The sequence below is a fragment of the Rhea pennata genome, chromosome 2 (assembly GCF_028389875.1).
Source record: "Rhea pennata isolate bPtePen1 chromosome 2, bPtePen1.pri, whole genome shotgun sequence".
NCBI classification, from domain to species: domain Eukaryota; kingdom Metazoa; phylum Chordata; class Aves; order Rheiformes; family Rheidae; genus Rhea; species Rhea pennata.
The window spans coordinates 120,173,805-120,317,983 of record NC_084664.1 but is presented as its reverse complement, the minus strand read 5'-3'; the positions used below and the strand labels follow the sequence as shown (position 1 = coordinate 120,317,983).

General features: G+C 38.6%; 1 protein-coding gene across 1 annotated transcript; it reads left to right on the top strand.

Moving 5' to 3' along the window:
- Nucleotides 1-102,898: 102,898 nt before the first annotated feature.
- On the top strand, nt 102,899-143,536 carry STMN2 (stathmin 2). Its single transcript, XM_062568170.1, has 5 exons — nt 102,899-103,065; nt 128,827-128,922; nt 129,559-129,731; nt 139,756-139,947; nt 142,213-143,536. Exons 1-5 carry the CDS (start codon nt 103,047-103,049, stop codon nt 142,270-142,272), a joined length of 540 nt encoding a protein of 179 aa, XP_062424154.1. The 5' UTR covers nt 102,899-103,046; the 3' UTR covers nt 142,273-143,536.
- Nucleotides 143,537-144,179: the final 643 nt, after the last annotated feature.

The following is a 144,179-nucleotide window of genomic DNA, read 5'->3' as shown; positions in this document are numbered from 1 at the left end:
TTATTCAGAGTTGTGTTGTACCTCTGAATAGCAGTCATGTGAGTCTGTCACGCAAAGCCCAAAGTCTCCTCTGACAGATTAACTGGAGCAAATGCAGAGGAAGCCAATAAGAAAGACCATAACCCTGGAAAAGGTGATCTGATATGAGAGATTTAAATTACTGGCTCTGTTTATTTCAAAAGGTAAAAATGAGAGAAGATGTGAAAAGAGATGAAAAAAAAGGGAAAGCATAATTTGTTTTCCATATGCAATAGGGATAGAAGAAGTGATGGGCTTACATGATAGCAAGGGGAATTTAGGAAAAACATTAAGAAAAACTTTCTACTCATAAGGGTTATTAAGCACTGGAGCATATCGTCCTGGTAGATTACAGAACCTCTACTACTGGCCATTTAAGAGCATATTAGACAAACATCTATTTGGTTTAGGTATGGTTGGTTCTGCTTTTGGGCACTCACCTCTTGAAGCCACTCCAGATCTATTTTCCCTTATTTTCTCTGAAGCCAACAAGAGTTCATACAGGACTAGCAATTTATACGCATGGACTTCCCAATATTAACAGAATTATAGCCTACAGTAACAGTAACTCCTTGGTAAAATCAGAAATGAGATTTTTTCCATCAGCACTTACCATTCTGTCATGGCAATCCTATACTACTCTTTACACGAAGATATAAAAGATATAAAGATGTTTGACAGGTATATAATGCCCAGTATAGATACCTTCTATAAATAGGTTCCTAGGTAATTGCTAGGCATCAGAAACATATTTAGAACCATCAAAAGAATTTCCTGCACTTGCTAGATGACTACAGAAAAATGCTTAAGAGGTTTTTCCTCTCTCAGTGTGTAGTGAGGAAGGTCTACAAATATGTGTGTATAAAAACACATTAGGAGAGGTTTGCGCTTTATACTTTGTATGTATTTCTGTAACAATCATATCGTCCCTTCTCAATGCATAAAATTACTGTTTGTGGGTCACATCCAGAAATCCAAATTCAACTTTTAGTCAAGTAGGAGTCAGTAGAAATCCATGGAAGTTCTACTCATCTGAAGGATCGATAAAGAATTGAATAAGGCCCTCAATCTAATAAAGTAATTTCCTGCAGCAACCTCTTGTTATAAAAACTGCATAATGGTCTCTCCAAGACTTCATCAAGCAACAGTCAGGGACCCAGCTTAAAGCAAAGATCTTTTCAGCTGAAATGGTCCTGTGCACAAGCCTTCTTCTTTGTTCCTGATCCAAGGAAAACCAGAAGAAATTGCCCTGGCTTGAGACCAGGTTCAGGTCTTGGACAACCAAGCTCTCCCTCCTCATAGCACAGATATCCCGAAGTTGTAAAAAGATGGCTTAAGAGGGTTATGTTTCCATTAGCAGTTTTCAAAGCTGTTGGCAAAGCATCTTCCAAGGCCACACTAGGTTATGACATGAGTTTAGTTTCTCTGAGACTGAGACAAATACAGTTACATCTCCTTCTGCCACCTTCCTCTTCTCATCTGCAAGGAACGCAGAATACATCTCCCTTGCACAGAGCAGGTAACAAGCACCTCCTCCATTTGTTAAAGAACACTTACTCATGAATAGCTGGAGATCACAAATGAGCTTTACCCATTCCTCGTGTTTTCTCTTCACAAAAGGCAATCAGACACCTTCTGATTCATCTTCAAACCTGCACCTCTAAAACAAATGTCTACTTCAGGCTCCCAGAATCTTTGCAAATACTACCAAAGTTTTTCACATTGTCTTGCAATTAAAGTTAAAATAAATTTGCCACTGATTCGTAAGGATGCATATGGGCCATTTTATGCATAATAGCATTATGCTGACAGCCTTCCAGGCTTAAGGAATACTTCCTGTACTAAGTGAGCTGCTGCATACATTTCTCTAATGTCCATTCCTGCTTAGATTTATGGTGTCTGCTCATTGTCCTTTATTAAATGCTTCCATTAACTTTCCTGCTATACATTTCCCTCAGCTTACAGCTCTATAAAATTGAGTTACTAGCTATGCAAATTCATACCATTTGCATTCTTAGAATGACTATTTCAAATAAGTGTGCTATTTCTCTATATGCTTAGTATCTTTGGATCCAAACCTCTGCCTTTTTTAAGATGAACTTTTATTTTTGTATTTATCTAGATCTGCATAACAAGAAAACTCTATACCCTCCTGTGGTTGTCTGGGAAAAGGGCAGAAGGTTGGAAGAAGATCTGCTCCAACACCTAGAGGGACAATGACTCTTTGAGTCACTGCCCTGCCTCAGCCAGGAATCCCCTCTGCAAAATTGCTTCTATTTTTTTGTCTATAGGCTAGATCCACAAAAATACTGAATTACACTTTTCTGATGATCTATTTTGACAGGTCTTGTACCTTTAAGTCAGGTTTAAATTTCTGAAAGCTTAGTGATGAGAAGTAGAGATACTGTAGTGTCATGTCAGGTTCATAGTATACCACCATATGCAGGGTTTTGAGACAACCGCTTGTTCTTAGAGTTTCCTGTTGAATGTGTTAGGCAGCCTGTTGCTCTTTTTAAATCCCATCTCCAAGTGCCTCTTGCTCTGTGTACACAGCTTGAGAGCTTCACTTAGAGGCTCTACTAAGTCCCTCCAGATATCTAACCGTAAATGAGTAGCTCACAAACAAGCCAAACACCTAGCACTTCTCTCTCTCTTCCAGCTTATTGTACAGCACACTGGTGGTCTCTTCCAACCTTCTTGCACTGAAAAAGATTGGGGTTAAAATTATCATCTTTACTGACCATTTTCCAATTAATCTGAATGTAACCAAGGAAAGAATATTTCAGTCTCATCTTTCTTTTTTTTTTTACTTTATCATCTCAAAAATTTTTTTACCTTCATCATCTTAAAAAATTTTCTTCTTTTTGGTGTTCTGGCCACACAAAAATTCACAGTTGTCTTAAATCTTTGTTGACTACTTTGCAAGCTACTTTTATCATCTTTTCACATGTCTATTTCTTAAATCCTTTTTATTTTTACAGCAATCATACCCTCCAATGCTTTTATCATGTTTTAAAATTTGTGTAGCAATATCGTACATTGTCTCATACACCTAAAGTCACTGAAAACCTTCCATATTCCCTGATAGTTTTTACCTTTTCAACGTGCTTTTTCTTATCTTTTGGATTCCTTTTGTTATTCTGGTAGAAAATTGGTCCTTTTGGTAATTATTTGGTTAAGATAAAATGTCTGCTTCTGTTTCGACACCTCAGATACCAAACCTCCAGCTGAAGCTTCTGACAGCATAACGTAGTGCCATGCTTATCCCCCTTTCATAAATTAGTGACTAACTCAGAATTACTCTCATTGAAATAAACAAAAATATAAAACAAAAGCAACAAATCTATGACATGCCTTAAAAATGAGTCAGGACACTGTTTAAGTGACTGCAATACTTCACAATTTTATATTGCTGGTTTTTCGTATCTTGCAATGCTCTTCAGGGAGAAGAGAACCTTGTCCAGTATTAAAAACACAATTAATGTGATCTGAAATTCTTGAATCCACCATATATTCATAAAATTCAGTCAGGAGAGTTATTTATTTTGTTGCTAATTATGTTGAAATAAGTGAGATCAAAGAATCAAAGTAGTTGGTGTGACCATGTCACTTCACAACATCAGCCAGCGAAAAACGCATCTGGGTTTGGAATACAGAGAACTAGGACAGTCCTGCTGCCACAGACAATACTGTAAAAAATACGTAACAAGGATTGGAAGAAGTTTAAAAAAAAGAAAAAAAAGCATAAAACTTTGAAATTGAAATTGTGTAGTTCTGCAGATGAAAATTAACTAAAAGTTACTAAAAACTTTTTTTTTTCAGAGACAATCTCTGCTAAAGTCCTTTATCTTGCCAAAAAAAGTCTTTGGAGAGGAAGAAACAGCTACTTCCATTGTTAAATTCTGTGATATGAATGATACTCAATTTTACCAGCCTTTGACAAAACAAACACAAGGAGGGACAAATACTGAGGATAATAAGGATGTGAAAACACACTCCTGTGGTTGACTTTCTCAGGATTAAGGTATTCGTTCATGTTAGTCAGTCATTCATCGAGCCACAAAATAAAGTGATCGGAATAGCCAAATCCGCTCCTTACTTTATTCTCTTTCTAAGACTTTCTAAGCAGTTTTGGTGTGTTGATTTCTGGGTTTGTCATACCTGATATCAACACAGTCTCTGGGCCTCACAGGTTTTTCAAACTGAACTATTTCACCTATATCTTTTTTACACCTTTCCAAACAGCAGATCTTGTCATAAATAAATAGAGTATTTCCTACACTTTGTTTACTTTCTCACGCTCAAATTCCACACCAATTCGTAATAGAGAGTGCTTGATTATGAAAATACATTTGTCATATATCAGAGAGCAATAGCCGTGATTCTCCTTTGTTTATAGCAAGTGGAAGAATCCTGAGATCTTCAGATGTGAAATACAATAAAAGAAAAGCGCCATCACTGTTGAAAACATTTTCCTACAATAGATACTCCCTCTCATTGGCTTATTTTTAAAGTAACTTCTGCTTTGTATTCATGGTGTCTGAATTCTAAAAACTGTACAAACAGACCACAGCTGAAACACTTTTCGCTGGATGGATTAATGTTACATTGGCACTGTGTGCTTTGAGACAAAACATCAGGTGGATAAAAAAGAAAGAAAGAAATTAAATGAAAGCCTGAAGGCAAGATTAACTGTCTTGATAAAACTCCCGTTGATTTTAATGATAAAGGATCTCATCCTAAATTTAAAACTGATGAAAGTAAACCATGAAGAGGTGGATACAGAGAGTACTGGTGAACAGCTTATACATTTACTGCTTATTGGAGTGTCCTAGAACTAGAATATTTCTGTCTAGTACACTTCTCTGCCCAATATGTGATCTTGTTGTTCAGTTCTTGCTAAGTGCAATTTCCTGTTTCTCACAGTTTGAGATGTCTTATGCTCCGGAATTTTTAAGAGGCAATATTTACCTTTAAAGTTTACTTTGTTAAGAGGAGGCTGTTTATATTGAGGTAGAATCCTGGACCTCTGTTACTCTGTGATTTTTTTTTTCCAATGGCTTTTACTAATGGAGACTGGGAATCGAATTACTCAAAAGACTCGTATTCTAAAGCTGTGAGCTCAGTGTGGCTCTGAATGTGCATGACCTTTTATTTACTCCTCACAAAACCATTTAAGATAAAAGAGAAGATTCAGCATATTCATGCTGAAACAGAAGATCAGTGGCCAACCCCTGTGCAGTGAATTTCTGGATCAGAACTCCAGAGCCTATTGCACTTATATAACTGAGTGGAGATTTGGATCTATCTGTATCTTCCATGTGGCTTTCATCTTGCTTTCTTGAACTGCTGTCAGCAATGGGCAGGCTGGGTGCAGGGTGGATTGCACTGCGCTGTGGCCAGGAAAAGGTTCTCATCCAAAATGTTGAAAACAATGGAGGAGACAGAGTCATGCATCTCCCAATAGTTTTAAAACTGATTTTGAAATCTTAACTGTTAGTTAAGCTAGGATTAAAGGTTACCATAAACACAATAAATACTTGCAGAACTGTATTTCCTGCAGAATAACTGAGATACTGTCTTTCTGCACGATTTTGCCATTGTATTTCCTTAGTTAGAGACAACGTCTTCAGAAACCTGATCAAAGAGTGCAAGAAAATCTGGCATATTTATTCTAATGATTAGGAGATCTATGAGAATAAATAGATTTAACAAAAAAAAAGTATAGTTATTGGTATGTATATGAGAGGTTCCTGCTGCCTCACACCTTGTGATTTCCCTTTTTCTGGTCAAAGGTTTGGCCAACTGCCTCTTCCTTTGGTCTTTTGATCTTTTATTTTCCCAATATCATCTGCCTTTCTGTTTCTTTACCTGTGGTGGGACATATTTGATACTGTGGAATTCTATTAGCTGCTTGGAAATAGATGCCTTAATTGATCACTGCCTATCTGTAAACAGTGTGACAAAGACAGACTCTCAAATCAGAAAGATATTATCTTAAAATGATTCAGAACATTCAGTCACAAAATAGATTTTAAAGGAGCAAAATTCAGTCTTCCCTTGGCAGAGGATAAACAGAATTGAAAACAGACTTCTGGATTCTTTTCTAAAACTCAACCCAAAAGGAAGGAAAAGAAAAATTGATGTAATCTTGGACTCTAAGCACACACATAGTTAGAGAAATAAAGCTATTAATTATAACTTGTCACTCACAAATTTCTGAAACAGTCATAGATGCAAGTCATTTTATCTGAGCTCCTTTCATAGACCCTTGAAATGTACTTTATAAAATATTTTTATGTTATTCCCTAGGATATAAGGCACATCTTGTATCTGACTTGCAGTATGATCTCTTGTTCATAAGCACTCATGGGTGAGCAATTTTTCTTTTTCCTGACTTGTTTCATTCCCTAGGATTCAGTTTAATTCTGTAGTTCAGATTTCTGACAATGTAGGAGTAATTAAAATTCCCCTTGATCAATGTATCCTAACCTTTTTACAGGACTTTTTTTATCTGCACAAATACGGCTTTATATGCACTTTCTCTCCTTAGAGGCCAGACCCTAGTAAACATTTTTTAAAGCAGTTATACTCTTTGTACCGGTTACTCAGCTGCTACAAATGAATTATATCTATTTTTTCTGAATAAGCTATGTTTTGATATCACCCTAGCCTAGTGACCACATTTTCCAGACCAGACCTGGATATGCGCTGAGGATTCTTTGGATCAAGCACAGCTCCCTTCCTGCCTGTCTTGTCTGCTGGATTCTTCCCAAGCACAAACATTAAAATGACTCAGTTATGCCTAGGTAAGTATTTCCTCATTCTTTTTATCCAAATCACTCAAATATCCCTCAAGCACATCCAATATCTGCTGCAGCTGTCTGTGTCTGAGAACATGTTTTTTGCTCTGTGAGACATCTCAGCTCAGGCCAAAGGTGAAGCAAATACTAAAATACTATGGAGAAAAGTGAGAGGAGGGACGGAGAGAGAGAAGTGAAGAAGAAAACATCTTTTTTTCTCCAGTCAGTCTTGTCCAAATCACCATTGGTTGTTCATCTGAACAGAATACAAACATTGGATCCTCTGAATTTTACTCACTAGCAACTGGTTTGGACTGCACCCGTGAAAAAGACATTCATGCAACCACCTATTTATGGGAAATATTTCAAGGAGTAAAGTAAGTCATGGCCTCTCTTTGCACGTGGAGCATTCTGAAAATATCTGAAATGTTTTCTGGTGCCTTTTACAAGGATTAACCAATTGAAATGGTATATAATAAAAAGATGCTGTTCACACCTACCCTTCTAATTTTTGTCATATTTTGCTTGCAATATTAAATTTTAATTCAAACTGGCTTAAGTTAAAGAAAATACATAGGAAATCAAAGACTGAGTATCTTTAACACACTGCAGCTGTTACATTTTAAAGACCTTTCATGTTAGAATTCTAGTTACTATGTCAGAACATGATCATTCTCTTTCCTATATCCTCTGTTTATTTTACAGTTACCAAACAAAAAAGCCTACCAACAACAGCTCAACATCTGCTAAATATGAACACCTTGTAAATTATGTGTTAGCTATGGCAAGCTAACAGACAAAAAGCTGTTCCTCTGCTTTGTTTTGGACTATAATGATTACTTAAAAAAAAAAACAAAAAACAAAAAAAAAAACAAAAAAAAAACAGAGACATACATATCTTTCCAAAATTGTATAGCTTGAGTTGTATGTTATTCAGAGAGTAATCACTCCAACTTATCCCTAGAATAAGGATAAGTTGCCTTATTCCCTTCACAACTGGACAGGCACAGCATTCAGGCTGAGACACAGAGCACTCTCCTGAGAGGCAGAGGATGATGTGAATCCACTTGGGCAAAGGAAGGACTGGGAAATGTAGGGAAAGAGGAAAACAGCAACACCTTGACAACAGTCCTTAGAAAGAGAAGTTGTGGGGCACTACCTTTGGAAGACAGTGCTGGACTTATGATCTTAGTAGTAGATCAAAGTAGAAAAGAGATCTTGGTAAAGTCTCAAACTCGGGAAAAGGGCAACACTTTGGTTACATACTCATCTTCAGCCTCCAGAGGAACTGCCTATCCTATTGTCAGCTGCGTATCCTAGGTAGCTCCCAGACAACCATGTCCTATTGTGCAGAGAGCTGTTGGGATCTACTCCCACAGCCAGGCATTAAAAAAAAAATAATAATGCTGCAGCACTGAGAGTTATGGTTACCATAGCCTAGGACAAAACACCACCTATCTTGTCCCATAAGCATTGAGTTACAAGGTTGTATGTACTCCAGCTCCCTATCATTTACCCCTCTGAAGACCTAACATCTGCCCGCAGCAATTGTTTTGCAAGTCTAAACCCAGAGGGCTAAAGAGCACCTCTTGACCACATGCAAGGTCACACCTGACCACACTTGCAAAGTACCTACAAAATTCCTCTAGATCCACAAATCTGGCGTTTTCCTATCTAACTTTCCTTTACATCTTAATCCATCGGTATTTTCAGAAACAGAGTACCAAATGAAACATGGCTGTGGCCACACAGCCGTTTCTCAAGCAGTTCTTTTAGCGTGCTCTCATAGGATGCACAAATCCCAGTTTCTTTTCCCTTCATCTAGTTATTAATATTGGTTGCCTTCTTACCCAGGGAATGGGGTTCATTCTTCATTGAGCCAAAGAGAAAGCAGAAGTCCACAGCATGGAGGTTAGATAGATGCAAGGGAGAGCAGAGAAGACTTGTTGGCTCCAGAGGACACCTTCCTGTGATGTTGCCTTAATCATTAACCTACAGAAACTCATTTTTTTTCCCCAGACCATTTCACATGCAAAGTTTAGTAGGTCTGTCAGGCAGAACTAACCTTGCAACAGAGAATTGACCATAGACTTGCAATCTTAAGAATGCCCCCAAATTCCAGGCTTTTTCTCATTTCTGGTGAAAAGTCCTTCAATACTCCATAAAGGGGCACTGAGTAGACAAGAAGATTTCATCAAATAAATGCTCTGAGAAATAACCAACAACAGCTTCCCTTTACCAGCACTGGAGAAAGCTGAAATCTGCTGCACAAATTTTCTCTGTGGCTATGCAACTGATACCGAACCCATGCACAGCAGTGAAAACTTTTCCTAAAATGAGAACAGAAGAATTAAATAATTCTGATTATAATCAAAGTAATTACAGTAAATTTAATTGTAATTTAATAAACCAATTTGTTTCATGGAAAAACAATTGGAAATATTTGAGTGAACCTTTCTAGGCAACATAAAATTTCTATTAAAAATAATTCAGTTCGCATGGAGCATTTCCCAAACCAACACAAATCATTACTCAACAGACAGAAAATTGCTTGTTGTTAGGTACTGATGCAAGAAAGACACTAATCTTGGTTAATTTTGGTCTGATAATTACATTTCCCGCTTCACTCCTATTTTCTGAGCATTTCTTCTTGCCAGTATAAGAATGATGCAGATCAGGCATCATTTTTCTGATCAAATCCACATTAGTAAATGTATTTCAGAAATGTGTATCGGGGTTACTTGCACAAGTCTTCTTTTTATGAAATATTTGAGCCTATAGGAGAGTCACCGAAGCACAAACTGAAGGTTTAGTCCCAGAGTAGAAGGTAATGTGCCTGGCTCTGAATTAGTCTTCCACATTACAAAGGGGAAATGAAAGTCACTAAGGCTGAGTAAAGATTATTACACTAAATTGACTCTATGGCCCATAGAAGACACACAAATATTTGAAAAGAAACAAAAGATTCATTTAGATAGAGCCCTATGTAGATCATACGTTATCTTGTCTATCATCTTTGACATATCGATCTGTGTTTGTCTATTGTACTGGAGGTTATCCCATTATCCACATTTGCCCTATAACTAACCTGTAGGATTGCACCGTGGGTGTTAATCTCATAATCTGATCACGAGTATTTCATATTTGCTAAGCCTGTTCTGTAAGATTCAAACCTTAGAGTAAATTTGAAATCAGTAACTGCAATGTATAAAATCCAGAAGTTTTAAACACACTGGGACTGATGCAAAGCATTTTAACCATGTACAAATGAAGTCATTTTAAACATATTTAAGGTGATCTTATTCATTAGACACACTGCCTCCCAAAACCAAAATCTGTCTCTTGCCAGATCTTAATGTAGATCATTTACTGCAGGAATCTCTGCTTCATTGAGCAGCATGCTGAAGACAGGTTTCATTTGGGAATTAACATGCCTTGAGAGTTGCAAGGTAATTCACACATTGATATCTACACTTTAGAGCCCTTATTGAGCCCATTTCTAAAGTGATCAGCTAAAATAAACCATGAGTAACTTTTAAGTTAATATTTTAAGTTCTATCCTCAGGATAGTTTGTTTATTAAAACAGACTAGCCTAGCAAACTTGTGACATATGGTGAGGATGTATTGCAGTTCCCTGAACCTGCACTGCTTTATTCAATAACCTGGTAATGTTGTTAAACTGAGTTGTCCTTGCAAACACAGGCCAGCTCCCACCTGCTCTCTGCCTGCCTTCATGCTCAATTTCTATCACTCTGCTCCCGCACAGATAATAATATTTTTAACAAATAATAGTAATTGTTAGGAACAGTATGACAAAATGAAAAGGAGAACCCTTCAGGGCTGAAGAGGAAATAATCACAAGGAAAACAAAGCTAAACCTAATCAGCCTGTTATAACACTTCTATGCAAATTTGAGCATCTTACAGAAAAATTTAAATAGATCACTGTGAAATCTTGTTTCTGTTAGAGTTTGCACTGAGAATTCATTCCGTCAGCCCAAAGACATTTATAAAATGAGAGGCTATCCAATACCATGGTAATGGGTATCTCTCATGCTAGTCCTCCAGGATGGATGAATACCATAGTCCCTGAAATGAATAGTCGTTAGACCTTTCCTCAGAAATCTTCATTTATCATAAGAGTTATTCAAGTAATTTCTTTTTGAACAGGTCAGCAGCTATAGGATTGCTACTGAAAAGAGGATCCGTATTCTGGAAAAACAAAACATGTATGGGGAAGACGGGAGAAAAGAGGGCAAGAATTTCTTCAAGATTTTTATTATAGGCCACAAATCATTCAAGTAGGGTAATAAATTGGAACAAAATATTGCTTGTGAAAAAAGAAGTTTTCTAGTCAATCCATCTCTATATTTTTCTCATAATTTCTAATGTATAGTTAGTTTGTAAGCTGATTTGGCTATCACATGACCTTGAGGAATAAAAGTACGCACAAAGTAGCACCTTGTAAGCCAGAGTACTCACCAGGGTGGAGCTCTGAGACATGTTTAAAATTCCAGAAAACATAAGGATGTTAGTCAAGTTATATGGCCTAAGCTTACTTAGAGCTTCTCAGAGGCATGGACAAAACTGAATGTTGCCACCTCAAGAGTGAGGGCAAAATAATTTAATCTTGCAGTATAAAAACAGAAATTCTGCAGCACTGACATGTCTGGGCCACAAGTAGCACTCCCGAGAAGGATCAGAAAAGTTTCACTGGAATCTACTTATTGATAAAGAAACAGCCCAAGAGGGCTCAAACAGCTGTTGAGGGACTGGAGGAAACTCTGAGGAGGGAGAGGCAGTGAGATGCAAAGTCTAATGTGGATGTACTGGGCCTAGCATGCTTTCTTATGCTTCATTAGTGATACGTGATTCAAGCTCTTATGGTCCCAAAAGAGAGGAAATAGTCAATGTTCAGAAACCTAAAGAGCCCCAGATTGATTTTCCTACTGTTCATTACAGTGTCCCACAAAAAAATATCTGCTCTGAGAGGACCTTGTGGTTACCCAAGGAACATCAGCTCTCCGAAGAGGTGCTAAGTGATGTTGGAGCCTTACATGCATAAAGACACTTAAAGCCAGAAATGTTGCTAGGGCTTTCTCAGGCTAACTCAGCTTTAAAACTACTGTCTGCTGCTTGGGAGGTGTTGAGTTGGGGAGCTCTACCAGAGTGCTGGCAGAGTCATAGCTGAAGGGAAAATACATCCCCAGGTTCTTACTTTAATTTCAGAAATTTGAAGTTGAGACTGACCAATGAGAAGAGCAAGTGCTACAATTCCTATCTTTTATAAAAGTCTGCCAGCCTGACCTTTCCAGTCTTTTTAGTGATTAGCTTCAAAATGGCAATATTTTGCTAATACCGGTGTATCTATGCTTCTTGCCTTCCACATGGATGAATAATCAAAACTATTTTGTTCCGCACAGGGTGTTTTAAAAGTCCTCCACTGATTATCTATAAGATGATCTATAAGGTGATCTATAGGATGCTGTCCTGCCAAACAAAACGGAGAAAAAAACTGCAAGAGGGGAAGAACCATTTTCTCAAGACTGAAAATAAAAGAGAAAAACACAACTTTCACAGAAATTTCTGTGTGCATAACTGCAGTTATCCTGGGTTTGTAAAAGCTCTGAAAAGGCCCACCAGACTTTGAGGGAGTGTGAAAGAGCCCAGAGCCAGCCCAAATGGATCCAAAATGGTCAGAGACGTGCTGCAGCACACTAAATTCAGAAGGGTATCAACAGGGAAACTACCCTTACTAAATTTTTCACAATATCATTTGATGGAACTTTTTGATACTGCCTATTAAAGCAACATACACTGCCATGAAGTCTGTCAGACCAGACTGAGAAGACACGTAGCATCTGATTCAAGGATGTCAGCTCTGAAGGAACAGGATCCACATTGAGGGAAGACGGTGCTCAAGAGCCTGTAACCACACAGTCCTGTGATGGCATCGCAGCTATTGCTGGGGACAGATTAGTGGAGAAAGGAAATCAATGGGTAGAAATCTGAAATCCATTTTGAGCACCGCTGTGCTAATGTTTCAAACATCACTGTCTCCCAGCTGGCTGCCTCAGTGAGGGAGGCTTGGATTTTTCTATAAATTCCCCACAGATTTCTATCTTCAAAGATCTTAGATAAAGTAAAGCTATTACTTCACTAAGGCAACAGTGCAGAATGGAAACTGTAATGAATTGTAACAGTGATAGTGATTTCAACTGCAAACTGACAATATTATTTGCGAATATAGAACTGTAACAACAGAGCTTGCTTGAAATTCTGATCTATACTCCAGAGCCTAGTAGCAGATTATGGAGATCAACACACAGAGAACTGATTTGTAAACTCCCCTCTGCCCGATCTTTGCCGCTGTGATCAATATCAGGCTACAGATGAAGCTATGGGATACACATGCATATCAGGAAATCTGTGTGCAGGACAGACTATATAAATGCAGTGACTGCCCTCAAGTCCTCACGCTCTAGACAAGAAAGGAATAGAAGCAACTTTAATCTCACATCTCCCGATAAGTAGAGTGGTTAAACTTGCTTAGAGCTATGTGGGAAGTCACTGGCAGAAAACAGGATTCGCTCTCCTAGGTGCTTGTTCTATATGCCACCCAGAATTGATAGCTAGTTTTCAGCTATTTGCTATCATGTATGACTCTACCAAACCTTAGAAAATCCCTATTTAGGGATCTTTCCTAAAAAGAGTCTTCAAAAATTGAGGAGGAGGGGGATGGGAGAAGGCAAGGAGGAGGAGTTCTGCAACATGGAAAAAAAAAAAAAAAAGGAGAGAAAGAAAAGAAAGAAAGAAAGTTAAGACAAAAGTTTTCACCTCACAGACCAAGGTGAGTTTTCCCAGAAGACTTGCAGAGGATAACAAATGTGACTGCAAACAAAGGAAGAATGCCTGATGAGTCACTTACAGGGGATGAAAACTATGAAGTTGATTGATGATATTTACATTCAGCTAGAGAAATAGTCCTGCACTAACCAGCTCAGACCTGTAAAATCCAGGTCTGTTTTCAAAGCCTGGTAAGGTCAGTGAAACAATAGTTTTTATCCTGTATCTATAATGAATGGTGAGAGAGGACAGTTATGCATGCTATGAGTTATGTGAAAGCAGTGTTTGCATCATGTAATGGTAAATTATTAAGTCCTGGCATGCAAGAACATGGTCACTCACATTTAAAGGGTGGTAGCAATGAACAAGGTAGACATGGGATAGGGGAGAAATGGGAAGAGAAGGACAGAGTCCAAACAAATGTGCTATGTAAAATGTGTGTTTTAGATATGGGAATTGTACTGACTTCTAAGCCTGTGATCTCTTCTAAGCCTGTGATCATCTCTGTGATCTGTGATTTTTCATCATCTGAAATGATATTTAAGTTAGAGTTTTTATTACAAAGAAAAAGAGAGCTCTACTATGGAATAGCTAATGGACAGTGATCTGTGCACTCCATCTGCTTACAGGCAGAGACTGAAATCTATACTCTAAGTGAACACCCTAACCATGCTCTCCACAATGAACATGTTCTCTCTGATTTTTTAACACAAAAAAAAAGTGTTTTGTAATATTTTTTCCCTTTGATCTTGGAAAAGAAAAAGTGTCTATAAAATATTCATAATCATTAAAAAAAACTGCTGTCATTGGTGGGCCATATCCAGGATTTAGGTCATTTGCCTGTCATGTTAATTGAGTGTCACTATGTGTTAAGAACTAGTGGCACTTTTGGGAGGAGGGAAGAGGAGCAGTTCATTTAAAGTTGTTACTCTATGAAAGGCTGCCTAACAGGGTAGGCTGAGTAATTTACAATGAATAATTTATTCTCTCTTTTAGCTCATGGAACAACAACAAACAGATTGTGGAGTTTTCTTCTATACTGTGCCTTCAGAGCTTGGTCAAAAGCCAGTTTGAGTCAATGGAGGAATTTGAACTGGCTTTAGAAGAGAGACCTTCCGTGGCTTGTAATAAATTTCAGGAGGGGAAATTTCTTTCACTCAGTGAAAGAACAGGAATTACTTTACTTACCAAGCTCTTTAGCTGCATTGAAAGGAAAAATCAATGGTTCTCCTTTAAGGTAAAAGTTGTAACGTACAGTCTAAGACAGAATAACTCGGTAGCAGTCCTGAACTGTTTGTGACACTTTTTGCAGAGAGGAAAGAGACAAACACGAATACTCCCGTCTCCTCCCACCAACACATCACTGGATCAGAATCAGACAGTGGAAATTCCCCACTAAGCTTTTCTGAACACAGTAGATCATAACTGTTTTGTGAGGAATGGGATGGATTATCCAGACTGTTTGATATTTGAATGTTTTTATTTAATTATAAGGGATAAAAAATTACAACATGTTTTTCATTTCTTGATTGGTTTATGCATAAGCACCCCTAGAAGTATGAATTAAAGCACTTTTCCTCCATGTTGTTTCTGTAAGCATCCATTAGTCATTTGATCCTCAGATTTTAATGGAAACTTTATACAAAAAGGACAGGGAAGCAAAATTCTTTACAATCTCAGTAAATATTAGAAAATGATTTAAAATGTTCAACCAACTTCTCTAGTTAAATTGTGTTTTGTGTCTCACATCAAAACTGAGACACAGCTTTAAAAAGCTGCTCCAAAACTCTATTCCAGACTAAGAGGGTTGAAGAAGACACCAGGTCACTCACTATCTACTTGGTAAATTCAGGAGATAAACAGTTTTCTCCAACAGTGAAAATTTTAGACTACATTTCTCTTTGGGAATGTAACTGTAGCAGGGAGTATTCCCAAGTAAGAGAATAAAATCACATGAACAGTTAAGCTGCTAGAACAGTCCCTAGGTAGGGACTCTACCAAGCAGCTCTTGGGCATGTTTCAGGAGTTAGTATCTGAGTTTGGGGCCCATTTCCAGGAAAAGCAGGTCACCACCTAGTTTTGCAGTATTTGATAGTATGGATGCAGGCACTTCTGTATAAATTGGCTTCAGTGCTAGAAAATGATCCTGATGTGTTAATATACTGGTAGACACAGAGCCTTAGAAACCTCAGCTGGTTTCTGTTTCATGGTCAAACTAAATTAACGTCATTTATAGGTTTAGATTGTTTTTGAATGTTGTTGTTTTATTTTGTTTTGGATGTGAACAAAAGAGACCACACAGTGACCTGGGGACAGGGTGCCTCCCAAGATATGGTAGAAACACTAAAACAGAAATGTGAGTCTTACTTTGTGGCACACTTTGTGACTGGTTTGATAAGCTACTTAGGTCTTCTGAAGATGGGTTGACAGGACACTATTTCTCTTACTAAGGTCTGAAAGTCCATCCTGGAGCTGAGCAGCCTTTCCTAATCAAAGTTTCGTTGAAACTGGGTGTTTTCAGTGATTTGTCTTTCCAAAAAAAAGAAACGGAAAATATTGGAAAGGTAAATATTCCTTGAATGTCTTATTTTAGGTAATACTATTCCTTTAATAAGATGAATCTTTATGAGGAAGTACCAAAGAGCATTTTGTCAAATTAAATTGATCTATGCACTTTAGTGATCCTGCAGATAATTCCCCCCCCCCAAAAAAAAAAGATCTAAAATACTGTTCCGAGGTGAAGAATAGTAAACATGACCCTCATCTTTGACTCCAAGAAAGCCATTATGTACCTCTTCCCAGGTGCAAAAACCTGCACAAAGTTATGTCAACCAGAAGAGTGACTATTCCTCCGTGTTATGGTGCAGGACTACTCTATCACTCATGTTTCTGCTCCTCACTGCAGAAGAGAAGAGCTCAGGATTGAAATATCCATGAACCAAAGGTCGGTGTTTACAATTACTGAATGAATGACTACATTAATTTATACTCTAACCAGACAAAAAAACTGCTGTTAGATATCTCTGGGGCCAACATGTACTAATCTTGCCACTCAAAAAGATAAGGACTCAATCTCATGTTTTCATGCCACCCATTAAATATTTGCTTCTGACAACCAACTCCTGTCTGTCTCCTCCAGCTCACATCTTTTTTTCCCCCCTCTGTGCTTGTGGGGGCCAGCAACAAGGCAAGCACTTAAAACATAAAGTCAGAACATAAAGTCTGCCTGATATTATTTCCAGTTCTCACTCCTGATCCTGACACAGTCTGCAGCAGACCAGGGAGCACATCTTGATTTGCCTAAACTGGAGTATGAAAAATGAAGATATCTCTTGGGATATTTGGAACATTTGGGATATTTAGCAACAAAGTGTTGGCAAATCTCTGCTAAGCATATGCAAAATGAGATGTTTAGAAGGTCAATAAAAAAAACAATACTAGAGCTGGAGATTAGAAAGATGCATCCTCCTTTGTTAACATTTTTCTTATTAAATACAGTCTGCTGTCTCATTTATTCCTTGAAAGTCTCTGATAATTTTGTGTACATAAAAAATTTGGGTTTATTATTCTCACTGGGTAGAGTTTGAAATTTGCTCTGTTTAGGGGGAATGAGATGGAAAGTAAATGGCTTATACTAAAATAAGTGTCTGGAGCCCATAACACAATTTTTTAAATCATATTGCTCAATTTCTCTTGTCTGTTTTTCTCGATTATACATTATTTACTCACATCTGTTTTCTACTGTAGCTAGATCTGTGAGTCTTCACTTCTGCCCAGAGTTTGCATTATAAATCTGTCATAGCTTTTATTTCTGACCCTCAGCAAGATAGTATGCAGAATAATGTAGACATTGACTTTGGATATCAATTTAATTATAAAAAAAAGCAAACCCTTTTCTGCAGCAAAAACATATTTGCATACTTCTGTTAATTAACAGCTTGCTATTTTGAGTAACTGAAAAGCAAGAGTAAAATCCCCAAAGACAATATCAAGCATATTATTTTAATCATTACAATCTGACCCAGAAGTAAACAATTATAGAGCTCTTCTTGAGTAACTTTAAAGATCAAACAATAAGCCGTATCCCCCACATTCTAACTAGTTAAAAGTACTGAACTATCTGCTGCTAAAAGATGATTAGACATTTGAATCTTTTCTATTTGAAAGGTAGTACTTACTGAAAGAGAAAGAAAGCTCTTCAACTGCAAGTGCTTTCTCAGAAAAAGAAACAGTTTTTGTATTTGAAATACTGCTTCTGCATGAATACGTATTTCATTTATCTTGTCCATTTTTTTTTAATGGAGAAAGACAGAGATGATCTCTCTTCTTCTGTTTTTGAACAACACTGTGGCCTACAACAGTCGGTTAAAATAATTGAATTTCTGGAGAGTTCAGCTATCTGTTTCCTTTTCTTCCTTCTCACTGTGGGGAAGGAGCTTCAGAAACCAATGTAGGAGCCAGAGTGATGTTAACTTTGAACTCTGTGAAGTATATTTTACTTTTCTAATTTCACTAAGAAGTTTGTTGCTGAAAAAAGCTATTGTCACCGCTCTCTAGCGTACACCTTCCCAGACTTACTGAAATGAGGTCTGGCAGTGAAGAAAGGATATGCTCCAATGAAGTGAGAAATTTTCTTACAAATTCATGGATCATTGTCAAAACTGCATTTTCAAGCATTTTCACCAACTCTAGAACTTACTAGAGTAGGATGAACACTTTGATGAGTTCTTTCATATACTCTCTGGTCTCGCAGGAATGGAGGAGCATGTGGTACAGAGAGATGAATGATTTGCATCTGATTTCTCCCTTTCTCATTTTTTCTTCTGTTCTTACTATATCCATTTGTTGCACAGAAGAAAACAGAACACAGTTTTTGTCTGTAAGTACAACTTTTACAGTCAGACATCACCTCTTACTAAAGCAGTAGTGAGATGGATGAACATACCAGAGAAGGATGCATGCTGTCCTTGCTTTTCTTTCCTTAAGCGTACCAATAGTCACCATTGGAGATGGGTTACTGGGTTACAGGGCCCTTTCACTTATGATCACTCATCTGAAGTTCTCGCTGCCTTTATTGTCACTCTTCACTATAAATTCCAAAGATAAAAATACCTTACAGTATTTTAGAAGATTATCTTGATTATTCAGGGACCATCAGTTTCCACTTCAGGTACGCTTAGTGCAATCTTCTCAATATGTCTTAGTTTTATGGGCAACAATTTTGTTTCATTATTCCACTCAAGTGCACAAATTAGACACAAATCCATCTTTCATCCTGGTTTCCTAAAGAGGTAGTTCCATCTATTGACATTTTAATCTAATAGGCAATTTTAATGAAATCTAAAACAGAGACAGAAGCCTCTAAGATAATTAAGTTCCTAAAAGTTTGTGAAAATAAATGACTAAGTAAAAGGAAAGAGATGCAAATCACTATTTCTTCTCAGGAGCTGCTTCTGTTCTACCCCCCTGGAACAAGACATCATTGCCTTTCCATCTGTTGATGCAAAAGGGACAGGGCTCCTCATCCTACTTATAGATACTTTTTTACTGGAATTCGTTTCAAAAAAGAGCAAAGCTTACCGTGGAAATCAGTTTTGCTTGTTGTTTTTCTTATTTCCTCAGTTCCAACTCAAGTCCTCAGTTCAAGCACGCATTGATACATTGTTTGACCCCATACCTCAGACCTGTTTCTGATCTCGGAAGAAGAAAAGGCAATGCCTTGCATGAGTCAGCCTACAAGTGTACCTGGATGTGTATACAAACATACAAATGTTTATATATATATATATAGACAAAAATGTGTAGGGTGTGTACAATACACACATACACGCATGTATACATACATACCATACAAAGTTTAAAAGTATTCTTATGTCTTTCCAATTTCCTGTTCTATTTTTATTTCCTTTGCTGCTGATGGATTATCATAAACTACCTGTTATTAAATTTTAATTTCCTCAGCCAATAGCACTCAGGACTTTGCTTCAGAAAATGTGCTTGATAAACAAGGGAGTCATTTCCTCTTAGCAGACCTTCTGTCACTTCACAATTCACTTGTCCTCAATCCACTGCAAAATATTCATTTCTAATATCATCACAAGCATTTAGGGGTCTTTAGGAGGTGAAAAAAAGTCTATCTTTATATGCACGGATTATTTAAATGGTGTCATTAATAAAAGATCAAGAAAGGCTTCCTTTCAGTATAAGATTTTAGAAATCTTTAACCGGCTTTCTTCAGTATGTTATGAAACTGCAGCACATACAGTGATCGTGAATTTGAGAGTAGTTCACTTTAATTTCCAAAAATGTAAGTCATAACTCTGCAGTGGCTAGATAACCACTTTCTTAAGCTTAGGGAGTTAAAGTCAACTTGCTTTCTATATTTCATTCTTAAACAGTAACACATTCATAAAATTGCCTAAGTCCATCCAAACAAATCTTATTTACTTCACTTCAGAGATATGTGACCTCACCCTTTAAACTGAGTCATTCGGAAACAAACATGCCGTAGTATCTTTAAAAATCATGTTAATATTGATGTCAGTTCTATTTCCAAACAGATGGGAGTAAATTTTCAGTTCTGGATCACATTCCTTTAGGAATGTTCACTCATGTTGCTCTTGGAGGTTTTATTTTCCCTACCAAAAAGCAGTGCAATTATATAAAGCAGAGACAATTTTCAGTATTCAGTATAGTTCTCTTATATGAGGGATATGTGGGGTTTTCTTGATTTTGATTTTGTTTTCCAGAACAGCTATCATTTCTGCAAGTTATCTTACTGACTTGCAAAATATCTCATTTGTGAATTGTATGGTCAGCGGTAGATTTGCTTCAAGAGGACAAAACAGTATAATGAATTATGTGGATGCACTCTGAATAATACATTTCTTAGAATAGCAGTAAATTCCAAGACCTACCTTTAAATGCTTCAGAATACATCATTCCTGGGTAGCATCAGTGTATCATACAGACAAGAGCTCTCGAGCAAGATCAGAATTACCCTTACTTGATACTTCATCAGTGGGAGCAGTGTATTCTGATAGCAGAAAAAATTACCTGGTGTTTTGTCCTTTTTCCCTGGCATGAGACCATCATGGTAACAAGTGTGATCGGTTTGGGTTATTATCCTGATCCAGCTGCCATGAGCAAGCTCAGGGCTGCTCAACAGTGCTGGGCAAATGAGTTGCCATACCTTTTTATTCCTTTTTCCAACACATGACCCTCCTTTTTGCCACCTTGTAGCTCCCTGTCTCTACCCTAGACTTCTCTCCAATAAACCACCCTCCTCTAATTACTTTTTCCTCACTTGTCCCAGTTTGCTACTTCTGTACCAAAATTTGCTATTTCTGTTGTCATTCCCTGTGTAATCTTGGCCTTAAATAGTATTACTGATACAACTATCAAGATACAGGTGACCTTGCAAAATCACACTCCCTAGAAGGTCCCCAGTACTCCCTCCAACTCTCTGGGAGGTTCTGCCACTTCTTACCTAACTTCCTATTAAACAAATGCTAAATCCAGCCTTTCCTCATTGCAGTACTTTTGACTGCTTCTTACACCACTAACTATCACTTCCAGCAATTTCTCATGTGATGTCCAGTAGTTTCTCATGGTCTGGTCAGTTAGTTAACCCTGCAGCTAGAACAGAAAGGCAGGAGATAAACAGAAGAAAAATAAGTTAGCCACAGTCTCGACAAAATGAGCAACAGACATGAAAGCTGAATTTAAGTATCCGTAGTGTGTCCTCTCTGTCTCTAAAGCACTGTGACTTATAAACACCCTCTGAATTTAATCATAGCAGCTTTGTATTCTTTGTAATTCATGCCTGAAACCTCCCCACTAGCCCAAGGCCTGAAACTAAATTAGGAACACTCATCTCCAGAGATGCCTTTTTCTGTTGACCATTCCAAGTTGAGAAACTGGCTATGCTAGTTGAAATGAGCCTGACTTTTTAAGCTCAGAAAAAGGAACACAAAATAGTATTATTTTGCTCTGATAATGTTTGCACAAGTATAAATGAGAACAATATGTGGGGAAATGAAGAGGTTGAGAAAGACATTTGTTTCTTTACTTCTCTGGGCATGGGAGAAAGAAGTTACCTCCTCTATAATATTCCTCGCATTTGGTACACATCATCTACCATATGAGGTATTTAGATGACTGAAGCCTGTGCTTCAAAGAAAATATCAGGAAGAAAGAGGAATCAAACAACTTGTAACAATTAAACCACTCAAGCCTTTCAAGGTTAGGTGCAAACAAACAGTCAAATAGCAAAGTATTGACACAAACTACTTCCTGAGGCTCTCTCCTGTTCAGAGCAACAAAAGCTCCTTCTCCCACTAATGCCCCTCACTGCTGCAACTATTATCCCTTCCAGTCACCAGGAGGTCCTAAATATGGATCATTTCAAGAGCTGGTTTGAAGACCCTGTTCCTCTATATAAAAAAATTTGTGGCCTATCTTATAAAGGAGAGAATGTACCTGATGAATGTAGCTCCACATAATGTGATTGTGGCTGGAAAAGCACGTAGCAGAGGTCATTTATTCACCGTTGCTGCTCCAAAAAAAAGGTTATCCATCTTCCATTAATCACATGCACTGGAGAAAAGCATCACAGAAAGGACAAACACAGATGCTACCAGAAGAACAAAGGAGACAATGTTATGATCAATGTGAGAAGACTATCAAACACTATTTGAGATAATCGTTAATAACAGCCAACAAGGCTCAGTGTCATTAGCAGACTGTTTGGTCCAGAGCAATTTAATGGACCACATTGGCAGTTTCCATAAATTATGGCATTTCAGAGTGCCTACGTTGGAAGTCAACTTGAGGGCAAGAGGAAGGATGAATCAATTTCTTTTAAAAGGCAGTTGCTACTAAAATTATAATTCAGTCTATTCAAATTACTTTGGCTTCGGCAAAAGATTTGAGACATATAAAGGAAAAACACCTGAAAAATAGGCTTACTATGTCGTTGCTTTACTAAATAAGCAGACCATCTCTACATAGATATTATGTGATGCTAAGTCATGAATTATATCTTTTTTCATTTAGAACAATTTTCAACAGTTATTGAAACGTTTTCTTACTTTGTCAAGCCATCTTAGAAGCTACCTACCTTCTCTGCTTCAGGCATCACACGTTCTGTTCTACTTCAGATTGTAGACAGAGATTGGATTAAGTCAGTGTTTTATCATACTATTTGGGATCTGACAAAATATTTTCCCACTAATTGAGACAAGGAACCTGAGCTGATTAGTGTATTTGTTCTTTTGTTTTTTAACTAACCTAGAGATAGCACTTATCCAGAGGCAGTATAAAAGAGTTCAAAATAAAAACATAAGGAATAAGTATGCAACCTCAAAGTTCTTTATTTCTTAGCTATTTAAGGCTTTCTATAACATTGACCAGAGAGATTCTAAGCACTTTTTTGTCATAGGGCAGAAGACATTAGTGACAATAATAATTTAAAAATTAATATATTAAAATTAACATAGCTGTGAACTCTGGTCTCAGATTTTCAGACAGCTTCATCTGAAGCACACTTCATGAGCATATACATGAATGCATATGTGAATGAACATACCTGAATGCATATACATAAATGGTTCAAAATAAAACTATAATGCTGCATTCAGAGTCAGGAATGCAGCCCTTTTAGTGATACAATGCAGCCTCTGTCATTTGAATGGACCCTTGCGTAATAACAGGGAAAGCTCACCAAAACTTAATGAACTTGATCCCACACATATATATATCTTTTTTTCAGTGACAAAATATGTAGAGAAATCACAAAGGTTTTACCAGGATCTCATTTCAAAAAAAAAAAAAAAAAAAAAAAAAAGAAAGAAAAAAGAAAAAAAGGAGAAAACAAAGTACCATGTCAGAATATTTTTTTGACATTTTGTGACTGAAAGAAGTCTTAACTTTAGTTTGAAATGTCATTTCATTTGATTTTTCTAAATTTTGCATTATACTAGTACCTACCAATAAAAATATATATAGTTTATCTTCCTTTGGATTAAAAAAGAAACGTAAATGATACACTATTTGCCGTGAAATCAACTATTTTCTACAAACATCTACAGTACGCTTTCAACAGAATTTATTCTTCAATTTACTATTGAGATGACTGAGACACATTTAGTCAAGTTAATAACTTTTGTTTCCATTCTTCACATAAAATATTGTCTTGCCCCCCCTTTTTTTATTCCTAAACTCTTTTATTCCTTTGTGTATTGTATTATCTGTTTATAACAAGATATGAAAAATGAATGGATAGACACCATTTAATTCTCCTGATCAGGGGAATGCTTTGTTGGCCATCTAACTAAGGCTATTAGTTTTGTCAAAACACACCACTTTCAATGACTCTCAACTGAGAAAGGCATAAGACTATAAGACATAATTACTAAACAAAATGAAAAAAGAAATGCATATATATAAGATGCAGTTTGATTTAATATATTATGCTATGACTGCTTAATGAACTAGATTAAGAGTCAACAAGAAACACTCAGTGCTGCAGCACTCTGATTTCTCTATCTAGTTTGTGCTCAGAAGAGCTATCACCTTTCTGTGATTCCCAACAGCACTGGGAATATGCTTTAAAGAAATGTGCTTTTCAGTACATTTTCTATGGACAAATTAATGCGTTTTCCTCAAGATATGGTGGTACCAGAAGATGAAATAAAAACCACCAGACAATGTAATCATACTTTCTATTTTGTAAATATTTATAATTTTTTGTAGGATTGTTCTAGTTTTTCTGGAATCTTACACATATGTAGAAGATTGCTGAATGAAAAGTATTTGTGAATATTTATCAATCTATTTTACTCATATTTTTTCTGGGTATTCTTGGTCTTCCTGTTTTCTCCTTCTTCTTCTGTAAACAAATTTCTCAACTGGCTTCAAACTTGATACTATGGTAAATGTCTTCCCTAAACTGTCTGCATAATTGTCCTTTCACTGGGGAGATGAGTAAGCCTGTTACTGTATGAATATATGTGATTGCCTACATGCTACAGTATATTTGGAAATGGCTTTTGGCTCTTCAGTGTGAAACACATGAAAGTGAAGAACATAAAGTTCATTTGAAAATCTGACTCAAAATGTTTTTCTTAGGCTCTAGGAAGAAAAAACCTTCTAATGCTAAGGCAGCCTTTGAGAACGTGCCCCTAAAATACATTAACCTTTAAAAACAGCTGCCCCATTGCAATACTGTGCAGGATTCCATGTAGTGCAGCAGGAAGCATTTATTTTTCAGTAGCTTATTAAAATACAGCTCTTAGGATCAGAGCATGAAATGCTTGTTTATTCTCCAGGAATGCACATGCACGCAAGTCACTGCTGTCAAGGGGGTGACTCACACGAGAAGAGGTTCGTCAAGCTCAGAAGAGACAGGCAAACAGAAGATTAGTTCTTAAAGCACACACTGTGCATTGCTGGCCTGCAACAGGCGGTGCCCTCCCCAGCTAGAGAGTAGTCTCAAGGGATCTGTGCAGGGCCCTGGCCACGATAGTAGGGAGAGGCTTTTTTAGCAATCCCAGACAAGGCAAGATGATGAATCAGGACAGGGATCCATCCAGGGAGTCCCACCAGGAGCAGCAGAAGATTAAGGCAGAAACAAGGCTGGAGATAAGGCTACAATGCAGGTTCAAGGTCCCTCTAGGGAAAAAGACCAGGAACAGGATGGGGCATAGGTTTAGCTACAACAAAGCTGAGCTGAAACAGAGCCCCTAGGCTCATGGGCAGGATGTGGATGGAGGCCCCAGGTGAGGCTGGTTAGGGCCATTTAGGCCTATTAGTGTCCTCAGGGTGCTGGCACCTTTTGGCTAGATGGATAGCAAGTGATGGATCTTTCTTGGCCATACAGTGGCCTATGAAGAATAGTCTTTTTTGGCTTTGTGTTTTTACAGCTACAGTTTCAACTTATACCAACTAATACCACCTTTCCAGGGGTAAAATGATTTCCAATTTCAATCCTTTTCCAAAAATTCTGACATAGAAAATTCCATTTAGAATCAATACATCATCATGTATTCCAAACGTATGAACGTAACAAAATGTATCAATTTCTGGAACAGAGATTTACACCCACCAGCCTCTCTATTGGATAAAAACTGCATTCAGACAACTTAAAACATCTTGATTTGCTTAATTTGCTACCAAATTTGTCACACACTGTAACTGAGGCCTCTCATTAGCCTGTAATTTATCCTTTACATTTTTCATTCAATTTCCTGCCATTTCTTAAACAGTTTAGGTACCTTTTATCTAAGAAGATAATCAGAAATAACTAAATGTTAAGGAATAATCTTATTTATCTTTTATTTAAGGGTCATCCCCTATGTAGCTGCTAATTTCAGTTAGTAATATAGAGTTTTTTCTACATCATCCTCAAAAATGACAAGCTGAAATGTTTGATGATATTATGATACAAACAGATCTATGCTCCTCACAGCTGCATCCTAACTTTAAGGAAAAAAAAGTTGAAATAACTAAGTAGAGATTACAGTGTTTTAAAGAAGTTACTCTAGAAAAATGTAAAAATTAATATTCTTGTTAATATTTAAGAGCTACCTTATAAAAGACAAATGTTTCTCTGTTATATTCTTGAGGTCTTTCTAACAGAGCAGAACAGCTGTGCATGGTTAAAAAAAAGGGGGGGGGGGAGAAAAGTACCCTGAAGAGGTGGGATGTTCATAGTGCTGTCCGAGTACTTTGCCACATGACACTGAGCACATTGGGGTCAACCTGCTGCTCCCCTGGGGTTGAATTTTCAGCAACGAATGGCAGAGCAGTCAGCAAGGCAGGACAAAAGCAGCAGGGGCCTGGACTCTATGTGCAATTGTGTGTCACTTGGCAAAAGGAGCAAGCCTGGCAGATGTGCAAACAGTCACTAGTAGATCCAGACTAATCAATCACACAAGATCAGATGATATCCTGGCTTACTACAACTGTGCCAAGAGAGACATAAGATTTCGATCCAGCCCAGATGTAAGCCCTTCACAACGCATTCACCCTACCATGTTCCTTTAGATATCTCTAAGTGTTCCTTTGCTGCTTTATTTTTTCTCTTCATACTTTGCAGCATCCAAAATATGAACCTCAGATGAGCAGAGGGCATAATTGCCACTTTAAGCCACAACAAAATCCAAAATACCGTTATTTTGGCCTGCCGCAAGTAAGACAGAAATTTCTGGAGTGCAAAGTTCTCTGCAGAATACACCCACCACTGGTATCCTATTACATTTCTCTCAGGGTATCTCATTCTGCAGATTCAAAGCAATTAACAATACTTTCTTTTGCAGTAGTGCTCTGCTCCACAGAACATATTTGCTCCCATTCTGGAGTGTGCTCTAGCATTCAGTGTACAGAGTAAACTGCAGAGATCACATTGGTCTCTCAAAAGATGAATGTGTTCTTCTTCTGTAATATGATGGACTGCCTGAGAATATTAGAGGTGCTAAAAAATTTTCAGATTTTGTATTCTCCGGGCCTCCAGCTTCCCTTTGATTTCCATATATCATTTTCTGCTCTCTTTTAATGCTATTCACATGTGCATAAATGCAGATACACAAAAGCAGAGGTTATTTGTACTTAACTTCCAGTGGATGACCTTCTTGCTGAACACCAGTCCTAGCAGAAGGCCTTCTCTGCCTCTTCGACTTCTATAGCTAATTACTTTGGTGCCTGTGACATTTCCTATGAAGTGCCTGCATGCAACCAAAAGAGCAAGGCTGGAAATGAAAGACCTGTATATACTAATGCGAAGAAAGCTTGGCTGGTTGAACTAAGATTACAGTTTGTTTACAACTTGATTTTTGCTGGATACTTAACCACACACTTAAAAAGAAATATATGCTATCTCCATTTGAAATCGATGGTCGGAAGCACATTTTACTAAGCAATGCATGCATTTGACAAATTCTGTGCTTAATCAAAGCTCTCTACCATAAAGCCTCTAATAACTAATCTCATGAGTGCTAGCTGTATTTCTGTTCTTACAAGTCACTATTACCATAGTGGTCAGGAGTCATAGATCAGGACCCCACTGTACAAAGGCACGAAAAAAAATGCCAAAAGCCTGACGACATAAGAGAAGAGGCAACTGTCTAGGTGGGAGAAGGGAACAAGGAGACACAGGGTGCGCGGAACAGCTAACAGTAGGATCTGCATGGCAGCAACCTAACTGTTCTGGAGATTGTCATCGCTCCCCTGGCAAGAGGGAGCTTTTGGGGGTGTTTGATGGAGGGTAATGAGGCAGCTTCATGGAGCTTTACTGCAAGCTCCTCAGAGGCAGCATGGGAGAAGACATGAAAGAACTTGTTTGAAATTTTAACAAGGCAGTGTCGAAGCTGGCATCAGTGACCTATCAGGGCTGAGAGCTGACACTTTCTGTGAATTAAAGATGATCTGTAGGGAAGGTGAAGCTTTTAAGGGCCTTCAAGATGTAGGCAAGTGCTTCACATTTGATGTGATATAAAAAGGAAAGCTAGTAGCGGGATGATGAGGAGATGAGAGGGAGAAAAGTGACAACCTGGTAGAATTAACTTTGGAATAGCATGATGAAGGGCTAGGCAAGACAATATCCTGCACAGATCACTCCCTCCAATAAACACTATCTCCCAATTGATCCTCTCCAGTACAATATATGGGGCACTTCCACCAGCACCTGGCTGGTGTGATTATTTGTTTTCAAATTCAGGAGCATGTATATGATGGAACACATCCAGGATAAGCAGAATGGTAAAAATATCCAAGAGATATTTTATTCCATTAATATCTATCTTTCATCAAACAACAAATATTAGAGTTAGTAAGAACACCTTTAACATAGCAACCAGGCATGTGTATTTGGAGGAGCAATTTATACTGACAGATACAGATACTTTGCTTAGTTGTTTGGATTTTTTTTCATCCTATAAAAGCACTTGCTATCATGCTCTTTCACCTTTTCATCTCTCAGCATTACATAGGTGGTGTCATATTCTGTAGACACTGACCTTCTCAACAGACCACTAGAGACCTAATCCATCACATCTCTTGACATGCCTGATTCCCCACATGAGACATGCAATTATCATTGGCCTGCTATAATGCATTCTGCCTCAACACACTGAGGCATGTTTCGTTGTAATTCACTCCTTTTATTCTGTTCTCCACCTCTTGTCTAGCATCTCTGACCACTGATGTCTTTAAAGGAAAGCCAAGTTATGCATGGCACAGAAAAACCAAACCAAACCAAAACCAACCAACACCCAATCAACCAAAAAAGTCCTGATGTAGCTGTAGAGGGAATAATAATAATAAAGCAGCATCCTCATGAATTTATTGAAAAAGAAGCAATAGGCTGCAATTAAACTTACTCAGTTTTAACCATTTAAAAGGCATTGCATCTAAGCCAGTCTTTATGACAGTCCCTGAAGTCAATGGAGAGAAATGGACACCTCCAGATAGTGATTCATCCCAACCTCTTTTCACATCTGCTTAGACTAGAAATCTGACTTTCAGATGGCTCAGTCTAAATCAGAGGAAACCCATGCTGAGGTGCAGAGGGCACAGAAAACCTTACCATGGTGACATGGTATCTTCATTCCTCATGGAATGAAACATGCGCTGCTACTGTGAAAAGGGGATTAGCCCTGCTCACAGGAAGCTTTCCTGCTGCTTACTGTGAAGGTTCTTCCTCCTGTGAACAAAGTTCATTCCTCCTGTAGTGAGGTGTAGATGAACACCAGAGGCCTGCATGCAACAGGGATTAATGCTTTTGCCTTGGATAAAAGAGAAAGTGTAAAGGACACCTCCTTGTCTCTCCATTAGATGCAAAAGAAGGTATTCTTTTGCAACTGCTTTCTCTGAAATGAAAAGGTGATTGTTTAGTCTTCTAGATATGTCCTCACACATACTATATTATAAACCCTCCTGAAAGCTCTGCTGTGTGATAAGGTTAGAGACTCTATAATTCTGGAAACAGTCCCCAGCACCAGCAACTGCTCAGCTCACATTGCCCTGAAACATTGCCATCTGTGGTAAGGCTTTGATGGATAAGCTAAGCTTTTAACAAGTTGTATACATGTGGGCAAAATATCAGCATCATACACATGCAGATTCAATGAGATTTTAAAAGCAGTCAAATATCTGTTAAAACAAAAACTACTTTATTTTCCAAATTCATAGGTTTGCTTTTTCATGAAGTTCATGTCTCTTTCATTCAGATGCATCTGTATTTGCTCCTGACCCATCAAAACAAAGAGAGAGGCAGCATGTGTTGTATTAGAGCAGGGATAAATATGTGTGCATAGCTCAGAAAGAACAAGTAATCTCTTGGTAAAACCTAACAGTTAAAAAAAAAATACGTATTAATCAAGTGCCAGAAATGTTATCTCAAAACCAAACATTCTTGAAAGTTCAGAGCAGGCACCATAGGGAAAAGTGGACTCTTTTCTGTCTTCGCTGTTAAAGCAACTGTGGACTTGAACTAAGATGTATCATAGCAGAGAATCTACCTCCTTTGCAATTTCCAGGTTTATATTTAAGATTCTTGTGTTTTTTCAAGCTTTTTATCTTCTCCTTCACTTTTCTGTTGACTTTGATGTTTTCTGTGTTCACATATTTTCACTTTTGACCTGGGGATAGACTCTTTTCATAAAAATCCTTATTATACTATAGCAAAATGTGCATTCTTGTGCACATACACATTCAAAATGTGTATTCTAAGATGTCTCCACTTCCGGTATTAATTCTAGATTTCTAGAATTCTAGAACCTGGTGAGATATAGAAAAATGAAGAAAATGTAAGGGTATTAAATTAAAAAAAAAAAAAAAAAAAGTAGAGGAAAGATAGACTTTTGATTAAGGATGGTTGAGAATAAAGGGCCCAAATTCAATTTTGCTTGGCTATTCAGCAATCTGAGCTTCTATACCAAGACCAAGGATGGGATTTTTTTAGGACTTATGTCTGAGCTCTAAGAAAAATTTCAAACATTTTTATGATATTTGAATTTAGTTAGTTTAGTTACTAAGATAGCTAGACCAGAGTAAAAATGAGAAGTCAGCTAAAACCAAAATGAGGTTCTTCCCCATTCTTTAAAAAGCATATATATGTGTATACATATATATGTGTATATATATATTTTAAATCTTTGAATCCAATCTGATTAAGAAATACACAACACTGCTAGAACTCAGAACTTACAGGAGCAAGATGTTTTAAAATTTGGATAAAAATACTTATTTTATTTGGGAGGAGGGTTATCTGAAACAAAAGAAATGTGGCAATTTAACTATCTGTTAGAAGTTTTATATTGTATAAATGTAAGTAAAACCAACTACACAAGTGTTGTCCTTATTGAGGATGAGCAAATGTCATACTAGCTGTTCTGAGGTTCAGTTTATGAGGTTTCAATGTGATTGTTTATACTGGAAGATTAAAGCAAACATCAAAGATTAACATTAGTCCCACAAAGATAGCAGAGAAACAACAAACCATTAATAGGTCCATGACCAGGTGTCGAAAGTCATTAAGTCATTGGAAAAGTCTTTTCAGTTCCCAGATTAGAGAAATTTGTGACCAATCATGTATGGTAACAGTATGAAAATGGTTTTATACTTGAAAAAAAATGAACTTGCCACATCAAGAGAATGGTGTTTAATGTCCACTCAGCTGTCAACCAGAGAAAAGATCACAAAGGACTTATAAAAGAAAGATAATCTTTTTTAAAATCTGCTACAGCCCTTCCTGCAAGATCCCTGTTGGAGAGAGAAAGAAGTTACATACAGCCGCCAAAATTAAAGGAAATCTAATTAAAAACAGCCATAAAGAAGCCACACTTATGTGCCACCACACTGAGCAGAAGGGGTGAGCAGTGCCGGAGTGCAGAATGACGCTCTGGCTTCGGTCTTCATTTGCGCAGGCAGGTCAAGGAGCAGAAGGAAAATAAGAAAATGCAAAGGTTAGAATTATACTTCTACCTCTACTGATCAGAAGAAAATTGACATTTGTGATCCTAGAAGTGAAAAGTTTCCCAAAACTGAAGGAATTTTTCTTTAAATTTAAGGATAGGCAGATCAAATTATTTTTCTTGAATGTAAATTAAATCTTTCCTCGTTTTTATATTTATATCTATTTAGCCTCTAAAAAGTTAAGGTTCTTTGCTAAGCATAAAGTCTTTTAAACTTTGAAAAATTTTGTTTTTAAAGTGTTCCTTCTTCTGCAGCTTTTTTTCTGAAGCTTCTGAAGCTTTTTCTTCCATATGTAGAGAAATATGAATTCCACATGAATATGTGAATACCTGAGCCATTTTATGAGTCTTTTCTTTTGTGAATAATATTAAAAACTGTAAAATCTTGAAACTCTCTTCTGCTTCTGGATATGGGAACAAAGCAGTTCTAGAGACTGCATTGTTCATGCTAAAAGGATACTGCAAGTAAAATTATACAAACAATTAATTCTGAAATGAAGCCAAAACAAAGATTTGCAAACTAACAGTCAGCCTTCAGAGGAGCCTTTTAATAACTGAAGTCCTAAATGAAGATATTTTATATAGTTTCATTTTTAGTTTAGACAAGGTTTTCTATTCTTACAAGAAAATTATTCTTGTTTGAAACCTGATTTTCAAGGAGGAATGAAAAGATTATGAATTTTTCTCTATACCATAAAAAGGAGAAAAAAATAAAAATATCAGAATGTGTCTTATTTTTAGAGATAACTTAAGACTTCCTTAATTTAAAACACTGTCTTTTTAGCTTAACCAAGTTTGTCAGGTCATACTATCTCTCATCAGTATTTTTTTCAGCTGTATGATGAAAATCTTTTGTTTTCTTTACAGCTTTAAACAAATGTGTGTGGTTTCAACTCTAAATTCCAATTCAGGTCTCAGTAAAAATGTTTTAAAATAGTTTCAGAAAAAAGAAAGAAAACCCACAAAAGCACATCCATTCCTGAGAAAGTGGAGAAGTGGGCACTTGGATACTACAGTTACTGATTTTCAACATTCTATTTTTTGCAGATCAAATTATATGGTAAAATGCAATTGGAGTCATATACATGTAGTACAAATCGTAGATAATTAAGTACAAATATTTCAATTTAGAAAAGTACTAAATTAAAATACTGGCAGTGCAAAGAGCAGACAGAGGAATTTGGATTTCTAAAGAGCCTTTAATACTGTGTATTAAAAAAAATGAAAAAAACAAGCCACAGTATGGAAAAAGATGAATCATTCTTTGTCTTTTCTCCGACATGAACCCATGAGTATAATAAAACACAATAAGTAAAAAAGCGCCGAGTCAATGAGTTTAAGTTGTTATTACAGAAGTAATACAGAATAACAGAAGTACAAAAGTTTAGGACTGCTAGTCACTGATGCCCATTTTTGGCATACATATATATGGATATATATATCCATATCTAAATGGATATCCATATGTATATCCATATCTATTATAGGTATGCATTTGTGCATGTATATGTAGAGGTGAAAGACAAGTTTAGTTACAAAATATGGCATAATCAGTTTTGTCAGACTGGAAATAGAAATTGAAACAAACTTGATACTTTGATTTCCTGCTCTTCTACTGGGAACTTTGAACTATGTTTTCTATTCTTCCTGTTACTAATTGTGATGCAATGCTGTAGTTCTCTTTTTTTTCCCCGTGGGCTCCAAGTAGAAATTTCATGCCAGCTAGAACGGATTCTTCCATGTATGTCCCACAGAACTCAGTAAATTTGCAAAAAATTCAAAACCAAAATATTTTATCCTTAACTAAAACTCCAAAATTCTTGGATGAAAACTGAAGAGATCATGTATAAAGGCTGCCACCAAATCTCTTAATTTCTAAAATTGTAGAACCAAATTTTAATACTTTTCTCTCCAAGACCAGTTCCCCGAATGGACAACATCTCCCAGATGAAAGTGTGAAAGGGGGATCTTGGATAGCTATGGTAGCTCATAAGAAACAGAAAAATGAATGACAAAGGGCTATGTACGTTAATTAGTAGAAGAAAAGTATATAAAAGAAGACAAAGGTGAGACTGTCAAGCTAAATTTTCCTAGAACAATTCCCTAACAATTTCCTAGAAATTTTAACCATGTGGATATAAGCTCTGCTGTGATACTTGCCCTCAGGGCTAGAGAACATGCACTGCTCAGTTTATTAGATAAGATAAAGCCTTTTCTTCCTTTTTCTGTATTTATAGACATTATTTTCATACGTGTCAACTACATGTAAATCCTTGTTTACAGTAAATGCTATTCATCTATTCATTACTTAAATTATCTGTTTTAAGCATCCTTTTACAATAGTACTATGTTTCAGTATGTAAAAGTGTATGATCTCATCACAATTTCCAAAAGGATAGGCAAAAAGAAGAACAGTCGTCTCATTAATAAATACATTTGGATCCAGGTCTCCAAGTGTTCACATCAGCTGCTCACCTCCCACGGGATGAGAGGTGGGTCAGAAGAGAAACAGAAACATCAGCTGTCCAAATGTGATCAGACGGCAGGCTGCAGTATGTCCCGCCCAGATTTGCCAAATTTAACAGGGACATGGTTAAACTGTTGGAGGCATTAGTTTGATTTCACCATTCAGAATTTATCCTTACGTAGTTAGCAGTCTGCTATGGACTAAATAAAGAAGAAATACAAAGCTAGCACCACTATTAAAATATTTTAGTAGTGTTGCCACTAGAGGTGGCAACACACCCAAATTGCAGGGTTTACTGTTCTTACAGGGATTACTGTTCTTACAGTAGCAAAGATACTTGTTTTATAGAATCATAGAATAGCTAAGGAAGATCTCAAAGCACATTTTTTACAAGGCATTCTCTCATTTCAGCTGTTTCCAGCTGATTTCAGCTTCAGCTATGAAGCTGAAGAGCTGTGACAGGTTCCACTGATGTCTCTGGCAGACTACCATGCACCTCTGAAGTATTTGGAGAGGTCTAAATGGGCTCCAAGCACAAAGACTAGTTCATGTTTCCAGATTAAACTTCCTTGTGACCTGAAGAAATTCCTGTAAATCCCTAAAACAGTGGCATCTAAATCCCATCTGAATGTGGACAGGCCTTAGTCATTTTCTGTATGGCAGCACATACAGTTTTACATGGTTGCCTACGTGGAGCAGGACTCGTCCCATCAGCCACTGATAATCATCATTTTACAATGTCATATGGCAATGTCATCTGGAGATCCAGCTGAGACCAGTGCAAACAGCCTTAATTGGAAACAAGAGGCTTTCCCTGGACCAAAGCACTTATAACCTAAATAAACAAGAGATGACAAAGTTAATACATTTGACTAATATTGTCAAGTTCATATTAATTGACAAAGATGGGACAGACAGTAATCTATGCCTGAATATATACACAGACCTCCAGTGGATGTGTGTTATATGTCCCCGGTCATGTTAGTCCACAGAGGAAATGAGTCATTACAGCCTCTGAATTTCTACTTTCTGTTTGCTAGTACAAGCTCTTGTAACTCATGTCATTAGTTATGGAAGTTTCTGGCTTAATCTGTCACGTATCGGCCAAACGGGAAGTAGACACAGAATGTAACTGTACTGAGTACTGAGGAGATAAATGGGCTGAATTGTTGCCTCAGTTCATTGGATGAGCCTTGGTAACTGAACCTTGAGCATTGTATTTGTTAGATAAAATTCATTAGTTTTAAACCATCACCACATTTTAATTCATGGTTGCATATATGCAGATTGCTGACTTGCTAAATTGCAGTAATGCTACCTCTTCCAAACGGCTGTTCGTATCCCTCTCAGTTAAAAAAATGCTACATAGAAGTAAGTACTAAGTTAAAACAAGCAGCAAAAAAAGATTAAATTCATTGACAGTAACATCATTGTCTGTATTTCATCCTCGTACACATTCATGTCACTTATGCCTTCCAAATACATACCCCTTGTCAAGCATAGCAGACACGAGACCTACTGCTCCCATGCCCAGGACATGGGAGCTTCATGTTTAGTGCATGGCATTGCAGTGAAGAAGGTCAGTGTTGATCAAGCAAACTGAGCTGGAGAAGCTACATTAGGAAATCACAGATTGTGTTGGAGTCAGAGGTAAAGCAGTGAAGAGGAGGAGGGCTGAGACAGCTTTGCAGCTGAAGCAGAAACCTTAAGCTAAGGCAAGACTGCTGCAGACCAGCAGGCCAGCCAGTTTTCAGGGTGAGCAGTGGGTGTGCATCTACTGCCAGGAGGCAATGTCAGGGGTGAAAGTCAATTCACATGAGCAAAACAGTCTTAGCTAAGGGCTGCTTTTGTCCCTGATGGGATAAATACTCATTGGAGCCAGGATGTTGATACTGAACTATTTTTCATATTACCTGAAGTAAATTAACAGCTCACATGGCTTTGCTGACAAACAAGGTCTTCTCTCTTTTGCCTTGGGTAAAATAACACCGGAGATGGGAAAGGAGGAGGAAGCTAGCCCAAAAAAGAAGGGAAAGGTACTGTCTGAAGGAAAAGATCTGTGCTTAGCTTGGCAGAGAAAGGGGCTGACCATGGACGCTGTCCCGAGTTTCTTTCCCTTTACTAACATCGTAACCTCCTATCACCATCACACTTATACTTCTGAGGTCTTTTTTCCCTTAAAAAGATGAGATAGGCAGGTAGTGTTGCTGGGATTTTTCAGCTCTCCACAATCTGTTTTTTAAACTTGGAAAAGGCTTCAAACCAAGTCAGATCTCAGCATGGACTTCAAGCACTATCAGTTTTCAAAAATTAGAAGCACAAAATCAGACTCCTACTCCAAATTCAGAATTACAAAATGTAAGACCTGATTTTCTGAAGTTCTTAGACACAACTCCCACAGACGTCAGCAAAAACCTTAACTCAGAGTTCGACTTCAGTGCTTTGGAAATCAGGTCACTTGTTCAGGTACCCAAATATAGCTTTAGTAGCATAACTACAGCCCTTATTTATTTGTGAAATGCTCGGATTTAGTGTTCAAGCAGATTATTACTTCAGCTCACTCCAGGGAATTTTGCAAAATTTAGACTAGGATCCAGATTTAGTAGGAAGACACATAGTTCAGGAATGAATAAAATCAGAGATTCAGTCCTTCACACCAACATATAGTTCCCCATCCTTTTGTAGATGGCATCTCAGCCTTTTATTGTCCTGAGCCTGTTAACGACCCTGAAAGTTTGACACAGCCCCTTTCTCGTTCATGTAAGTAGTGTCTTCTGAAAACACTGAATTGAATAAACAGTAAATGCATGGCTGGATCCAAGAAACTCAGGCAAGTACTAGAGAAGTTACATACTTGAAAAGTACAAGTAACTCAAAAATAAAGAACTGCATGTTTTTGATAGCTTATAATGCTATAATGTGCCCAACATTGCAAATAAATAGAAAGTGGCAGATTTTTCACTGACCTCTGTTCTTCAGTTTGCTCACAAAAAAGACCTATGTTTGGTTTTTCACTTGTGTCTGTTTCACTGCATGGAGGTTTAAAGAAGAACAATATTTGCAAATGTCAGACCTGGAATTACTACATAAAAAACATAGAGGGGAAAATCAAATGTGGACCTCTAAACTTTCACAATATGTCCACTGCAAAAGAGATGATCCTTACTAGTCCTTGTATGCTTATTTTAGGGTTATTTTCTTTGTTGCTTTACTTATGCTCACCTTTATAGATTTAGCTGTGTGAGAGGTGATTTTTGATTCTTTCACCCACAGTGAGACTTCCTGTCTCCTCTGCTGTAATTCTGGCAAAACCATGCAGCATCACCACTTCAAAAACATATCTCTGTGGTTCTACCCCCTGTCGTAGAATCATAGAATCATAGAATCAGTAAGGTTGGAAGGGACCTCTGGAGATCACCTAGTCCAACCTCCCCTCTCAGTAGGGTCACCTACGGCATGTTGGCCAAGGTTGTATCCAGGCAGGCCTTCAAGACTCCACAACCTCTCTGGGCAACCTAGTTCGCTGCTCTGTCACTCTCACAGGGAAGAAATTCCCCCTCATGTTCAGGTGGAACTTCCTGTGCTTCGATTTCTGCCCATTGCCTCTTGTCCTGTCACACGGGACAACTGAAAAGAGTTTGTCCCCATCCCCTTGACACCCTCCCTTCAGGTACTTGTACACTTGATAAGATCCCCCCTCAGTCTTCTCTTCCCCAGGCTGAAGAGGCCCAGCTCTCACAGTCGTTCCTCATAGGGCAGATGCTCCAGCCCTCTGAGCATCTTCGTAGCCCTACGCTGGACTCTTTCCAGTAGCTCCATGTCTCTCTTGGACTGGGCAGCCCAGAACTGGACACAGTCCTCGAGATGAGGCCTCCCCAGGGCTGAGTAGAGGGGCAGGATCACTTCCCTCTACCTGCTGGCAACCCTCTTCCTAATGCACCCCAGGATACCATTGGCCTTCTTGGCCACAAGGGCACGTTGCTGGCTCACGGTCAACTTGTCATCCACCAGCACTCCCAGGTCCTTCTCTGCAGAGCTGCTCTCCAGCAGGTCAACCCCCAGACTGTACTAGTGCATTGGGTTATTCCTTCCTAGGTGCAGGACTCTGCAGTTGCCCTTGTTGACCCTCATGAGGTTCCTCTCTACCCATCTCTCCAGCCTGTCCAGGTCTCTCTGAATGGCAGCACAGCCCTCAGGTGTATCAACCACTCCTGCCAGCTTGGTATCATCAGCAAACTTGCAGAGGAGGCACTCTGTCCCCTCATCTAGGCTGAACAGGATGGGACCGAGTACTGAGCCCTGGGGGTCACCACTAGCCACGGGCCTTCAACTGGACTCCACGTTACTGATGACAACCCTGTCCTTCTCTCATCTTCTATATAGGAAATTAAATTAAGTTTTGTGGTCTTTAACAGCCTTTAACAATGAGGATATTGAGAGTGACTCAAAATGACAGCAAAATGACTCAAAAACAGCTTCTACAAAGATATTTTTTCCTGTACTCCAAGAGACAAAGCATAAAGGGAAAAAAAAGCAGTAAAAATGAGTTTTAAATGTGTATTTCAACTTACTTAAATCTTTCTTTGCAATAATTTGCAAAGTTTCCCTCAGCCCATATGGCCTTCATCTCTAGCTGGAAAACACAGAGAATCCTGACTGCAGAGAGTAAAAAACATAACTGCCAACTGGGCCAAAAATCTGTTTACTCTCCACTGCTTCTAAAGTCAGCTTCTTTTAGATTTTACTTGCCTTGTGATGATCAGCTGAGTGTCCCTAAATCTGTTGGTTTACATTTTGTCATACTTTATGAAGAAATGACATCCTGTACTGAATCCATTACTAGTACATAGGAATACATCATTCCTGGTACTTGCAAAACAAGTAGCTTTGGCTGACAGTGTGCAAGATGACCCTTCGGAACAATTCTAGTTTTGGGGAATTTGTAACAACAGCAACAACAAATGAGTTTTTATCCTAGCCCACCCATGCTTATGAAGTCTGTAAAAGCAGAGTGCAGATTTTGCACTTTAACTGTGATTATAGGCACAGGAAGCTGGATTCAAGGAATTCCTTGATTCCACACCAAGAGTTCAGGAACCCACCATGTATTGCGGTTGGTTGAGGCAGTCTGAATTCTTCAAATCAGACTGGCAGAACAGCGGTGGGGTAGTGCATTCAGATGCAATAACAGGCAGTAGAGAAAGAGTGATCTTTCCTATGTGATTGCCATGGTTTTGATACATTATGACTCACAAGCCTTACAGCTGGATGATTTTGCAAAATCCTAGGGTTGAGAGAGCCCAAAATTCAGACTTGAAGTCCGGTCTAGAGAACCAACCAGAGGACTCGTTTGGGAGCAGCAGATCGTGTGACGGGTCCTGAACAGCTTGTCTTGATTGCAGCCCTGAGCGCACTGCGGCGCAGCTCCCCTGGCAGCGTGGAGGAGCCAGGAGCCGCAGGTGCTTCACAGTGGGTCTCAGCTGGCAACAGCCAGACAACTGCACTTCACCGTCCGGCTGTGCATTCCCTCCCCCATCTTCCACTGCTTTTTTTTCTTTTTTTCCCTTCTCCCCATGTGACACTTCACTAGGAGCCTGACAGATTTAACAAGTCATGGAGAGATGAAGGTTTTATCATTCATGAGGACAACCAAGTCAACCATTCATGTTTTCATGCATCAGAAGTCCCCATCGATGCTGTCGGCTTCCTCGTTGTCAGTCGCCACCACAAGTGGTGAGGGGAAGTGAGACAATGCACTCCCTTTTTCCATTCTCCCTTCTATACGTCTGCATTATTTTCATATTGTTTTAACTACTTGAATGGGTTTGCAATTGACCTGAGTATAGACAGAAATGCACAGGATGCTGACAGCAAGGATGTTGTCATGGTAACACAGAGACGATCCTTGGCGTTTAGAAACTTGCAGGCAGGTAATTAAAGATACCCAGAAGCCAGGGACAAGTATTTGATACTGCCCTGTTGCCCCAAGGCACATTTTAAATGAAGATGAAACCTTCTACCCCACGCTCATAATTAATGCTCCTAATTCTGCTCTTAGACACATGGCTTCATAGCCTTTGCTTAACTAAGGAAAAAATAATGCTTTTTAACAGAATACTGAATCATCATTTTCCTGTGAAGTTATCTGTGTTTCTGTAGTGACATCATATTTTTGTTCAAAATATGAACCTGGTGAAAATCTCAGCATTTTACACCGAGCTAGCTAAACAAATAAAATCACTGACCAACCACAGATGATTCATGTTATACATGTTTATCTGGCAACCGTTATTCATAATGGAAATTCTCAAAGTCCAAGTGAACAAAAATACTCTGAAAATTTACCCTCCCATGTACAAAGACCTCTTTGCCTAAGTCATACTGGGGTGCTTGATGACAGGATTAAAAAAAAAAATCGTATCAGGAAAAAGAAATAAACAACCTTCCTTGTTCAAGTTTCAAAATATACACGGTACAGCAAGACAAGTGAAATTTTAGCTCACATCTGTCTGTATAAGAGAGTGCTTAGTTATGCACAGTTAGTTTATTTCCATTCATTATGTCCATATGGATACATGAGTGTCCATGTGAACTCACACAGATGGATGCGTTACTAGAGGTGCGGTCCTGTATGCTACATGATTTGGTGACTCTGCAGTTTATCGCTTGCTGCAGCATATGTCCCAGGTACTCAGCTTCCATCACACACAAAAGTGGTTCTAGTAAGGCCTTTCTGGTGCAAGAGAAAGCCTGAAAATGTGAGCTGAATACTGACTGAACAGGCATGTCTTCCTGCCCTCTCAAGCAGACTACAACAATAGGACACAGAGATCTGAGCAACATCATTTACCTCTAAGGGCTGCTAGCTCGGAAACTAAAAAGTGATAGTCAGAAAGTAGGAGAACATCATAAAATAATACAGCAATACACACAAGATTCAATCTCCGAATTCAAATCTGAATCCTCATTGGAAAGTATTTGAAGCTCTTGCAAAAATGCCCGAGTTCCCAGAAGTGATGCCGAATTTAGGGATCTTAACACAGAGTTTAGATTCATTTTGCTTTCTAGAAGGATGGCTATTACCTGTAAACTCATGCAATTATTTATATACACATCTAAATGCATGATGTTTTAGTATGCGTGTACAAGAAATGTTACGTGCATGCTCGTGCAATACATCTCATTAACCAGCATTCATGTATAGGAAAACTTTAAATGACTGGTGCGCATCAGTCATCTTTTTATGCTGCAAGACCTTCAGAAAGTTATTTTATCCAGTGCATATTGCCTGCTCTATATTTTGTTCTTTGGGCACATAAACCATAAACTCAAAACAAAAACAGAAGATTCATTATTGTGAATTTAATATAAATACATACCTAGAGGAGAAAGCAGGCTGTCATTGTTACTTTATTTAAAAAATGTTGAGAAATTAAGACATAAAAATATTTTTCACAGCACTAAAAGCATGATATTTTCAAGAAGTAGGAATGTATAAATAACCTTAACTCTGCCCCTAATCAGTACCATAACCACCACCTGCAAGCGTAGCAAATAAGAGGCTGTTCATTCAGCCAGACACCAGGCAATCTGCCTTGATTTCAGAGCTAAGTTTCTGTAGCACAGACTTTCAGGGGAAGAAGATAGTGACAGATTCTTCTACAGCAGCTACTATCTTTAATGAAGGAAAAGAATCATTATTGTAGCAATTTTTTTGCCATAGCTTCCCATGTTAAAGCCAAAGAAACCATTAGAGCGTCTTTTTAGCAGAGGCCAAAGATTTTCATTCAATTATCTCCATTCTGAGGGCAATAATTTGAGTGTAGTGCAAGCATATCTTCCCCAAAGCCATCCATATTCAATTTGGATGTGCATGCTATTTTTCATTTCTATTTCTGAGGTTTAGACTTGCAGCCACTATTTCTTGCACTGTCCACACAGAGACCCTTTAATATTTTTGCTCCAGGAGGACACTGAGACATTGTAATCAAGCCCCTGCTTGATCTTTTTGATAAGCTGTCTGTTGTGCCAGGATGGAGGCAAGTCAAGCAAGAGAGTAGGCCAGGAACAGAAAAATCTGGTTCTGGCCAGCTTAGTTCTGCAGCATCCCCTTTTCAAAATATCCTGCCTTGTACTCAGCAGTTTGATGGTTCATAAGCTGGCCTTAATCTTGACACAAAAAAACATAATTGCTTCCATCAAACAATGCTGCTTTTCCCCCTCCCCATTCACATTTATCCTTTTATGTTTCAGAGTGATCAGTCCTGTAACAGTCCTGAAGAGTTCTGTAACAACAACTTGAAGACTCTGTTCCCACCAAGGAGGCTAGCACCATTATACCCATTTTAAAGACTGGGAAGAAGATGCACAGAGAGGAAAACATCTGCCCTGTCTCACCAACCAGACAAGGGCAGACCCCTACAGCTAAATCTCCTGGCTAAACCTGGCTAACTGCAATAGCAACCCTAGTTCAGTTGTCCCTAACCCATACAGTTCATTGTCTTCATTATACACAAATACACCCTTAATTTTTCCATTTCACATATTAAAATGTATCACAGATCTCTAATTTCCCGTCTTTTCTAGAAATCTTTGATTCTACATAAAGCACTTGCAGATTTAGAGATCATCAGTCTCCTAAAATGGGATCTTCTGTTCTATTTTCTGAAATAATAGTGAACAAGTCTGTGAAAGCAAGAACCCCGACCACTATTAATTTTAGTTTAGGAAGTTCTGCTTAAAGTGTGTACCACATAAAATGTAAATATAAACACCTGACCACCAGAAAAATGAGGCAATTTAGACATTAATGTTAGAGTCTGACCATGTTCTTTTAGATATCACATACACATGGAGAGTGCAATATTTAATATAAAAGTTTAATTTAAAGATATTTGATGTTATATGGGATTTTTGATTTAGCAGAGTGATATAGCAATAAACTGAAATCATAATACCAATGTAATTGCTATTACTGGTCTCTATAATATGCTCACCATCATGATTCTGGGTGTCTCTAAACGCCAGGAAGGAATATGTGGGTTGAAGCCAGCTCCAGCCCGTTGCTCTCTTCAAAAATTCCTTTGTTAGTTGCTCAAGTTTTATACTCTGTGTTGGGCTGAGACACCTATAAACTTCCCCCATGCTGGTCTTGGTAAACTCAGGGAGACAGTCTCATTCTTTGTTCAGCTCAGAAAGAAACACTTTCACCAAATTTATGGCTACTTATCTAAAACAAAGGTCACCAACCCTCTCCCTTTGTGCTAAGATAAAGTCAATTCTCTGTGCAACAGTTGTGATTACTAAGTTGCATCCTCCTGAGCTTCAAGGGCATCTTGCCCATGTTCATCTCCTCTGAGCCTTCTTTTATTACAGAGGTTATTGGTGGGTTACAATAATACCTCAACAGTGAGCAATTTGAGTCCACTCTATTCTGAATACAAAAGATCTCTCAATCTAACAGAAGGACAACCTCCTACCAACAAAACATTGCATTCCACGTTGTATACACCAGCATTTCTGGGAAGTGTCAGGCAGTGGATTTACAAACACTGTAAACATCAGCAGCACAGATGTGCATTTAATGAATCCTCTATTACAGATGCCATGCGTTCTCAAGTTGTGCTTGATTTGAAATAAACAACCATGTTTTATAAGTTTAGTGATTAATTTATTATAAAGTCTCAATGCAGACATGCAATAGTAATTCAGCAAACTTGTGGTCAAATCAGGAAAAGCTGTCTGACATCACAGACCTAACTCAGTATACTGAAGAGCCTGTGTCAAACTGGATTCTTGTTGTTATAGGGAAAACAAAATGTGATGTTCTACAGAATATCAAATCATCACTTTCTGGAGTAGAAGCTAATGAAGAGGCTAGGAGACAAGTGGTGATGGACGAACACATAGAAAAATCAGTATTGTTTATATGCTTTCTGTTAACACTAAAATTTCTTTCCAAAGAATAGAGTGAGTCATTCCTTAGTGGACATGAAGTGAATCTGTCAGAATTGTATGAGGTGATAATGTTATAGCATACATGGTCTATAGAAATCATCGTGGTTTAACATCCACAAGTGGCCTCTGCCCACCAGTGTTCTCATACAGATGCCACTAGATGTGCATTCACAGTGTTCAAGAGTTTGTCCTCACAATCCTGACTATAGAGGTAAGAAAATTTATCAAATCTCATATCATAATCTGGCTACTGACATACATAAAATCTTATCATGTCATAATATGACAGTGAAGATACGGAAACTTCAGCTCCAGAATGAAATTCTGCTGTCTAAATTTCAGCATTTAGCATCATTTAAGATGGCCCTGGATATCCAAGACAACCAAATGAGGAAGGCAGACATATAGGTCTATAGTAGACCTATTTCCCCTTCAGCTGGTGGCTTGGGCTCATTTAGGATACCCTGGGGAATTTCAGATGGAATCAAAGCATCCTATTCTAGGCGCACAACACTTGCTTAAGTGCTTCTGAACCAGTGACTAAATTTAACCTGCATAAAGACAGCAGTAAACATGAAAGCTCATTCACTGTCACAGTAGAGCAATACTCCTTTAATACACGTTCACTTGTTAAAATTGATAAAGGAAGAGAATCAGTCATTTAAGGTTTTGTTTTCCCCATTGATTTATGTTCAGATTGAGAAGTCTGTGGTCATGCCCAGGGTGATTTTGGGCTCCTCCGTAATCAAATCCTGCTATGGAGACAGGCTAACGTTGGTGGGGATACAAGAGTAACCATGAGGATGCAGTGTGGGGTGTTTCCAGTTCCAGTGTCATTCTCCTTCTCACTCCTTGCCACTGACAGTAGTAATGCTGTTCAGATATCCTTCCCGCGGCACAAGGTGGTTGTCACATTTCAAACTCCAGATCGGATTTAGGCTGAGAGGGAAAGCGTGTCCATGTGTGCATGTAGCACAGGTATGTGTGGGGGTGTGGAAATGTGTGTGTGTGTTCATGCCTGCCCTGGCAGAACTATGCAAGAAAGCTCAGGGAAGCTTTAAAGAACTGTTTTCCCCTCTAGTTTCTTAGATCTTTTCTATTGATTGCAGCCAGAATACTTTGATTTATATTCTGATGCCCCCACTTCCATCGAGCTCTACCTTATTACGAGAGCTGTTCAATTTTCACAGCATGCTGGTCCTTGGGGAAGAACAAGAACCGATCATTTTGCCGGTTCCCTCTGATGGGGGCTACACAGGAGCGAGAGGGAAGGCTTACTGCCTCTCTCACAGAGGGGTGGACGCAATCCATGCTGTGCATTTTGCACCTGCAAAGCTTTCTTGTTTGATCATGCTATGGGTATATTTCTGCTTGTCAGATTTTAATTTAGCTGGTGTGTGTAGGGAAGAAACCTCAGGTGCACAGTAATAATTGTCAGACTTCCGTGGGCTCCAAGGGCTCAGAATTTTACCTTCATTTTCCATCTACTCCATTCACAGGTCTCTCTTGATATTTGCAATATTCATGATGTATATAACCTCAGCCAGTAATTCCATGATTGTTTTAAAGTAAAACTGATTAGTAAAATATCATGTGGGCATACACCTTCCTAAATACTGCTACTATATTTTACTTTAAACTCTTAACCTTTGTTTCGGCAACTGTTTGTGCATCAGTTTAAAAACTGCTGAACACTAAAACCATTTCCAAGAATATAAACCATGAATTGATCTAAATTTACCACTCTGATTTTTCTTTCCACCTGCCAATTTATAGATTTTCTTTCTATGTATATGACCAGATATCAGCTACTAGATAGACGGAAAGCTCTTCAGATCTTATTGACACTATTGACATTACTATTTCAAAAAGTCAAACAAACACAAAGAGGTAAGTCTGTACAAGTAAGGGAATTTGGGCAGATGACAGCTTTGGTTAAAGACTGAAAGACTGTCAGACTATTCAGGAATGGTTGGCAAATGGTTATTATCTATATGGATGAGTAATAAGACACAGTCAGAATGAAACAGCAAGAGAATAAAACCAATCTGAAATAACAGAAGACCTTTATGTCAGAGAAAATATACTGAGTCAGGGCTCAGCGTCGATAATGAAGTTGTATCTGACAGCATTCAAGATCTGGAGTTCGCACTCCCAATACAGCCAAATGTTGTTATTTGTCATCTAGGTATTTTCATTTGTTTGATATCCCTGAGAGTATCAATGGTCACTGGATTCAAATTTAGGAGCTCAGACTACTTTTGTGACCAACATTTTGGATAATCATTAGAAATATCATTACCCTACTAAGATTTCTGATGCAAAAAAAAAAAAATATGGGAATTTATACATACATTAAAACTGACACTTTTCTGTGATTTGTTGCCCTCCAAGTCAGAGAGCATGAAATATCAATTATTCTCTCACGTATTACAAGGTTTTTAATAAAACATTTAGCACTTTGTACTAGTAGAACACAAGTTTTTATGCTGTGACCTGTCTTGTGTTTCTCTCACCTTTTCAAGCTTGAAATATAATTTTATTTGATGTTATAATGACACATTTGTAAATCAGAAATGCACAAAAGGTCACTACAATTTCTTTCTAATGCTCAGCATGAATACATAAATAAGCTAAATAAGCTAATGCATGTTCTAATCCTCTTTAAACAGCGCATTTAGAAAAAACTTATCACCGTAATAAAAAAAGAAAAGCATATGACTATTTCCTTCTAACCTGGAGAATCTATCAGTTCTTCTAACTCACTTAATGCCAGATTAAAAAAAAATAATAAAATCTTGGAGTGTGTCAAATCTTAGATTAATAATAAATGAACACAAAATAATAAACAGAACTTTACACAATTCTGTTGCTCAAGAGCTACTGTGGGATAAATACTAGCAGGAAACTGAACAATGTTATACAGCTTAATGGATGCATTATTTACAACAGGAAAATGTATCTAAAATTCATACTAAACTCAAAGGATTGGGCATATGTTGAAAAATTAATGTTTGGAATACACTATTTTATATGAGAAAATACGTTAATAAAAATTACATCTCAAGTTTTAATTGAAAAAATACCAATAGAATCCAGAGTTGTGGCTACTTCAACAGTAAGTTGTACAACGAGGGTCCTCGATTCTTTGATGCTGCTGCTAGAAAATTGGGAAAACTGGTGAATGAGCACCAAAGGTTGTAGCAATGATAGTAAAATAAAGTCCTAATTTTTTCCCCCCACTCCAGGAAATGGGCTGATTTCCAGTTTGTTCCTTTTCTTTCTGGTTGATTCTAGTAATAGGGCATTGGTTATAGCAGATTCAGCCAAGTGGTGAGTAGACACAAGCTATACAAGAAACAGCTACTACCAGCATAGTACGGAGAAAAATAGAGGACCACTCTGTCACAGTGATAGAGATATAGTCTAGATAGTGTTAGGTAGGAGACCTAATATTTCAAGGAGAACTTGGGTGGAGAGGATGAAATAACTCATATCAAAATATGCTCAGAACAGAGCTTTTTTTCGCAGCATACTAGCCATAATATTTGCACTTAAAGAGTGACAGCCCATTAGGGTTTATCTTTTGAAAAACAAAACTGTCTACTAACACTGCATTTTAATGCAGCCAGATGGAAGGTCATACATTTATGAACAAAGAGGGTAGGTTTAGTAACAGAATTCATGAATGCAGCGACAATAATGAGGATCTGGGAGTCCCAATATGTAATCAGATAAACCAGTCACATCTGGGTACTGCCCTAACTAGAAGAGTAAGTGGAAATGTGCGTGAAGAAATAGGTATTTCAGGGAGTATTTCCTTTGTATATAAGTGAGACTGCTAGCATTATACCAGTAGTAACCAGCAGTACTGTCAAAAATCTGTTACAAATTTTGAAAAGATGTCTCACACAGAAAGACTTCAAAGGGTTGTTCTGTTTAGTTTATTCATAAGACAGGGCAACTTGCTTATGGTCTACAAATATTCAAATGAGAAGAGATTTCTGATGACAGAGCACTCTTTAATCTAACAAAACAAACTCACCATGAGATCCCAAGGGTAGAAATAGATTCTGGATAGATGAGAACTAAAAAAATTACAGTACATTTTTAACAGCTACTTAAACATTGGGTTGCCTTTCTTTAGTCTACAAATTAAAATGGAACTCTTTTGAAAGATAGAAAATATAGATCAAACAGATACTGTGTTTACAGAATAACTATTAATACATGAAGCTCTTTGCCCAATGAATCCTGATCAGCATGTTTCCCTGTGCACTGAATGTGTGAGTTTCCACAGGAATTTTGAGGCCTCATCTAACACGCTGGCTGCACCCTATATTGCTAAGGATATGTTGCTGTATAATCTGCCACCACTCAAAGGGATGAGGTTGCTGCAGAGGCATTTCACTAAATGATAAGGAAATTTGCTTCTCTGTGACCATCTTTTCAAGTATCTTACTGCATGATCCTAGTGCGTCTACTCCTTAGGGATGCTACCTCTCTTTTTAGGGCATAAAAAGACTGCATACATTGGCATGGTGGCAATGATTGTGAAGATAAAGCCACAGATTTTGGATTAGAGATCCCATTGTAAATATTAAATGTAATGTAAAATAAATATTCAGGAGTAGAAATTAGCTTCAGAATTGGAAAGGTACTTCTGAATTTTTATATTGGATTATAAAAATTGGATTATAAAAATTTCTAAATATGGATTGCATTCAAACTTCTGAGTTCAGTCAAATAATAGCTGCTGGAGATTGCATCTAGCAATATTCCTCGGGAGTCTGTTACTGACAGTGCATGCTAAGCAAATAATCATTATTCCATCAAAGACTAGACCTTTTGGAAATAAGGGAGCATTAATCAGTCTACTCCTAATTCAGCTATTCCTTCTTAGTGCCTCTCAGCAACTCACGAAGTCCTTCACCCATCCAGGAGAAAAAAGAAAAGGAAAAACCCTGGGAAAAATTGTTACCTCTCTGCTTTCCACGGGCAAAAGACTAGATCACATTTTCCTTTGGCTTCAACAAGAGAAATATCTTACTGCTCTCTTCTGAGGTCTTCACAAGCATCACATTGCCCTTTTGCTGCTAAAAATGTGATAGAAGACCTAATTAATGCTGAGAAAATAGATATGTTAACAGTGGCAATTCCTCAGAAAAGAGCCAAATTTCATCCAAGTGTAAAAGAAGGTGATCAGTTTGATTTTCCTAACAGCCTAGAGATAGAAGGCCACGCTAATTACTATTTGGCACAAGCCCTTAGTTCCATGTTATAATTTCAAGCATCTACAGAAAAAAGAGATAAAAAATACCATTCTATCTCTTTATATTTTTCAGGTTTTGCATACTTGTAGAAAGGAAAGCACAACATTGAATAAGTGGTGTGTTTCTCCAGGATGCAGTGTTCCCTGCATGAAAACATTTCATGAGTAAGAAGCTAGTTCAAAACTAAATAAAATGTGGTCCTTCTTTGGTTGTTTTACTGTTTTATGACCAAAAGTAGTGGTGAATGAATATGGTGTTTCTCAATAGCATTCCTTTCTCAAATACAAACATTACCAGAAAGTTGGTATTGATTAGCATATTCCTCAAGGACAATATTTTGTACCACTTTGTACCTTTTGCATCTCTGCCCAAATCCAGGGCTTGGGAGAACAGATTTAGCAAATGAGGAATCACAATATAAACTAGCTGTATTTGTTTTCTAATTCTTCTCATTAATTTAAGTCTGCACCATTATGAGCAAGTGACATCATTGTTGAAAATCAGATCAACAGTGTCAGGTTTCCATCAATCATATACTGCATATTCCCGTGTGCCATTCCTACTATGCTTATTTTTGCAATTTTAGGAAAAAGAGCAGGCTGGATTCTGCCACTCTGCCACTCATGCTCAGGATAAGCACTGACTTATTCTTACAAAAGACATTTCTAAACCAATGGACTTGCTCAAAAAAAAGGAAAGCAGAAAGAGGACAAAATTATATCGACGAGGGTGTTATCTTCACATTTTTTTCCATTTTACTAGCATAACACCCCTTCCTTCACTGCTTTCTGCTTCAGCATTTTCCAGAGCAATCTTCTCTCAGGGTAACCATTATGGACTTCAGCGGCAAGACTTTGCAGTCTCCTCAGGCACTGTTATTGCAGAACCTTTTATTAGAAATCTCCAGCTGCTTTATAAATACAAATTTATTAACCTCCATTGCATATAACGACATTGTATTATCAACATTTCATAAATGGGCAAGCTGAAATAGTGAGGAGGTAGGTGACCTTCCTAAAGTTATAGTGGGAGCCAGAGGTACACTTGGTGATACATTTTAAGGAATGCCCTTCCCTAGACACAGCAGCACAACTTCTTGGCCCAACCACAATCTTAGTGCTAAGGTGGTTCAGTGAATAACCAGATTACCACAGTACTGAGGAACAACTGGCCTGAGCTATTGCATGAGTGTGTCATAGGAAATCTGCTCAGGCAAATACCATTGCAAACAGCTTTCCAGTATTGCTTGTGATAGCCTGATGGTAGCAAAATAATTGATGTCCAGTGCAAATTACTATTTGACATAGGCCCTTAGTTCTATGCTAAAATTGCAGGCATCTGCAGAAAGAAAGAGTCAGAAATATCACTCTGTGTGTTCACAGTTTTCAGGATCCACACCCTTGTAAATAAGAAAACAGAAACCACTGCAAGCGCCATGTGTTTTATAAGCCCCAGAAGCTTTTTTCTCCACGCTTTCTGCACACCCAGGCACTCCCTAAACCTGGCACATCAGGAGGAATTCACTCAGGGGAATGTCTTGCTGATTTCTATCAGAAACCAAGGAAAGCAATTTTCCAGGAAAGAAGCATGTAAGAGTAACACATTTCTAACCAATGTTTGACTGAGGAAAAAAAAATTAAAAAAAGGGGGGCGGGGAGGAACATCCCCTTGTACCGAACAGTCAGTCAAGAAGGTGGCTGCTAGTCCGTCGGCATAATCAAATCCTCACCGTGCAGTGTGTTGCCAGCCTTTGTTTCCTTTATCCTTTGCCTGTTCATTTCTTATCCGTGCTGAATATCAAAGCTTAATGGCTCGCACCCTTTTCTAATGAGTCCATGTGACAGACAGAAGTGACACAGTCATTACTGCCATGCCAATGTATGCAAATATCGCTTTTGTTCAACTGCCCTTTTCAGATCGCTTGATCGAATTGGACACGTTTCTTGTAGTTCAGGCTCAGACGCCCAAGCAATTTATAAACATCAGCTGTTTCCAGAGCCAGAGGTTTCATTATATTGTACATAGCCCCTCGCTCCCATTCATTGATAATAATGAACTACTTTGCTTAAAAAAAGAAAAGAAGGAAAGAAAGAAACTGAGTCTAGCAAGAGGTTTAAAGCTGGTAGATCTTGTTTCTGTCTTTACTGTACTTCTGTAAATTATTATGCTGCAGCTACAAGGATAACATAAGCCATTAGGACCTGCGGAGTTTCTCCAGGGATACAGTACAAGAGTGCTCTATCAGAAATGCAATCAATTCCAGAGATGACTGCTTCCTGCACGCTTCCAAGCGGCTGCTTTATAAAGTAGCTCCCCATAAAAGGAGCAGGAAATGCATGACATCGTTTAGCAACCAGTCATTAGAATTTAATGGAGGAGGATTAAAATACAAAAATGCCAAGCTTAGCGACCTTCCCCTACATTACCGCAGGCTTTGAGAAGAGGAATCTGTGACGTACTGGTAGGGTCATAACCCTTTCTTCCCCTTTCTGTGAGGGAAACAGCCCTAATGAAAGGAGAAGTATTGTCACGTTAGAGGGAAAACCACATAAAAATCAAACCCTCTGAAAGTGGAGTGAATGGTTAGGCATCTCGGTTTAAAACCATCTCTCAATTTAATCTCAGGGGGAAATGGAAATGTTTCCTAATCTTGATTTCTCCTTCTTTATTTTTGCACAGGTGCAGTTCCCTGGCTTTCTTGCATTTTAGCAGTTATCTCCTTTCTAGTTGCCTACGTTACAGTGTGTGTGTGCACTCCCTCTTGCAAGATACAATGAGAACAACAAAATAACCTCTGAAATTGTGTTCATACTGAGATATTGTGAAGACATTTTTCGTACTAAAAACACCTGATGCATGGTATCATGTGCATTGATAAGTCTGGCAAAGCTTTTTTCTAGAGCAAATCAAGTGTTTACAGCTACACGAGCAGGATGCTGGTGATGAAGATATTTGCATCACAATCAAAAGATAAACAGCAGGAATACATGAACCTCTTGAAGCTGAGCTCTCTCTAAATCAACCCCCCCTCTCTCCCCGCTCTGCGAGTTTTAAAGCTGACAACTGCACTGTGCTGATAACTGGTATCTATATAAATGCTACTCCCACTGTATGTTAAATTGTACCTAAAAATAAGTTACAGACGATCTATCTTTAAGAAGCACATTACGTATCTCTTAATGATTGCATATCTCCTAAACGGCAAGTCTTTTCAGCATCCCAGGCCAGGGTGAAGGCATGGTATTTTTTGCCAGCTTTTACTTCTCTCATGCTGCTTTGTTCTCCAGTTAAGCACAGTTCAAGTCACATGAGTGCTTGGGAGCCAGAGCACTTCCCAGCGACCATATGACCTGGTCCCTGACGTGACTGCACAGTCGCATCGTCTGAAATCATTACCAGCAGAGTACAGTTACAGGAATTTAAGGGGCTTAACTGTTAAGAAAATGCATTTTGTAACACCATGAAGTGTTGACTCATAAGGCTTGCCTGGCTCGCATTAAATATTTACTGTTATTGGTTAGTTTAGTCATTCAGCTGTAATAAAAAGTACTCTCTGAAGCCGTGCCACCCTAGGCTACAGTCTAATCACATTGCACACCCAAGGATATGTCAGCCTCGGCCAGGAGACCACGTCCCCCACCATCACCAAAGGAGATGCCAAGGACAGGCGTCTTTCACTGGGAGCTGCTGCCCTTCAGAAACCAACACCTCCCCCAAGAACGGCAACTGGGAAAACAGTGTAGCTGGAACCGTTACACTGTGAGTGAAAGGGAAAAATGTGATCCTAACCATTTCTGACTATTAGATCATAAAAGCTTCTTTTCCTTCCTAAAGCACAAAGCTTCAATTCAGCAATCTAAACTCTATACTTGACTCTGAGTTTGACGATCTTTTTATGGCTTTGGCACTCATCACCTAACTATACTATCTCTCTAAGGGGAATGTTTCATATCTTCCATCACTGCAATCAGACAGAGCATTCCTTGTGTCATAAATGTCAAATGTCGTGTTGCTGTTTATTGTTAAAATTGTCTTGTTCGACCTAGAGGTGGATTTATTTCCTTGCCACACATAGACTTTCATACATATAAGAAAAAATGCTTCTTTTTTTTTTTTTTTTTTTTTTTTTTTTTTTTTGCCATAAATGACATAAATGTCAAGATTAAGAAAGCCTGGAGTCTCTCAAGTTTCTCCCCTCCTCCTTTCCCACTGTACATTTAACATACTCAGCTTTTCTGTACACTCATAAAATTATGTGGTGTTGCAATGATAACACTTAAATCAAAATGAACATAAAATATCAATAGGAAATTGTGGTTGCTTCAAATGAATGCCCTTTACTGTTGCAGTCATTTAGAGCCTAGGTTACCTATGATACTTAAAATAATTTAACTGGCTCATTTAAAACTTCTTGTTTAGAAAGATATATTCTAATTTAACATGCAGGGGCTTGTGAGGGAAGTTTCTAGTATAGAGAACACCAGCACAAGCCACTAAAGTAAAATTCAAGTCTAATTGTCTTTTCAAGGATAATTTTCAATGCACATCTTAAAAAAAATATAGGAACGTTATATAACACAAGAATTATAACACTGGCTCAGAGCAAGAGCCTACCTTCGTCTGCAGTCTGTCACCAGCAGTGGTCACAAGTTGACATGCAAGAAAGAGAAAGGAAAGGGAACAGTTATGATTACTCTCATCCTAACACTATCCCAGGGTGATGAAGTTATCCCAATCTAGACATTTTCAGGAAGGTAGATTTCCTGAACCTGACACAATTAGTAGCCCATTTAGAAAATACTAGTAGAACTCTCTTCCAAATACGTATCCAGTCTGCCTTCAGACCTATCTAAACTTCTTCCATATGCAGTATCCTTTGGCAAGGAGGTCCACTATATGGAATTTCTTCACTGTGAGAGTGACGGAGCACTGGACCAGGTTGCCCAAAGAGGTTGTGGAGTCTCCTTCTCTGGAGATCTTCAAGGCCCGCCTGGATGCAACCCTGTCTAACATGCTCTAGGTGACCCTGCTTGAGCAGGGAGGTTGGACTAGATGGTCTCCAGAGGTCCCTTCCAACCTTACCGATTCTGTGATTCTATGATACGTTGCATGAAGAATCACCTTCTTTTCTTTGTCTAGAATCTGAGTCTCATTAGCTACATACCTAATTCTCTGGAATCTGTATCTGAAAAATACAATAGTCAGTTGATCCCTGGAATTCATCACTGTGCCACTCAGAATTGCATCGACCTCTCTCATCACCTAAATCCCTAAATCACCTCTTTTTCAGGTTGAGGTGTCCGAGTTCACCCAGCTTTGTGCATCCAAGTAGCTAATAGGAATCCATTTCTAAAGCACAACTACTGATGCGGAGTTCCTGACACTTATAAGCCTCTAGATAGCATAAATCTGGTCCTGTGAACTCTATACCCATTAACGGTTGGATTGCCTTAGGCACAGTCCAGGACGTGCTCTGGTTTTGTTTCGTTCAAAAGGAACCCAGTTCAGATGCTCCAAGACTATTCTGTGTTCTGAACCTAAGGACAGTAAGTGAGGGTGATTTGAAGATTTGTTTCAAAACCATGTGCCTGATCTGTACTAAAACAGGTAGATAGAAAAGACATCTTTAAAAAATTCCTTTAAAAACATCTTTTATGAGACGGGAAGACTGGAAGTGACCACAACTGTCAAGGTATGGGCAAACCAGAAAGCTATTTGTTGTCATAATGCTGTCTGCTGCTTTCTCCTTTATTCCTTTCCTATTTTTTCTGAATATTTGTTTGCTTTTACGACTGCTGCTGAGCTCTGAGATGACATTTTCATGCTACTGTCTATAATCTCCCTGAGGTCCCACTTCTAGTAGTAATGGTCTCTCAGAACAAAACATTTTTATGTGCAGTAAGAATTGCTTTTTCTTACGTGTATCGGTTTATATTTATTTATCTATTGATCTGATTTTTGACCCATACATATGAAATCTAAGAACTGGCAGAACCACTGTTCTGCCAGAACTACTGCAAGAGTTAATTAATTAGCTTGTTATAACACATTATATTCTTTTGAGACACGTAAGCACTATTATACCCCCTTTATACACAATTATATCAACTTCTGGAGAGATAAAAACATTGGACAAGCAAACTCAAATTAGTGGGAGTTTGTTTTTCCCTCAGTGGAGCCAGAATTTTCCATTATATTTAGTCTAACAGAAAAAAAAAATGCTACATCTAGAAAGGAGTGCTGGAATATAAGGATCCAGCATGGAGCCTTACAGCCAAAGCACAAAGAACACATGATAACCTTGGGCTATCAAGCCAGAAAGAAGCATTCAAAAGTTAATTATATTTTTGAATTATTTGGCTGTTCCTCATCACTTTCCAGGAATTACCTTTAGAAGACACACATTCAAGTGTTACCGGCACCTGCATTTTCTGATAATAATAATAAAACAAGTTCAAATAACTATAACTGAACTCCCTCTTTTTCACACAGATACATTAAGCATTGTTAGATTCTTTATCAAAACTTCTGATACATAAAATGTTTGAAGGTATCCTAAATTTAATTTAAATTAGTTAAATTTAATTTAACAGCTGAGTTTCATTTCCTAAATATATAATGCCTACTGATGAGCTCTAGAAAGGGAACTCTTGAAAAAAAGAAAAAAAAATTAAAATATGTTTAAATTGGGATATAACTTCTGCCAGGACATAACAGACCTTAGCTAGTCAATACATTAGACTTTGTATGGAAACAGCTTACCTAAAAAGCTTTTTTAATTTCTGATTTTTGAGTTATTTGATTCAAAATTTTCTCTGTAGTTGTTTTGTTCTCTTTCTTAAGAAAGGCCTTTTCAGTGTTGATTGCTACGAACATTCCAGGGTCAGCATACAGGCCCTTGAAAATGGGGACAATTATTTGAAAAACATAGGACTAAATATATTCATACCTATTTATTATATTAAATATATTTATTATAAAATACATATAGCATAAAATATATAGGAATATAATTGCCATATTATATACACATATCAAATGTATGAGTCTTCTGGTTTTACAGGCTTGGCATGCCTTTATGTTGCACTTTCTTCGTAAAAATGAAGGCTGGAGAATTTTCAAAATATCAAAGCTTAAATTTCCCTATACACTTTCATTTTATGTCTTACAAAGTAGCCTTTTTTGAGGAAAATCATCTTGTGCTTGGCTTTTGCCAGAATAAGGAACTTTATCATGTATTTGATAAGAGCTGAACCGTTGAACAGTAAGTGAAGCATCTTAGGACACACACAGCTAAAGCACGGTGTGGTCTGGAGGACTGTGTGTGCAAGCTCCCTTCTGACTGCCACAGCCAGTGCCCAGTGAAAGGCCTGTTTCCTCTGTATGTAATGAAAAGATGCAACATAAAACTCAGAAACAAGATAAAACAACCCCTTGGTTTGCACAAGGCAGAAGCCACTTAGGCATCAGTGAAATCCTTGAACAAACCAAATTGCTGGAGGAATCACAGCAGTATTTCATTATCTGCTGAGCTTCTCTGACACAGGCCCCTCTATCCCGGCTGACAAGTGCTTCTGCATGGAAGGGGGCTGAATGGGATGAGCACAGAGTGGTTCAAGCATTTTACCGTATGAACTATGCAGGTACATCATTGCAAGCTGCAGCTGAAGCACTGTAGGATAAAGACAATTAAGCCAATAAAGCCAATACAGATTATACCTGTGACCATACCAAAACAATCTAGAGCTATAAAGACACCTTTACACGAGGCTGAGAAGTCCTCCTCATCAGTGAGGCTGTACCAATTTAAATATTGTGTCCTAAGTTAAATGTCTCCCAAAACTGCATGGACCGGTTCCGAAGACCCAGTTATGCAGCAATACCTGAAAACTTTGCTTTGAAGGGGCAGCTGCAGAAAATTTCCTTAGAGAGGAACATGCTTCAAAACCTTTATACTGTACACAGATTTTTTGATCCGGAAAAGTTTACTCTCTTATGAATCTCCCTCTTTCTCTAAGAAGGTGTGATTGGCCTAATGCTGAGAAATGTGCTCATTCAGTGAAAAACCTCTCCTTCTGATGGTCTAAATTTTCTTATTCCAATCTGTTCTATAAAGAAAGATATTTTGTAGCCTATTTTTTTTAATTGAAATAGTAGGTTAAAATAAATTGAATATAATTTTATAGGTCATTTTCATTGGTCTGTAGGCACAACTCTTTTAGCAGTATGTTCTAAAATTACATACAGAATCCCAAAATTTTAGGAAGTGTATTCATTGACAATGTCCCAATACCTATGTCTTCAAAAAACAACTTTAATTGGTACTATTGGATATACCTACAGCATTTAGTGCCTGGGTGAACTCATTCAGAGAATATATAAAGAAAAACAAACATTCTGGCCAATATACAATGAAGAATCATCTTTAAGGATCATTTGACATCGAATTAAACATGTTAAAGGAAGGATTTACTATACTCCATGACTGTGCTTTGAAGAAGCTTCCACTGTATTCAATTACTATTGATTCATTAGGTACATGTACTGTGCAGCTCTAATTAAAAACCTTTCTCTTTCCTGCTTTCAGACCAGCAGGGATCCTTAAATAGATTTACTCTGAACTGAAAAAAAGTGATAAAAAGATTAATTAGAAAAATGCTAGCCCAAATGCCCCAACTTTCTTTGTGTCAGTTGCTAAGTAAGAAGTCATAATCTCCCTGGCTCTCCCTAAGTGGTCGCAGCAGATGATATACTTTCTTAAGCTTTTTGATATCTTGCTTTCGGCATCAGCACCATTTGGCACATCTCAGAGGCACGTGGTGCTTGTGCATGCAGGCTGTCCTTTTCCCCTCTGCAACTGAAAGGACCTTGTGCTGGAAACACCAGACAGAAAAGAAAGACGCCCCCGAGGAAAGGTAATTGTGCTGTCTGAGTAACCTGACTTTTTACACGCTCGCTTGGTGGGTTGTGCTCCGCATGAAGGACAGCCTGGCAGAGCATGTTGCTGAGAAGGGGTTTGGCCTGGGGGTGTTTCTGCTGTGGCAGAGCTGGAGAATGTAACAGCAACAAGAGCTGCAGAATAACACGTGACTGGTGAATGGTGCTGAGCTTTCTGTCTCACTCCGTAGATGACATCCAGCCCTGTCTGGTGACTCAGTGCATGGCTTGTGTAAGCCCCAAGAGTCTTTTCTACTGCAATAAAAGGTTGCTTCCGATAAGGTTTTTGGCCCTCTAGACCTTTCCCATAGCATTTAAGAATCTAAATGGTCCTCCTGATGTGATGGCATCAGTTAAGGATTTCTCTGACTGAACTGAAATGAAAATGCCCCAAACTTACTCCAGAAGCAGAGGGGAATCTCTAAGTAGTGCTAAAGCCTGCTACGTATGCTACTTAGGCTTTGATAGCAACTTGTAGAAATAATGATTAAACAGAAGGATTTTAAAGTACTTTGTACCTTCCAATTCGCCGCAAATGTTTGCTAATCTGCCACAGTAACAGTCACCTCATCCCTTCAAAGCCTTCTCATTCATTCAGGAGTGGTTAGTCTTCCTCACGGCACGTGAGACTCCCTTCCAGACCTCTCTGAAACAGGCATCCTCGCAGTGTGGAAGTGCTCCAGCTGCCCTGGGCAGCCACTGTGGATGGAAAGATGAAGCTATTACTTTTGTAAAAGCAACAAGAAAAGTGTCAAGAGTCCCATTATTTAAAACTAAGCTGGACAGAGTAGAGGGTAATCTATGGCAGATACCAATCCAGTGTGGAATGGACTAGACAAGCCACCAAACTTCATTTCATCAGCAATTTACTGCTTTTTATTCCATTTACCTGCATCAACGAGCACTGTTAATAAGGCACCAACCCCTGTCATTCCTCTGAATGGTTGCAGCACGGCATTATACCTCTATTTTACTTTCACAACACTGAGTGCTATTTTATTCATGCTGAGGATGCTTTTAATTTAACAAAATATGTATGGGCAATAATTTAAATAATAACACAAACCCTGCTCCCCATCTCCCTCTTTAGCAATTCCCTATGCTTATATGCTATTTTCCCAGATGCTGGGAAAAGAAGGTCAACTTTTCAAAGGAGCTCTAAAAGCCAAGAATTTTATTTTCATATGGGTCAGTTTCATAGTCTTAACACCTTCACTAGGAGCTGACTGAAGCACTGCACCATTCTTTGAAAATTCAGTGCCTAGTTTCTTTTATTGCTTTATGTGGTTATAGAAACAGTCTTAAAATTATGCATGGTCCAAAGGATAAATTCAATTTTAACGAGTTCCATTTCTGTTAATTATGAAAGCCAAAAGAAGTCTGTCAAAGGCTAATAATTCCCCAGCATCTTCTGAGAGGTGAATGTAAATTATCAAATAAGATTACGTATTACATTTGTCCTTTAGAGGGCATTCTGTGAATAGGGAATATGCTCTGGGTAGCACGTAGGGTCAAATCTACTTTCGTATATATTTCCATATTTCCACTTAACTCAATGAAAATTCATGAGTTTATACTGCTTGCAGACATTACTCTTTCTCTTTAAATGTTTATTCTTAAAGCCTGAACTAATCTAAATCTTTTTCAATGGATCTATACATCTTCTCTAAAGATTTAACGTGTAGCTTACAACTATTCCTTTCTGTTTTATTCTTGAGTATATATCTAATTCAGCTTACAAATAAAGCAACAATACTTCCTTTGAGAGGCTATTTCACTGCTCCGTAGGCTTCATTGGTAGGAACTGTTTCATGATACCCTATTTTCAACTCAGTTTTCTAGTTTTGTTGCTACTGACATAGGTATCCTTAAATGAGGTGTACAATACACCAAATGGCTCATCCGTTATATGTAATCTAGGCAACTCCAAGGCTTTTTATGAGACTATCACTCCATAATAATAATAACTTGTTTTAAAATGCAGGTGATCTCTGGATTATTTGCAAGTGTTAACATTGCTTGTTAATAATGGAAAGAATACTAATAGGTCAATAGCACTTCACTGGGTCTTTTACTTAACTCTTTGATAGAGAGGACTTTTGGCATGGATTTTCTGAGAATTTTCCAGGTTAATGGTTTTTTGGAGGTGCTTTTAGAAACCAGAAGTTACATGAGTAAGGATCACAGAACTGGTTGCAAGCTCCAGCAGTGTAAAAGATGAGAAAATATGATGAGATAAAAATTTAAAGAATCAGTCAACTGGATTAGAGAAGTAAATGCACTTGAAACAGATAGTCCAAAATATATTGGAATAATGTAAAGTACAAGAGAGAAATTTCTTTTATAAACAAGTATATGGAAAGGAATGGAAAGACTAAGTTGGTAAAAGAGATGATGGAGTTGTGTGACAAAAAAGGGTTTCTAGCAGAAAGACTGTCGAATAAAGAAGAGGACGGATCCCCAAAAGCTCTAGAGCCAACACTGCAGCCTGAAAGCAGGACCTCAGACCTTGCCTACAAACATTTTAAGCAAGTGCAAACTCACTTCCAAGTGGAACATACAGCATTTACTCAGTACCCTGTCAGGTCTCTCATTAATATCTTTTGGCTTGTGAAAATAAATTTGTTCTTTGAGGTTTTTTGAATACCTAAAAATAATTTTCAACACATGTCAGTGGGTTGGCTGACAGCATTAAAGCATTAGAGGTGAGAGGGGTAGAGAGGGGATTTTTCAGAAACATCCATCTGAATTCCTGTACCAAATCTGAAAGGTTGCGTAAATCTGAGGTGTTGGGTTGAGGTAACCAAATATGTAAAACTACCCATACATTGATTCTAGCAATGATTTATTATATGACTTTCAGTCTGACAAAAGGAAATAAAAAGTTGAACTCCTGTACATCTTCTGAGTCTAATAGAAAGGTTACATTGTCATCTGTACCTCAAAATGAAACTCAAAGCAAGCTATTCACTGCATCAGCCGCTCTATTTTACCTGATTGTTATAACTGTACATAGTTACAGTTACTCCGGCGGTATATTATTTCCATTGAAAAAATTGCCAGATACAAAGCACAGATCACTATAAGAATAAATGCCATCTTTTGTAATGGTAAAAATCTCCAAGTTTTTCATCTCTCAGAACTGTATGGGCATAGCAGTTTTCACCCTCTGACCTCCCAGCATATTCTAAACAGGTCTTTCACTGATCCTATTTTCTGCAATCCTTAAAAATCAAATAATGCTAGTAAGGATAATTTTAAAATGCACATTGTGGTCTCCTCAAAGCAATTTGACAAAGCATGGGATAGTGCAAAGACACACAGAGGTATCACAGTTCTTTCAGACATTTATTTTCCTAAAATGTCAAAATGCATCACAAGAAATAATGCAGTTAAAAGTTCACAGTGAGACTGACAGATTCCCACTGCTTCTGAGAATACAGCTGGTAAATGAGGAACCATAAGAAAAACATTTTTGGAGTAAAAAGATGAGCAACGTGCAAAGAGGGAGTAAACAAAAACACATGTATTGAGCAGGATCAAGAAAAATTTCATATCCTGTGTATTCTAGGGAAAGTGAATTCAAACTTCAAGTTCATTTATGTGTAGCACGTGTGTGTGTGCGTGTGCGAATACATATACCTCTGTGTATTTGAGGCCTTCTAGGTTCCAGTCACGCCTCTCCCATTTACTCAGCATCTGACTTTTCTTTTTGAGACTATATTTGTCATTACACACAATGGCTAGAATGCACTCTGAGATCCTTGAGAAATGCCATCTACTGTTGTTAATTACGTCTACATCAGTTAAATGTTAAAACATGCAAGTCAGGGAGGTTAATCTTTTGGCCTTGCATTTAGGAGAGTTGTATGTGAGGAACCGACAATGTCCTGAGCAGCTTCTAGCTTCTCACCTCTAGATGCCTTAAGCCAGACCAAGGGGACAGTCTACAAAGCCTTATGGAGGTGAATAACTCATTCATTACTCAGCATGTCTGTTCTTCCTAAGACTGTGTCTTAGGACATATTCAAGCATCTCAGAGGGCTGCCTAAATCTACTTATCTGTAGCTGAAGTAACAGTCTGCCGCTTTGATCAAACTGTATATGAGGAAAAACATTCGTTTGACATTGGCACAGTACAGCTGAAAACCTCAGCAAGCAATAAGCATCAGATTTTTTTAATGACAAATTTAGGTTGCACTACCTTCTTGTGCAAGAAATTATTTACCTAGGAGAAGAAACTGAGTGAGTGCAGAGATGGAAGACACTTGTTGGGTTTAACTCTATTTCCAAAAACAGGAATGTAATTAAATACTCTAAAGAAACTACTTTTGAACAATAAAAATAATTTGCTTAAAAATAATATTTCAAACTGTATTCTGCCTTTGACAAAATGTCAGCAACAGTGACTATGTTTTGAGCTTCGCTAGCCAGTCCACGCTGATGAAGGAAAGAAGCATACCTGCATTGCTCACGTTCAGTGTTCCAGTCACTAGGAAACTTCTGCCTCCTCAGTACGTAGCATGAACGTGATTGCAATGGCAAGAGTCAAATGTGACAGAGTAGTCAAACAGAAATAAAAAGAAGATGAAAACAATTTTAAGCCTGGTGGTCAAACACATATTTTACTCTAAATGCATGTGAGGCAACTGCTTTTAAATATTACTAACAACCCAAACACCACAAGGTATACACACTGTAATTATCTTTCCCCAAACCTTAACATAATCTATATGTCTAGATATTACGATTTTATTTCTGTATCTTAAAATGAATTTAAGACCAAAAGAAATTGACACCGTAGTAACTCCCATGACTAAAACCCTTTCTCTATCAGAAGAGCTCATATTACATGTAATAGGCAGAAACAACACATAAATCCCCATGTCACGCAAGCAACATTTCCACAAAAGATGGAATCATCTTTGCCTTTCTGCAGACACTGCTACCAGGCTGCCAGAGGTTCCTATGAGCACAGTAATTAATAAGAAATGTTTCATGTAGAGTTCACATTCCACAGAAAAGTTGACTGTGTTGAGAATCACAGCCAGACTCATCAAGTCCATTGGAGTATTTCCACCGAAATCAATGAACTTAGCTCTAGTCAGTAGTGATGTTCTATACATGTTAACCATTCAGAAGAAAGGGAAATTATAATCTGATGTCAGAGTAAAGTAAACTAAGTAAACTAGCTGAAAAGTGTGTGAATCAGTGCCAATGTGCAATTAAATTGTGGCAAATAAGTATACATTGATAACATTTACAGAGGAGGCATTTTTAATTGATGTAGATATTTCAGTCAAAATAATTAGGTCTATACTTTAAACCTGTTGTCTCTATTCAGAAGAATATAATATCATACACATAAATTTCTGGAGATCTTTAACTCAACTTTTATATTAAATTCCAGAGTATATGAGTACCAAAGTCTTTATGTGTTATCCTGCCTTCCTTTTGAAACAAGCTGGTATTTTTTTAAAAAATGTATCTTTCTGACTCCCTTTTCTCAGACATTGTTGAATGGGTTGCAACTATGGGAAATCCAACACAAAAGTGAATTTTATCTCCCCTCTGTTAGAAGGTGCTATCAAATCACTCTATGTCCTGAGCCAGTTAATAGCTCTGTCTTCCATGAAATTCCCTTTCAGAAATGATCTTATAACTCCTGAGGAACATAAGTCCTGAGAAAGTTGATATCTGTGATGATAAAAAGTACCTGAGTTCCACTATATGGCTGTCATAGGGACCAATAACAGTGTATTGATTGACACTTAGTATTGTAGGACTGTGAATGTCTTCCTAGTGACTGATACTCTTGGTACAGCAAGTTTTACTTTCTGGGAAGCTGTAAGATGGTAAGTCAGTGTTTGCAAACCTTGGTATGGAGCTTGGCAAACCAGCTTCATTCTTCCCCGGAGCTTCTGATGCAGAGCAGGTTCAGCCCACTTCACTTAAAATTAAATTAGAATTATGGTAACATTAAGCTGCTGCCACAGTCAGTGATTAGATAGGTGCAGAATCAGCCTTTATGAGTATCTCTTTCTAATTTTGATTAGAAAGGAGGAACCGTATTCCTAAAATTAATGCCTCAGAAGCTGAAGCTAGATGACGCAAATCTGTCCTCTGGTTTCATATCAGGCACAAATAATTACTTGAATATCTACCAACATTCTTGATAACGATGCACAGGAGATGCTAGCTGGAAAACAGTCTCTACACTCTATTTTCAGCTGAAGTTCAAGAACATGCATGAACCCTATAACACTTTTTTCTGAACTCTCTTCTAACCATTTACAAAGTGGTGCTGGCAGGAGTATTAATAGAGTTCACCAGAATTCTCATCAGACAGAGTAAGAATGCTATTCCTGAAGAAAAAGAAGGGCTCCTATGCCCAAAGAAAAACTAATTTATGGGAAGAAAAGGTCAGGAAAGCATGGACTTCAGTTAGACTAGAGAAAAAAAGTTCTGTCTAGTCCTATCCATCACTATGATCAGAGAGATAAGTAAAATTGCTTGTGTTTTCACTGCCAAGCTCCAGTTACAGAAACTGTGGGAAATTCCTCTTTTTCTACCTCTGTCTCTTAGCAGAACAGCTGATACTAGCAATATGAGGTTTATTCTTTCCACGAATCTTTACTAGAGATACTTCCCCAGTCAAACCCAGGGGAAATTCAAACATCAAGCAATTAGCAAAAGCAAATGTGGTCACCTATCACCCGCAGCCTGACTGGAAACATCTGCACACTCCGAAGAATGGCACCATTTAGATTTTCTAGAGGACAGTGAAACACTTGCCTCAAAGTAGTTTTCAGATGGTTGAGATTATCTTTCTTGTTAATAAATTCAGACTTCACAACAATTTGTCTTGACAGAAGTTAGCATTTAGAGATTCAAAGAGAGTAAGTAGCAAGAAAGGTTGTCTGAAATAATTTATATGAATGACGATCTTTAATTAATTTCAAGGTCTATTGAGCACAACACTATTAAATATAAAGCCTGTGCATAACACTACAAATATTTTTAAAACCTCTGATTTAAACTTAATTGTGAAAATTAAACAGTTTCAAAGTTAAGACCTTGATGTCATTCCCTACTGTCATTCAGCTTTGCAGTGTTTTATGATGGGGAATTTCAGATTAGAAATTCTGAGGACTCCTCTGGGCGCAAAGCAAAATTTAAGATTCTCACTCTGACTATGACTTTCGTCATTTTCAGTGGTGTAAACCAACAGTTGAGCTTTATTTCACTGTAGTTTTCAGATTTGAATACGCTACCTTTTTGCAAAGCTTCCCTTACGTAACGCCCAGCTGTCAGCCTCCACTCAGATGATGAAACACTGTCCACGAGTGTAATGAAGAGCAGTGGCTCGTACATGTCCAGTGCCACTGGTGTTCACATGGCTCCAGCACTGTAACAGTGGGGGACCTCCTCTTAACAGCTCCCTAAACAGACCCTCCTCTAAACAGACCTTCAACACTATATAGCTCTGAAACACCAGGTGAAATAGGGCCTTAAATGAATTGGATAAATACCTGATAGAGAGCTGCTGTTCCTCATGTTTTAAGCGAGGAAAGTTATTAGAGCCTTTCAAAGAACAAGAGTGGGCTTTGCTAGGTGGACAGGATTGAGTCTAAAGAAGAAGGGGAAAGCCAATAGGTAAGCATGATCCCTCAGGTAACTGCTACCTGCTAATAGACATTGTTGTCTCTCATGCAGACATTGATTAAGCCCCTACATTTCCTTTCACGTTTTCCCACTTTCTGAACAATTTTTATCATTTTTGTATCAAAGGAAAGTTTTCTAAATGCACAGCTAACATTTCTCAAAATCTTTTAAGTGCATGCTGACTCAGTCCAGCAATACCTTGCAGGAGAGCAGCTTCAAGAAATGGTCCACTGTTATAGAAAGCATGGTAAATTAAGTTTTAGTGAGTTTCTTCCAGGGTTTGCTCAAGAGCCCTTAGTTACTGAACCATGTGCAAACTATGTTATTTCTGCCTGTGTGAATTGGGGACTATGAGAAAGGTTAATTTTTATGTAAATTGCATGGGAAATGGAATGCTGTCCCAGGAGCTTAGGAGGACTTAAGTAAAAGAAAATGTAGCTGAATGGTATAATCTAGGATAAAATAAAGGGGAGAAATGAAGGTGGATATTGTGGTTTATAAAAATGCTCTGGAGATTGCCAGATCTGCTTTTCCTTTGCAGAATTTCTGTTCAACATCACCATAAAGGTCCAGATTCTAGTCCCTATAATTTACCTTCTTCCAAGAGCAATGCCTAATTCTCTGACTGGTTATTTTGGCTCCACTGAGCATGTTTGTGAAAGGGAGTGCTATATAACTTACAAAAGTGCAGAGAGTAACCAATTTTCTGTGCCTCCTTCTACAGCAAAATGATAACATGATTTTTATGTGGAAAGATAAGGAAAACTACATTGCCCATCACCTTAAATATTTAGCCTTTGAAATGGAATTCAAAGAAGAGGAAAGTTGGTTGTGATATTTATCCATTTTAACTCCGAATGTACAGCTAAGAGGTAGAAATATATCCCAGGGGAGTCTGCAGAATATGTCATACCCTCATTTCAGACAGAAAATCTCTGAGAAGGTAAAACTTGGTGATCTGAACCTAGGAACAAATAAGCACATTGAGAGTCCCAGGCACTAGTACATTTGCAGTCAAAGCTGCCTCTGCAGAAAGAATTGAAACAAATGGCAGAGCTCTGCAAGGCAAAAAGAGAAATGGGGAGTAAGGGAATTAAGAAATAGCAAATAGCAAGCATTTGCAAGAAAACTGCTGATCTGTGGCTAAACAACCTCTCTTTCTAAGCCAGCTGATTTGTTAGGAGAAGTGTGTGCTAGATTTCAAAGAAGCTTTGACTCTGCATTGACCAGTACCTGCAGCTTGTGCTTCCAGAAGCATTACAAAGGCAGGATCCTGGAAGCTGAGTCATGCTGTTTAACATTAAGCCTGGCAGTACGGGACCCACCGTAAATTTTACCCTACAAATAGCACTGACACTGATGGAGGCTGAGATATGAGGCAGCAGATTTTTTTTTTTTTAAGGAATAGCATTTTGTTTCTTTGTAACAGTTACTTATTACCCTTTGCTGTAGCTTCTTCTTTCATCACTTCTTCTAACCATCCATCACATGCCAGGGTAAATATGATTTTGGTCAATGTTTGGTTTGTCTTTTTTTAATTTCCCAAGGCACCGGATATTCTCTTTTACCAGCTAGGTCAATCTAGTGCCTTTAACTTTCTCCTGCTATGAACCTGCTACGAACTATGCTGTTATTCTAGTACCTAAGGCAGAGACTTATTTCAGCTTTATAAATATATTACATGTTAACATATAATTTTTAGTTGCTCTGTATTCACACTTTAGTCCCAGCTGTGACTGAATGAGCATGTTTGAAAATCAGGCCCACCTGGGATCATACAAAGGCTCAGTGACAATATTTGGGCATTGGCTTTCCAGTGAGTCCAGAGCAGGCGGAGGGATTACTGTCCTCTTTCACCAAAGTATCATCAACATTAGAGGGGTCTCTGTGAAAGGAGGCCAGCTGAGAACACCAGAATCATTTCTGTGGGACTCAGCCAATGCTTCATGCTACTATTGTTACATTTTTTTTTAATATTGCAAATAGCTTCATCCTTCTGGTCCTCCTGGATAGGCATCTCTGATTGTCTGCCCGGGATCCCTCAGGAGGCTGCCCGTCCACCACTGTCTGCTTTGCTTCTTGGCCTTGGCCAGCTTCTAGGACATGCTCACTTTCTCCTCCCAAAGCTCATTTTTCATTTCAGGCCAGAGCCTCCCTTGGAGGGACTATTTAAGTCAGCATTGCTTCTCAGGGGACAGATCAAGGGACAGTTAGATTCCCTAAAGGTGTTATGGGCATTATTGCAGGTTTCTTAATCTTTGATCTTAACTTTCCTCCACATCCCAAAAACATGATTTCCTCACAAGGAAAAGAAACCTTGTTTGTTTCTTTCTGAGGCCATGATGAAATGAAAAGAGCTGTAGAGTGAGGGACAGTTGTAGAAATTCATAGTTATGACCCTTTATCCAGAATAATGGGGTATGTAGTATCCATCAACAGAAGAGTAATTGCTTAGTAAATTCTGAGTCAGGCTTGTTATTTCCCACCAGCTAGCTAGGACTCCCTTCCAATGTCTGAATATGCTTTCTCTCATGCTGATAGCTTCCTGCTTAGAGCTACTATTACTTTTAAAGGTATGCATCATATCATTTTAATGTAGTTCCGTCACTTTGCTGGAGGCATCTGTCTGGAGAATAAGTGGCTTGGAAAATCTGGCATCATCAGCAGTGGTTCTGTTGTCTTTCTGTATTCCGGAAGCAGTGATATCACTTCCAAGAACCTAGATAAAAAATGCCTAATACAGCTAGCCAAACACAAAAATGCATACATCTGTCTTCATTCTCCATATGTGATAATCTGTCTGCATTTAGAAGTTATTTCATCCTGTGTTTTATATGTCTCTTGCCTAAAAGAAGTCTAAAGGAAAAAACTCACTTATAATCTGCACACAGTACCCAGGCATTGCTCTCATCATTTCTTCCTAAACAAATTCCGAGTAGCAAAAGAAAAGAAATGACCTACCCATTGTTCACTGAAAATCACAATGTTATTTGTACATGTCATTAAACTTTTTTAATGGGGACAGAGAAACCAAATGCTGTCTCTCTATCTATTCCACTGCTTAGATTACATTATTCTGAACCCACAGGTGTGGGAAGACCAGATTCCCGACTGTTCCACCTTTGCTATTCTGGTAAGAAGGATTTAAAAAAAGTGCAGAAACAACCATTGCAAATTAGCAAATATATGACATCTGACCAAATTTGCGTCAGATCTGGAGTAATACTTACCTTCCACTAAGCAATTTGAGTTTGGGAAATCATTGCCTGTCTTTCCCCCAGGATGCAGGATTCTTTTCTTATTGACTATTTCCATATCTGTCTCAGCTCTTGCTTTTGACTAGCAATTCCTCTGGGGTTTGACCTCATTTCAAGGACATTCTTTGTTTTTTTTTTTTTTTTTTTTTTTTTTTTTTTTTTCTTTTTTTTTTTTAAGGAAATGTCTTGAAGTGATAACAGATGTATCTGCTTCATCCTTGAGAGAGCACATCCCTTAACTTGTGTACCTCATAATCTAAGGGCTTATAGTGTTGTACCGTCCTTTGATTTCCCATTTTCACTTCCTCTGATATCCTGTGTGATTAGCCTCAGCTTGGGTTTACAGAGATAAAGTCTTATTTAAAGGCCTTGCTTCTTCCTTCCTTCCGATGAAAAATTATTTCAAGCACCTCTAGCTCTGCCAGGTCTCTATTTCAAAGCAATTCACATAGATTTTTGTCATTTTGCAAATACTTCGGACTCCAAGCCTGCCTGTTATACTTGAACTTTGTATTTTAGCTGGAATTCTGTCCCTTGTTTTTTGACTATACCATCATTCTTCTACAGCCAAGGCCAGCTGGCAATTTCTCTTACATACTGAAATATATTAGGTCTTTCTTCTTCCTATTTGTGCCAATCTTACAACCTAAATATACTTTCTGGCTGCAGGCCATACAGCCCTGCAGGCCATGCAACCTTGTTGCTGTCTCCTGGGCAAAGACAGGAGGTGTCTATAGATGATCCCTATGCTTGTGGTCTAATTAAAAAGTACTTTAATGTGTCTTCTGGTATCTGACTAAAATACTCTACTCAGACTCTATCAGTCTGTGCATGATAGGTTGACATCCTTGGCATATAAAGGGCCTGATACTCTTTAGAACAGCAGACATCTTTCATCAGGAATGATACACACTTAGTGCACCAATCAGTAAATATTTCTTTGTGAAATCAAACTCAGGATACAGCTCAGTTTTGCTGTTCATATGTCAGGATAACACATAGTATAATCTAACAGCACCTGCATTAGTGATGACCTATCTGACAACTGATTCACAGCTCTAAACACCTCAGTAGACACCTAAAAGCAATCACTAGTAGCAATCTTCTTATTGTTCCCCTGGCATCTCAAAGATATTTATTCATGGGCCTCCGACAGTCTTCCTGTCACCTTGCCCCTACTGAGAAGTCAGTAGATCTGAGCCTGTCATCAGCTGTATTTCTTGTTGCCATTATGGAATAATCATTTCCACACCTTTTCACTGAGTCTCAGTGAAAACTGGAGTCACTGTCTGGACCTATCATAGCTTCTGAGTGACCATTTATTGTAGAATGTCTTTTACATTGTAGAGACAAAGGAACAAAGAGACAAAAAAATCCATCACACTTAGGAACCACTGCAGAGGAGCAGCTCTCTGAGACCTCGTTTTGGGGAGCCACTTCGTGCTTCAGGCCCTTTCTTCGTAAGTGCAGTATTTCAATCACATCTGCATAGCTTTGGCTCTTTGGCCCACTACTCCTCCAGCCCTCACCCATGCTTTCACTCCTCCACTGTACTCTCCATTAGTTTCTTCCCACAATCTCAGTTCTACTGTTTCTTATTTCTGCTTCATTGCAGTCAAAAGTCTAATTTAACAATCCTCATCTAAGCATTCCTTGCTTATATGCTCAGCATTAGGGAGCAGAGCCAGGAGACAGTCAATTCTCCTTAAAATTCCATTATTGCTAATGTGAGGAGTTTTGATTGCAACATATTTAGAAATACAGGCATCTCATGCAGCACTGGAGCTGGCCACAGGAGAAGCATCTTAAGAGTTGAGATGCCAGAGAGACTGACATTGTCCTCTAGTCATACGTTAATGTCCATGCTGCATCTTTAACCTGTGATTCTCTGGTCAGTACATGGAAATAAAAAATGAAAAGTATACGTAATTTTTTGTAGAAGACTATGGAAAGGGCTATGAAAAAGTGTAAAACAATCAATGAAACTAAAATCTTATGTCTGTTCAATCAAGAGTAACGTAGAGATTTTATATGGAGATATATACAGATTAGATATATATAGCTATATATATATATATGAATATATATATATATAAAAAAATATAGAGATTCCTCTATGTATTTAAATCAGATGCAGATTAATCTATTTACAACCACTGCACAAGGTATTTCATAACTCTTCAAAAATAATTAAGTCTTTGCAGAGCAGCAAAAATAAATTCAAACATTCAAGAAACTCACTATGACCCAAGAAGAATTTATGCTGGTGCACAGAAAGTTTGAGTAGTGAGTGCCTAAGTATGCCGAATTATGTGTAGTTTGATCAAAAGTGGACAAGTGTGCCTGAATACATATATCTGTCAACAGAGGGTACCATACCTAAATGGAATACAGAGCTAAACATCCCGCCAGGTATATAACATACACATCTCAGGACTTTATTTGGCTGTGTATGCCAATTGACAAATACTTTCAGCCAAATGCCCAGCACACATACTTCAATAGCATGGTACAGTGGCAAAGACTGCTGGTGGAATGAAATTCAGCCATACATAATATTTACATTAGACTACGTAGTCACCCTCTAACTGTAAGTCTTTTTTCACTAGGATACTAATGTTCCCAATAGATTCGTTGTACTCAGGGCAAAAAGATATATGCCAAAAAAAAAAAAAAAGCCATTTGTGTGCAAGCAGGTAGACATCTATCTAAAACTGGCTTCTTACAAATATTAGCATATTAAATCTCCTTCTGTTACATTTACAATTGCTGATGTGCCATTTTGGAGTAGCTAACAAAGGCAAACCTGTGAAAACTGGAAGAATATTTAGTGATCAAACCCTCTAGCCCAACATTTCAGCTGGTATGCTCTAACAAACTCTTCATGCACAAATGCAGAGATCTTATTGCAACAGTAGTCTCCATCTGCAGAAATATTATTTCTGGTAGCAGCCTAAGGCAGCAGACATTGAGGCAACACGAAACTTTGCCAGGGATCAGGTTCAAACGTATTTTGTAGTAAAGCCTCAAAACTGGTTTTGCTTTTTAAACAATCTGAGAGTAAAAAGCAAGGAACCAAAGACTGCAACCTAAAGCAATCAGATTTCATTGAAGATATAAGGCATCAGGCTTTTCTTTAAATCTGATAACAGCAATAAGTAAAACATACGACTTTTCATTTTCACAGATAAGCAATACCAGCCAATCCATTTGAAAACACTTTTTGATTCTAAAATTAGCAGCAAAATTTTCACTGGTAATGAGCCAGAAAAAAGTCAAGTTCCTGAAAGGCTTTGCCAATGAACAAATAAGAGATTTGTCCTTTGGTTTGGTAAAACCTACAAGACTAACAAGCAGCACCGCTACCAACATAGCAAACACAAGGGTCACAACCCATTTTAGAGTGGTGGAGGCCGTAAGTATGTTTACTTCTAGAAAAAAATAATATATACTCTGACCTATCTTCTTAAGATGCTTGATGGAGAAATTGAGTCATTACCATTTCTGAAACGATAAAAAAAGCTGGAGGGTCAGAGTATCACTGCACAATTTTCTTGAAGTTCTTTCTCTTTCTTCAAGATTCTTAATGGGAATTTCAGTCACATTACTAAGTTCAGGGGACACTTTGCTCTATGGTTCAGCAAATGTGCTTTTCCAGGACAAGTCTTTCCACTTATATCATGGCCTGGAGCATTAGATGAGGCTGAAATGACAGCTATTAAAGACCTTACAGAATTTTTAATATACATATTTTGTGTTCCAAAACCCACAAAATCTGCTTTGCTTTAACCTAGACTTCTATAATCTTTGCTCACAGAATTCAGCTTTCTTGGGTTAGCTTTGGCTTACTATTCAAATTTAATTTCTTTTATTATTACACTGCCAGCATGAGTCGGAGTGTACCTGTGCCTGAGTTGACCTGATGTAGGCATCCCTTTACACTTGTATTCAGCACAGCACAAAATTGATCGCACATAGTGCTTGGTAGAAATAAAATTTTCTTCTGTTCAGTTTCATAGGCTTTTAGAAAGAGTCTTCTCATTACAATATATTTCCTAGCTAATGAAAGAAAATATGACTGATCGTCAGGTCCTTAATGTTCTAAAATTTCCTGTAATCTAAATGTTGTTCTTGCATCAATTTGTCAAAGACTGTCATTTGCACTTGTAAGGATCTTAGGTATCAGTTAGCAACTAGAGTGAGAGTAAAAATCTCTTAATCTAATTATTTATACCTAAAGCTATGCAAAAACATTAAGAATGTATTATTTTAAAAAGAAATAGAAACAGTCGTGTGGTTAAAGCAAAGAATGGGCATGTCTGGCATCCTGCCTCTAGTGTGGGTTTTAGTGACTATTTCATGTGCAGTTTTAGCTAAATTGCTTATGCACTGCGCTGTGGATTTATTCCCCACAGGAATGGCCTCAGCAGCCTTCAGTTCACCTAAATTCTGCCTACAATGTGTGATGAGAGCTAAATGTTAGGATTTGTGAAAACTGGCAGGGGCTACTAGAACCCCACTAAGAGACAATGATGAGTCATTTCCAAATTCTGCTGCGCTGCAGAGACGATTTGCAAACCATCTGAGGCAGTAGTAAGAGGAGGCTAACTTCATTGAGGGTCCTTAAGTATAAATCTTCTTCAGCAGGCAATTTTACTCCAAGGGCAAGACAAAAATTGCCATTTACAGACAAAATATTAAATAGTCACTGAATGAAAGTACACCATGAAGCTAACACTGAAGCCCCAGTTTGCTTTCTACCAGACAAGAGTCCTAACTAGGGTTAGAGAACCAGATTTCTTATGGAAAATTGAGAATAGTCCAGTGGCTTTAGGAAGACCACTGCCCATTTTGGATGTATGTGCTGAATGTCCCTTTAAGTTTTCAATTATGTTTATGAACAATGCTCTTTGAGGAAAATAAGGAAAGAAGAGTAAGAGTAAGGGCCATAAGCATACTTGAAAGCTTAGCTTCCTCATTTCTAACTGGGTTTAATGATTTATATTGCATTTTGACATGTTTCTGTGTCACCGGTAATGGTCATTTTCTTGTTCATGCCTTCCTTATGGATGGACTGTTACGCGGTGCACTGCTTGTTTTGATATATCACTGTGCAGAAAGTGAGTCATTAGCTAATTATATGTGTAGACATCCAGAAACTCTCTTGAAAGAATTTTGGCTCTTTCATTTCTTCAAATATTCCCTTCAAAATAAAATTACATTTTTTTCCACTCCACTCATCCGGTGCTCTAAACATTAAATTATATATAACATTTCCCACAGGCTGAGGAGCTAGCTGATATTCAGGGGCTTTTCAAGCTGCTACTGAGAGAGAGATGTTGATGGTAAAGTGGAGTTTCCTTGTCTCCATCTAATTATGAAGATATAGGTGTGTATATAGACATAGAATTGTGTGTGTGTGTCTGTGTCTGTGTATATATATATAGAGAGAGAGAGAGACACTCACACACATGCATAGAGAGGGAGAGAGAAAGTGTTATTTCACTAACACTGTAGAAAGAAAAAAAGGTAAGCAATTTCCTTTGAATACAATTTTCAGTAAGTGGTGCAGCACAAAGGAGTTGTCCCATCCCATTCTTCAACATCTCTCACTTTTCCCTGGCTTACAGCCACACATGGATAACTATAACTATAACTCAAAACCCTCAAAATGCCTAAATCTCAGCTTTGATTGGGTGATTTCCATGACCCCAGCAGCAATGAAACTGACAACTGGAAAAGCAGCAGGGCTGTGACATCCTGGGATGAACCAATGAGTTGCTGTCTCCACACTTTCCTGCTGCCAGCGTGCAGCACACGCAGCTCCCAGATGAAGACTGAGTCATTGGAGGACAGGGTTCTGCCAATTCCCGAATTAAAACGAAGACAATGTAAGACTGCTAATTCTGCTCATTACATTATTAGCATCAGAAAAGTTGCGTATCAGGATAACTTTGAGTTCAAGGACTAGAGTGATGGGTTCTGGAGATAATAAACAGCTCCAAAGAACATCAGTGCAATTGTTTCACAACGCCAAATATCATGTTTAGGCAACAGTCAGTCAGTAATTGATCTATGGTAATTTTCCATCCATAAAAAAGTACTGGCCATGTGCTTCTATTTTCTGACACAGAGCGCTGTCATGATGCTGAAGGAGAGCATCCACCCCTCCTGAAGCAGTGATGACAACCTGCTGGAAGCATACTCCTGGGTGAATCACCACCCCTGACAGCCACAGGGCTGCGTCAGCGGCACTCCCCTACCGCAGCTCTGACATACCCGGGGATTTCACTAAGACATTTTTGCTGAGACACAGATGCTTTTTGAGGGAGTTGTTCGGCTTTGGGATTTTTCGGGGCCTCAAATCCCTCTTATGAACAGGAATTTTAGTAGTCATCATAACACATCTGTGACAAGTGCTAGTCAACAAGCAATACAAAAATAAAAACATTTCAGTAAGTTAATGCACCATATACACTCACCAGTTTGTAAATAGAAGATATCCACTCAAAGTAACTGGCAATATTTCTGTGACTCCCTCCTATAGTATCTCCCTGGTAGCCACACTTATAAATAAGTTAATTTCTAGGAAATACCTCATAGCATTATATGAATTTTCAGGTTCTGATATTATCATTTAATTCTCCCATGTTCTGACTTCTTTTTCCCAGCACATCTGGGAAAAATAAGAAATGCAGGGATATTACATTCTTACAGGCACAAATGATTGTATAATTTCCATACTCACAAATTAATGATTAAGACTAGGTTTTAAGTATGCAGGTACACTCTGGACCGCTAAGATCCTAGTACTAGTCACTGACATAGTCTAGTATGCCACACTACAGCACCAAAAATTGCCATCTAATTTACCAAAACAAATGTCCAAATTTTAGCTGAAATCAACTCGCTATATTTTAACTTCAATTTTTAGAATTTACCACAAGTTTCTAATTCTCAGCTGAAGCAATCTGCAGGAATCTGCCCATAGTGTTGATATTTTCTCATGAAATTATTAAAATATTTCATTTCAACTTTACCAATACAACTTTTCCGTTATCTGTAGAATCATCAAAAAGTTGTGGAACAAGTTTTTTTTTGTTGGTTTTTTTTTTTTTTTTTCAGAATATTCAGTTTGGCAAGAGTTCCAAGTTGTTGATTTTTCTTCTTAATTCATTCATCAGGACAAATTTCTGAAATATAAGAATCTCTCTACTGGAGCAAGATTTTGACTTAATTCTACTCACTTGACTTTTTTTTACAAAGAACAGTCTCATGTGCAAGCTCCACTAGTGTGTTATAGCATGCACTGGGCTGAAAGGGTGTAAGTACTTCAAAAGCATTTGGAAAATGCCTTTGCTCCTGTAAGACATATTTAGAATATTCCTAGTAAAAATTAACAAGTAAATATTTATACGATCAGCTATGTAATACAGTGCCTCAGAAGTTAGAAAGGTGACGATATGTGGAATCTTTTATTGAGAATAGTAGTAACAAATTAGTAACAAAAGCATAGCATAAAGCCTAGGATAGCTTCCTTTTGAGGGTTTGTCATTGTGGTATCTTCAGCTGCAATTCATTTTCATGCACTGCCCCTTTCCTTTTGCACTGATTCAGAAAAGCATTCTAGCATGTCGACATGTATGTGAACTCTGCTTAAAATAAAGCATGTTCTTAAAAGCCCTGAATTCAGCAAAATAACCATACTGCTAGGATCTTAGTCAAAATGTCTGTGACTCTTGCTTACAGATAGGGTCCTTAGTGTTGGTGGTAACTGGAGGCCAGTCCTTCTAGCAGAGATAGTCAGGGAAAAATGTGCAGACCAAAACTGATGATGCTTACCTGCTGTTTTTCAACTATGCCTCTCCAGGCATAAGTAGCAAAGAAATTAATCACAAATTGATTTCATATAACAATATCTTCATTCCTTCACACTGAGAAGTTCATATACACTATCAGTCAACAGTTCTTAGATCTTGCGTCGGTCCTTTTCTGCTAAGATGCTGCCCTGATGTTAAATTACACTAGGACCTTTTTTCCTCTCTCTACGTTTTTCTCTTTTTTTAGTTTGAATAAAGTACAGAAGCACTTGAAACTGACCTAAAAAGATGAAGTTGATGGAAGCCATGCAGGTGATAAATGTCAGAAGAATGGTTTGAGGATCAACCTCATCACAGTGGAGCCACTGCATACATTTCCTTAACAGTAAGCGAGGAATAATGAAATGCACAAGCTTTATGTTTTATCATGTCATAATTTCTTATTAAATATTCTTTTTGGTGTTTTGTTTTCTTCCTTGTCCACAGCACTCATTCCATCATTATTCAGTTCAAACAATGAGCCTTTCTCCACCTTTGGGAGTTTTATTTATACTTTTTTTCCCTTCCTGATGTAAAATAGTAATACAAATCAAGAAGTCATCCCAGGGGTGATTAGACTCATTCATAAGTAAAACAAATAGAGTAATATCTGGGGAGGACTATTAAAAACATCTCTGATTCTCACTATTCAAGAACATTTTCATCTTTTTTCCACCGTTATGCACCAAGATAGAAAATTAACCCATGCCAGAATAAATGGTGAAAAAATATATGGCGCTATTCGGTCAAAGTCTTGCAAATTTGTACTCCATAGGCAATTGTGATAATTCGTATTTTATTATTTACCAGGCAGATGGAAAATCCTCAAGACAAATAGATAGCTGGTGATTGCTGGGAGAAGTACTATTAAGCCTGACGCTGCCACTCTGAACCCAAAGGGGCTTTTTACCTTTCATTCCAAAGAAACTAAGATGAGGATTTACACTGAAAGCTAGTAACACTCTTTTCCAAGAATAATGGTGGAGTCAGGACATCTGCCAACTGTTCTTCCAAATTTTCACAATTGCTTTCTTTTGATAGACTATGAATCAGCAAGAATTATTTCTTCTTTGTTTTCAGCATAGTAAGTGATGTGGAGGGAGGGTTCAGACAACCCAGAAATAATTCATTGTCTTATTTTTGCTCCTAAAGAAAAGTAGAAAGTACCTAGGAATGCTCTTTTAAAGAAGAAATTTGGGGGGCTTCTCAGAATGAGAAAATGGCTCAGTTTGATCTGATCTGAGTTTCATTGAAGATGGAAGAGATTTTGTCTGCAAAATAGCAGCCTGCCAATTTTTGTTAGTGCAGTACCCTTCAAACAGTCATTGTGGAAAATGCATTCTAGGCTGCGGTATCTCCATTCACAGTCATCTTTGTCACTCTATTGGTAAAAATAATTACTCCAGATTTTATTTCTTATCACTTAAAACTGTACTTATGTACCCACAGCTGTATTATTTGTTATTATATCAGCTTACATTGCACTAATCAATAAAAGAAAAAAGTAAATTAACAAACATAAAACTAATGTCTACATACCCAGAACTCACACACAGCAAGTAAACTTCTCAGTTCATACTTGTCTAGAGTAAAAGTTTTACTCTGGTCATTGATTATTTGTGTTTTACAAATGGAGACTGGTAAAAATTGTCCTGAAAAGGACATGGTTGTTTAGCTCTCTTTTGGACCAAAAAAAAAAAATTCTGTCATTTTTTACTGCACAAAAAGTGGAAAACAGAGCAAGCTGAACTGCACTCAGCTGTCACCTAATGGCAGAGAGACACAAATTTCCTTAGGTAACAGATTTTATCTCTTTCAATTTGTGGAGATATTTTTCAGTGAATGTCATAAAGGTGACTGTGTGGCTTGTGGTATGGCCACTGTGGACGTGCTTCTTTTTAAGAGCCCTGGTAACATCGCCGGGATTCCTTAGGGTCTGTGGAGCACAGGTTGAAAGCCACATGGTTGGGTCCTAAAATTTCTACTTGGAAAATTCTCTAGCTTCCTGCCTTTCTCTGGCTAGAATCACCAAAGTGTCAAAAATACTAAGTTACTCAACATCCGACCTTTAACACACATTTATCTCTTAGTAGGGTTCAAAGACTAGATGTCCCTCTATCTGCTTCACCTGTGGAGCTCTTCCCAATACATTTTCCTTGGAGTTCACCTACTGGAGCAGATCTGAGGGGCAATCAAACTAAATATTCCAATATTCTGTTAGAGCCAAAGCTATTTAAACATAACCTTAGTGCAGGATCAGTGGCCTTCAGTTGCCACCATAGCCTTTATTAACTTATCATTCTATCCCTTATTATATTCTAAATATATTAAGATACTAATGCAGTAAACTTATGAAGAAGCTGTATTTGCTTAATGTGACGAAATTATTTTAAATGAATTTTAGGCTTGTAGTTCTGACAGCCTTCCACAGAGGTTTAAACAATTATGACAGATGCCAATTATAGCAATGGCTGGGTTTGGAGAGTAACGGAAGAGAAATGGTGGGAAAGAGAAACTGTTAATATAGATTTTTATGAGGGACGCTGAAATGATTTGCACATTAGAGTTTTATGTGACAAATAATTTTATCTCCCCAAGTGCATTTTCCTCAAACTTTCCAAAAGGGAGCACTTAGACTTCTCATGTCAAAACAATATTTTCCTTTTCTAGCATTTAAAAGGGGGGGGGTTAAAAAGAGCTAAAAACTAAATCCCTTGCTGAAATGCTTGATTAGGCTTGTTTGACCTCCTCTGTTTTGTGTTTGTTTGTTTAACCAAAAACACCTTAAAATGCTGTCAGTTCAAGATGACCTGAAATTGCCTATTCCTTCCCACAAGCTTCCATTTTTTCTACTCAAGTGAACTTAAAAAATCAATTATATACACAAACATGCTACAGACCTCAAAAAGCCAAAAGCCACAGTTCCCACAACTCAAGATAAAGAAGAAAGGAAGGCAGCAATCCTCTTACGTTAACCTTTAATTGGGACACACACACACACTCCACCTCTCACTGACTCGTTGTAGACCCTAAACCGGAGCCAACCTTTCAGTGCATACCTCTAACCTTCACGGTTCAGTTCATTTTCTCCTATAGCAGATACATTTCCACAGGTTGGGCTTTGGGGTGGGAGAGGAGGTAAAAAGAAGAGGGACTGACAGTCATCAATCCTACCTGAAGCCCAGGCTGTAAGAAAAATATTCACACAATACTGAACCCACGCTAAAAAGCCCTGCCATGTCCTGGAGATTTCTGCAATATACCCTACTTAACCCAGCCCAGTCCCTGGACAAAACCAGTGTTACAAACTACATGCTCCATGGTAGGAGGCAGGAGAGATCACAAAAGTTTCATAATTGAGCAAATACCTACCTGTACCTCATGAGGCTTCTATAATCTCTGATAGAAATATGGCTGGACAAGACACCAGCAAGGCTAGATAGCAACAAGGAATTGGTCAGAAGCAAAGATGACAACGCAGGACTACTGAGGAACAAAATCTCTCACAGTGTGATACCCAGCCTGTGCTGTACACCTTCTCTGTGTGACAGTCCCCCTTGCAAGGAGTGACAGGCCTGAAATGCTGCAACTGCCTTAGCATTTTAGTTTGGGAGTGTGCTTCTGAAGCAAATTTCTTGGTATCTCCACTTATGTCCCTTTGGCTTGTACCACAGAAGGGTTTTGGAGTTCTTGAACTGAATTCTTTCTGATGAAACTGAACACAAAGATATACTCTACGAGAGCACCTGAAGCAAATCAATTATTGTTCTGCTCTCAGAAGCATAATTTCAGTGCATAGAAACAGATACCACAGAATCACAGAATGGTTGAGGCTGGAAGAGACCTCTGGAGATCGTCTGGTTCAACCCCCCATATTAGACAGGATCACATCCAGGTGTGTTTTGAATAACTCTAGAAAAGGAGACTCCACAACCTCTCTTCACAACCTCTCCTAGTGCTCTGTCGCTCTCGTAGTAAAAAAGCTTTTCCTCATATTCAAGGGGATCTTCCTGCGTTTCAGTTTGTGCCCATTGTCTCTTGTTTCTGGGCACCACTGAGAAGAGTCCAGCCCCATCCTCTCTACACCCTCCCTTAAGGTATTTATAGACATTGTTAAGGTCCCTCTCAGTCTTCTCTTCTCTAGGCTGAAGCATCACAACTTTCTCAGCCTTTCCTCACTGGGGAGATGTTCCTTTCCCCTAATCACATGAGCTAGTGCAAAGTAAAAACTCCTGACGTGTGTTCCGTGTGGCCATTGAGTTTCAGCAGCGTTTCACTGCACAGACCTTGCTCCCCCTGAACCACAGTACTTGCTAACATAGACATAGTCGGTGTGTCAAGGGGAGCAGAAAGGGTTAGAGTCCTTCAGATGCCTCACATAAATGTCAGAGTTGTCTTTCAACCAGATTTCAAAGCCGCTGAATATTCATTACAGTGAATTCAGTCAATCCGTATTGTGTATACAAGTGCAATTGCAAAGTATTCTACAGACAATAAGTGATTTCTATTGTAATTTCCATTACAGTTGCAAATAGAACATTGTTCTCAATGTTTTCATAGCAGTCTCCCACTTGGACTGTTATTGTGAAATATGTTACCTGTCATAAAGTACTGAGGGAGGATTGCACAGATGGGGTGGGTGATACAAAATTACTTACTTACAAAATATACCCGATTAGCAAATGGATCACATGTAAAAATTAGGAGAAAAAATAACAAGATTAACTTACAAAAAGGATGCACAGGAAGATGGATTATGAAGGAGATTCAGTGGTGAATTTTTTCCTTAGAGACAAATTTTAGTGATTTTATTTTTATAGTAAGGGTAAGGCAATTGTTTATTTTTCTCCCTCAAATAGGGAACTAGTTCCCTGAAAATGCTGATAACTTTCCACCCACTGACAACCCCAATCCTATATTATCAATCTATTGGAAATTTTCATCTCAGATATGATAAAAAGAAGACTATCTTTATAGCTGCATTCTCTTGTTCCATCAGGAATAATGAAGAGATGACCTGAATAGCATCTCACATCCTAACAGCAAGAATTATTCATTTTAAAATACAAAATTAAGCTATTTTAAAGTTAAATAATTTCATTATAGGTAAAGCCTCTGCTCTGACAGTTCTTGAGGAATGCATTTAAGATTTTCTGGTTATCCACGAGTCCCATTGACTAATATTTGAAAACTACCATAGGTTTTTCATCTGGGAAGTTCATTTGCTTTTACTGTTAATGTGAAAAAAACAGCATGTCTTTTTATCAGTCCACATGGTAAATAGCCAGTGTTTAGTCAACATTCCCTAATTAATCCTCACAACATTTCTGTGAGGTTTTATTAATTCCATCACATCACCAGAAATGAATCTAAGACAGAAAAAAAGACATTAATAGGTCAAGATCACAAGAGATTTAATTGTAAAGCTACAATTATAAGTTGCAGCTTCCTGACACTCACAGCTACATACATTTCTCCATATCTTCATGAGAAAGCTAATGTCTGTCACCTCCCTCCTTATCAATGGGCAAAGACCCAAAACTGTTTTACAGTTCATGAGTTTTCTGTGTAGTTTTGGAAAAGTTTAGTGTTTCTCCTTCTGTTTTCCTGTATAGCTATGATAACTTTTACTCATTGGTCTGTACAAAATATACACAAAGGCTAATCCCCAGATCCTTCTACAGAGAAACTTTTTGACTAAGCTGCAAAAATCATGATCTTCAGTAGAGCAATAATGAATAAGGGTCTGAATGAGGGCAACACTGTTTGATTTTACATCAGCAAGAAGTTTTCTGACCTCCTACGTTCTAGCAGCACCACACAGGCGCATTCTACAGAACCAGGCTCCCACTGCAGCATTAGGAGAACAACCAAATGCAGAAGCTGAATGGGTGAAGAAAGGAGCCAAGTTACACATCTGAAATTATACTATTATCCACATCAAATGGAGAAAAAAAAGAAATCATAAAACCTAATTTTTGGTAAGTCCTTGAAAATGTTTCAATCTAAGCTTGAAAGTGATCTTCAAAGAAATTTGCACAGATTACATAACGAAGTCCCCAAAACGGAATAAAGGACTTCATGCTAAATTAATGAAAAAGACTAAGCCCACTATCAGAATAAAGGGAGGATTTAATAAACAGCAAAATGTAAGCAGAAACCAAGATAAAAAATATCCAGCTCATATGATGAGCTACAAACTGTTTCAGAAAGATTTGATGACAATGGTATATTCAGGATTCCTCCCTTTCCTCAATAGTGTTCTTGCTAAAAGGGCTTTGTTTTGCTGTTATAAACTTATTACTATTAAAGTCCATAAAACAACATATATTTACACTGTGATTTCAGCAAAGAATCCTGTGTCACAGAGATCTCACAAGTGAGAAGAGACACCCTAATGTGTGCTGTGAGGGGCCATGAAACATTTACGCTGATAATACAGTTATGTTTACGGCAATGAGAAACAACGGATATGCCTGAAGGGGTTTGAGTGAGGAAAATGGAACAAGAGAAGTCGTTCTTGAAAGACCTTGGATGGGGAAGGCAGAATCCTGAAAAAGGCACACTAACTTGAAGAGAAACAAGGCTAATTTACTGATGGTTTAGTAATTGTCAGGTTCAGTGAAAGCCATGGAAAACCTTTAAAATCTCTATAAAAGGGACCTGTTTTACAGAGACTGTCATTGCTGAAAGGGAAAATAATAGACTAATGGGACTAATTCTAAACCCAGCAGGTCTGGAGGTGAGTCCCAGCAGAATAGAAAGAGAAAGCAATCCTGTCAGTTGAAAGAGGACTTGTAAGGAAAGAATATTCTGCTGGGTACCATCAAGCCAATTGTGGACTAATGCACATCTCTCATTTCTGTCACTAATTTAAATAGGCTGAACATTCAGTCACTGTTATTATGTTATCTTTTTAGCTGAAGGTCGAACATATGGGCCATGAGGCCTTACCATTTCTACTCTATACGGAAATAATGGATGCCCCCAAATTCAGTATACAACATTATACTTTGTGACTAGCATGTTTACTAATAACTAGAACTGATAGATGTATCTTACCAAAAAAACATAAAAAATAAAATAAAGCAGTAGATGCTTTAGCTGGGCAGAGATCTCTATACAATGAGCAAAGATACATACCAGTAGGTAAGGAATGACATGCTCCCTGTCACAGAACTTCTCACTGTGGGTATGCACGTATGGTATGTTGTGCCAGGGCTGTCATCACTGATTAGTAGTTCTTCTTCTTATGGCTCTCTACGCTCATTTCTCACGTAAAACTATATGAAAGAAAACAGCAGAACATTCTAAAGGGCTATTTCTTGTACTTATGTACTCTATGATGCAGACACCGGAAAAAAGAAAAAAAAAAAAAAAAAAAAAGAGTAGAGTTACTAGCAGGAAACTTAGTCATAATTCTGCAGCTCTAAAACAAGAAGTATCTTTCTCCTCTAAGCTTCTTATAGAATCATACAGTAATTTAGATTGGAAAGGATTGCTGTAGGTCACCTATTCAGAGCAGGCCACCTTCTAGTTTAGATCAGGCTGCTCAGGGCTATGTCCAAGGCCCCAAGTTTGACTAACTTAAGGATGGAAATTCCATAGCTAGTCTAGGTAAGCTTTTCCAGTGTTCCGTGATCTTCATTCTGCAGAATTATTTTCTTTATATCTTACCAGAAGATTCAACGCTTTTTATGTTAGAAGTAAAAATTCCCAAATATAGTCTCCCAAAAATAGCATTAATTATTGGGTTTAACTTTTCATATTACCCTTATTAATTTACAGGATGTACTTTTCAGCATGCTGAATAAACAAATTTAAATGCCCAGATATTTGCTAGGTCTTGCAGTGCAGCCTAGAATACATTAATACATTTTTAATAGCATATGTTTTACAACAAAACAATATTCAAGGACCCTCAGGAATTATGAGTTATTATTCTGCCAATATGAACAACATGGCCACAGAGATTACAGATCACAGCCTTCTATCCTGGCTTTTAAGCTAAAATAAGATCTTCTTTGGATCCTTCCAAAATTAGGAGTTTGATGCATCATGTTGCAATTCCTTCTCCTAGACAGAACACACAGCATATTTCATATGCACACATCAAATATTCACTAAAGTAGATTCAGATAACATGTTAGAAATTATTAAATTTGTAATTATTTTATAGGTATTCCAGTGTCTTAAAGAGGCTCAGTTCTGTTACTATGCTGCAGCACAGAGCAGCACAAGTGTTTCTGTACTATTTGAGCAATAATACAGAACTCTCACAGCCATGGATGGGTCAAGGAGAATGATGTTAGAGGGACTTTGGATCTTTAGCTCCTGGCTTCTGTTCCTTCACTGGACTACCCAAATCTCAATCCCCAATACAGCAGGTGGAGACTTGCAATGGGGAACCGAGAAGGAGGATTTGTGCATTTGCTCTTTACAGCAGAGGGGAGAGAAGTCCCACATCGCATGATGGGATCTCCTCATCCTCCTTCTCCCCCTTCACCTGCACTGGTGCTTCTGCAGTTGCCTCTTGACCAGACACAGCCATTGGATGAGCAAATAGGCAAAAGGGAAGAGAAAGAACTTGGAGGAACCCTGGCAAAAGTAAGTGCTACACAGCAAACAACTGTTATTGATCTTCCTAAGGAGCACGTAGAACTGTCCTACTGTACGGGACTGGTTTTAACTAAGTGAGGTACCCATGCCTGCATTATGGCAGTGCATAGAGCAAGCATATACAAAATAAAGCATGCAGCGTAATTGTGGCTTTGTGGCTTTTGTGGTCAAATCTAAGAGAGATTCAGTGATCATAAAGCATACAGGGACTGCTGGGATAAATTAAAGTGATCTTCTCTATAACTATAGGTGTTTCCTGAATTAATTTCTGTTTCAGTAAGAACTTATCTCTGAGAAAATATTCACCTGTAAAAATGCTAGTGGTGGTAAAACCTCTACAAATTTGAGAAGTAACTCAGACGATTAATATCCTCTATGGTTAAAAATGTAAACCATACCTATAGCTGAAATCATTTTCTTTCAACTTCTAACCTCTACCATTGTCACCTGGATCTGCTAAAATGAAGGTGCCATTATCAGGCTTCAGTTTCCCCACATAAACTACCCTGAAGTCATTTCTTTCTCTTCAGGAAGCTCAATGGATTAGTCAACTTTTTTTTTTTTTTTTTTTTTTTTTTTAATAAGTAGGTCCTGTCCTCACAACTGTTGATTTTTTCCACTACTTGATGTCTCCTTAAGGACATTTACATAATAATTCATGAATTGTGCTTATTACTGTAGCAGTTGAAGTGGGGCACACCATGGTAACAGGCCCACAATTATTTCTGTGATCTCTGACAGCACTGCAGCAATCACTGCTTTGTGGAAGGGATGAACAAATTTACTGACAATCTCAGGGACAAAATCTGGAAAATAATTGTATAAACACATATCATGCTCTTCCATCTTAAATTCAGAACCACCTGAGACAAAGAACTAATTTGATCAAATATCTGGATTTTACTTCATTGTTAAGGCTGTATGAGATGCAATCTGGTTTTATCCCATAAAAAGAATAGTTGAATACAGATCTAGGGATATTAAAGTATAAAAGCAGACGTTTTCAGCCTTATACTCTTGATTCTTTCAGCCTTGCTGTCTTTTTTCTCTATTTCTCTCCCTCTGTCATACACAAATGCTACTGTAACAGAGACATCCTACAAAATGGGTCACAGAGGAGCAGGCTTTAGAATTGCAGTAATGGGAGTCAGACTGGCATCTGAATACTTAATTTTAAAAAAACACAAATTGCTCCTAATTCTCCTAAAAGGTGTCATACCCTCACCCAAGGCTAAGAGGATCCTGAGCGGCTCCCATTACTATTAACGGGCCGTGTGGCACTCCCACTGCTTTCACACTGCAGAATTTCCCAAGGGTAGGATCATTGGTTTGTAGCTGCTGAAGGTTTCAGATAAACTCCAAATTTCAAAGCAATTCTGAAGGGGGAATATTAAATTTTATTTGGTTTACACTGACACCAAGCAAAAAGACCTTCAAGTATGAACCCCAAAGTTTCATAAACTTGAGAGAAGTTTTCAGGAAACCTGGTATGCTGTTAATAAAAGCTGAAGCTAGGCGAGTTTTCAGTTTTAGCAACCAGTTTTAGATTTAGAAATCACAACATTGATGGCATAATGCTCTAACCTAAAAGTAAAATACTGCTGTAAAACTATAATCTTTGATATAAATCTAGAGTAAAACTATAGAATTATTATATACTAACTGCAGGTCACTGGAATTGTCTTACATGGTTTTACTGTTATGTCAAACAGGGAACCAACAAACGGACTTTAAAAACCTCTACTACAAAACCAGTGGAGCTGCTGAGCATGACAATTAATTGTATCCAATTCAATAAGATGAGGGAAACAAATATGGCAAGTCTGTGAAAGCTAAGCCTAGCACCCATCTTGAAGGGTTCAGAGCTAGCTATGTGGGATGCTGCTGTTAAAATATTTTTAAGCCAAAGATATTAGCTCCACAAGTTTTGGCCCAGGAGGCCTCTACTGCCATTCACTGCTGGGATCAAAGCAAGCTCGGAGAGCTGGCAAGTGTTCTCAACAATTGCAGTGAATGAATTGCTCTATAGCTAGGTTTTTCCTTCTTCCCATCCCTTGCTGCTCATGCAGATTCCTGTTCAGGCTACCTGTGTTTCCAATTCCTCTGCACTCATGCTAAGAAATAATACATGCTCTCTGCTTTATATTTATTTCAGCAGTCTGCAGGGCTGAACTCAAGCATGTGCAATACTTTGGCTTGAAAGTAGGCACCCTAACATGCAGAAGTTTTATGGCAGGTGAGTCTGCATAGCAGAACCAGATTGTTATTCCAAGAAATTGGACCCAATACCACCGCCACAAAAGTAAAGATAATTTTACTAATTAATGCATTGGGAGCAGTCCTCAGGAACTATACTGAGCTGTAGTTTTCCATTAGTCTCTGCAGAGCTGCAGTTTTACAATGTGACAATTATTAAAATATCACTTCATTGCAAAAATTATATTTTTAAGCTGTGCCATGGGTTTTGACATTTGATAACTTCATAATATGTTTTACTACGTGTTCCTGATCAGGTATTAATGTGAAAAATCCCACAAATGCAACACAATACAATAAAATTTTTGACTTAGGTATTAATTAGGTGATTAAACTGTCACACAAGATTTGTTTATCCTTTGTAAATTGGTAGCTCAACCTTCACAATTTATAAGTGGAACAAATCATAAAACAAAAGGCTTGGTTCACTATAAAAAACACTAAGCTTTTGCACAAGGCCAAAGCAGCCATGAAAAATTGATTTTCCACAGCTTACTCAGTCTTGAATAGGCTCTGCTTTGTAGATTTTTTTATTGAGTGAAGCCAAAACTCATTATAACTAAAATCTTTAGGAATAACATGTGTTTGCTCTATTATTTTAATGTCATCAACATCACATTTTAACCTCATGTATGAAAGTGTTAAGAACACAAAGATACATTTTATCACTATTTATTACCAGGGTGTGGACAAAGGAAGGAGGAAACAATTACTCATTTCTCACAGTGTCAGCCGTGGGTAAAGGGCAGGCTTAAGGTAAATTAAAATAGGGCTTTTTGCACAGTGTATTATGAAATTGTGGAAGTCATTATCACTACATCTTAGGGCAATCAAAAATAAATATGTTAATCAACAATATAAATAATAATAAATATATTGAGACAAATTCACAGGGGTTAGGACATTAAACACAGTATTCCAGTTGCTGCTTAAGAAATCTCTCAGAGATCACTGAAAGTGGGAAAGCCCTGAGCAACGTGGTCTGTTCTCTAAGTCTGGACCTGCTTTGAGCAGTAGGTTAGAATAGAGACCTCTGAAGTCCCTGCCACCTGAATTATCCTGTATCTCTATGACCTTACTTCATACGTGCTCTTTTCTTGTACTGTAAGTGTGCTGGCTTGTATCAGAGACAAGTTAGGGAACCACACAGACATTTGATCTGAGTTACTAGGGAAGTTTTTACACTATGTTAATTAACAAAATGCTGTGTAACCTGATCCAAGATAAATTAAAGTCAATTCAATTTCAATAGCTTCATTAATTGTCGGACTGGACTAGTTAATTTTACCAGGATTCTCCCAAAGTTATTCTCTCAGAGAATAATCCACACACCCGAACAAAAGTAGTCTAGCCAGTCAGTCTGACCTACCTGCATTTTACAAGTGGTACAATATCTGATCCACTCAAAAAACACCAGCTGCTCACCCAGCTCTCAGTAGCGACATGATCTCACAGAGTTACAGCACTTAAATCCAGAAGTGCCATTTGTGATCACCTACTCCGAGCAGCTTATCATGGGCCATTACCTTTGTACTGAGCTCAACTTTGTGTTTGATTTAAATACATCTTCCAGAATGATATCCACTCTTAATTTGAAAATGAGAGATGGGGAATCCATCTCTTCCCTTTGTCATATATTTCAATGATTAATCACTCTCTCTGTTAAAAATTGGGTACAGAATTTGAATTTGGCTAGCACCAGCTTCCAGCCATTGCTTCTTTACCACTCAGAATTTTCCTATCACAGATTTATTCACACATTGTAATGAAACCACCTCTGAATCTTTTTTTTTAATTCACTAACATGTCAATTCCTTTATATCTCATGGGATATTTTTAACAGCTTATGAATCATTCTGATAGGTTTTTTTTCTTCACTCTCTCAAAATTTTCAGCAGTTCTTAAATATAAATGTGACCTGGATACAATATATTTTTTCTGTGCAGACAGGTAAAACATATTCTCATTCCTATTAAGTACCCCCTTAGCAATGAGGCATCTTATTATTGATTTCAAGCAGACAAGACTTCATACTATATTCTTTACCAGACTTCATCCCTACATAATTATGATACTTTCTAAACAAGATCAGTTGATATTAGGCATGTTTTGTTTGGGTCAGAATTTCAATTCTAAAGTGAATCTCCCAATCATTCCAGCCAACTGTGCTTTTTTCAAACCACTCAGAAGTCTTGGAGCATTCAATATGGATTCCTTTGGATAAAATTAAACCATATTAGAGGACTGATACTTACTAGATTAGATGTTAAAACATAATTTTATGCTGTAGTCTTTTCTTCTTCATGGGCTCTTCAAATCAAATTCTTAACTCTCAGAAATCCCTTAGACACAGGAAAAACTATTAGACTACTGCCACAATGGTGAGACATTAGACAATTGAGATAAAAATGGGCATGAGCCCATTAGTTACATATTAGTTCAAACGCACTAAAATTTTGCACACTTTTAGCTGACAATTCTCACTTTAGAATCACTTCTGCCATTATGGCTGTTTAATAATGTCAATTTAAATGCATTAGTGAATTGAAAATTTCAGGTCCCCAAATTGTGCCTTATTTTCTTTTGAAATTATTCCTTTTTTGCAGTGAGATGCATGGCTTCTCAGAAGTGACCTGTGCTGGATTCCTTTCACTGCTCAGGAGTCTCATCACCCTCTCAGACAATTGAATTTCTTCTATTTTAAAAATCTATTATCTGAGAAAGGATTGCAAGATGGGGTCCACTGACTGGAAGCAGAATTGTTTTGGCAATATGGCAATACTTCATTGATCCGTATTGATCCATATATTTAAAGGCTGATTAACCAAAGAGACTGCAGAAAATAATTCCAAATGGAGCATCTTTATCCAAGGAGGAACTGTCCCTGAACACATGTTCCTGTAAAGGGATTAAAACTTTAAACCAAATATGAATCAGCATTTGTCAGTAATATTGGTGGAACTATTAAACTGATGGTAGTAAATACGGAAGTGCTAATAAAAATTGTGACTTCATAAATAATGATTCTCAGAACGGCTAGGAGAAAGTAATATTCTTTTCCAGTCTTGAAAATTTATGAATTGATGACACTCTTGATTGGAGAATTTACTAAACCTTCAGTAGGTCTAATTAATGGAACAGCTCACAGAATTAAACAGAGTGCTTAGCAGGATGATAACATTATGCCCCAGTTCTCTGCAAACATCTCCATATGCAAACGTTTTCATGCTCATGCAGTGACTTACTGAGGCAAATGCTCATCTTCGCGAAGGCAGGCAGTGTTTCTCTTTAACTTTAGGTATCTTGTGCTTGTCTACATATTACTATAAAGCAACTTATACAACATGTAAACCGCAGAATCTGAATATTCACAAAACAGCACTGTCAAAATCAGACAGAAAAGAATACTTGGTTCATTTCTTTTACTAGTTGTCTTTAAATCATTTATCAGAGCAAGGAAGATGTTGTTGGCTACCATAGAATACTGCAACCTCTGTTGTGGGCCTGGATAAATAAATTTATTATATTTTGTAAATAACATCAACTCCAATTTTAATATGGCCAAATATTAAGTTGTACATCTAGAAATAGGTAGGCTGTGCTAATACAACAGAGAACCATAACTTGGAAATCAGTGAGTCTGAGCCAGATCTGGAGGTCACCATGAAGAAACAGCATGAACTCTCAAGCAGCTATGCTATGATGAGAAGAACTAACACAATTTTTGAACATATTTAGAGAAAACAAAGGAGCAAAAGCAATGCTTACCTCTTGATGAGATAATATTACAGTAATATATTCCTTTCTACTATCCATTTTTTAAAAAGATGTTAAAAAGGATAGAAATGAATGAAGACAAATCATAAAGCTCAAGGTGAAGCAAGAAACTTGAGGAGCAGACCCTCTTGGATTTTCAGAAAAAAGGACTAAGAAGTGAAAAGTGGAAAAAGAGAACTAGAACATATTATCAGAAGGCATAAAAATTCCAATTAGAAACTAGACACCATTTTCTTTTTCACAAAGATAGGCAAATTTTCCATTTTTTAGTGCCTTCATGTGAATACTAGATACCTTTCTAGAAAATATATTTACGGAAATATGAGTTGTTTTGCCAAGTAGTTGTTTGAATGTAAGAGTAACTGGGGGATATTTGCTCAATTCATGGAATAAATAGATTTTATTATTTAATATTCTATTCTGTCCTTAAATTCAGTAAAGGTAGAAAGGTCAGTAGAGTAAAAATTTCAGCTAAAAGAGCTCAATGTTTTCTGGCTCAGTGAATCCTGTTGCCAGAAATTCATTTCTCACCAGGCATCTAATAAGCAATTTCAGAAGATCTGCATCATATAAAAATGAAATTTGATCCTTGCCTAACTGTTCCGTTTATAAATCCAAGAGCTTAAATTTAACATCCTGAAAGTCATATTGTTACATTCATAGTGCCCTCCCCATATTGCATGATCTCATGTAAGATATGCCCTGCAATTAATACAATAGCCTAAAAAACAAGAGATAAGGTTATAGTCTTAGTTTTCTTTGTTGCATCAGCTTCAGTCAGCACCAGAATGTTACTTATACTTCGGAGATGTGTTAGAGCACCAAGGGTAGCAGAATGTCTTGGATTAGCAGATGAATTTTCCTCTGGAACCCAGCAGTATTCTTAAAAGCAGAATGAACATGGTGTCCTACGTTATGAAATTTTGGATTAGGAAATATCTCTAATTCTAAAATTAAATTAACTCAAAAAGTTACCAGTCTTTGGAAGCAGATATCATATAATACTCTACGGAATACAACTGATGGAAGCAGTAGCAGTACATGTTTGTCAGACAGTGTAGATTCCAGCTTGAATATCTACTCTGGTAGAGGTGTGTTTTACTCTCCAGCTTACAGTCGCATTTGTTTCCCAAATTTCCTCATTTGTTTCTCTAAACCATTTATCATTTTCATGCTTTAGATAAAAATAACTTTCATATTTTGAATGAATCTGTGATCTGTAGGCTACCAATACTATGACCCACCCAGATTTCTCTATCTGCCAGCATCTCTGGAGGAACATAAGAAGCCTGTTCCAAAACTCCTCTCTTCAAAGAACATTCATAACTTGAATTTCATACAATTAACAGAAGTTTCAAAACCAGTATGAAAATCCACTCCTAGCCAGTCCCATTCAGGTGCTGAACTGAAAGCTTTAACCTAATACGGTTTTCCACATTTGCTTTTCACAACAGCTATGTGCCATGGAGTCACTGACAAAGGCAGGCTGCTTTTGCTCTTTTTTTCATTTTTCTGGCTAAAGTTAGAGCTCTTACATGACTTGAATCTAATATTATTTGACCGAATAGAAAATCGGAAGTCAGACAGGAATTTTTCAGACCTAGAAAAGATAAAAGTGAGTTACTGCTTTAATTGGCCGTTGAATTAGCTCATATGAATAATAGCTCACGGTCTTTTCAAGTTCTGTGCTTTAATAAGACTTCTTTTTACTTTTTGTCTGGTGATTTACTGGAGCAGATTCATTCCTTCTGGACATAGTGATTACATTCAAACTCTAGACTTAAAAAAGGAAACAGCTATGCAAGGCAAAAAGTATATATAGTATAGGCTGCTGGTAGCAGCAGTCTTCTACCACTTGCTCCATGTGACAAACATGGAGGTCTGCTATAGTTATACTAAAGGGCAAAAACTGAGGATGGCACTTCCTGATATGAGATGCCTCCTACATCCCCCACAGAGATGCATGTTTAAAAAAAATAAATAAATAAAAAGAAAAGGCATAAAGGGACATAAGTGTTGTATGCCAGTAAGCAGAAGGAAGCACTCCCTGCTTCTCAAAGCTGGAACTCAAGTAGTACTCAAGTACATGGGCTATTCCAAGTTCAGAGCTGAACCAACAATCATGGGCAGAAATTTTATGTGATCTAACTGTGGATTCCATAAATAGACATTATAAAAAGCCACGGTGAGTGTATCAGCTATCAAAATAAACCCCAGATCTTCAATACAAAGGAAAATGATTCTTTATTCTCTTTGAACATTTTTTTTTATCATGAACTACTGAGCCAGTAGCTGCCCACCTGCACAAGCTCTTACTATGATATCCTTTTCCTTGCAGACAATAGCGTTAGGGAGGTTCATCTAATCTCTGACCAACCACAAGCTGCTAATGCTTTGCCACTATCTTCCATGGTATCAATTCAAGATCTACCTAAGCAGTGTCTACCCTTAGTGTACCCCAGCATACTACTTAGAGACAGTCTGTGTAGGGCGTATTGTGACACAAAATCCTACAAGAATTAACAATCTCAAAAAAGTCCACCAGCTTCCACTGCCAGGACAAAGTGTACTTCAAAGACCTTACTTCTTCAAAATAGGAGTACAGCCATTAAAGAACTCATTATAAACCTGAAACTCTTTATCAGTCAAAACAAACAATCCTGCCCAAGAGGAAAAGGCACATGGGACATTAGTATATTGTTTAAACCCCTTACTGTAAATCACTTCTGTACAGGGTTGATAATAACCTCTTGCACCTATGCATTTTCACACAATCTTTAATCACTATTTTTGCACAGAATCACTGTTTCATTCACCAAACAGTTAATCAATATTTTGCTTTCACCTCATAATTCATTGTGTGACCCATGCTTTGTTTACTGCCCATTATTCAATCCCTGTTATGATGGCAGAATTATTAATTTCCTCCAGGGCTTCTCTGTGGTGCTCATCATTTCAATATCTGAGTGCTGCACAAATGTAAATTAATTTAGCTTCACAAAAATCCACAGTGGTGAAAAAGCTAGTGTTACTGTCTAAAATATAGAGAGCTGAGGCACCGAGAAATTAAGGACAGAGGTATTCACCGATTTTAGATGTCCTCTCTGTGATATCATAGACATGATTTAAAAGTACTTAACAGTATTTCAAGTATAGTAGTCATGGCATCAGCTGCAGGTCTTAGTGGCAAGCAAATTGGATTTAGGATTCTAAAGGTGGTCATTAAAAATTAAACAATTAGAAACAATAAGACAAGAGGTTCCACACACAGAGGTTGCAAATCTGTTTTAATTTAAGTGGTTATATTAGCAGTAGACAAGAAAAGTTCTGTGCAACAGTGTATTACTTTGATCACAGGACCTTCCTTTGCCTTTCCTTCATTAATAACCTTCCAGTTCATGCCATAAATGGGACAGGAGTCATGCAGCCAACACTCTCCTTTCCTGTACAGCCCTCGTACATCCCCAGACCAAGTCCTGCCTGAACAACACTTGAGCCAGACATCCTGCATAAAAACAATATGTGATCACGCATGTATCATAAGGGGACTGAATTAAGGTTGCCAAGCAACCATCTCCCCATATTATGCCACAAATCCTTGTCCTTCGTCTATTCAACAAACAGATGCCAGGCACAGTCTCAAAACCTTACTCTTTCTCTAATCAGCCTCTGAGACCCTAGCTGTCCATGCTCCCAAAGGCTTCTTCACCTCAGTTTCTTTGTCCAGACAGCACTGGCCCTCTCTCATTACTCCAGTTTTTAGTCTGTCTTTGTGTTCTCCATAATTAGCATTTAGTCCTTCCCATTTCCTATTTCCTTGACCAGCTCTCAGCCCCGAGAGATGAGTCAGATACTGTTATAAAAATAAAGCATGCTCACTGAGGATAAAAACTTCAGAGGTTTTTTTAGCTGTTACGATTTTAGCAATTGTCTCTTTAAAATGCAAAATTTTTTTTCTTTCTGATATGGTTTTCCTTTTTAGTTACCCACGACAAATCTTTCTTCTAAGTATTTCTGCAGTCTCCTACACCACGTAACCTTTTAGCTCCCACAATGTCCCAAGGCAGTAAATTCCACAGATCACCTCCTAACTATCTTCTTTTACTTGTTTTAAGCATGTTACCTGCTAAGATCTTTTAGGTTAAATTCAAGTGGATTTTTACTGTGAAAAGATAGGGCATCTCTCGGATACCAAAACTATTGCCTGTCAGATTTCAAGTAGTTGTTGCAGAACAGGGTATGGTACAGTATTTCCAAGAAAAAAAATGACCAGAATGAGCAAAACATTATTATTTGCAAAAGGTTTATTCTCAGAAATAGTTAAGACATTTCAGCTGATCCTTTTTAAACCCAAACAATAATCAGAAGGCATGCAACACTGAAAATGTCAAATGACGATAATGAAGTCTGGCAAAGCTGTGAGCAAAAACAGTTGTTAAATTAAATTTCCTGGAAACTTTTAATAGGTTAAGAGCAAGACTAGAAATAGAAAAGTTCTCCTAAACTTCATTTTCAAAGTGTTTTTCTGCTACTTTATCCCAATATGTGTGAATTTCATCCAAATGCAACTAATATCTTCAAAATCTCTTTTATCTATCCTTAGCATATTTTTACTTTAGTTGCAAAAAGAATAGATGATGAGCTTGATATAAAGAACTGGACCCTTGTTTGAGAGCCAGCACTAATATGTCACTTAAGTCCCAAAAGTCACACATATGAGCGTACAAATGATTAGATAAATAGTCTATAATGTGCTGGGAGCATCAACGTGTTGGTCTTCACCAAGGAATGTGAGCCAAAAGCCATAATGGAACTGATAACCAGCAAGTATGGTCATTCAAAAATTAATCGACTCAGAGAAGAGCAGACACAGCAAAAGAAGGTTAAAATAATTATTTACGTGTCACTGCAAATAATAAGGGAGACATAACAAAGTGATTTATGCACTTTGCAGAATACTTAGTTGTGTTTACTTTCTGTTATAGATGACATGTTGCTGTTTGGAAAGGATGTAGGTTGGAAACCAATCAGAAACCTCCCAGTATGTTTGTTTCAATAGGAAGAGGACACTTGGAGGACACTTTCAAAGACGGCCTCTTGATCTTGGACTGACTTGTGATTTAGGTCTTCTGGCACTTTTGTTCTTCCACTATGAAACTCTGAGGTGCAATGGACAGCACAGTTACCCATATGCAACATCTAACTCCTTCTGCATCATTTGTTTGTCCATATGGATATTTGAACTCCCTCTCATTTTAAAAGGAGAATTGGAAATGATATTCTTCTCTCCTTTACCTACTGCTTTAAAGAGTAAAGATGCCTGTGGATCCTAGGATTGAAAGCCTATGTAGCAGTCCACATCTGGAGATAAACATAACAGGTCTTAATAGGTGATACACTTAAAACACGCAAAAGAAGGTAGTTCTTCACAGAGTAAGGAGGTGGTCTATTGAATTTATTGCCGCAGAAAGTTGTGAAAACTAAAAGGTTACATGGGTTCAGGGACACTGTACAGGTACTTAGAAGAAAGATCTGTCAAGGATTACTGAAAAGGAAAGCTATATCAGACTTAAGAATCTCTTGAGAACAGCCAGTGGCTGGAAGGATACCCAGGGGAAATACTGTGTGTGCTTGCCCTGCCATTAGCCTTCCCCGAGCACTCACTTACAGCTACTGGGAATATGGAAAGTCAGGACTACTAGAGGGTTACTAATGTAGAAACAATAGTTCTTATAAACCTGCTCTGTCTCCTTCAGAATCACACAACTCCATATTTTTCTATTTAAACTGGAGATTGGTTCCATCTCTATTCCATCTCAGTTTCCCAATCTCCCTATAAAAGCCTATATGGTTTCAGCCCAGGACACAGTATAAATGCAAGCAAATCACACTATGTGGCCTGGCACAACTATTGCTCAGATCTCGTGGACAAAGGCATTTGGGAATTGATTGTGTACAATCCCCGTGATAGTATTAAGTCATTGCTTACAAATTTCTAGGAGAAAAAAAAATGCAAATACCGTAATATCATTATTCAGCTTCCCCCATGGTGATCCTGAATGTTACTGATGGGAACACCATTTGCAGTAGTGTAAATACGAAAGCCTGCATGAAACTGGGTTAGCACTAAAGCTACAGTACTTCAACATGTGGAATGAACAGCACCTGAAATTACTAAAGGTGACAATATTTGCAGCTGGCTTATCTAGCTACTTACCTAACTTTAGTAAGATTATGTTTAGATAGTCTATGCACAGCAAAAAGCACCATTTCTGAAGCAGAGAAATGTTAGCAGAAATGTAACAGCACATTACCACTTTATAACTGGAATGTTATATAAGTAAATGAAGGGATAAGAAAAAGATAAATCAAGAAGAAAACAGTGATCGTCGTTCAGATGTAAGTGCTCATTCTTTACACCTTATGCACCTGCCAGTATGCAGCTGATATAACACCTATAACATTCTACAGAAGTCAAAAAAATACAAAAATTACAAAATCACACATACATATGATATTTTTCCCTCTCTAAATTTCACTTTAGAAGATACTGGGTTTAGTGCTTACAGAAACACACACTGTGCTCATTTTTTCTAATCTATAATTACCTGTTATCAAGAATAAGGTTATAAAAAAGATCTCTTCACCTATGTTAGAAAAATATTCTGGCAAACCTTCCTGTCAAAAATCTCTGTTGTCACCATGCTTTCAAGGACACAGAAGCCTATGTCAAGATTCTGTTTTATGGGAGCAGAATTAAAATAAAATGTCAAATTGTACTTGCCGAGGGAACATCATGCATCTTGTTATGGATATAGAGAGAATCTGGTGGAAAAACAGCAGGTAAGCATATAATTAAAAACTATATCATGACATATGACATATGACAAGAAGGAGTAAAAATTTTATCATGACATATGCATGAGAAGGAGTAACGCACAGGCACCATTCTTTTACTTTTAAGAACTTGATTGTACAATCTGAATAATTTTTTTATCATAAGTTTAGGTAATGGAATGGCTGTGGTAGAGATGAAAATAAGCTAATAATGAACTAATTACCAATTAATTTTCTAAAATTGCATAGACATAAAGATAAATTGCTTGGAGAGGCCTAAAGAAGAAGTAGGAGTGACGAAATAAAGAAATCATCTAGTGTAAATAGTGTCCATTACATTTCCTAACAAAAAAGGCTACTGGAGTGTAAACAAGTCTTTCAAAAGTCAATAGAAAAAGCCTAATTTCTCAAGTTATTTAAGTAAACCTGACAGGGCTGTGCAGCCTTGCAGACAACACGGCAGAGAGGCAAAAAGAACAGGCAGAGAGCAAGAGATTCATGATCTACTCCCATCTCTGCCATTTATGTGGTTTCAGTAATGCAGTGCCAATGTAGTTTGTGTTTGGGGGCGGGGGTTTTGTTGTTGGTGGTGGTTTTTTTGTTTTGTTTTTTTTTTACCTAGTAACAATACTCTTAAAAGTGCTGCAGAAACGTTTATCCTTCCAGGATCGCCTCCCCATCGCCTGTGTCTCCAAAGGGTAAAATTTAAGATTCTTTCTAACAAACAGAGAGAAAATAACAGAAGATTTCTCAATGATTTGACCAAAGCCACAGAAAAAGTGAACAACAAAAGTGGGATAAAGGCCCTGGTTATAATGCACTGCTATTTAGAAGCAGCTAAAACCAGTTCCTGCTGTGCTCAGCAACTATCCTTACAGCTAATACATCTTACATCTACAAACCTGGAGGTAGGCTGAGCTGCAGACATTTTAATGTCAACCAAGAACTGGCCCAAACTGAGAAAGAAAATAAGTCCTATCTTTGCTGAGACATGCTGGAACTTAGTTATATTCTCCTTTAAAATTCTTGTGAAACACAACATAAAAATGGCTTGTGCATCAGAAATGATATATGGAGTGCCTAATAACTGTTCCCGTATATGACAGTCTTGCCAAGAGTCTGACACGACAGTGATTGCCATGTAATTTCTTGCACCACTTTCCTGGCAAAGAAATCCCCTCCAGCGCCTCGTGCCCCCACCTTGGAGGGACAGCTGAGCTCCCCTTCTCGGCCTGACATTTGCTCAGGCAACCGGCTGCGGCGCGGCGCCGGCCCCCTGAGAAGGTGGGAGCGCTGGGGTGCGGGAGGATGCTCTGCAGAAAAGCCGCTCCCAGACCGCACGGCGACCGGAGCGGCCCGGGCCGGGGGTGGTGGAAACGCTGCTGCCCCTGCACTCGCAGTGCATTTCCGTAAGAAAGACTAAAACGAGCTCCTCGCTGCAGGGGCCGTGGGAACCCTTCGCCGACGGGGACCCCGCAGCTCTGCCTGCCGCTCTTCACTGCTGGGGGCAGATTTAACTTGGAGGACAGGAAAAACAGAATTAAATTAAAAAGGCAGATGCTAGGGGCTGCTTTGCGGCCCGCTGGGCGTGCCGGACGCCGCCGAGGGGGATGGGGAGCGGAGCCGAGCCAAGATGCGTTACGGTAGCGCAGCCCCGGCCCGGGCCGCCCCGGCCACCGCGCCCCGCTCTGCGAGCCCCGCCGCGGTGCGGTGCGGTGCGGTGCGGGCGGGGACTGCCCGGCCCGGCGGGGCGGGGGCCGGGACCGTGGCAGGGGCCAAGGCCGGGGCCGGGGCCGTTCCGTGCCGGGAAGGCTGCGGGGCCGGGCGGGGCCGGGATCCGAGGCCGCTCACCGCTCCGCGCTGCGGCTGCCGCGCTGCGCTGGCGCAGAGCCCGCGGGGGGGCTGCGCCGCGCCCCGCGCTGCACCGCCTGCCTGCTCCCTGCCAGCATCCCTGCCTGCCGCCTCCCTGCTTCCCTACCCCCTCCGTGCCTGCTCCTTCCCCGCCCCTGCCTGCCCCTCCTTGCCTGCCTGCCTGCTCCCTCCTGCCTCCCTGCCCCATCGCTGCCTCCCTGCCTGCCCCCTCCTTGCCTGCCTGCTCCCTCCTGCCTCCCTGCCCCATCGCTGCCTCCCTCCCCTTCTCTGCCCTCCTGCTTCCTCCCTGCTCCCTCCCTGCCTGCTCCTTCCCTGCCCCCCTGGCCCCGTCCCCCTGCCCCTCTGCCCCTGCCCGCCGCGGCGGGGACGCTGCAGCGGCAGCACCGCCGCCTCCCCAGCACCACGGACAGCGCCCGCCGCGCCGGGCCGTGCCAGGCGGGGCCGCGCCGAGCCGTACCAAGGCACGCTGTGCCGGGCCGCCCAGGGCCAAGCCGGGCGGGCCAAACCGACGAGCTGCCCTGCCCGCCCAACCGCAGCCCCCCCGGGCCGGCAGCGCAGCACGCAACCGCTTGAGCACAGAGCAGGGGCCAGCCCTCCCCGCGTACTGAGCAGGGGGGGTCCTGCTTCCCAGCCCTGTGGGTTGTCCCCCTCCCTCTGCCCTTACATGAACAGTTTTCTGTTATTTCTCGCCATCTGCTTTCAGGAATAGTCTCGTCTTGCTCCAGACATCCCCACGCAATTAGATCTCTCCTCTCCCACTCACCCTTCCCCCATAAGCTGCATTACTCCTGGCCCAGCAGTGTTTCACCCCAAAAGGCTGTAGGGCCCCTAGGGACAGCTTTCCTGGTCTTCATGAGGGCAGGGCATTCCAGGAAGGCAGATCGCATCCTGCATCCCAGGAAATCTGCCTCACCCTCCCTTCCACCACAGGCCAATGAGCTAAGCCTGCCTCAGCACAGAGCCATCTCAGCATCCCCCTGCTGCAATACACACAGGTCTCTCCATGCACATTGTGCAGTTTAGGGATGTTTCCTTCCCCCAGACCATTTCCAGACCTTGCTGTTCTTACATAAGGAAAAAAAAAATAGTTTTCTACAGGTCAGAAATGATCAACAGTCATTCAAAAGGGAGAGCTGGCCTCAGACTCACTCTCTGGGCCCTGCTTTACTATGAGATGCTTTTTATAGGCCTTAAGGAAGCTAGAAAAAAAAAAAAAAAGAAAAAGAAAAACAGGTAACTGTTCTGGTAAAGGGCACACAGTTAGTGATGGCTCACTGCTTACACAACTGCAAATGGCACCACTGAAGGCACCACTATGTTCTGCCTAGTCTGAGAGAGCACCCTGGAGACTTCTGTACTCTCTGCTGTTTTTCTCACTCCACCCATATGCACCATGAAATAACCTCACAAGTTTTGTCCTCCATACTCTAACCTGAAAATTCACCCTGTGCCTGTATGTCTGCAAGCAGTGTAAGAGTTTGTTACCACTGCAAGCTTTTGATAATAAGAGCATTTTTCTCCAGGAGAGGCAAACAAGCTCTAATTGCACAGTGGATCAGTGAGATGGCAATGCAAGGATAGTGTCAAGCCTCTCTGTGCACCACAGTCTTGAAAACTGTCTCTGCTTGGCCAGCAACTACTGGCAACAAAAGGAATTTTGCAAATAATTCCCATTGTTGCCATGGTTCTAGTGAGAATTTCAGACAACCACCAAATCTGTTTAGTGGTCAGTCATATATATCATTGGCTTTCCTCTTTCCAGGGATGGAGGGGAAATCCTTAAAATATCTCTAACCCCTTTCATGTAATAATCCTAGTAGGTCACATTCTGCACTCTTTATCAACTAAATCAGGCCAGCCAACTTCCCAGTACACAGGGAAGTAGCTACTGCAACAATAGCATTTATTCTGCCTTTCGTTTTTTGGAACCATTCATGAATGTGAGCAGGTCCAGCTGTCATTCCCCAGGTTTTGTCACAGTACAAGTTGTCCAGGATTAAGACTGGGGCTTACAAAATAAATACTGAAATGCAAAAACATGCAGCATAAAACAATTGCATACAATGTCTGCATAGATTTGTAGGAAATGGGATATAGAGGCAAAATAATATAAGCAGCTCTTTTACTGAAATGTTTTAGAAAACCCTTTGCATTGGTCCTTTCTTTTGTGCTGTCTGTGGAATAAAATGTGTTAAAATGAATTTGTGCATGTTTTACAGGTAGCAACAGCAGAGCCTTCAACACCAATAGGCTTTTTCATGTAAGACATAAAGCATTTGACATGGAATGTACTATTAAAGCTAAACCGGGGGGGAGGAGGGGGGGAGAGGCGTTCAAGGACTGATTTCCATTTCAAACTGCATTCTGGCACTTTGTACTCCAGCACCATTGGTGGATCAATATTTAATGCCCGGAGATTCTGGCTCTGCAGGAGTCATGTCAGGGGACCTCTAGAGCCAATCTGCTTGGGTAGAGGAGTGATAATTATTCATGGGCTCCTGCCTCTTGCTCCTTCTCTTGCACAGCCCCACTCTGCTGACTCAGTGCCTTATTCAGTCTTCTCTCCCTCTCTCCACTGCTGTAGCTGGACCCCTTTGCCTTCACCGCCTCTGAGAGTCTGCACATCCCACCATGGCTAAAACAGCAATGGGTAAGAAACTGCCTCTCTTTTCCTTCAGCCAGTACAACAGCCACTATTTCCTAGGACCACTGTCTACACCGGGTGCTCTTTTCAGTGGCCTTAAAGTTTAGAAAAATCAAGACAACGCTGAACATATTTTTTCTTTAATTTCTTTGATCAAAAAGGGGAGGGAGGTGGGACCCCGAGGCTCTTTTAACGTCCTAACCTGCGATCAGATTAAATATTTACTGATGGGTGAGTTAGGCACGTGAGTACAGAATAATTTTGATTTTTTTTATTATTTTAATAATTTAATATATGTATTATGGCACTAAGGGGAAAAAGAACGACAGAAAAGTTAGCCCCCTATAAGTATGCCCTCTGCAGCCCCGGTTGCCCCCGGTCGCCGGGGACAGCACGTCCCTTTATTTCTGAAACGAAATGCGAGACGCGTGGCGAGGAGAAGACGAGCGGGAAGGAGGAACGGCACGGCGAAGCGAAACCGAGGAGCTCGGCGGCGGGGCGGCGGCGGCGGGGCGGCGGCGGGGCGCAGAGCTGCGCGGCGCGGCGCGGCGCAGCGCGCACCTGCCGCGGCGCGCACTGCGGGCCGACCGCGCCCAGCGCCGGGGCGAGGGGCTGCGGCGGAGCCGCAGAGCCGGGGCCGCTGCCGCACCTGCAGTCTGGCCGGGGGCGGGGGCGTGCGTGTGTGTATGGGGGAGGGGGGCAGAAGTAGGTCACTGCATCATCCAGAGCCGGGATTTTCTAGCCGACCCCACCCTTGTTTTGCCTCTATTTTGTGCTCTTGGGCTGCAAGCACGGCCCCCCTCCCCCTGGTTCTCCCCCCCCCCCCCCCCGCCGGGAGCCGCACCCTGCGCCCCGCTGCGCGCCGGGGCGCGGCGGTGGGGGCCAGCAGCGCGGCCGCGGGGAGCCGCGCGGCGCCGCGGGGTGCGCTGCCACTGCGGGCGGGCGGGAGGGGCCGCGGCGACGCCCCCGCGGCAGCCCGGGCGCCGAGGTGCCCCCGCGCTCCGCGCCTTTGTCTGAGGGCGGCGGCTGGAAGGGGTGGAGGAGCCGAAAACTGCGGTGCAGGGTGTGGAAGAGAGAACCGGCACCATCGCGGGGTCGGACCGCTGAAAGGAGTGAAGCCTCAGACCGCGTTACCTTTCGATATCCATATACAAATAGAGATATACAGATAGATAGAGATATACAGATATATGGATGTATAGCTATATATTTGAAATTAGGCAGAGACTACACCTGACGCATTCAAATTCAGGTTTCCACAGTCACTCCCTGTTCAACTCGTGGATGCCCAAATCACACAAAATAATGATGGAGAGATCCGGCACAATTATTACCCTTCCACAAGAAACAAATTCACATTCAATTTGTCATTCCAGGCAGGCTCTGTTGTCTCCCTTAATCTTTTTGCACAAAGTTATACTGAATCCTGGCGTGGCTCTCGCTGATGCATTATACATTTATTTATTCGAATGCTGATGTCCCGCTTCTGAGAAGTGATCTGTGAGGATTGAAAGCATTTTAACCTGGTTGTGGCACCCCTGGGAAAAAGGCATGAGACAGCTGTATATGCAAATAGAGGCAGGAGACAAGGGCTGTGGGAGTCTGGCCAGCCCTGCAGTGCCGAGCACGCCATCCCCTCCCCACTGCAGCAATCTGGTAATCAGTATTGATAATTTGTAGTCAGTTGGAGACTTATCACTGCAGAAGGCCCTGTGAGGAATTCTGTCAGTAGGGAAGAAAGGGCTCTTCAGCCTTTGATTAATGATTTCACAGCACACAAGTATAAAGATTTCTGCAGTAGGAGAGATGGCTGAAATCGTTGGATTTGCGCAGAGACTGGTCGAATGTATCACTCCTTTTGCCTATTAATTCCTGGTTAACGAGCTACATACACAAGTAATAGAAAGCAATATAACTATCTAGCTCAAGTTTCTAAAAAATACTACTTAAAATGCCATTCAGTTAAAAAGGATAGACACTATTTAAAAGCATCTTCTCTCTTTAAATTCACAAATATTAAGGGCTCTCTTCCTCATTTCTTTAAAATTTATTTTTTCTTATTATAATTATTTTTAGAGAAATTTCAGCTCTAGACAGCATATCAAAGTAAACCACTTAATTTACATTAGACTCATCTCTACTTCAAGAGTTTCTTCGATGAAACAAATAAACTTTGTTTGCTTGTGTAAGATTAAATGCAATCTCAGTCATATACATTTTCTGTTGCTGCTAAATAAGCTGCATTTGTTTTGAACCTGCTTTGAACCTTTGCTCAACCAACCACTGTGAGAACTAAAGAGTGCCTGATTTTTTTTTCCCTATTGTGCCCTGTATTTTGCAGAGCGCCAGTAAAGGCTAGATCCAGCAGCCACTGAGGTCAATAGAAAAACTCTAATTAGCTTAAGCTGGCCCACCATCATGGTTTGGCCCTGGGCCAGCAAGGCACTTAAGCAAGTGTCTGACTTGGAGCACGTGGACAATCCCACTGGTTTTGGACAGAACTCTTCATATACCTCAAGTTAGGTAGCTGCTAAATACTGTGATGAATATGTGCTCATATTCTTTAATAGAAAGCAAAATTGAGGTTTATTTTCTTTCTTACTCTGTTAAATAAAACCTCCTTTTCAAGGAAATCTCCTTTGGCTTACATAGGAATTTCACCAGATGCAAGAACTTCTGGAGCTCAGTACACCCTGCACAACCAAGAAGCTTTTCTTTCTGTTTAGTGTATGCATAAGTTCACACCAAGCACATTCATGCACATAAATGTCTGTAAGTAAGTCTTATTTAAAAATTCCATAAAACAGGAAGGTAAGGAAGTTGGTTGCCTCCTCCCCTTGACACTTTCTTCGAAGTGAGATCTGCATTTTATGGATGGGCTCATTCACACCTATTACTTCCTACCATGCAGATGTTTGTTAGAGGATATTGAATCAACTGCATTTACAGCTGAAGTCACTACAGACTTAATAGGCCATGCACATATCCAGTCTTTCTTAAGACGTGTACATGGCAGCTTGAGAGTGAAGCAGTCAGTGATGCCACTGCTTCCTTCTACTGTTTAATTTAGAGAACATTTATTATGAAAATACATTCAAACAAGTATCATACATGAAAAATCTCAGGATTATGGCTCTTGTTTATTTTATAGGATTTTACTTAACAGAAACATGGGAGAATTGTGAATAATGCATCAAAGAAGTGTTTTAGTTCGGACTCAGAAGAGATAGTCAGGAACTGTGAGGTGATAAATGGGTGGGATGATGACGATAAAGGAATTCAGTCAGCCACACATTGCCTCACTGGCATATAATGAGACTGACTAAATTGTTGTAAAGGTACTTCAGATTTTTTTTTTTATCATTTGTATTTTAGCTATGCTCAAATCTAAACACTTATCTTGATGGATGCAGCTTCACTGCGAAATGTGTCCATTAACTGAGTTTTGCATATTGTTTTATCTAGTATGTAAACATATGTAAAATCATAAATATGCATATGGTTGCTAGTTTAACTGGTTCAATTATTTTAATAACTAAAGCTTTTCTACTGCAAAGGGCTAAGCATTTTACCTCTGATCTGCCAGTACCTTTGGACAAGTGTTTATTTTCAAGCACTTGAGTAGTCACCTGGACATCAATGGGAGTGACAGGCTTCCAGGTAGACATATGGCTCAGTTCCAGGCTGAATTTGCACTAAACATGCTCCTGTTCAGTATTATGCAGTTTATAGCTGAAGTTTTTAACCTGTTTTCCCCAATTTTATAAATAAATGAGTACAAGTCAGCCTTGTGCTTTGACATTTAACTGTCAGAATATTACCTACTTGAACAGACCAATAGGGAATTACTTTAAGATGGGGATTAATAGGGAAAAGAGAGTTTATTATCTCACGGTGTTACCAGAAGTATGATTTGATGGACAGCCTATGATTCCAAATTTTGTCAAGGTCTCACGGAAGAAATATTTCAATTAGTGTATTTCTCAGAATGAATCTTTGAGAATTTTGATCACAAATGTAGTGTAAAGTTTCTGGCAAGTACAAACCAGTAGAGAATTGAAGGTTAACACTTTTTAATATTTTTCTCCTGTTTTTAAAAAGTAGATTATTCTTCCTACTATTGAGAATTCAGGCAGTAATAATGTAAGAAACAATCCATATGATTCAGAATTTATATTGCCTCACAGCAATTCTTTATTTACCCCCTGAAGTGGGTAGGAGATTGGCAAGAGATTGGAACGTCATCTTGTGGAAAAGATCCCATAATATTCTGAGGAAATAAACACAAAATTCAGCCGCCTGTGCACTTCTCAAATGTTGTCCCACATGCACCTCCACATCTTTGTCCTAGTATGAACTGTATGTAGATTAAAGGCTTATATATTTAGTTACGTATTTTTTTTTAATTCCTTCACATTGCTCTTGCCAATTTTTCACTTAAACTGTTAACTAATTTCTGGATTTATAATTTCTTTGGTATTTGTACTGTAATAGTACATTTCTCTAGATTACCTTTTGCATACATATTTTGTTATAAATACATATATAATCATGCTACAACATGGTTAAATATCTGTCAGGTGATATTTATATTCATTTTCTGTAAAAGTGGAAATGATAAAGTGATCCCTATTCTCCACTTTCAGACCACTACCATTAATTTAAAGAGCTGATTACAACAGAGAGATTAGACAATCATATTCAGCAATATATTTAGGTAGCATTTTAGTCTTCAAAGGCTGTGCAAAAATTAACTAATTAATTCTCCTACCAGCCCTCTGTGAGAAGTAGGCATTAGTCTACTAAAATTAGTCTAAAACACAGAGATCAGAGGGTTTCCATGACAAATAGGTCTGGGCAGTACTTGACCTTTGTAGCATTTTCGTGTAGGCCTAATTTAAGTACCTGATCGGTTCACAGTCAAAAGGAACAAGAGATGTTCAGCACTCCTCAGAAAATCAAGCCGTAGGTGTCTTAAACTAGGCATCCTAAAATGGTGTCACTCCAAATTATTGATTTAATTGGAAAATTAAGCCACTAAAAAGCTTATTGAAGATTATATGGCAAATTAACAAGAACTCTGCCATTTGAATGTAAGGGGTAGAAGCTCCTAGCCCTGTTATTGACTATTGGGCAACAGTACAGCTAGAAGTGAAATCTGCCACTAAGTCTTTTTACAGAACAAGCTCCCTAGGCTTTATATGTATTGAACATATTTGTCTTTCTACTTATATTACCAGATTTCAGAATTTTTTATCCTGGCCTTCTCAGTAGCTCTGAGCAACACTTCAAGGAGAGGCAAATATCACACCATGAATCAGCAGTGATTAGTTATCTCCGCAGTAACTACCTTCAGAAATGCTATTAACTGCCCACATAGGTCACCTTGATAAATAAAAACTTGCTATCATCAGGTTGCATGTAGAGAACATGTCTCCTACTGCAGTATCCATAAAATGGATGATAGATGGACCAACTTTGCAGATGAGAGTCTCATCTCACTGGAATCAACAGAGTTCAGCCTCAGCCTCAGCATGATCCTTAGCCTGTGGAGCCACAAAAATTTGGTAGCTGATTTGAAAGAATGGCCTATCTTCCTGAGGTTTAGACTGTGAGCTATTCTGTGGGCATAGTCTGAGCTGTTGCTAGTTTATTTTCAGTTTATAAACAGTGTTGATCCCGCTTAAAAGCTAGTGGGCATCCATGACTACGGCAAAGGCTTTGTCTGTTCCTCTAGTTGCTCAGCACTTTTCAAATTCAGCAAAAATTGATTTGGAGACCTCAGCTGAAATACAGGCCGAATGCAGAAAATGCTGAGCCCTGGGAACAAAATATATTTAAGACACCACTTGTCTGAGCAGTATCCTGCATACAAAGCTGCTCTGTAATTATTTCATTTTCTCTTCCACTTATGTTTTTCTCTTTCCTGTCTGCTAATACATAATTCAACAAATGAAGCGAATTTAAGCTCAGTTTGCCTGCATGTGCAGTTAAACTGATGCACAGCATCAACATGAAACAGTAGGCTTTGCTGAACACATTTAGAAAAAAAATTTAAGTAATATCTGAGACATTCAAAAGTAAATTCTAATGTATGTATTCTTTGTAATATGCTAAACCCATCACTGTTGTAGTTTTTATGCAGAGAATTTCTGGTCCTTAACACATTTGATTGTGATCCGTGAAACAGAATTGTTGGGTTTGGGTTCCCCCCTTTTCAGTTCTCCCCTAAATAAGTGATTTAATTTAGAAAAGTGACTGCAGGTAGCATTAGTAAAGCTCTAAGGCACCTGCAGTCAGATAGAGATGGTGTATGGTAGACACCAAGATTCACTGGGTAGAAGAGCACATAAGAATGATGCCCACCTAGCAGTCAGGAAGTTCTGGCTGATGGGACTGTATTTTACATGTTCCAGTCATTGGAAAAATAATCGAAACAGTCTTGGGAACAAGAAAAGAGAACTGAAGTCTCTTTGGGGGGCGTTAGGATCCTTCAGCATGAATCTCCTCGTTTCTGAAAGGGGTTCAACCCAGTTAGTCATTTTCCAGTCAAAAGGCCTCCTCATAGACAGTTCTATCACAGAACTGCAGCCATCAACATTTCTCCTCGTCTATATTTTAAAAGAAAGTGGTGGTTGACCTTTCATTTATGAAGGAACTTGTCTTACCCATGTGTGCTACATGTGCTCCCAGAAAACAGGCTACATAGATTTCCACAGAGGACAAGGCTGGAGGAATTCCCATTTTCCAGTATTAGGGGATTCAGCCTTTCAATGCTGAGGCACTCTTTGTACAAAAAAAAAAGGTAGTGCCTTGGAATGCACAACCAATCTGAGAGCAGAAACTGGTATTTAATGACCTATTTGCAGCTGTGCAGGAATTCACAAGATCCACATTTTGGATTAGATGCCTGAAATATGCTTAAATCTCATTTTAGGCACCTTCCTCCTTTCCTGGATTTGTCCTTTAATCATTTTACATCCTGACTTTCTCTTCGTTAAGATTGGGGATAATCCTATATACTTACATCAGAGGTGTGATGTGAGGTTATGTTCCATAATGCATAACAATCCTCTGATATTATAGAAATTGCAAAAGAACATGATGATCTGACCAGTAGACAGAGCAACTTGCTGTCTAAAGCTGTATTAGCATTCTGTACTCTTCAGATAATTACTTATAATCCTTAGGGCACTTTTAAAGTAAAGAAAAATAAAGTTCTGTGCATTTAATACTATTGGTTGGCATAGTAATCTAGAAATTGAGAACTTGTCTTAGAGTATGCTAAGGTCATTTTAATGTTTATTTGTTGGGGGAGGGTTACATTTAAATATATTTAGTAGTCAGTAGGTGACTACATAGCTATAACTTTTAATCTTGATCCTGTTTTTGATCCTTTCTAAAGTTATTGAAAACATTAATCATCCTTTTGGCCTAGGATTTCTCATGGATCCATGTTCAGATTTATCCTATGATATTCACTGGGATAACTCCTGCTAAATTCATTAGCAAGACTCCCTAAAGTGTCTAAGATTATTATTGTTATTATTTCCATTTTAAAAGACAGTAGAGACTACAATGACATCAGAAATGCACAAAAAAACTGTGCTACATTTTGTGTACAAAAATGTAGTAAAAATTACAGTTGCTGGTTTACTAGTATTTTAGTTCTACAAGACTTCCAGTTATCTGAATGGAGCTGCAAGAAGCCTGTTCATCCTCCTGGGAAATCTTCTAAATTAAGACAGAACGCATGAATCAGGCTGTATCATTTTTCAACAACATTTTCTGGAAGTGAAATTTGCTTCCTAATCCATTTTATTAACCTTTATTAAAGATCACATTTAGCTATTCTGATATGTTTGTTTCTTACATTATTCATGTGAATAGAAAGAGTAATTTTTGCTACTCAGCAGTCATGTTTATAGTCACTTCAATATACAGTCTATGTTTTCAGGTACTGGCATTTATTCAATTTATTATGTAGATGTAATACAAAGGACTATTTCTAAGCTAATATCTTTTCTGTTTTTTAGATTCTTTTGATGCTGTCAATACTGTAGTCTGATGGCTTTCAATACTATATATTGTAGATGGGAAAGAAGCCCATATTCACTGAGTTTGAAAAAAAAATGTTTAATATTTACCAATATGTGTTTTCAAGGCAAGTAACTTCTTACTAAGGAAACAGAATTCTGCCTCTAAATATGATTATTTTGCAAGTAAAATATTCATAGTGACTTCTTCAGAAAAAATAATACAGTAAGATACTCATTTTGATCTGCATTGAGGATTCAGGTTGTTTCTTATTGAAGTATATTCCCTTTTCTGCAGTGAAATGTCAGTGAAAGAAAGCGAAGGCCTTACTTGAACAAACATACTGCATCAGATTAACAGTGTATAGAGTTTCCCTTTCTAGTGGTAGGAGGCCTGAAAAACAAATATATCAGTGAGGTTTAAATGTGACAGAGGTACAGCTCTGTAAAACTATAATTACCAGTTTGTATATTTTGCCAATGCTGTTCTGCAGTTCTTGGCTCTGCTGGAATCCTGCTGTCTCTTACACAGAAGATGTAAATCGTATTGTCAAGAGGGGTAAAAATTTGCAATAGTAGGAATAAATACTGAACCTTGACAGAAAACTCAAGGCACTTTAAGAAGCAAATAGGAGCAGTCAACAGTACAATTTTTTTTTTTAAAAAAAGAAAAACTTTTAATACAGTTTAATGTAGTTGCATAGATATAATTTCCTATATTAAAATAATTACAATAATTAAAAACAATATCTTGGAAACATAATACTGGACCAGATGGTTCTCAGTCTGGCCCTATGTTCTAATATTTTTTAATGCCATTCATACTTTGGAAGAAGGTGTGAGCTAGTGATCAGGAAGATTTCTATCCTTGGCAACTTTGTACTTCCTTCTGAACAACTAAATCACCATCAAAAATTTCAGTCAATCAAATCATCCAAATCACAGGCTCCCTTCTGCTCTACTCCGCACATGCTGGTTTCGAATCCCAGTATATTTCCTTGTTATAGTTTCCCTTGTTTTCTTATCCCAATCTATTTATCTTATCAGTCACGATGCCTACCTCAATCTTGATTCAGTTTTAGTTATTCCACCCTGTGAATGACTTAAACATTTTTTCCTTTTCTTAATTCATCTGCTCTTAGTCCAGTTTCTCCACCAGCCAGATTCAACTCTTGTCCCTTCACACAGCCATTTCCCTACGAGAATCCTCCACACTTTTGGAGGACAAAAGGGGAGGAACTGAAATCAGATCTTTCCATGACATATCCCTTGGTCAGGCCTGGGTGGATTTTTCAAAGGAGGAATAATTTACTGGCACGAAGAGCTAGAGTCTCTCAAACAAATCTAATAAGCATTTTTTTAGTTTACTTTACAGATATATTTTTCCCTAGTCATCTTCTCAGAAACAGTGAAACACTTTTTGCTAAGGGTTTCCCCAAAATTCAGCAAGAGGCAGCTGTCCAGCAAGGAAAATTGTAGGCCAGATGTTTATAATTTTACAAATTGATATCCAGGGAAAGGAAGACTCTCATATTTTCCAAAGTAATGGCAGGAAAAAAATGGTATTAGATGGGAAATAGCAATGGCTCACCATGTGCTTTACAGGCACACATTTGAGTGGCTATAATGTGTGAAGGTTGGGACACCAACTAAAATTAGATCCTAAACAAGTGCAAGCCTGTGGTAACAGGCCCAAGCTGATTTGTGTCTGCTGAACGCATTTTTTCCTCTTTAAATATCCAGAAACAGACACTGAGGAAGGAAACAACTCTTTCATTTTGAAAAGTCTATGAGAACCAGCTACACTAATAAAGGAGAATTTAAATATTCAGGAAAATGGACATTTTCATACGAGGAAAAGAATTCAATTATTCAGCTAAAAAAAAAAAAAAAAAAAAAAAAAGAACAGGCTATTATAAGTTGACATTTGGATGTCACTAGGTCCTGCTAATTTTAGGCTATATTGAAAAATGTGGTAGCAAAGCCAATACTGAACATTTGATAAGGGCATTATAAAAGACAAGCTGAAGAAATTCTGTTCTGCTTCTAATGCCAGACTGTTGATACTGTGATATACTGATATTCAGTGTCCTGAAAATCTCACTATTGCAAGTGAAGATCTCTTTTTGTCCTAAATGAGCCAAGCACTCTCACACCAGAGCCGCACTGAAATCAACTAGGACTAACATGTCTGCAGGAATCAACTCTTGATGTGGTTATTTTAGCAGCCAGGCAGTATCTCTGATTTCATCAAGACACTCTTCTGTGTAGGTGGTGACCAGTACTGCAGAAAAATAGCCAGATACATAGACATAGATGGATAAATTATAGACAGACTGACTGAATGAATGAACTCTAAAAACCTCTTTCTTCAGTATCATTTCAGGCCAGGAAAAAATCACTAAATTGAAAGAATACTATAAAAGAAGGAAGGAGGAGAGAAATAAAGCATGAAGGAAAAAGGGTGGGTGATGAAAGATGCTCCTTAGTGAGAAGCAGTCACATTACTAAAAGTCAATATGAATGGCTATTTTTATGCATTTATTTTACATGTTCAGAAATCAATGTGTTTCTATTATGCAAATATGAGGAAAGATACTTAAAACACAGGTGGTTTCCTCTAACCAGTAGTCCTTGTTCTAGTTTTATTACATTTCAATTGTAATAAAAATGTCTCACTAGCAATTGCTCTCTTTCAGCCAATTTAATCAATTCTGAATAATACGCCAATTTGTGTGCACCATCAGCAAGGTTCCAAAGAGCTTGTCATTCTTTATTTTTCCTTTTTCTCATTCATTTTACACATCTTCTGATTAAAATACTCAATAATATTAATAATCTATGCCTAGACATAATAAATTCTAGCAACATGCTAGAGTGGTTGAATGTTATCATTATTTTCTTAATGGGGGCAATCCAATATTTGAATATATGCATAAAGCCATGGCAAGATACAATAGTAGAAATATAAATCAGGTAATTAATAAGAACTATATAGATATTTTAATTTAAAATGTCACAGAAAAATCTGAAAGTCATAGGATAACATTCATGTTAGAATATCTCCAAAATTTCAGCTTAGAAAGTGTCTACTGGGTAAAATTTAATATGCATCAAAATCCAAGGGAATTTTTCAGCTGGCTTGCAACAGGGCTTGAATTTCATCCATGAATAATCTGATCGGTAGTAAAAATAATATAAATCAACTCAACTTCAGGACTAAGAAAAACCTCAAATTGTTCCAATTAATTTTAATGGGAGTTTGGATAGGTTCATGATAATGAATGCTGCAGGACATGGACCACGTCCTCTAAATGGGCTTCTAGAGGGTCAGTAATAAATGTCTGCAGTTCAATGGGTGCTTAGGCTGAAAAGCTTTGCTGTAGCACACATTAAATGCATGTATTTTTTCTCAGAGTAAGAAAAGATGTGACAAATAAGAAAATGCTGGTCACCTGGTGGGAGAGAGGGTTATTGAAGATTTCATCTATCACCCAGCAGGAATCACTTTATTGACTGCTGTCACTGTCCAAATCAGTTTTACTAAAAAAGGCAAAAGTTGTCCAATTCAATCAAATACATCTCTCAGATATTGGTCTGGATTTATTCTCAAGCTTGGCTTAAATAAATATTTTCAAATGTGCCAAGTTCTGATTAAAATAGTCACATTAATATCCACACACTCTATTTCCAATATGTTCTTTGTGGTTTTGCTCAGTAACAAAATTTACAGGGACCTCAGGTTTGTTGTGCTACACAAGTTAATATTAGGTGATGATCAGACCTCTGTTTTACTCACAGTAGTTCGAAAACTGAAATCATCATTTAGACTCTGCAAGTTATACAGAATCTTCCAAGTGAGGCAAAGTCACAATTTACAGGAATGGTGATGGTGATTCTCTTTATCTCCATTTGGGTACCTTTCTTTATTGCCTCCTGCTCTTCTGCTTGCTCTGCAAGCAAGCTTAAACACTGGGACAGCTTTTACTAAACCTGAAAGGGTATTTGCATTCCTACATTTCAAAAATGAGATGGAATGACTGGGGAAGTGGCATAAAGTGGTGACCAGACCTGAAATCCAGCAGCTGAACGGTCTGGGCTCTAGCTCTGGTGCTTGCCTCTGCGAGATGTCTTGAAGCACAGCCAAAGGAAACCAGGAGGTTCCTTGGCAAGAGAAGGCGGTAGCATGAAAGGCAGCATAATAAATGAGCCCCTGGGCAAGGACAGGAAAGAAACCCGAGGAGTTGGGTTCTATGACTTGCTCGGGATGAGCTCACCAGGAGTCTGCAGCTAGTGCACAAATCATGAATGATATCAATAGTTCAGTGGTTAAGTAATATAAAATGCATTTTTCATGAGATAGTGAGCATTATGTGAAAGATGTGAATAAAAAAGAGGAATGGATCTGGGGCCATGAATGACTAGCAAACCCTCCTTCCCCCACTGGCACATATACAAATATGAGGTTGCTCTGAGCATTGAATCTGAGAAAGGTTGATTGGAAGGACAACTAGAGGTCACCTTATCTGGCCTCCCACTTGAAGCAGGACTATCACCAACACTAGACTAGGTCAACTGGCATCTTGTCTAGCTAACTTCTGAAAACCTACCAGCATGATTTCACAACCATTCAAGGCATGATCCATGGCCCTTCCTCCCTCTTCTTTCATCTGGACTACCAAGAGGAGTCTGGCTCCATCATTTCACTGATCTTCAGTTCACATCATTGCAAGGAGCTAGTATATTCCCTCCTGGGCTCTCCCTCAGCCACCTAAACAAACCTAGCCCCCTCTGCCACTCTTCACAGGCCGTGTGCTCAGGCCCCTCACCTTCCTGGTAGCTGTTCACTGGGCCTTCAGCAGTTTTGGGTCTCCAGATGGGATGCATTACCTCAGATGCAGCCTCACCAGCACTGACCAGCATTTGGTCACCAGTGCTCCCAGCCTCCTCTCCTGTCCATTCACACACATCTCTGCTCCTGGCCATTTCTCTAGTCTGAGCTCTTTAAAGGAGTTGTGGAAGAGACAGGAGAAAAAGAGTTCTTTGCAAAAGCTTTCAGGACGAGCCTACTTATATTGAATGTACCTATTCTGGGATTTAGATTTGATCTTTCATTATTGACAGTTACGGGTTTATGTAGCTACACACTGAAATTACCATCTAAAATCTCACTTTTTTAGTCTTTTCGGGACTATGTAGTAGACTAGCAGAAAAATACCTTACGATCTTAAATGCTGAAATAATTTGCACTGTGAACATGTTGAACATTGAATTGCCTAAGAGTAGCTCGTATTTCTGGGTTTGGGGAAGCACCAAAAGACATTCTGCCCACTTATTATGAAATATTGCCAAAATAAAAGATCAGTTTTACAGAATTTTCATTGTAGCCATATGGTTGACCTCGGAGTTGCTGTCATTTTTGCTTTGTGCAGTGCTTTCAAAATCATTCAAAACCTCCAGAGATTATTCTGGGACTAAAAGATTCCTCCAAAGCTAAGCATACCCTTAAAAAGCTTCCTACATAGATAGACTTTCTTAAATCAAGGTCTAAGTTTGTCTAAATCCAGAAATTACAAGCCCGTTGTAATATCTTGTAATTAAATACATGCAGTCTCTTACACCCACACACACAGTTATGGAGACTCGTAAGTTTGAAAAAACACATTTAAATTTGTTCATCTGCTGCTATTAAGCAAGCAAATTAAGCCATATGCTATAAAGCACCTTTAAATCAGAATATCAGGGCAACCGCAACAGAGCTTTCATAATCGCACCTGTTTGGGTTTAAAGGAAATACCTCCACAATTAAGAATTACATTGACAGACAAACTCTGATATCAAACAAGTTTATTTAAAGACTTAAAAATCATCTGATAAGTGCTTATTTTGTTCTGATATTCAAATTTAAAATACTGTTGTTAATTAACACAATTATAATCAGTATACCATTACGTGTGTTATTGGATAGGAACTCTTCATTTTTAAATATTCTACTTACGTATACCATTTGAAATTCTATCCAGAAGGCAAACTAATGCCTTATTCACACTGATGAGACATCCTTCATTTAAAATCTCTCATAATATTAAAATTCTATTCAAAACACAGAAGAAAATTGGATTTTTCAGACTGTCTCTTTTCATTGTCTTTTGCGTTTTGACATTTAGTCAGTAGTCATGGCAGTTCATAATAGTGTAGCACAAAGATGCAGTTACACATATTTGGCTTTCAGTTAAGTACATTAAATACATGTAGAGTGCTCCGAATCAACTACCAAACTTATGCTGCATAAAACTGGTTTATATGGATATAACACACTTATTCATTTATATGTACATATACATATATACATACACATACATATATGTATATGAAGACTTCCCTTTGTTTCTTTAAGACACTATGAAACAGGAGTTTTATAGCCTGTGTGACTAGGTTAGTTTGAGGGCTATCTTTCACAGTCCTCACAGCAATGTATTGTCTCTAAAATGGATTCTCATGGTAATTAAGGTGCAAAAATAATTGCAATAGGTTCTGCACTCACTGAAATGACTCAGCAAGCAAGGAACACATTTAATTACCGGAATATAAAGAATAAGAGTCCAACCCTACTGCAAATTATAATTTCATTTATCTTGTATAATATAAACATACATTTTTACTAAGCCCATTGCCCTCTGCATTATCTTTGCCTAAATAAACAAATACACCTTGCAATTGAACTTGCAGCTTATTTTCTGGCCTTAAGTTATGACTAAATGGTGCATTGGGCCTCGTCGCTTAGCACCACAATTTAAAATATTGGGAAAAAAGAGTATCTGAATATACATGCTTTGGAGTGGAACAGTACGTGTGTTAATGAGAATTGTAGTTACAACCTCTATATGAATTATAACAAGGTTCACATATTATATCTGACTCACAACTAAAGATGTATTAAAAAACATGTATATCCAATCCCAGAAAAATCTCAAGGACCACAGAATCACAGAATCACAAAATCATTGAGATTGGAAGGGACCTCTGGAGATCATCTAGCCCAGATCATCTAGACCAGACTCTCTGTTAAAATGGAAGCTGGCGTTGCAGGCAATGCGGGTCTGCTCAGCTGACTGAGGTACACCACTTAACAACGGTGGAGTCCCTGACCCTAAAGTATGGAAAGAGAAAAAGGTTGATTCCTTATTCAGTCTTTCTTAATTGCCTTTTTTGCAGAAGCATCTTGAGCCATTCCTTTGCCTGATGCTGTACTAGCACAGAAAAAGATAACTTTTTGCTTTCAGAACATGTGGGTAATTCTGCTAAAATTTGTTCTCTTGAGAATTTCAGTGTGACTCTTAGAATAGTTTGATTGCAGTTTAAGTCCAAAGGTGGGTCAAGGTGTCATAACATAATTGAAATATCAATACAAGTCCAGAAAGAATCTACTGTGTCAAGATGAAATAAAACAGTAACAGAAATCTTATGTCAGTTATGAGACTGACAGTATGCTGGGATTATGCCATTACTCTTTAGGCATTATTATACAGCCAGCGTGGAATAGAATGACATCCAAAGGCAGTGGGTAATGCAAAACCACATGATTCAAGATCAAGAAGAGTTTGTCAAAACTGCAGGAAGGGATCAGGGTGAAACAAATTAAGTCAGTGGAAATCTCTGAAGAGATCATTATGAAAAATCAAATAAACACAAGTATTCCAAACACACATGGCTGAGGTTGCAATACAAAAAAATCAAAGAAATGCTGACAGCCAACTCTGTCACATCCTGCTCTAGTAACACAGTCTTACTGCTCTACAGCAGAACCTAAAGCATGTTTCATGCCTTGGGAAAATGTTGTTTGATCATACTAAGCTCATTTTCTAAGCAATCACTATCTATTTTATGATATTGGAATGTATCATCACTCCATAGGATATTTTACCAGTCAGCACACATATTTTCTGCCCCATTTTCAAAGAGAGAACCTCTCAAAGCCTGGTCTAATAGAGTCTGTCACTGATACAGGAGTCAGGAGACCTGGGTGCTCCATAAAGCTTTCCTACTGACTGGGTCTGTGACCTAAAGCATTTTTTTCACCTCTCTATGTCATTTCAGTCCCAGCATTCCTTTGTGGACTTTTTTGCTTACACAGGAAGCTCTTTGGCACAGGATGTTCTCATCTGATGTGTTTGTACAGTATTTAGTACAGATCTCAGCTGGGTCTCTGTATGCTACTGCAATACAATAATGAGATGACCTTAAGAACGCACTAGGGGATGGCATTCATCTCCAATAGCCTAGCCTCTGACTGCTGGGTGCTCCAGGGGAAGCCAATGCATTCAATACAAGGATTGAAAAATTGCACTTCCCTTCCAGTACCTGGATCGCCAGAGAGCAGAAAATTGTAGGCCACAGGGCCTTCGTGGTGACTCATGTCTCCTTGTCAGGGCTGTCAGGGAATGTGGGCCATGTGCAGGCTCTACAGCTCACTCTGTGTTCTTTTAAGCTATACCTTAGACCATGCCACACCTTATCTGTTTGCTATTACACAGACATCAAAGAAGTACCAACTCCCTTATAAGTCATTGGTGCTGCAGCCACCACTGTGGAACCAAGATCAAGCACCATGACTTTGCATTCAGGAAGCAGTATGCTTTGGTGGCTTCTAGGCTCTACACAGCTGCTTCTGAGGGAAAAGTTCATAAACTTGGGTTTTTTTCTGCTACTGGGAAGTCCTGAAGTGACGGTACTAAGCTGCTTTTAGGGCAGGTTAGTACAGGAGATAGCCCCTGTCTCAGAAATCTTTGAGACAGTATAAATGTAGTACAAAGCCTGTGTAGAGTAGGGTTGATATAAGTGGGCTGAAGAAAGCCACCGAGAAGCTTTCTGCCTTCACACATGAACGTTAGCATTCCTTAAAATGCTGCTTTTTCCTGTGTGGAGACCGAGATCCTAGTGCAGGGCTGCTCAACCATGAGGATCTTCAAAGCCATCTTAGAGGAAATTTTGGAGTGAAATATCCAGATTTTTAAGCCGCTTTATATGTAGCTTGTCCCAGAAGTAAAAGATTTTAATGGCTACATGTGCTGGTGAAAGAATTTGCCTATGTGACAACCATTCAGACATATCATATGAAGGAAATACATTACAGACAGCGAGCATTAAACTGCGAAAAGCAGATCCTCCTATTAAAAAGTTCCAGAGCTTAAGGTTTTGATCCGTAAATCGTTCACATAAAACTCCTAGTGACAGCTTCTGGGAATATGGCTTTTTCTGAGAACAGGAAATCTAATGATAGGATCAGTCCTGATACACATGTTACAACAAGCACTAGCAGTATTCCTAAACAAAAAGTAAAATTGAGGGGTTTTCTGTAATACCTGAGAGAGCTAAGATTGCTCTGGTGCCAGCCAGAAGCAACTGTTTTCCCGGTGTGGGATTATGTAGTAAAACCAAGAGCTCTCAAGCATGAACCAAGTAAGGATTATTCCCTCCTACTACAGCTGCTAGTGCCTATTCCCTTTTTCTTTTCCACTCACTTCTGATTAAGGAACATCAGTTTGTATCATCCCATAACTGAAAACCCACAGTCTTCTGTGCCTCAAGAGAGCACAGGAAACAGCAGATGGCAGAATGACTTTTTTTGACTCCTGCATGGGGCTGTATTAAAGAGTTATGAACTACTGATGTGCTTGTACAACTTACATGAATTTTGCCCTCAGATGATGTAATGTTTCTGTGCAAGACTCAATGGCTGTGGTTGCTTCTTGTGAAGGGAGGCGTAGCATCAGCATCCTAAACATCAGCATCCTGCCAAATCATCCAAGGAACAGGAGTAAAACTTCCTTAAAGAGCTAGTGAGAGACACTACAAAATGTTATTATACTAAACAGTTGCTTTCAGTTAACTGACAGGAAATAAAGCCATCTTTGGAAATAAAGCCATCTTTGGAAATAAAAGCCTTTGAGTTCATTCCTCATTATTTATCCTCTCATTTTTCTACCTAGTCTATTTTAGTGGCTCACATCCTTTCCTATGGAGAAAGCTCTGTGGAAAGAAAATCATGGGAGAGAAGTGGGATGTGGAAATAGGGAAGGAAAAAATCTCTTTAGGGATTCACTTGAAAAAACTGCAAGGGCAGTGCAGACCTTATAGCAGAAGGTCTTCTGTTCCAGGGAAAAAGGATCTTCGAAATTTTTGTTTTCATTCTGGCAAAATGTCCCTAAAATTTAAATGGATTCGAGGAATCTACAGAAACCCACAGACCTCCGTACATGCTTTAGGCTCCATTACAATCCCCACAGCTGGAACCTGACTACCAAAGATTTCCATGGTGGCATGGTGCAGTGACTCCACAAGGGAATGACTTAGAAGAGATAAGGTAGTGTCTGGCTTTGCTACTGTTACAGAGAAGTTTCTGCAAAGCTGGAAAAAGAGCAGATGCTTACCATGTTTTTCTTGTCTTGTTCTCTATTGTTTTCTTTTTTCCAACAGCATGTAATGTGGTGAGGCCATGAGGGCCCTGAGTGCACCAACAGGCTCTCAAAAGGCTCATTTCTGTATTCCTTCCACTGAGGAAGGAAATGTGTGTGTTCTCATGTCTGTAAATAGACAGTATGATGTGGCCCAGGACTCTTTAACAGTAACTAGGGCAAAGCATTTGCATCACTGCTTGTGCTGAATAACCATGAAAAGATATTTCTTTCATATTCAAAAAAAAAAAAATCTTCCATTAAAATTTAATTTTGATGGTGCAGTTGCATTAGCTCAACCAAAGAATCCCTTTAACTTATGTTGCACATGACCATAACAATCAGGGTTCAATGAATGAGTTTATAGTCTCGTACAATTCAGTGTGGTCTTAATAGGAAGCTGAAGGTTCAGCTCTGTCATTCCTTGTATCTTAAGGAATTTCTACAAAAATGCTCATGGAGTTCACTACCACCCTCCGATTTTATGAATAACACTGATGCAGGTTTTTAGAAGGCTTTCTCTTTGGAGAGAGTAAAATCGTAAATACTTCTGCTGAAACCTAGATAGCCTTACTGATCTCAGAACAATCATGAAAGTTACAGAAATGAATGCCAAAACTGAATTGCCACAAAGCAGGATAGATCTGTCCAGTTTCTTTCTTTCTCATTTTCTGAAATTATGTTAGAAAATGTTTCATAGTTTCTCTTCCTTGATCTCTGTTTCTTGTTCCTTTTTATCAAACTCACTTCTTTTGTGTTGTAGAGGCAGAAATACCACAAAATTGGAGGCCAAGGGGGAATGACACAAACCCTCTCTTCTCTTTATTAAAATGCTTTTTTATGATCAGTGTAATTTTAAAGAGCTGTTCATTACAGAATGGCCCCAGGTTAAGGTCTTGTGCCACCGATAGGTGAGCACTCTATGACATTAAGGAGGCAGATCTGTCCATCTTATCTCTTAACTGCCTTCACTTTGTGTCCATGAGCCATTAGTATCTGTTTTTTTCAGAGAAAACATAGAAGTACGTACATACATGAAGCTGTCCAACAGACTTGCTCACACAGGATACTTTGTAGAGCATTCAGATCACAGTCACAAAATCAGCTCTGCCTGTATGAGTCACCAAAATGAGACATCAGTCATGGCTGAGAGTAAGTGATGGATAATATGTACTCACCACGGGAGCTTTTGTTTTCACTCCCTCCTTCACTGGCGATTCCATAAGCCTGTAAACTTCCATAGGTTTTCTGACAATGCCAGAGGGTGCAGTGCCTGTCAGACAACCTACTTTATTTATCTTAGATATCTATGTTGGAATGGAATCGATCACTTCCTGGAGGCGCTTCTCTCTCCATTGACTAAAAAGAAAGCCTGTATGACAGCTGCAAACTGGTTGTCTTGAATTACGACCAGCACTAATTAGAGTGAATCTCAGCCTCATACATCTAAAGCACGTGCCTAAAGTTGAGTGATATGTAGAATCCTATTTCTCATGGCCCCTTTTGGGTTTTGCTTCCCACAATCCCATATAACTCTAGTTCACCACCTTATCAACATGCATCATACAGTTTTCTTCAAATACCTAGCCAGCTATAGACAAACTACACAGTCTTATTGCTGGAAATAAGTATTTGTCTGCCCCTTCTCATTCTGGCCGTGGCTGCAGCCTTCCTTACTTGTCGTTTCCAGTATTCACAGAGTGAGACTAGAAGCCATAATCTGGTTACTTGTGCTCTATTACAAAGATTTCACTGACAAAACAGTTTTTAAAAGGATTAAAAAATCAATGAAAATGCTTTTAAAAATTAGTGGAGATTAATCAGAATTGTATCTAAAAGACTGAGAAAAAGTCAAAATGTGATTTGAATGCAGGCCAGACCAATCTTTTTGTTGGTCTGAGTTGGACTACTTTTATTAGGAATCAATAACAGTTATGATCATATAGCTATTTTATTTGACAGAAAATAAAGCAGCACCTTATTGAAACAGATAACCAAAGGGGAAAAAAAGTACTGGCCAACAGATTGTGAGTTTTGGTATTCAAAAAATAACATGGCTTTTCATGACTAAAAGCATTGCATTAACAAACCATAAACTCTAGTACTTCAAAGGGAGTGTTAACAAAGTGATATTTGTAACAAACCACTTTGTCAATAACATCCCTGAGAAATCAATGTAAAGGAGGTTATAGCAGATCTTCTCTGTCTTCCATTTCATGTTTCATCTAATCTTATTTCTTACTCTGATGGTCTTTTCCAAATCAGGAAAAAAAAAAAAAAAAAAAAAAAAAAAGTGGGATTTCAGTTTGGTAACTAGAATTCAGCTTAGAAAGCTGACAAGGGAACATAGGGCTGAACTGTGATACGAATTCCACATTTTGACCATGGGCACTGTGACAGTTTCTGTTTCCCCTCCAGGTGAGCAAAACCTCGAGCAACTAGTTAGCTAGGAGCTAAAGGTGGGATTTAAAATGTCAAAAAACAATAATTTATTAATTGTGGACTGCATTCAGTAAGGCAAAAGGAATCAACAAATTTGCGTTCTTCAAATGTTAATTATAAGTAACATTTTTACATATCTCTCTGCTTTTGTTTATTAAAAATAGTCTTGATTATGAATAATGCTCTCTGCTGTGACACAGCAATCTGTGCTAACTGCGCTTTGCCAAGAAACAAAATGTGACCCAAATTGCTCGTGGCCCCTCAGTCAGGACAGATTTTCATGTTACAGTGCATTCTGTAAAAAATTCCTTATAGCTATTTGATAACATATGAAAGCAGACATGGTTCTTATACCAGTGTTTTCCCTAATCTCCATATTTATACCAGTAGTAAATAACTGGTTGCTGACTTTTATTAATAGCAGCTGTAGGACTCTTCCCTACCAGCTTCACTTAAAGGGCAAGAGAGCTGAAGGGGTAGAATTGGACTGGTTTTCTCGTTAATGGAGAAACGTGTGATGTATCTGAGGTCATTATTTGAGGTCAAAGAGGGATTTTGAAGAGAATCATTAATACTTCCTAACCCCTGCTTGGGTTCACACTGCAGAGTAGTCTCAGAGTGCGCTAACTTGTTTGCTTGAGAGAGAATGAAACTGGAGGATGTGCTCTAGTATTCATCTACTGTACTCCAACCACAAATACAGCGCACAGGACCAGATTAGTCTACAGAAAAGACTCATATAGTATATATAGCATGGACATTGAATCTTTAGAACTGTTTCCCTCCACAGATCCAATCCACTTATGTTTCACTGCTTGCAAATGCAGATGTGTAGCGTTGGTGCTCTTGAAAGCCTCCAGGAGATCTTACCTAGATCAGCAAGAGTCCACAAAGAAGGAGCATGGAAATGCTTATCCAAAGCAGGCAGTGGTGTCATAATGTCTAAACATAGCAATTAGAAACAATGACAGAATTTTCATAAAATGGCAAGATCAGCTTAAAACCATAATATTAAGGAGATACATTTGGGTGTCATTTAGAAACATTCATGCATTCATGAGTTTCAAACTGATCTGAGATTCTACTTCTCTGAGGCTATCAAAGCTTTTAAGGGCATTAGATAACGTTCCTAAGCTTTTCTGTGCAATCATGAATATGAGAAATTTAATTAAAAAAAAAAAGATGAGGTTCTGAAATAATCACAAAACTTAAGAATTTAAGAAGATCTGTAAATACCAGGATATTCACAGCAGAACTGCAGGAATTGCCAGTGTTAAAATTCCTTTTAGTTTTAGCAAAAATCTGTGTTCTGTTCCTGCTCGACTTTAAAGCATTTAATATATCTAAATATTTAAAACTTGTTATGTAGGACTGAGAAGATTCTCTTGCAGTCTTTTGTCAACATTGTTCTTTCCTGGTAATTTGCCTATCAAAGCTTTTGTATTATTATGATTAACATCATTTATTTTCCTTCATTTAACTTGCAGAGTTAATGCTGTGATACATACTCTGCATGACTGCACAAGGAGCTGTATAATTAGCAAGCCAGTCGTAACATATTTGGGAAATAAACTTTGTTGCAATCACTGATTCTTTTTACCAGTTTTTAAAAGCTCCACTATAAGAGACATCATTTTTGTGTCTGTTTTAAGCATGCACCAGGATCCTCTGCGTATTGCAAAGATGTAGTGTAGTTGGCCTTCTGGCCTAACAGTGATGCTTTTTTAATGTAAAAATGTTGCCTTCTGAGAAAGCATGCTTGCATGGTTGAAACTCTAGCTCCTTAGGCCTTCGGGAACCACAGTCCAGCTCCTTATTCAGCCATGAACTACCTATGTGACATTGGCCAGTCACTCTAATTAGACCACTCACTGTGAGTGTCTACTTAGTTGTGACTGGGTTAACAATACTGCTTCATTTTTATGTATGGCAGTTCAAGAAACAGCAGCTGAGCCGTTCAGGGCTCCTGCTGTGCAAGGCTGCTAAATATGCTGTTTATTGTCTAGTCAAGAGGGAGAAGTGATCACAACACTGATGCTGGACACCTGAGGAAGTCTGCAGGTCTTCAGTTCCCTTACAGCCCTCAGCACCTAATCCTCCAAATGGCAAAGTGGTATTTATCAACACCGCAGATAGACAGTATGTTACATACTCTCAATGTCTGCCTGAGGCAGAATAGGAATCCTTTCCTGTGCTTTGCCATATTATCCACATGCCGTTCGGTTTCCAGGGTTGCAGCAGCCTCCAGAACGTGCCGTGTGTATTCAAGCTAAGTTCTAACTGTGGTTGAAGGACTTTCTAGGGCAAATAGAGACTAAATCAATACCATGGAAAAAGAAAATGTGATGCTTGTAAAGCATGGAAAGTCATCTTAATTCTGTCAGTGTCCAGAATGAAATAGGACAACTATCGTGCTTTCAGTGCAGCTATTGTACTGACAGGAAAGACAGCAGAGCACGTTCCTGTCTTTCTCAAGCCATGTTTTGCAGATGACAAGCTGGAAGAACAAACACCTTTCTCTAATTGTTTTAGATGTTGTTAGAAAACAAGAAATATTCTATGTCAAACAAAGATAAAAAATAACAACAAAGGCAGGATTCCTAGGAACGTCTGTCCAAGTCTCTTTCTATAAAGATATTTCAAGGTTATGTTGTAGCAATAATTCAAGCTTTCAAGAATGTTTAGCTTTCAGCTTGTGACACCAATGGCCTTGTCCTTAACAGGAAACCAGAAGTCTATTTTCTGTATGTTCAGCAGTCTCTCAGGGAACATGCAGGTGCAGGTGTCTCTGGGTAGAGTCCTAAAACTCTCCGCCAGTGCACGAGGTTCCATATGTTCCCACTACACAACCTGACTGCTGAACAGGGTGCAATATGGTGGTGGGGGCAGCTGGTTGGAGAAGGCCTCCTCAAAGGACAGTCTGCACAACTGTGACTGTCTACTTGGAATTAAGTATGCGGTTAAGTGCTTTGTTGGCTAGGGGCCTAAATGAACAACACTATCTGGCAAATTTAAAGCAGGAAGCGCTTCCTTAATCATTTTAATTTCAGGAAATTTCTCAGAGGATTCTATTCACTAAGGAGTGAATCTGCTGAGGATTTTGTAGGACATGGATAAATACTCTTATAAATGTGATTGACAGGAAGATGGAAGGCATTGGTGACTGGCACATTTCTGATAAGTTTCTCTGAAATTATCTGAATGGCCATCAGATATTTTTGGTGCAAACTTTGTATCATGCTTTTCATGATACCAATATGTTTAACTATTAATAGGCATCAGTTTAATGTCATTTTTCTGTCCAGAGGATTTTTGAGTTATTCTGTGCAAGTTTGTACTTTTGTATCGAAAGAAGCACTTATCACTCCAAGCTTCCATGACAACCTCAGTTCACTGAAAGCAGTCTTGGTCTGAAATATTGGCTTCCACCAATGGTTTGTGTAAAAGACCGTACGTCTTTTGGGTGGATTATCTAGTGTCCCATGATTAGGACCTCCCCATGCAAAGCTTAATTAGCAGCATTAGAAATCTAGACCTGAACTGATGTATCATTCAAGTATCACTCAAATGCCATCACCTTGAACACCACCTAAAGGCTCTCAAGCCCTCATTACCCTCAGATCTTTCTGAGTAGGAAAAAAGTCAAAAGACAAAAGAGCAGGCATGAGAAAGGCTAAATAACAATTTCATGTGTATCTACAATTTTAAGATCAAAGGAGTGTCCTGATTTTCTTTCAGGAGTAACAAGGATTAATTTGGTCTAGTCTGTTAATTACAATGCTTTCAGGCGCAGTGGTGTTTTAAACCATGTTTTCACATGCTCTCAGCAAACTTGTATCTTCCTCTGTAGCTGTGATTTCAATAGTAGCAGGCATTTGTGTGTGCCAGGATGGTTTCTGGAGCAGTCCCAAATGTATACGGTTTATACAATGTGGTTAGTGGCTAGGGTATTGCACCAGGACTCAGGAGAGCAGATTCTAGTCTGGGATCTGTCATCAACTTGCCAAGCAACTTCCTGTTTTCCTAGTTATAAACTGGTATGATAGCAACTGTAAAGAGAGAATACAAAACATCGTATAACGGTTAGGTATTGGAATTGCCATTTCTAGACCAAGTCCTCCTCAGTCTATGGCTGGACTCTGTAGCCATTACTGCATTATAGACTAATAGTAAAGGTAAATCATAAGGGTATTTATTGTATCACATGGTATACACTAGAAATGAATATGGAAGTAAATTATTTTGGTCAGTAAGTGCAGAAAATAAAGATCTTTTTATCTCTAGTAGTTATGTATATTAAGCATATCATGCTAAGGATTTTATAAATTTATCCTCAGTTCTGGTTTTATTTTTAATTATCCAGATGACTTTTTCATTTGTAACGGATAACATTTATAGGATCAGCCTATGCTAGAACACATGGGCAGCATTTTGGAGCTCTTCGCAATTGCATTTGGATACGTCATAGAATTTAGAAGAGTTTCATTTCTCTCCATCTGCCAGAGACAATGGGGTCACGGCATTATTTCAATATTAAATACATTTCCCGGTAGTCAGATTCACTTTCTATAAAATAAGAAGGACTATGTATGTTAGAGCCAAGGCTGAAGTCATGTGGGAGATCAGAAGCAGTCTCCATAGTACTGAGAATCTCATATTTGTCAAATGATAAAGACTCTGTGTCTGGAAGAAGTAGTTGGAAGTAAATGTCCCAGAGAAATCTGCCAGGCAGATGATAGAGCAGATTTGCTGGTCACTAGCCAGTCATCTCAATTAGATGCTCACTAAGGAGAAGCAGGGAAAGCGAAGTGTGCTAACAAGGTCTATTGTTTCAGCTTACAAGGAAAAGATGAAGGAGCTGTCCATGCTCTCTCTGATCTGCTCCTGTTTTTACCCTGAACCTCGCAACATGAACATCTATAAGTATGATGGTGAGTAACTTTCATGGGTGATCATCTTCCAAGTCAGATAATGTACTCGCTCTGGGAAATGACTCAGTTCACTCGCCCAGTATCTAATGTTAGTTAGTCGATATTTCGCTGATTTAGCAATTCATTTGCTGTTTTTGGCTATTACCTTCTATTGACTGGGTATTACCCATGATGCTGGATATTTGTTGCTTATAACAGCTAACTGAATTGTTATAGCAAGCCCTCATATACTGAGTTGTACCTTTCTTAGTACCCTGAGAAATGCACCCCATATGAGAATTACAGCTCACATAATTCTCAGGGAAACCAAGAAAAGATGAAAGTATGCTTAAAGCATTAATCAGCTTGGCCATTTCTCTCAGGAGATGTGGAAAGACACAGAACCCCAATACATTTCCAAAATACTATAAATTTTTATGAGATTAAGATATATTTAAGCTGTTACAGATAAAATGGAATGTACCTCTCCTGGGAACAGTTTGCAGTCCATAATATGCCATTTCATTTAAACTGGCAAAGGCAGGAATGATAAATCTTTTGTCTACAATTCTGATCCTAAAATACTGTCTATGTTACTTCCGTCCTCGATACTACTGTAGTATTGAGGGGCTCACCATTTCTCACCTTACTGTGCAGACATGGAAGTTAAACAAATCAACAAACGTGCCTCTGGCCAGGCCTTCGAACTGATCCTAAAGCCACCATCTCCGGTCTCAGAAGCACCGCGAACTTTAGCCTCTCCAAAGAAGAAAGAACTCTCTCTTGAGGAGATCCAGAAAAAGCTGGAAGCTGCAGAGGAAAGGAGAAAGGTATGTTTTCTTACAAAAAAGTTCATAATTAGTGCACACAGTAACAGCCATGTTTCCTATCTGTTGGTATGTTTTCCATTGCAATCACTGGCTCATAGAGTGCCTGAATGGGGAAAAAAAAAAAGTTGAAAGAAACAAATTAATTGTTTTTTTTCCCAGCAATTTGCAAGCAAGCCTGTCTTGTTTTCATGTTTGGGAATATGAGTCATAAAATAGAAATAGCTTTGGACAGGAAGCCCAAGGGAGTTCAAATACACATGCTCACTCTGTGGGTGTGAGGGTTGTGTTCAGACCACCTATAGTGGTTGCTGAAAATCATTGCAACTGTTCTGGTATCTAAGTTTAACAGTGGGATATGGGCTTCAAAGCCTGGGGTCAAGGCTGCCAGATGCTGATTCTTCGTGGTGTCCATGGAAATCAGTCACAACGTGTAGGCAGCTATAACGTCCGCTTTGTGCAATATGGAGAGCCAGCCCTGAATACAGAGTGCTCTGGGCCGTTCACCACGCTCCGGAATGAGGATGCAAGCAAGGCACAGCTGCTAAGGGAGGCCCTTCTAGCAGGCAGTCTGAATAGTCCTGAAAGTCGGCTTTGTAAGGTTATCTACAGAGTAAGTCTTCTTTATGACCTTACTCACATTTCATAATTTGTAAGCTTTTCACATAGAGCCTGGAAGGGTTGTTAGACCTTCTTCACAACCGTGTTAACTCTACAAATGCAGGGTGCATGCAGTCAGAAGTCCACACTAGCTATCTGGCTTTCACAATGATTGATGTGTTGAAGAGGTCTTACTTTGTACTCCTGCCAAACATTCTCTAGCACAGATTTTTATTTGTTCTCAGTTAGAACTAGCTCAGATTGCTTTGTGGGCTTTGATTTTTTTGAGGATTTTTTTTTCAGAAGTTAGAAGAAGAAATTGCAGATCATATAAGTCAGAGGATGTCATGCAAAGCTGACAGGAACTCACCATTTCCAGCTTAATTTTTTTAATCTGAAATTGGTGCTGTTCTGTATGCGGCAATATTTGATGGTATGTCACACCATTTGAGGGAAGTCATGGTGAGCTGCAGTGGCCACAGAAAACCCTAGACATGGTAATCCATTGTGCTATTTAACCCATTTTTCCTTGTGCTGTAGCATAAAGGTAAAGCAGGGAAGCCCTTTCTGTGGCATTTAACTAATGTTATTCTGTGACAAATGTACCCCTCAGTTAAATTACTGTGAGATACCCCTTTCACCAGCTCACAGAGACCCCAGTGGAAGTTATCCGAAAGTAAAACAAGTTTAGGTATCTCTGAGCCTTTAGTTTATGTCTTGAACATTACAATTTGTTATTAAAACCGACATTTATAGAATCTTTTCCAGATATGGGCAAAAATGTCTAGAGAAGTTCAGGTACAACAGCTATACCACAGATACCTCATGAAACAACTCCTAACATAAAAAAGCTCTCCGTTCTCCTCTTGCTGCTGTCAGGCCGGATTAGCAGGTCACTTCCAAGAGTGTCAATGGAGTAATTACACTGCTGTGTGGGGATACACAGTCCACTGAAACTGGTAGATCTGCACTACTGACATTTGCCAAAAACCTGAGCTATATTTTTAACTTTCAGTGAAACCTTACTATTCTGAAACTCACTAATTAGAACAAATCGTTCAGCATAACACTGAAGTGTTGTCATGTTTGCTATTCCTGCTGCCTTGCCTATGCAATGATTTGTTTTTCTAATTTATAAATATTAACACCATTGCTTCTTTCAGTTTTACTTTTATATGTTCATTTTAGTAAAAGAACTTGACCGTACATGAAAAGAATATACGTTTACCCTAGTATCTATCCAGCAATATGAGCTTTCATGTGTCCAAATGATGATATGCCCCAAAGACTGTGAAGAACCTCTGTCCTGAGGACAAATATTTAAGTAAAGAAATGGAGACAGAATGAAATGGTAGCAATTAAGAAGACTAGTATTATGCATATATTTAGTAGGAAATGTGAACTGTATGTCCTAGAAGTTTCATTTTATTGATTTAATTTCATTCATTATTGTTTGTTTTTTCCTAAAGGAAAAATCATTAATGGTAATCAGTGATAACAATACAGACACCTGCCATTTCTCCCACTTCATACTATATTCATTTTGAATGAACGTATACCTAACTAATTAAGTTATTTTGATAGATAAGATCCTCCACATCATCACTGCAGCAGACATTGTTAGGAAAGGAACAGAGAACAAAGCAGAAAACCTCATTACATCACCCATAAAATCCCTGGTGTTCCCATATCCCAAGTATTGCCTTGAGGTTTTGGTCTGAAAGACTATAGTGCAGAGAAAGGTTAAAAAAAAAAAGCAATCAGAGGAATAGAACTCTATAAGAGGATAAATTAAAGAGTCCACTACTCTTCAGTGGAAAGAGACAATAGATGGAAAATAAAACAGAAGTCTATAGAGCCCTGAATGGTAATGCCAAGAGGAAAAGGAACAATTACATTCTGGTTCACACCATCCAGTCAGGAAGGAACACTCAATGAAATTGTCAGATGGCAAGTTTATAAAACTTTGCATTAATTGTTTAATCAAGGTGTTGGATTTGCTGTCACAGAATGTTTAGAGGATACTACAATATTAATTATTTCATAAAGAGAATGGCAAAATTCATGGAATATGACCTTGTAGAAAATGGTAATACGGATGCAACCTCTGGCTCAGAAAATATATTACCTGCTTACAGTTGAAAATTAAGAAGATATACCAAGTGAAGTGCCGGGCAGATTTGCACAACTTCATCTGCCCTTTCCCTAAGCATCTTCCACTTCCTGCAGCTGGGCAAACCAGGTGTATCTTTCCTGAGATCTAGCATGGATTGCAGTTGTTATCATGCTTTTCTATCTATGCACCACACCTATCAGGCATAACCATTCTACATCATGTCCCTCCAGCAGTTCTAATTAAAACCAAGTATAACGAATGGATGAGAATTGCCATTTTTGAAAAAAATACTAATTGATTTCACATTGGCTCTGCTAATTAGTGTTCATTAATAAAATTTCAAATTTCTATGAGAAAATCTATGCCAACACATGCACTCACACAATACATAGCAGTCTCCTATTTACTCTATTTTCTGCTTATCGTTCCTGTTTATTTCCTCCTACACTTTTGCAGTGTGCCTTCCATTTGTCCCCCTTTTTCTTACCTCTCTTAGCAGTCCCTGTGACCTCGTACTCTTGGATCAAACTGAATGCAAGGGAGTTTTTTTCTTTTGCACCACATAGTAAGACCCATTTTGGCTAGATATAGATTTACCCTTTCCATTTATAGAATCCTATTTACAGTATGTAATTATTATCCCATTATTTTTTAGGCATATGTGTGCTATATTTTCATACCTTGGTAGGTAATCAGAAAGATCTTCTCATCCTTCCCAGTTAGGAAATGAGAGCACAGTGACACTGTAAGCAGCAGAAGTTTATTCAAGAATATTTAACATTTATCAATTTCTGCCCACCAGCCCTGAATATTTAGCTATTACACTGGATTCATAGACTTCAAAAGTCCTACATTGAATTATATATCTTTATTGCCTTTATTCAACTTATTAGCATGAAAATGAAACTCCAAAGGGATGCACATTTCTCTAGTTTTTGGATTATGGGAGAGAACCTATATGTAATTAAATCCTCTTAACAGCTTTGTATTTGGATGAAATTTAATCAGGCTAGTCCCTAGTGCTTAGCACTACCAAGAATGCCGAAGAACGACCATATTTTTTAAATTTTCATGCTGTTGGTTATACGATTACAGCAACATGAGCTTTTAATGCCATTGTTATTAAATGCTGTGAGATGCTCCCACCCTGCCGCCCAGCCTGTGCAAGCTCACTTGGCTACCCAGGGTGGTCAGCTCGCCTGGGGCAGTCTCGCTGTCTGCCAGCACCATGGCCACACTCGCCGGTGGCCTCGGCACCAAACTCAGTCCCCCTCCATGCCTGCTTTCCTGCCTGGCAGGAGACACTTGTCAGTACTCTTGCCCCTACTGCATGGAGAAGTGTAACAGGGAAACAAAGTGTAATAAAAACTAAATAAGAGAAAATAACACCTAAATTTGAGGAAAACTTTGGCTCCAGAATCTTTTTGGGGAATGCATCTCAACAGTGGGGTTGCTAAATTAACTGCTGAACTCAGTTCAGGCAGTTATGAATTTAGAGCAGCTGACACAGCATGAAGCCAACCAGAATTAAATGACACCCCCTCAGTATTTGTACTAAAGATTTTATTTTTAAAATTATTCTAAAAACAGAAAAATTCACAATGACCTTTGCAAGTCCACTGTGCTTTAAATTGAAACAATTCATGATCCAGAGCTTAGAAAATAATGAAAGTTTAAATATTCGCTGTTAGGGCAAATCCCCCAAGACAGCTTAGTCAACTGGACTGTGCATGAAATATTTGCATATACTGGACATAAAATATTCCCTTCCCCAGAGGACTACGAAGCTATGTGCTTCCACCTTATTCCCACTATCTCTTTCAATTCTTTTCAAATTTGTAAGTGAGCAGGCCAGGCTGGGAGGACAGGCACTGTCCAAGAGATTTGCCTCCTTTCTTGCCCACCTACTAATCTTTCTTTCTATTGTTAGTTTTTGGCCATGCTTGAGCAGAGAGAAAGTACAAAATGAAGTGCGGCTGCTTTATGAAAAGATCCCAGTGAGTCTTGTGAAATCAGCTTCAGAACCATGTATTTCTACCTCATTTTTATTTGCACCAGTGTTTCTATATATTATACTTTGACTCTAATATTGACAAGTTAATCAAAACTGCAAGGCACTTGGCAATTTCTTGTGCAAAAAGCAGAAGGCTGTTGGATATGTGCCCTCAGAAAAAAAGTTTATCACCTGCTGGGAGAGGGGAGCAGAGAAAACATACCCCTGCCTTGCTGTCAATGAACCATCCCAGTACAGTGGGATGTATTGACTTTTCAAACTGCTTCATATCGAAAAATTCCTCCTGAGCAAGTAGGGAGCATCAGGTAGATGGCTCAGGTGATACCTGCTGCATCAGCCCAACATACCCTGTTCACCCCAATGAGTCAAAACCTTGAGAGCTGCAATTTTGTGCTGTCTTGGGAAGAGAAAGGGGCTGATCAAAGGGAGTTTTCTTGTTTCTCGTTACGGACAACCTGCTTATTTTTTGACTCTTCTTGCATTCTTAGTAGGCCTGACCAAAAGCTCCTTCTGAAATAAAGATCTTGAAATAAGGATTATCATCAAAGTTCAATCACAATTTTGGGCTGCTGCTATCACTAGAAATTTTGCCACTGGTTTCAACAGAACTAGGATTTCAACCTCAGCTTTTGCTTGCAGACACCTCTGGCTCTCCTGATGAAAGACCATTTCACTCCCTTGCTTTGTAAACCTGTGGAGCAGGAGCATCCCCCTCTTTTTCTTATCTGCCATTGCTTTGGCAGAGGAACTGTCTTTCAGTATATATATGCATATATATACTGCATATATGTCCTGGGACAATGAGTACTCACATCAGCCAGAGTAGGGTCTAATGTAATATAAAAAAATAGTACACTCCAGTGAGCAACAAGATATGGTAATAAAGAGATTTGAGGATGCCTGTGCCATGAGTGAGGTCTAACTTGACTCTGTTCCTTTGCTTTTTTGTGTGTGGGGGGAGAAACCCTCGACTCCTTCCCCCTAAAAATATCGTTGCTTCAACTCACCATTTCCTTCTGATTAATACCTAGGCTTTACCTTGGCATTTACACTACAATAGAAGCCTTTAATCCTGTCTTCACAGTCTGGGCCATTAATAGTATCTTTTAAATACACAATACACGGAGGCATATCAGAGTTAACACAGCTTCTGCTGACTGTTTTAATTTAAAAAAATCCAGCGAATGAATGAATATTGTGTTATGAAAGTGGAGTTCTGATAACTAGATAGTGTACCTCATACATCCTAATAGCTAAGATAGTCAGGCAAATGCATTCAAGCAGAAATCCCTAGTTTAAAAGCAATTGCCTGAGCCGACTTCTTGCTTTAAGACTAATCTGTTAATTTTATCTCTGCATAGATGATTTCAATATTTGGGTGTATAAGTCAAAGCAAAATAGATAAATATGAGAAAATAAGAACACCTATTACTCAGAGAAGTAGGATTTTCTTCCTGTGAGTAATACTTAAAAAGTAAATATTGTATCTCCAAAGCCCATTTCCGTAGATAATTTTGCTCATAAAGTGAGCTGTCTGCATCTATATCTGGCCAGCTAATCATGAGACATAGATTTTCTTTTGAAGCAAGCATCTCTGAAAAGGAGGTGGGGGGACACATAATCCTTTAGAAATATGAGATGAAAGTCATAAGGTGTTTGTCTGCATTAGCCATCTTTGTAGAATATTATTACATTTATGGGAGCAAAAGTATCTATATCAGGAATGCCTAACAATATTTTTATTCCTCTGCATTAAGCATAGGAGATTGCAACGGCTGCTGCATTATTATGCCCTTAAGAAGTTATTCCTCATTGAGTATTGTTTTCTCCTTGCTTCTCTCTTTCCTTCTTATTAATATTTTTATCTTTCATGCTATTTCCAGCTTTTTTCACTAATTTTCTCAGAATTACGAACTTCTTTTGGTTGAAAATTAATAGCTATACAAGAAGTATTTATCATAAGCCATTTACAAGTGTATTAGAAATGGATTGTCAAGAAGCTGAGAATGTGATTTCCAGCAATTTCGACAATACAATGTTGGGAATAAACCTGGGAACAAAATCTTCCCACTTATGTTAGAATCCCATTCCTACTTATTTTGGAATCCCATGTCAAGACTGTGGGAGTCCAAACTCAGCAGCTAAAAGCCAACACAAGCAACAAAGCGAGGCTTTTACACTCTGAATCAGGGGTCATTCATTTTAGCTATTTCTGAATGTGGAATAGACTTTGAACAGACAGGGTGGCCAGGATCTTTTGCCAAATGTGTCTGAAATGGATAATCATTCCACAATCCAGAATAAAAACATATCAACTCTATTCCAGAAATGTCAGGAGGGGACTGCAAAAATGATCTGAGCACAAGGGAAACGGGCAGACACAGCTGGTGTACAATGGCACTAGAGGAGTTTAGAGCACCAGTTTAAATGAGATTCTACCTCCCTTTCTTTTTCTCTCTCTCTATTTTGCGCCAGTCCTGGGTGCCTTGAACATTTTAATTGAGGAAAAGGAACACATTTTAAGGCATACCATAAAAGAAAATCACATTAGGGGTATGCAGTCAATTCCTGAGGCTCGGTTTAGCTTTTGTTCAAACTCTTACTAGTGCCAAAGCAATTTGCATTCAATAAATACTGAATTACAGTATGAAGATTTTCTTCATTAGTGGCCAAATCAGTTTGAATGTGCTGTCTCCAAAGGCAGCCTCTAGAACTGTGTATACTGTGATAGAGGACTCTGTATTTTCGCCATTCTCCTGGATTTATACTAATAAAAAGTAGTCCAAAAGGCAAAGAGCTTGAATGGAAGAAAACAGATCCAGAGAAACGAGCAAGTGCCCTGAAGTCCCAATGACATTTTGATACTCCCAATGTTCTCTTCCAAAGTACTACTTATAAGCACAATGCAAACCTTATTTTGCATTAAGGCATCTCCATTGGTCCTGGATATGCTCTGCAAATAGAAATGCTTTATTTTATAACAAATTATATGTATTTTAAAATGTCATGAAATATTAGGCTCTCAGAATAACAGGTCACTTCTGAAAACTTTCATGAGAAAGGACATTACAATTAGTATCTTTTCTATTCAAACTCCCAACAGGAAAAGAAATATATCTTTAGATTATCAAAGTTACTTTGGGATCCTTTAAGCAAGGAGTTCCCAAAATTCATATCAACAACCAAATTTTAATGATCGTAAGTTTTCCAAAAGTGGATGCAAAATTGCCATTGAAGAGTAAATTAATTAAATATAAAATGCAGAATTGTGGGAAGATCTTCTCAAGCGCAGGTCAAGCTGAGCCACCCTTGTTGAATCAAAAAGGGTTAAACAGGCTGAAGATGTTCAAATTTGTTATTTTTATATTGTACACAAAATCTTTCAAAATAATTTTTTTCCATTCTGAAGTAGGCCAATATTTAAAGAAATGTTAAAGGCTAAATATCTGAAATCAAATACTTTGCTCAAAAATAAGTCATTTTATTATGAACGTAATTATTTAAATTAATGATAGTTCAGTTTAATTTATGGGGATTTTATGATTTTTGAATTAGTCTATGAAATTCCTTCTTTGCCCAGTTCTCTTTGGCTTTGGCTCATTCTGCTCCCTTTCCCCACCAGTGAAGCTCCCCCTCCTCTTGGCTGTGCTCATCTGGGGACTTTCTGTTCTCATTTGCAATAATCCTTTGGCCTGCACAACATTTATTTTGTATGACACAAAGAACTGAAAAAAAAAAAAAAAAAAAAAAAAAAAAACCTCGCTTTGTTCCTATTCAGCATGTTCTATAGTGGGAGGAAAAACAAGGAGGAGCCTTTGTTAGGTACCAACCAATTTAGCAAATGCTCTAGGGATCATAGATAGAGAAATGCTGTGAGCTCTTAACTGGAACCAGACCAGAGATAACAGCAAATAAAGTACATGGCCAAGATTTGCAAAAGAAGCTTTCCCCTCTAATTTCAAGCAAGCCATTATAGCCTTTCAAAGCAACATGTATTTTTCTCTAGTGCCTTGCCGCAAGGTACTCTGCCTGGTCTTTGCAGCCTTTATTATTAATCTGCTTAACTTGCCTTGTTAGTGCGTTTGGTTTTGTGTGTCTCTTACTTTTGCTAAAATGTTTGTCTTCTCCTCATAGCAGGATTTCACTCATATAAAGGAATTGCAGGCTTTTTACTGCATTTGAAACCTCTCAGAGGGATGTTAAAGATTCATTACTGCAAATCATAATTATTGGTTAAAACCCTTAATTTAGGCCTTAAACTAATTAATTTTTACAGAGAACAATAGCAACAATGTGTTGTGATCTGCACTGAAATATGCACATAGCCTCCCAGTGCCATATTTCATTCCTCATTTTCTGTTTTGTTTCTCATGCTGCCTCTGATTTATTTTATCCAAAGCTTACCATGTTTTTTATCACTTCTAAATAACCCTCCTGAAACATATTATCTTTTTGACTAGACTTGCCTGGAGAATGGGCTCAACACTGCAAGCTCTTTGGCTTCTCTCCGAGAATTAGTGGTTTCATTTTAGTAATTTGATTTGAAATAAATAACAAGGCTTATGCTTCTGAATAATGAGTTTAGAAAGAAGAATAACGCAGTATTGTGCATAAGCTGCAAGCGTTTAATTCCTACATGCTGTTTTCATCTTCCTTGCAAAATGTAAGCTTTTAAGTAAAAATTGCGGGGAGGTTATATTTTTTATAGAATAAAACCCCTTTTCCCTTTGTAATCAGTGAGGTGAAGCCAAACAGAAGTATCATGGAAAGAAAACATTGTCTGAACTGCTTGTGTTTAGCTTTCATAGTTGTAGATGTCAAAGCCTCTACTTACTATTTAATCACTTACTTTTAAGGATAGTCCAACCTCGGCAAAAATGCACATCTCTTTTTCTAAAATCTCCTTTTTAGCACCATACATAGCTTCAGCCCTTAATCCCTTATCACTACGAATAAAAACGCTCATGGCGAAAAGATTGCAGCTCGCACTTAGAGCAGTTAAGTGAGGCATCAAAATGCAGTTACACATGGTAGCTTGTTAATGGAGGTGCTCCAGCCACTTTGCGGCCGCTGCCTAAGGCGAATGTCCCACATTTGGGCAGAGCCTCTAAGCCTCTGTTATTGAAACTAATCTTGTTTAAACACAGAAGTGATTTTTCCAAGCAATGTGCATAATAACAAAAAAGCAGACTTCATACAGGTTCTAAATTGAGTGAAATGCTGCCCTTTGGGGGGTTTTGCTCCACATGAGTGTTTTGAAAGACACTCATTTCAGCCACCTGACTTGCTCTTTCCAGTCCCAGGAGGCCCAGGTGCTGAAACATCTGGCAGAGAAGCGGGAACATGAGCGAGAAGTGCTTCAAAAGGCTTTGGAGGAGAACAACAACTTCAGCAAAATGGCAGAGGAAAAGCTGATACTGAAAATGGAACAGATCAAAGAAAATCGTGAAGCTAATTTAGCTGCTCTTATTGAACGTCTCCAAGAAAAGGTAACTGCACCATCCTCCTCATCTTAGATTAGATTTTAAAAAAGAAGACTTTCCTTTTCCTTAAGAAAGGAATGTCTAACCAATATTGTGCAGAGACGTGGTGAGGTAGCTCTTCTCACAGTTGTTAAAGGGATTTTAGCAAATCAGAGACCCTTTCTTATACATCTTCTGTAAGTCATGTAACTAAAAGAGAGTAAGTTCTCTTTTGGAGACGTTTGGTGCAGCAAGAAGACTTCCCATTAGGAAACAGGTAAATCCCAGACACCATGATGCAGACCTGAGTGTGCTCTTCCCCAAGTAACCTTTCCAACCAAGAGAAGGAAACCTGGGGATAAAGATTTAACAGTGATAACATTTTTTAATCGTTCCTGCAGGAATGGTTACTTGTTCCTGTCAACAACGAACTGTCTAATATACTAGCAAATAGACATAGAAATTTTCTCACTTTCAGTGAAAATAAATGTCCTTTTGAGATCTTTTCAGTAAGCCCCTGTCCTTCTTCAGTGCAGACACTGAAGTGTTTCAGAGAGGCAGAAAAAACGAGTGTTTTCCAAAGGATGATGTTACTAGTGAATACTCAACCTGGATAATTCTTGAGCTTGAGAACTATGCCTAGATTAGTTGACATTTTTTGCATTAGATTATTTGTGGGCATTTATCCCAAAGCTTATGAAAACAAAGAAAAAAGCCAATTAGTCATCCCTGAGGTACTAAAAGGAAATGGGAAGGACAGCTGGAGCATCTCTGTGTACTAGATTAATGCTAACAACATTAAGACTGTTACGCCCTTTTCCTCTGAAATGTGATGGTATGCCTTTGCATGAAATCCACTGAATGCTTCTGAGCAGAGATGACAATCACATATTTCGGAACCTTTGTATAGACCAGAAATTGGTAATTGTGTGGCTACTATTTGCACAAACACAAAAGCCAATCCTGCAAATGCAGGAAAAGATGAAGCGAGATATCTAAGTCTAAGTCTTCAAAAATGATCCATACATGTGGATGCCCCAGGTTTTGGTGTCTAGAGCACCCAGTATGGAAGTAATTTCTATATATTGCAGTTAACAGGAGCTCTGAGGAACAAGACATTTAGAAAGTCTGGAGCTCAGAATTATGGATCATATAAGAAAATGTGATCTACAGATTCAACTGATGCAGTAAGCTGTCTTGGCCTGTGATCCACAGTCCAACTCAGGCAATGAAAAGATTCCTATTGATTTTAATGAAATTTTGACCAATTCCCATAAGAGACCCTCTAATGTATATAAATACTTAGAAAGGATCTTACATTGAAGTCTGCTAGGATGGATATTTGCTTTTATAGTCACCCTGTAATGTTTGTTATTGGGTTGTCGGTGGCAGGGATGGTTTCAGGGATCAGACACAAGGGAGGTGAAAGTCTGATAGGCTGACAGTTGAAAAGGACTGGCTGAAAACTAAAACCACTAAAATTCAAGAGCCTCCAGAAATAATAAAGTTTTGTAAACACCATGAGTAGAACTCTCCTAAGTTTATTTGACAGCTGTTGTTCCTGATCATAGGCCCATTTCTACAGAAGTATCGTAATATACAGTGGCTCAAATAAGTCTGAAATAATTATGAACTGTTTCTGTAAAAGGGAAGACAACATGGCTAAAGGCGAACAGAAGAGCTTAGCACTGAAGTGTGCTAACAGTTCTCCTACTACTTCAGAGCTGGAGAAAGCATCAAGAGGACAGCTAACTTCATCATTTGATCTAAGGGAACATTTGAGATGCTCAGATTGACCAGTCTGGGTGGAAATAAATTCTGCAACCTTTAATTACGGCTCCTAAAAGCTGCAGATAGCATAATAACTCTCATTCCTTCTGCATACAGTGTGCAAGCAAGGAACTCAAGCCCATTCATCCTTCTCTATATTTGATTTTTTGGTAACATTTACAAAGTCAAAAAGAAATGTGGGTATATGGTACATTTTATGTAGCAAACATCAGCTTTCAGTGTGGGCCCTTACAAGGAAACTCTTTCAGGTGCCGAGGACCCAATGTAAGGCCAATATGAAATCTGTGCTCTGGAGCATAAGCATGGTGTAAGCACACAGCATGCCTTGGGATAGCCTGGTGGATGCCACCGCTCCTGAGTTGCAGTCCATAAATATGGTTGTGCTGTGAAACCAGTTTTTCACAGATGTGAAATGCACAGCCTAAAAAGGGTGATCAGGAGCCTCCCTGGGAGCACAGAATGAGAAAAAAAAATGATTTTTGCCTTCTCGATGTTTTCCAGGAGAGGCATGCCGCAGAGGTCCGTAGAAACAAGGAGCTCCAGGTGGAACTGTCTGGCTGAAAACAGCAATGGAGGATGTGACCCATCCCCACCATTAGTAAACTCCCCCTGCCTATATTATTATGGATCATGCGATATCAGTATGGGAAATGTATGACATGGTTTAAAAAAAATCAAGAACTCAATAAAAAACTTTAAAAAAGAAACAAAAATAAAAACAAAAAAATGCGGTCTCTTTGCAGAATGATTTGCTTGATGTTTAAAAAACTTGGATCTTATTTTGTAAATACTTACATTTTTGTTAAAAAATACAAGTATTGCATTATGCAAGTTATTTCATAATCTTACATGTCCTGTAACAGGCTTCTAATGTCTATTTCCACTCAGCTGACTTTGCTGGGTCGGTTCATTTGAAGCACCTCATGTCTATCTCCATTCCCTGCGACTCTCATTCCAACCCACCGATGAGGTCAGTAGTAGTTCTATGGTGCTAGAGACCAGCCATTGCCTAATAACCTAGAGCGCTTTGCCATCAGTAAGCTTTGTTAAAGCAGTAGCTAGGTGACAGGTATTGTGACTTCACATTCAGCCGTCCAAGACAAAAGGCTCTTAAAATGCAGTTTCTTCAAATGCAATTTGCCCTACAGGTTTCTGTAGCGTGCTGTATAATGGAGGTTAAATTACTGCGTACAATACTTGTTGCTTTCGAGATGAGTGGCAGCAAATACTGCTTTGCAACAGACAGGAAAGTAAGTGATAAGTTGGTTTAAGGTCAGTTTAAGAGGAACATTGTAAACATCAAGCTATGACAAATTCTAAGTTATAGAAATGCTAAATGTAAAGTGAGCTTAATTTTCCACTTGAAAATCTGTTGATGGAGCAAATAATAGCATCAAGTGGCTTTACCTGTAGATGTCATGATCTGTGATACTCATCTGATACTACCATATTACGTGTATAATGGTACAAAAAGCTACTGAATGTTTCACCTGAAACCTGTGAGCCAGCTGTTACATTTTTTTGACACTGCTGACTTCCCTTTGACATGACTTTTACTCTTCAGTGTTAGCCAACCCTACCTAGTGACAGACATCTAGAGCTAAGAGGGCTGAAGCAGCAGGAATGACTAGACAGGGTGCTTGTGCCAAGTACAATATCACCAAACCTAAGACACCATCCCCAAAATAGCTGCAGTTTTGAAGTTGTCCCTACCCCCCTGGAGGTTGCTGCCTGCATATTCTACTGTTCATTAGTGCTATTTTCCTGTATGTCATTGTGAGCAAGCTGTGATTAATAAAGAATTGGGGTTCTGTGAACTGAAAAAGGGCTTGTCTGTTCTCTCGCTCCATTACTTCTCTGACATGTGCCCATTTGAAGAGAAAACATACTGTAATCATAAAAGCATGGAAATGAGACTTCTGTAAAATCTACTAATATGTCATGCTTATTTCCCTGCTAATACAGGACTGACTCCACAATGTGTTTTCCAGTGCTAAGACTCAGTTTCTATTTTTAAAGGTTACCATACAATCTTAGCCTATAAATGTTACCTCTAGCCCAGAGTATATTAAAAAAGAACTAGCCACACATATGTACACTCCTCAATCCTGATGCAACTTATCCTGAAAGCAAAGGAATTGGGGGAAAGAAACCTAGTAACATAGCCCCGGGCACAAACATCATAGCTGCAGCAAGATTATGGCTGTCAATACACTAATTTTCAGGGTAAAATGTATTCATTTATAGGATTTATTGAAAAACATAAAATTGCTATGGAAACTGTTGAGCTGCAGCCCTGAGATATGAAGTTGGAGCTGACCCCATTTAGAACTAGAGGGGTGATCCAGAATTGCTTCTAAGGTTCATTTTCTGATTTAAACTAATGAAAATGGAGTCACTTGCTCTTTCAGAGACATGGGCCAAAAGGTCCAGCTCTTCAGCATACAGTTTCTAACCCATACAACTTA

What these genes read in the sequence shown, in the direction of transcription:
- STMN2 (XM_062568170.1), top strand. An exon ending in GAACATCTATAAGTATGATG is followed by an intron (nt 128,923 to 129,558) that starts GTGAGTAACTTT and finishes CTTACTGTGCAG; the next exon opens with ACATGGAAGTTAAACAAATC. An exon ending in CTGCAGAGGAAAGGAGAAAG is followed by an intron (nt 129,732 to 139,755) that starts GTATGTTTTCTT and finishes TGCTCTTTCCAG; the next exon opens with TCCCAGGAGGCCCAGGTGCT.